Genomic DNA, 144,179 nt, shown 5'->3' with positions numbered 1-144,179 from the left:
TGCGATCGCTACCGCTAGCATATCTGCCTTTCTACGCATCTTGCGCTCTTCCTCTTTCTTACTTTCTGTTTCCCTGTTCATGTATACTTTATTCGCTACCTCCATTAGTTGGGTGATGGACATACCTGCAAACCCTTCTAACTTTTGTAGCTTGCGCTTAATATCTCCGTAAGCTTGGCTGACATAGGCGGAGTTCACCATTCGGGAATTGTCTGCGTCTTCCGGATTAAAGGGGGTATACAAGCGGTATGCCTCCAATAATCGGTCATAAAAGACACTGGGCGCTTCATCACTTTTCTGAATCACCTCAACTGTCTTCGACATATTAATGGCTTTCTTTCCTCCAGCTTTCATGCCAGCAATTATAGCGTCTCTATAGGCTCTGAGTTGAACCATATCAGCGCCATTTACATTCCAGTCGGGATCGGTATTAGGGTAATGTGTTGCGGCCCATGCTGCTGGATTGGCTTGATTCAAAGCACGGGCTCTATCCTCTAGCGCTTTAATGGCCGCTTGATTAATTCTTGTCCTTTCCTCATTGTTAAACAAAGTCATTAATAACTGCTGGCAATCAGCCCATGTCGCGTTATGTGTCTGAACTATCGAGGTGAACAGATCAGTCATAGCTTGTGGTTTCTCAGTATACGAGGAATTGTGGGTCTTCCAATTCAGGAGATCGGTTGTCGTGAACGGGACATATACGAAGACTGGGTCAGCATGTGCCATTTGACCTGCGGCATCAATATAGGCTGACCCGGGATTCAGACGAAGAGGCATCTGATAATGTTTTAATTGTTGGGTACCGGTCAGTTGTCGGGTTTGTATGGGGCTACGTGGAGGGGCGTCAGTTATGGGTTCCAGTCGGGGAGAAATAGGGCATGAGGATGTGGGAGCTTGGTTTTGGGAAAAGGTAGTAAATAAAACACTTCGAGCCGAGCTAGAAGAAGCTTGACCGGAAGTCTGAAGTGGCGCCAAATCAGGATATTCAGATCTAATGGGGGTTGGCTCTGATTCCGGAAGGGGAGATTTAGTACGAGAGGGGGTGGATTCTGTACTGGAGGAGGAAGCGGAAGTGGATGAGGGCAATGAGGGAAGGGTTGCAGGACTTCCTGCATTTGCGTCACTTCCTCTTAAAGGAAAGTAAGGGGGCGGCAAAGGGATCTCGGACTCAGGGGGCGTGTCCAAAATGGGCCTAACACCAGCCCTAGTGGACAAACAAATCCTAGCCACCATGAGGCGACATTGCTCCTCGTGGCACGTCTGGATCCAATTTGGCGAGTCATTTACGGCCTGTCTCCAACAATCAATATAAGGAAACTGCCCGTAAAGTTCAGGCCTACCTGATACAGCCACGTGTAAGCGCTGTACCAGAGTTGGATCCAAACTGCCACGTGGCGGCCATGCCGCAACCAAAGTAGGCCACTTCCTATTACACAAAGCGACCAAACGTACAGGAGACATTTTAACCCCAAAATCACATGTTTTGAATCCCTTTTTAAAATTCTTCACCATACAACCTAAGGGATCCGGAATCGTTGACTGCGACGCGCCCATACTTATCAATGGAACGTCGTTGACAACGAATACTATGCACGCGTACTATTCAACAGTCACACCCGTTTCCTCTGGCAACAGCACCACGTGGTACGGTTACCAAGTGAAACGTACACAATAACACAATAAACACTCAGGGAATTCCCGTACGCACACAGCTGTTACACCAGTCACTAGATAATCAATATTATGCCCTTTGGCGAAACTATACAGTCACCCACGCTATAATTCTCTATATATGAATTACCCGTCTATAACACACCCCAGTAACATCGTCTTTTACAAATAGCGGTTACAGTACGGTTAGCATAGGTCAAAGCACAATTTAAGGTCACAATACAATTATTAGTGGTTATGGTGTTAAACATGCAATGGACGACAATTATTAGTACTTATATACAGTGTCAGTAAATATACAGGGTTATGGTACCGTGCACTATAATACAGCAACACACTATTAACACTCTCGCTAGACGGCTGAGCTCGCGCTATCTAACAAGATATACACTTTACTAAACAATCTTTAACACATTTACAATTCCCAACTAAACTATTGGCCAGTACCTTGAATGGACTACCTAAAACTATCTACATCCGTTTTGGTTAGCCACACTGCCCAAGCACCACATATAGCGAGCTAGAGGACCGAATTTACACAGACGCCTCTTAGTCGATTACTATCAAAAATCTAGTGGGTTCCAAATTTACACGCCTTCCCACTTAGCCAAGATAGGTTGGGAGCTAGCGAACCGAATTTACACAGGCGCCGCTTAGTCTCCCGGTCCCTCCGACCTAGCGAACGTAATATACACCCTAGAACGCTAGTCTAGACAAGACACCGGTGTCCGGCTAGGGCTATTTACACAGGACCCCGCCTGACTAACAAAATCAAACGGTCTGACTAAAGAGCGTTCGATCGAGCGGTGCGCCTTCGCTCCTTCCCTCCGACAGAGTGGGCAGATTCCATACACAAATAACCCCTTATGGGCCTACCGCACAATCGGTATACCCCTAGTGGGTCTGCCGTCTAAAACAGCAGTTGTCTTACCTCCTCGTTCCTGAACCTGAGTTCACACTCATCGACGGGGACACCCCAGCACTTCTTACGTAGAGGCCGATGATCTCCTGGACAACAGACCAGTGGCGCCGAGACGAAGGGAGGTCCACGCAGAAGTTCAGGGGTGCAGCCGTAGAGAACGTGGGCAAAGATAGACCGTCTCACGCCTCTGCCTCTCAGCTACCGTTGAACGATGAGCTTCCCGGCCAATGCACCAAATGATACCGGAGAAACTGACGGAAGCGAAGCACAGAGAGATGGACACAGGTTTCTTCAGGAAGGAAGAGATTCTTTATTGGATCACCGATCGGGACTCAGAGGGACTAACGTCACCAAAATACAGCAAGTTCTGAGCCCCGGACAATAGTGCAGGCTCCTTATATAGGCACATAACTCCTCCCATATTAAGCTCCACCCGCACATTCTCTTGACCAATCAATACACATAAGAATTAACTTCCTGCTTGACCGCATGGCCTGTCCAGCACAATGGAGGAGGGGAATACTACATCCTGTATTCTTGCACATGCTCCGTACACTACTGATCGTATCTTGCCTCGTGCAACCAACTGATCGATACGTCAGCATATGCACGTACACATGCCACGTGGTAATCTCGGCCTACTAAATTTATTTTTACCGAGATTCCACCACAGCTACAGAGAGCTGGAGTCTGTATTCATTGTTGAGAGGCTGCAATGTTGCGGCTCCCTGTGCCGCTGCTTTGTGGGCTCTCTAACTGTAATTATGCAAAATTTGCTAATTCATTTGCACTAAACAAAATTAGCAATTATGCTAACCCTTTATAAAACGATTGCAGGGTATGGTTACATTGCAGTTTAGACTGCAAGTTTGAGGAAGTTATTGGAATCAAAAATGAAAGTTTTGGTTAAGTTTTGGTTAAGCAAAAAAAATAATAATTAAAAGGCATTTACCAAACAAAGCTGCAGATAACAAAACAATGTCAGAAATTTCCCCCACATATTCTATACTTTTACATTTATATTAATTTGAATTATACTATATATGTGTTGCCAAATGTATTGTATATGCATGCATATTAGATGTTGCCACTTTACCTTTATGCACATATAAACACTCAGATAAATGCGCGCGCACACACACACACTATTTATGTGTGTCAGGCATTGTCTACCTGTGTATGTGCCTGAAAGTGTATCCTTGTGTGTTCGTGTATGTCTTTGTGTTAAATTGTTTTTATTACGTTCTCTTATGTTAAACATTTACAAAGCATATATGAATACTTTCGTGGCATCATTGCCTACGCAGAGGCTCTGCTCGTATATCTCAGGTACTTGGGGATGTGCCTACGCAGAGGCTCTGTTTGGTATGGCAAAACATAATCAGAAGGAAATCGCCTACGCAGAGGCTCTGTTCGTATATCCCAAGAACTTGGAAATGCGCCTACGCAGAGGCTCTGCTTGTTATGGTAAAATATCATCAAGAGAAAAACGCCTATGTAGATGCTCTGCTTATATAACAAAGGTAACTAACATTACGCCTACGTCGAGGCTAACTTATAGCAATACTTCTCAGTTTGTATCTTTGTGTGTGCTATCTGCGAATCGGTTTGGTTGTTTGTGGCCTTGGCCTATGTCTGCTTGTACTGTGGTCGGTTCTTATGTGTTGAAGTGTGTGTTCACGGTGTTTGGGGTCCTCTGTTTGGAGGGTATGCGATCACGGGGTCTCCTTCTGAAGTTGTGTAATACATTAGGTTCTATCTCTTTCGAGAGTCCCTGGTGGGTGGTATGTCTCGTCTGGGTCGATAAACTGTGTGGGTTATGCTGGCCGTGTGTGGGTATTTGTGCCTTTGTGTGTCACGGTGTATTGTGTGGTCGTTTGGGCGTTGGTCAGTGTCTCGTCTCATTGTATTTTGGGTCGTGTCAAGGTCCGTAGCTGGGCTGTGTATGGCTGGTCCGTTACGTGGCTCTCTTTGTGGGTGCCGTGCTTTTTTTTTGCTTTTTTTTTTTTGGGGGGGTGTATATTTGTGTGTATGGCTACCCCTCTCCCCCGCGTTCCGCTGTCTGTGGGGGGATGGTATCTAGTATGGTGTCGAGAGTTGCTGTGTGGCACTGTCCCATCGCTAAGGAGGTGGGTATCGGTCGTGTGTGCGGGGCTGTGTCTCTCGTGTTGTGCTAAAAGAGTAGTTATCTTGGGGTCAGTCCTGTGTTTGCTCCTGCACCATGTGTGGTGCTTGGGCTTTGTGCGCAGGGTATTTTGGTGTGTCCGTGTCGCCTGGTCTGAGTAGCTGGGTGTCGTTCGTTTCTTTTGTGGGTCCACTGCTGGCCCGAGTCTCTCGTGGGTGTATGGGCTGTTTAGTAGGTGTATGTGTGGTCATGTGGTCGTCTTCGGGTTTTGGGTATATGTGTCTCGGTTTCAGTGGCCTGTGGGTCGTCTGTGGGCGGTGCGCGTCTGCTCGGTTCAGTGATCTGGTCTGCCGAGGTGTAGTCAGGGTAATGCCGTGGTGTGTCTGGGTTATATTAAGTGGTCGTGTGTCTGTTCGGGTGGGGGGGGGAGGGTTCCATGGGGTAGGGAAGGGTGATGCCCCCCATCGCCGCCCCAGAGCTGCCGCTCCCCGGGGCCGCATTCGGGGGACCTCTGGGCCTCCATTGCACTCTTCGCGTCCCTGCTTACGGTTCTGCAAGATGTGGTAGAAAGTCGTCCGAGTTAATGTGGCGTAGCCAGTAGAACCAACGGTTTGTGTAGTTCTCCCTCTGTTTCGGGGTAGTTGCCTTCATGTCCTCGTATTTTCTTATGTCCTCCACTTCCTCTACCCATCTTCTTAAGGGTGGCGTGTTTGTCTGTTTCCAGAACGTGGGGATCGTGGCCTTGGCCGCGTTAAGGAGTCTCGGGATGACTGATCTGGTGTAAGCCGGCGTCGGTATTGTAGTATGATGGAGGAGGAAGGCGGCTGGTGTCCGCGGTAGGGTCTCGTCCGTTATGTCCCGTATCGCTTTGCGTATCGCTTCCCAGAAGGGCCGAATGCGGGCGCATTCCCACCAGATATGGGTAAATGTGCCCGTCTCTGTTTCGCATCGCCAGCATGTGTCGGGGATCTGGTTGTCTCTAGCGTGGAGGCTCGATGGGGTGATGTACCACCTGGTCAGGATTTTGTATGAATTCTCCTGTAGTCTCGCCGAGCCCGGTGTTTTCTGTACGTGGGTGATGATCTTGTCCCAGTCTGCGTCAGTTAGGGACTCGTTAATGTCTTCCTCCCAGCGTCTGATACATGGTGGTGCCAGAATATATCTGTTCACTACGATGGCTGAATAGATTTGGGATACGGCCCGGGTCGGTTCAGCGTCCTGCGTGCATAACGTTTCAAACTGCGTCAGCTCTCGTTGTAGGCAGGGTCTTTGCGGGATTGATCGAATGTATTGCACGATCTGCGCCCGTGCTAGGGTATGCGTGAATGTAAGTGGTTGGTCGGGGAACAGTTCAGTCGTCGGGCGAACTGCGAATGGTCGACTAAGTACGTCTTTGATACGCAGGGTTGGGATGTGTTTGGTCAGGCCGGGAAGCTGGCTCTGGTCTCCGGCCGGGAAATCCGGGTTGCCTGTCAGTGGGAGTAGCGGACCTGGGTCCGTTGTCAAGTAGTGTTTCGTGCCGTGTCTGTGCCAGACCTGCATAGTCGCCGTTACGAATGGGTTCTGTATTCGCATGCGGCGGTACGCGGTTTTCGTAATCCATGGCAGGGCACGTAGGTTGCAGTTGGTTATTTCTGATTCCAGTTGGGCCCATATTTTCGTGCTTCTCTCCGTTGTCCAGCTCAAGAGCCTGTTAAGGTGTGTCGCCTGATAATATTTTCCGAAATCGGGGAGCGCTAGTCCCCCTCGGAGTTTGGGCAGTGTCAGTTGAGAATGAGCTATGCGCGGGGACCTGCCCTTCCATACAAACCTGCGAACCTCCGATTTCAGGGTCGAGAAGAAGGAATCCGGGGCCAATATTGGCACCGTCTGGAATATGAAAAGAAGCTTAGGCAGTAGCGTCATCTTGACTGCGTTCACCCTTCCTAGCCAAGAGATATAGTGTGTGTTCCACGTTTGTAGTTCCTCAACCGCCTTCTAGTGTATGTCTTTGTGAGCATGTGTCTGGGACCGTATGTGTTGGTGTAGCTGTTTGCAGTGTGTTGTGTGTATGGGGTTGCCTCTGGCCTTTGTGCATTGTGTTATGGCATAAGCTATGTTTCATGACTGTGTGTGTATGATTAATGTCTTAAGTTTGTGAATGTGACAGGGTTAGGGGTGTGTGACATTGGAGGAGGGTAGGTAAGTGTGATAGGATTGGAGGAGGTTAATATGACAAGGCGAGTGTGGCATAGTTGGCTGTGTGTATCACAGGGTTTGTGTAAATGTGCCATAGTTGGAGGAGGGAGTGTGACATGATTTAGAGGGGTTTTAATGTGACAGGGTGAGTGTGGCAGGGTTGTGAGGAGAGTGTGATAGGGTTTGGGGGGTGTGGTACAGTTGGAGGACTGGATTGGAGGGGTTTATGTGATAGGGTGAAGGGGATGAGTGGGACATGGTTGAGGGTGAATGTGACAGTGCGAGAAAAGGTAAGAGTGACAGGATTGGGGAAGTTAATGTGATAGGGTAAGTGTGGCAAAGCAAGGATGTGTGAGTTTGGTATGGTTGAAGGGAGTGAGAGGATTAGGAGAGAGTGTGGCTGGGTGAAGGGGGTGACAGAGTATTGGGTTGAAAGTGTTTAGGGATGGTGAAAGTGTATGTGTAGGGGGTGACAGGCGATTCACTTACTTCACAGTCTGCAGCTCTGCGTTGCTCTGTGCTCGTTCACGAACAGACTGAGCAGGGGGGCCTTGCACCCAGCAGCATGAAGGGCAAGCCACCTCCTTGCTTTGGGCCCTCCTTGGTCACAGACCAAGGACCAGGCAGATCAGTCTATATAGTTTAAATTTGTGTGGATCTACAGTCTCACACCATTCCTACACTATTCTATTTGTACAGTTGGTCAATGCTCTCTCCGATCAACATTTGCCAAGGAGGAAAGACATCAGCAATGACTAAAGAATCAATTGTTACTTCCCATCAAACTGGGAAGGGTTATTATTATTATTTACAAAGCGCCAACAAGTTCCGTAGCGCTGTGCAATGGGTGGACTAACAGACACGTATTTGTAACCAGACAAGTTGGACGCACAGTAACAGAAGGATTGAGGGCACTGATCGAAAAGTAGGTTGCTAGAATAGTAATCACTGAGGGCTTAGGGTTTTGTTTTGATGACAGTTTCAGGAGAGGAATCAGGTTGCGGGGAGGGAAAGTTGTTCACAGTTTAATAGATATGCTTTCCTAAAGTAGTACATTTTCAAAGATTTTTTTCAAGGAGTGGAGATGGGAGGCTGGGAGGTGCAGGCGGACAGGAAAATGAGCCTCGGCGCCGCATTCATTGTAGCAGAATGCAGTAAGCCTGTCCTGTAATTTACCTGTATAACTGTATTCGTGCTGTGTATTCCTGTCTTTATGTACAATTTCGTATGTGGGTTCGGTAGTTCCATGAGAATGAAACTACCGAACCATTAGACCACCCCAGTGAGAAGTGTGCACCTCGTTAAGCGTTCACACTTCTCACAGAAACCGCAAATTAGGTCTTTATTGCTGATGCCTGGGTGGCCGCTGTTCGGTATACGAACCACGTGCGGCGGCCATCTTACGCATCAAAATCTCAGCGGTGTTTGGTCGTCGAGTGTCTGGAACTCAAATCGGACACTCAATCAACCGAACACCGCTGAGACCTCCAGAGCTCTGTACCTACCGAACGGAGGGACCTAACACCACCCCATTCGGTAGAAACCAAGTACCGAACGAGGGAAATGTAATGCAGGGGAATTTAGGTCTGGATGGCTAAGAATATTGTGTATTTCATCTGCCGAACGGAGACCGACCGCAGGGCCCAAACGCATGGAACCCTTTTCGGCTACCACCTCGTGTGCGGTCGGTCAAACTTCATCATCCACCTAACTACCGAACCCCTGGTCCGATCTGGGTGAATTTTGGATATATTGTTCACCCAGATCAGGGCTACCTAGCGGTACCCTAATATTCATGTTATGTGTTGGTTTAGGGGTACATCCATGTTTGGGGTAAAACCCTGTGTAAGTTAAGGGGATTATGAGTCACCCAGAGGGGAGGAGATGTGTGGGAGGTAACAATTACAGTATTGGTTACTGTCCTAATTGATGTAAACTCCTCCCTTGCATGGGAGCATGCTTTATAAGGAACCCTGGAATAAAGATTGTCAGTTCTGCTCCTGAAACTGTGTGTCGTCCAGTTATTGGGATTGCTGTGGGGATACTGCTGTGTTATTTTGCCTGCTGGAAACTCTGCCTATGGATTTACTATTGCCTTGTTCCTAAACCTCCCTGGGATCTTAGTGGAAAACAGCTGTGGGATATCAGCTCTCCGCTACATTCATTATAGACTATATCGGGACAAGTTGGGAACATGTAACACCACTAAGAAGCGGGTTACAGTAGTTAGGACAAGAGAGGACAGCGGCATGGACAAGCACCTTTGCCGTATCAGGTGTTAAATAGGGTCAGAGGCGCGCAATGTTTTTGAGATGGAAGCGGCAGGATTTGGCAATTGGACATGAGGGGTAAAGGAGAGGTCGGAGTCAAAGAGGACACCTTTATAAGATAAGTCCATATGATATTGTCATGTTCCCTATGCAAAATAGTAGCTATGACATAGCCTCCAATCAGACATTGATAGAGTACTTTAAGAGGTTCTTTACCTAAAACCTTGCATTTAGAGTTTTCTGATTCACCCTGGAGGCATACATCTCTTGTAATAACTCTTACCATTGCCCTAAAATCTCTGAAAAATAAGGGGTGAAGAGCTCAAGGCTTACTGGATCAGTTTGGCCAGGTGAACAGCTCTTGGAAGGGTCTAGTTCAGGGATAGGCAACCTTCGCCACTCCAGATGTTGTGGACTATATCTCCCACAATGCTCTTACAGCCATAATCCTGGCAAAGCATCATGGGAGGTGTAGTCCAAAACATCTGCAGTGACGAAGGTTGCCTATCCCTGGCTCTAGCTTGTTCCAAACGTCTTCCATTTTAGAAATACTATTAGAATAGATTAATAATAATACTACATATTAGAAAAGAGGCCACTGTGCTTTAAATATTCAATGCAGCCAAAAATGTTTTGTATCCTTCCCCAATTCTGTCCCTCTACACAATACTGTCTCTGAGCTCTGCAGGCAGTTTTTTTTTTTAACCTCATGCCTTGGTTTTTTCCTCTGATATGCATTAACAGGTGTAAGAGCTTGTACAGAAAGGTGTGAGCCTTTCCAATTAGAGCGTAAAAACATCTCAAAGATGATCAAGAGAAATGGGATGCATCTAAATGAAAGATCCTTTTTACCATCGCACGAGACACATAGGAAATGTCACCAACAAGCATAGATGTCATCATGAGAGCTGTTCACACTATGTTCCAAGAACTGAAACAGTGTTCCTTGTAGGACCTGCCCTCAATAGGCTGGCCTTAGATGACTGGCAGGTAGCCAGGCTGACCCACCTGTAATTCAGGTAAACCTAGTCCATTTCGGGCAGGTCCATCACTTCACATAGCCAGCTACTCCCTTTACCACCACCACCACAACACACACACACACAGGCGTCCCACGTCTTGGGACGCCAGAATTGGGAGGTATGAAACACTTAAGTATTGTTTAGAGATGTGCATTCATAACACTCTCCCTTAAAACAAATCAGTTAGTTAGATGGCGAATCAATTAATCTGGCATAGAATTACTTTTGATTAATTTTGAACCTGATCTGTCCGTTTAAAAATAAATCAAAAGGTATTCTATGCAAGACAAATTAATTGGTTTAAGGGAAAGTGCAACAAGTGTTTATTCGTTAGAAAAGTGTTTGCAGTACTTTTCATAAAATTTTAGGTGTTAAATATGTACCTATGGACTCCTTGATTTGTTGAGAAGAACTGTGCCCACTTTAACGTCATTAGTAAACTATAGGGCCCTCTTTCACCAAACAGATAATTGGAAGAGATTTGTCAGATTTTAATCACTTCAAGACTAACGGCTTATTAGTAGACTTTAATGTGTTTAATTATCCAACAAATTGGACTATACCTCTTAGGAAGTAAAAATGGGGTAATAAAATTTAAGTTTTTTTTTTATTATGTTTACTACATTTTACTCACTAGCTCTCATTTAATTTTGATATTTTTTTCTTCAATCTACTTTTTTGTGGAGGTATTTGCTCGTAAGATAGAAAATATGTTGTTACAAAATCAGACCACATATGCAACACCATTAGAGATGTCCCGAACGGTTCGCTGGCGAATAGTTCCTGGCGAACATAGTGTGTTCGCGTTCGCCACGGACAGCGAACATATGCGATGTTCGGTCCGCCCCCTTTTCATCATCATTGAGTAAACTTTGACCCTGTACCTCACAGTCAGCAGACACATTCCAGCCAATCAGCAGCAGACCCTCCCTCCCAGACCCTCCCACCTCCTGGACAGCATCTATTTTAGATTCATTCAGAAGCTGCATACATTTTTTTTTATTTTTTTTTTTTTATTCTTTATTTTTGTATGGAGGTATAACAAATGAGCATGTGGTACCCCAACGGCATTCCTCATGCTTTTCAAGTAACAATTGTAACAATAGGGTATATGTTAATACGTGCACATTTTATATGTTAAATTATTATGACGTTTGTCAGTCAGATTCAACAACTTGGTAGTGTTTAGACAGGCTTAGACAATTTAAGAACATCTTTGAATTTAAACAGGCTTAAGCTTACGTCATAGTGAATACGTTATATTAAGCAGTGCGTGAGTATATATATCTACATTTAGATAATTTAAGAACATCTTTGAATTTAAAGCGGCACTGTCATGCCGAATCCCGTTTTTTTTAACCCCCCTTCCGCCTCCACTACATCCAATTGACCCCTTAGTCACCCCCAAATGCCCCTAAGCCCCCCAGATTACCTATTTATTCATCTGTATTTTCTGCCCCAATCTATATTCAGGGCGCCGCCATCTTTGTGTGGGTAGGTGAAGTCCCTGTGGCCTTCCCCCGCCCTGCAGAGCTCAGTCTGCGCGGAGCCCTCCATGGGTGAAGATGGATTACATTTTTGAGCGTCGGGTTTTTTCTTTTTCGTCCGGAATTTTTTTTTGCACTCGGGTTTTTTTATTTATTTTTAAGTTCGACGGGTATGATGGCTTTTTATTTGGCCTTTTTTGGGGCTGAAAAATGAAGATTTTAGAAAAAAGAAGACGTCGAATGGTAAGTTGAATTTTACTTTACAGGGTAGTCATTTTATTCCCCTCTCACTATTTTTTAGGGTGATGGGGGTAGTGTAGCGGAGTGCAGTATTAGAATCCACGATCTCCGCTGGTATAACAGGTACATCCACAGTCAGCGCTGAAAAGTAAGGCAATATCCCCAATCCTCCCAATAACCGGACGAAACACAGTTTGGGAGTCAACTAACTGGCTTTATTCACAGCGTGCATATTTATACAGTTCCCCATGCAAGGGGTTTCCATACAGTTGTTTCAGGGGATTTCTCCCATCATGCAGCATAATTCTCCCAACAGGCTTCACTGCACGAGAAGGATACTCCCACTAAAATGGACGATTAAGTGGATTATCCCCTCGTGCAGCAGAACTGACAATCTACATTAAAATACAGTTTTAGAGTTTTATTCGGTAGATTAATGTGACCGAACGTTCGGTAGATAGCTGGGGGCTGAGTGCATCTTTTGGGAGAATACCGCTCAGCTCCCAGCTGAACTGACCGAACGCCGCATGAAATACATTTAACCATCGAGTTCGGTTTAAAACTACCGAACACCGATGGGGAACACAATGTGAGGAGAGCGGAACTCCCGAACGCTCTGGAAGTCCAGCGGTGTTCATATCATCGAGTAGCCGTTTTTAGTTCCAGGCACTCGACGACCGAACACCGCTGGAGAGACAAAGGATCCAAGATGGCCGACCGCCGCATGGTCGGTAGTCGAACGACGGCCACCTAGGAGAGCCTTTAATTACCGATTGCAACATTGTTGCAATCGGTTAATGAGCGCCACACGACTCTAAGTGTGTGGTCCACCTGGGGAGCCCGTATTTGTTTGGCGAACGGCCCGGATAGCCGCGATTCGTCAAACGAAGTGTTTGCAGGCTGGTAGCTTAGGGCTGCCAGCATGCGAACGGGCACAGTATAATACACACATAACACAATATATACAGTCCCCCCCTACAGCCTACGGACAACCTTGGTACAGCATAGTCCAGAAGTGGCTAGGTTTGCCACAATGCTCCCCCAGAACCAAGCCGGCATACACAGTCTGATCCCAACGGATCGGCTTGGGGATGTCCGGGAGAGCACCCACAGATCACTTTTCAAGGTCAGTTTGTCTGGATAACCCGTCGGCGTTACCGTTTTGTTTCCCTGGGCGGTAATGTATGGTGAAGTCGAAGGGCTGCAGCGTCAAACTCCAGCGCAGCTGCCTGGCATTGTCCCCAGCCACACGGTTCAGCCACACCAACGGGTTGTGATCTGTGAGTAAGGAAAAAGGTTGTCCATACAAATACGGCTGTAGCTTTTTAAGGGCCCACACCACGGCCAGGCATTCCTTTTCGATGGCGGCGTAGCTTACTTCACGGGGTAATAGCTTTCGGCTCAAGTAGGCTATGGGGTGTTCTCCGCCATCGGCTCCAACTTGGCTCAGCACTGCCCCCAATTCAAACATTGAAGCGTCTGTGTGAACAAGAAATCTTTTAGTTGGATCGGGTGCAGCGAGTACGGGAGCATTAGTTAGAGCAGTCTTTAGCTGTTGAAATGCCTGATCACACTCTGGGGCCCAGGTAACCTGTCGGGGAAGGTTTTTACGTGTCAAGTCTGTCAGGGGTTTGGCTAGGGCACTATAATTGGGCACGAACTTCCGGTAGTACCCCGCTGTACCTAGAAATGCCAGTACTTGGGTCTTGGTCCTAGGGGTAGAACACTTAGCAACAGCTTAAATTTTGTCCGGTTCGGGTTTCTGGTGCCCGCTCCCCACCCATTGTCCTAAATATTGTACCTCTGCCATCCCGACATGGCACTTACTAGGTTTCAGGGTCAGTCCTGCCTCCCCTATACGGTCAATAACTGCTCCTATATGTCGGAGGTGTTCTGACCAGCTCTGGCTATATATGGCAATATCGTCCAGGTATGCGCATGCATATTCCTGGAACCCGTCCAGTAGCCGATCCACCATTCTTTGAAAGGTCGCCGGAGCGTTTTTCATCCCGAAAGGCATGACCCGAAATTGGTACAGGCCAAACGGGGTGACAAACGCCGACTTGGGGATGGCGTCATCGGCTAGCGGAATTTGCCAGTATCCCTTACATAAGTCTATGGTCGTAAGATACTGCCCTCTAGCCATTTTATCCAGCAACTCGTCTATCCGGGGCATCGGATAGGCATCAGACACCGTTTTGTCATTTAGCCTCCGGTAGTCAACGCAGAACGTGTGGTGCCGTCTTTCTTGGGCACCAAAACTACCGGCGATGCCCAGGGGCTGTCTGACGGTTCGATAACCCCTAGTTGCAACATTTCGTCAATTTCTGCCTTCATATGTGTCTTGACTGCTTCAGGGACACGATATGGTGTCTGCCGCATAGGTAGCTGTCCTGGGGTTTCCACTCGGTGAGTGGCCAGCGGAGTGTACCCGGGTAAGTTGGAGAAGGGCTTAGCCGCTCCCCCAGTTGGACACCCTTGTAGGGCTCTATCTGGTCCTCTGGTTCTAATAGGTCAGGTAGAGGCAGATTCTCCTAAACCTCAAAGGCCGAGGCGCATATGGCCGCCACGTCCTCCATCCTCTCATGGTAGGGTTTGAGCATGTTCACATGAAGCATGCGTCGCTTCCCTACCCCTGAGCAGGGGCCAATCACATAGGTCGTGTCGCATCGCTGCTCTACTACCTGGTATGGGCCTTGCCAGATGGCCTGCAGCTTGTCTGTGCGGACAGGTTTTAAAATTAAAACTTTCTGTCCCACTTGAAAGCTACGGTCTCTGGCTCCCCTATCGTACCAGCGGCACTGGCGTTGTTGGGCCGCCCGGAGGTTGGTGCGTACAGCCTGGGTCAATGCCTCCAGTCGGTCCCTGAACTCCAGCACGTGAGATACAATGGGGTTACCATCAGGGCTACTCTCCCCTTCCCAATGTTCTCTAATGAGGTTCAATGGCCCCCGCACCCTCCTCCCAAATAGCAATTCAAAGGGGGAAAAACCTGTCGACTCTTGGGGTACCTCCCTATAGGCAAAAAGTAGATGGGGTAAGTAACGCTCCCAGTCCTTATGAGTCTCGCCAAATGTACGGAGCATCTGTTTTAGGGTCCCATTAAATCTCTCACATAACCCATTGGACTGGAGATGGTATGCTGAGTTAACTATGGGTTTAATACCACATACCCTCCAAAGCTGTTGGGTAACCTCCGCGGTGAACTGGGTGCCCCTATCTGAGATTATCTCTTGGGGAAACCCGACCCGGGAAAATATTTTTATTAATGCTTCAGCTACCGTCTCTGCATGGATGTTGGAGAGGGCAATGGCCTCGGGATACCGAGTGGCGTAGTCCACTACGGTTAAAATGTACCTCTTCCCGGAGGGACTGGGTTTGGGTAGAGGCCCGACGATATCCACAGCTACTCTGCTAAAGGGTTCCTCAATGATGGGTAATGGGCATAGTTTAGCCTTATGACGGTCACCTTGTTTGCCTACTCGTTGGCACACGTCACAGGAGGTGCAATATTGCCTTACATCCTTAGAGATGCCAGGCCAGAAAAAAGCGTGGGTCAATCGGTAGCGGGTGCGTGTCATTCCCAGGTGACATGACAGAGGGATGTCGTGAGCTATCCTAAGCAGCTCTTGCCTATACTTCTGGGGTACTACTAGCTGCTTGGTGGTCACAGTGACCACTCCGCCTACCCCCTTCTCTGCTATACGGTATAATAACCCTTTCTCCCAGATGTACCGCTCCCCCTCTAAACCAGCCTGATCAGTGCTCACTTTATCTCGGTACACCTGCAGCGTGGGGTCAGCTTTTACCTCTGCCTCAAATTGTGTGGGGGTGTCCCAGGTCATACATGTCAAGGGGTTGTCATGGTTTCTTACCTGAGCCTCGGTGTGAGCTGGTGGGGCCGTGGTGCGTGCCTGCTGCCGGGTGGTTACGGGGTGGACCTCCTGATGTGGGGCCTGAGGTACAAAGGCAGAGGTCATCTGACCCAGGTCATTCCCCAGTACCACATCCGCTGGTAAGTTTTGCATCAAGCCTACCTCTACCATGCCCTCCCCCGCACCCCAATCCAAATGAATCTTAGCAGTGGGCAATCGATACTATACTGCTCCCCCTGCCACTCTTACCGCCACAGATCCACCAGTGTGTGCTGTATCAGGAACCAAATGGGGAGTAATCAGGGTTAGGGTAGCTCCCGAATCCCGAAGTCCCTGGACTTCCTTTCCCTCAACGGTCACTAGCTGGCGGTGATGTTGCCGGTTATCCGTGGCTCGGACTGTCATGACTTCATGTAATATACCCAGGGGTTCCTCTGCATGAACACTCCATAATTCCTGTGTGGTCGGTTCCCTTTGATAATAATGGGCAGCGGCCCTAGGTACTGGGTTTTGGCGCCCCTGGTTCCAGGCGGGCTTGCCCCGGTTTTGGGTACATTCCCGGGCCATATGCCCCCATTGTTTGCAAGAGTGGCATTGGATGTTGGCCCGCCCGTTATACCTAGAGGGTGGAGGCAAATTCCCTTGGGAAGGACGAAACGGGGAGGCTGTGTGCGCTGGAGGTGGTATAGCGCTAGGTAGTCCGGTGGGTCGAGGGTAGCTTTTGGCTATAGGTCCATGGTGTCTCCGTGCGTCAAAGTGTTGGTCGGCCAATCTAGCTGCTTCCGTTAGGGTGAGGGGTTTCCTGTCCCGCACCCATTCTTGTGTCTCTGGGGATAATCCATTAAAAAACTGCTCCAACAACATCAGCTGACGCAACCCTTCCATGGTGGTGGCTTGGCTGGCCTGTATCCACCCTTGGAGGCCTGGTCTAGCTTGTGCGCCCATTCAGCGTGCGAATCTCATTCTGGTTTGCGCAAGTTTCTGAACTTGCGCCGGTATGCCTCCGGAGTAATGGCATACCTCTCTAATATTGCTCGCTTCACCTTCTCATAGTCTTTGCTGTCCTCACTGGGCACAGCACGGTATGCTTCGGCTGCCCGACCTGCTAGCTTGCCTGCCAGCAGTGGCACCCATACTGTCCGCTCTAACTCATGCAAATCACAAAGTCTCTCAAAGTCCTGCAAGTACCCATCAATCTCATCCTTTTCCTCGCAAAATGCTTTGAAGGCCTGATACGGGATTTTGGGTTTTACCGGGTTGTAGAGGGACCCGGTTGCGGACTCTGCTCGAGCCAGCGTGTGCTGCGGGCTGTGTGCCATTACGTATTCCTGCACATTCGCCATCACCAGGTTCATCATGGCATCCGATACAGGCTGCGACAAAAATGCGAGCCTGGTCCTCATTTCTCTCTCATAGAGCGTTTCCTCCATAACTGCTGGGGGTGTAGCGCTGCGGGCTCGGTCTCCCTCCATCAGCTCGGCAATTAGTGTAGCCTTGGGTTTGCTGCTGGCTATCTTACCCCTGGCTTCCAGCAGTTCTTTTAACGTTTGTCTCTTCAGCTTAGAATAATCTGTCTCCATTCACTTTCGGTAGTCAGTTCTTTCGCTGTATTCTGCTTGCCATTTCCTCTTCCTATTCGGCAGTTCTGATTGCACGAATTGCGCTTTTCGGCTGTAAGGTTGGATCCCGTCGCTTGCCACCAATTGTAGCGGAATGCAGTATTAGAATCCACGATCTCCGCTGGTATAACAGGTACATCCACAGTCAGCGGTGAAAAGTAATGCAATATCCCCAATCCTCCCAATAACCGGACGAAACACAGTTTGGGAGTCAACTAACTGGCTTTATTCACAGCGTGCATATTTATACAGTTCCCCATGCAAGGGGTTTCCATACAGTTGTTTCAGGGGATTTCTCCCATCATGCAGCATAATTATCCCAACAGGCTTCGCTGCACGAGAAGGATACTCCCACTAAAATGGACGATTAAGTGGATTATCCCCTCGTGCAGCAGAACTGACAATCTACATTAAAATACAGTTTTAGAGTTTTATTCGGTAGATTAATGTGACCGAACGTTCGGTAGATAGCTGGGGCTGAGCGCATCTTTTGGGAGAATACCGCTCAGCTCCCAGCTGAACTGACCGAACGCCGCATGAAATACATTTAACCATCGAGTTCGGTTTAAAACTACCGAACACCGATGGGGAACACAATGTGAGGAGAGCGGAACTCCCGAACGCTCTGGAAGTCCAGCGGTGTTCGTATCATCGAGTAGCCGTTTTTAGTTCCAGGCACTCGACGACGAACACCGCTGGAGAGACAAAGGATCCAAGATGGCCGACCGCCGCATGGTCGGTAGTCGAACGACGGCCACCTAGGAGAGCCTTTAATTACCGATTGCAACATTGTTGCAATCGGTTAATGAGCGCCACACGACTCTAAGTGTGTGGTCCACCTGGGGAGCCCGTATTCGTTTGGCGAACGTCCCAGATAGCCGCGATTCGTCAAACGAAGTGTTTGCAGGCTGGTAGCTTAGGGCTGCCAGCATGCGAACGCCCACAGTATAATACACACATAATACAATATATACAGTCCCCCCCTACAGCCTACGGACAACTTTGGTACAGCATAGTCCAGAAGTGGCTAGGTTTGCCACAGGTAGGTAGGGGCTTTTTTATTTGGGTGGGGGGGGGGGTTGACTAGGGGCTTGGGGACCCCTAGTCACCTTTGATGGGGGGGGATTTTCATTTAGGGCCCCCAACCACCGCTCAGGGGTGGGGGCCAGGGGGACAGTAGGTCCCCTCCCTTATTGTTTTTTAGGGCCCCCACTCACCGCGCAGGGGTGGGGGCTGGGGGGGAGGACAGTAGGTCCCCCCCTTATTGTAACTTAGGGCCCCCACCCGCCCCGCAGGGGTGGGGGCCGGTGGGGAGGACAGTAGGTCGTACCCCCCATTATTCTTTTTAGGGCCCCCACCCCCTACGCAGGGGTGGGGGACGGGGGGGAGGACAGTAGGTCCCCTCCCTTATTGTTTTTTAGGGCCCCCACCTATGGCGCAGGGGTGGGGGCCGGGGGGGAGGACAGTAGGTCCCCTTATTGTAACTTAGGGCCCCCACCCGCAGCTCAGGGGTGGGGGCCGGGGGGAGGACAATAGCTCGGAATGAATGAATGAAATTCCGATCCGAACAAAGTCCCGAATTGCGTTCTAACACGAATGGAGAAACTGTTAGAACGCAATTCGGCAGTTTTTCCGGCGTCCTGTCTAAGTGACAGGAAGCATCGCGGGAACAGATAGGAAAGCAAAGGATCATGGTAAAATTGCTGTAACCACCGGAAACGAAGCACACTTTGCTCCTCCGCTGGTCACTGCGTAGGAAACCTCCATAAGAGAAATAGTCCCTACTTTGTCTTATGTTTTAAAGAAAACTAGAGCATAAAGGAAGAAAAGAAGAACAGATCCTGAGAGAGGGAGAGAAGAAGAATCTTTTGGGGAAAGGTAAGTTCGGCATGACAGTGCCGCTTTAAACAGGCTTAAGCTTACGTCCTACTGAATACGTTATATTAAGCAGTGCGTGAGTATATAAATCTACATACTGAGAACCAGGGTGAGGCTATGTTTGAGGTGGTTAACTATGATTGGCCCTGGCATGTTTGTTAGTCTGGCCTGCATGGTTGTCTGGCATGAATAAAAGTTGCATGTTTCAACTATATTAGTAGTCAGACTAGTTTGCACTAAAACATGGAAGACATAGTAGTATGAATCGTGATCAACCGCTCTCAGAGACTATGCATTGCGACATGTATATGATGTGGAAAGGTTAACTGTTATGACTGTCTATAAGTGGCTTTAGTTGCACCTTAAAGATCACCAGTCCGTGGGTGCTGTATCTCTGCGACTGCTATTCAGGAGCCATAGATTGCCGGGTATTGTTGCCAATGCTATTCAGGAGCCATAGATTGCCGGGTATTGTTGCCAATGCTATTCAGGAGCCATAGATTGCCGGGTATTGTTGCCAATGCTATTCGGCTAGTCCTGTAGCCTCCTGGTGGGCTAGTCCATAAAGCCCGGTGCTGGCCCTCCAAAGTCATGGTACTGCCCAGTCATCCTATGCCCGTTCGGGGCCTGGGTCTGAGGCTTGTGCATGGAGCAGCACTGCAGTGCTTGGTAAGGATGCCGGTCCGGTCTCGTACCTGCAGAAGGGGCTGTAGCATCCTGTGAGGGGTTTGTAGTCCGAAAGGGCTCTGGGTCGGCCCCGGTGTTTTCGGCTGCTGGGTCCGGTCGCTCCGTCTCGCAGGTCCGGTCCAGTGCCTCTCGTCTCTCCGTGTGTGCCTCAGAGGCCTTTTGACATCTGACAGCTGGCTTGTCTGAACTCTTAGCCCGCCAGCTTTTACCATACAAGCTGGTGGAGTCTCAAAAATTTGTGAGAGGCAACGCAGAGAGAGGAGTCTGAAGAAGAGGAGTCAGAGGAGGAAGGTGGCTTTGAGGAGGTGGAAGACCAAACACAGCAGGCGTCCCAGGGGGCTTGTTGTCACCTTTCGGGGACCCTTGGTGTTGTACGTGGCTGGGTGGAGGAAGAGACCTTCAATGACATCAGTGAGGACAAGGAACGGGACATGGCTAGCTTGGTACCCAACCTTGTGCAAATGGGGAGTTTGCGGTTGTGCAAATGGACTGTTTGCGGTTGTTTGCGGTGCGTTAAACAGGGAGTTGTGTCTGTCACTGTGAAGCGGGCGTAACCCTTACACTACCTGATCGATACAACATCATACCTGATGTTTTAAAGCACGTTATTCCAAACAATTTAGAAATGTTAGGTGATTTATGCCCTTTTTGGATTAAAACCAGACTCTGCATCAACTATGTAATTTTCCATGGGAGTTTTGCCATGGATCCCCCTCCGGCATGCCACAGTTCAGGTGTTAATCCCCTTGAAACAACTTTTCCATCACTATTGTGGCCAGAAAGAGTCCCTGTGGGTTTTAAAATTCCCCTGCCTAATGAAGTCTATGGCGGTTCGCCCGGTTGCGAACATTTGCGTTAGTTCGTGTTCGCCATTCGCGAACGGAAAATTTTATGTTCGCGACATCACTAAACACCATATATAATATATATCTATCTACATATAGGCACTACCAAGCCTCAATAGCAAACCAGTAACCAACCTCATGCTGATGATTAGCATTAAAGGGACACTATAATCACCTGAACAACTTTAGCTTAATGAAGCAGTTTTGGTGTATAGAACATGCCCCTGCAGCCTCACAGCTCAATCCTCTGCCATTTAGATGTTAAATCCCTTTGTTTATGAACCCTAGTCACACCTCCCTGCATGTGACTTGCACAGCCTTCCATTAACACTTCCTGTAAAGAGAGCTTTCCTGTAAAGAGGCTTTCTTTATTGCAAGTTCTGTTTAATTAAGATTTTCTTATCCCCTGCTATGTTAATAGCTTGCTAGACCCTGCAAGATCCTCCTGTATGTGATTAAAGTTCAATTTAGAGACAATTTGAAATCCAATTATTTAAGGTAAATTACATCTGTTTGAAAGTGAAACCAGTTTTTTTTTATGCAGGCTCTGTCAATCATAGCCAGAGGAGGTGTGATTAGGGCTGCATAAACAGAAACAAAGTGATTTAACTCCTAAATGACAGTGAATTGAGCAGTGAAATTGCAAGGGAATGATCTATACACTAAAACTGCTTTATTTAGCTAAAGTAATTTAGGTGACTATAGTGTTCCTTTAACCCCTTAAGGACACATTACATGTGTGACATGTCATGATTCCCTTTTAATCCAGAAGTTTGGTCCTTAAGGGGTTAACAATCAAACAGCTGTCCATGAGTGGTCACATAGTTACATAGTTAGATAGCTGAAAAGAGACTTGCGTCCATCAAGTTCAGCCTTCCTCACACCTGTTTTTTGCTGTTGATCCAAAAGGCAAAAAAAAAAACAAAAAAAACAAAACAAAACAAAAAAAAACCCAGTTTGAAGCACAATTTTGCAACAAGCTAGGACAAAAAATTCCTTCTTGACCCCAGAATGGCAGTCAGATTTATCCTTGAATCAAGCAGTTATTACCCTACATTGAAAGATTATATCCTTGAATATTCTGTCTTTGCAAGTATGCATCTAGTAGCTGTTTGAACATCTGTATGGACTCTGATAAAACCACTTCTTCAGGCAGAGAATTCCACATCCTGATTGTTCTTACAGTAAAAAAACCTTTCCTTTGCCTTAGACGAAATCTTCTTTCTTCCAGTCTAAACGCATGGCCTCGTGTCCTATGTAAAGTCCGGTTTGTGAATAGATTTCCACACAATGGTTTGTATTGGCCCCGAATATATTTGTATAATGTTATCATATCCCCTCTCAGGCGACGTTTTTCTAAACTAAATAGGTTTAAATTTGTTAACCTTTCTTCATAGCTGATATGTTCCATTCCTTTTATTAATTTTGTAGCCCGCCTCTGCACTTTTTCTAGTGCCATGATGTCCTTCTTTAGAACAGGTGCCCAAAATTGCACAGCATATTCAATATGTGGTCTTACCAGTGATTTATAGAGAGGCAAAATGATATTCTCGTCCCGAGAATGAATGCCCTTTTTCATGCATGACAATACCTTACTGGCCTTGGCCACTGCTGATTGACATTGCACATTGTTGCATAGTTTGTTGTCTATAACAATTCCCAAGTCCTTTTCGTGTGTTGTTATCCCTAATTCACTTCCATTAAGGGTATACGTTGCTTGTGTATTCACTGGCTTTGCATCTTTTCCCAAGTTGTGTTTCAAAACTGTTGTATATAGCAAACACAGACTCAAAGGAATCCACGTTTAAAATGGAATGAGGCAAAAATTTGATTATTTGTGAAACTAATTTGCATATGACCACCCAGAATCCTTTGCGGATTCACTGCAAATTTGTGATTTCCGTGGGAAAAACAAGTCTTCTGGCTTGACTGGTGTGCAGATTTTCGTTTAACATTGTAATATATATATATATATATATATATATATATATACACAAAAAATAATCCAGGATGCACTCTCAGGACTTGTGTAAAAAAAAGTGTTCCGTTTTATTTTAAACGATGTGCGAACAGAAGAACCAACGTTTCGACCTCTGCAGGTCTTTTTCAAGGTTGGAACGCATTACCGTTTGCACCCAGGCAGATTTATTGGATTACAAGTAAGCAGAGTGCCAAGCTATTTATCAAGCTATACATACATACAAAAATAGATAATCAAGATAGCACTCCCAGGACTTGAATAAATGTAAAACTTAACTTTTAATCTTCTTAATCAAAATAATCAACGTTTCAGTCTGTTACACACAGACATTCATCAGGTCCTGATGAGTCTGTGTGTAACAGACTGAAACGTCGATTTTTTTGATTAAGAAGATTAAAAGTTAAGTTTTACATTTATTCAAGTCCTGGGAGTGCTATCTTGATTATCTATTTTTGTATTTTCACCTGACAAGCACCGGGCAAGTATATTTATCTTTTTATGGAGTGCAGGATTATTTTTTATATATATATATATATATATATATATATATTTTTTTTTTTTTAAGGGCTTGGCTTGTAGTTGTGGGAGGGGCTTGATTTCACTTTAAAAGGGCTGCCAATCCACTCCCACCTTACTGTTACTGGTCTGGCGAGTCTGAAACGTTACTTCCGGCTCAGACCGCCATCTTGGATTTCCTCTTACCTGTTCCTCGTGTTCTCCTGGTCCGGTGCTCTCCTGCGTTGTCCGGGCTCTCCTAGGGCTCTTTTTCCCGCCGCCGCCGTCCGCACAGCTTTTCCGGTACTTGCTGCCGCCAAAAACCATAAGTTGGGCCCGCCGTAAAGCAAACCGCTTCATATTCACGGCTTACACGGCGGAGCCCCATTCTCATTCAACCGCATTCGGTACTTTTTTCGTTTAAATCACTCCGCCGCTCAGCAATGTAATCCATGTCATTTAAACATTTAAACGAACGCTGCATTCGGCGATATACTTAGGAAATTTTCTACCAAACTCAACGTATTCATGTGTACTGTAATCACACTCTATTTAAATTCACGCTTTACTCACAAATTTAAACACGATCCGGCATCCACTTCTTAGGTGGAATCTCGCCCCCTACCGGTCAATAACGATATTACACCCCAAAATTTTTCTTTATATATATACATATATATACATAAAGTTATGCTACACTTAATTAGAATCCTGATTTCTGACATCTTCCCACAGGTTTCCTTACCAGAGATTCATATTAAGATTTGGGGACCCTGAGATCGGTATCATTTATACTTTATTTATAGGTTGGTAATATTGTCATATGATTCATGCAAATGACCATATAAACATATGATATTAGTTAAATATATAATTTACTCTCCTAGGTTTAGTCAGTGGAACGGTAGCTTTTACAAGCAAGAAGCCGGTTTCTCTCGGTTATATCTCCTCTGCAGTTATCGGGTAGGTTCTGGTTCTAAGGTCCACGATCTGGCCTAACCACTACCCCATATTCAGATATTTATATATCATCTTATACCCACAGGTCAACCACCCGACAAAATCACAGTTACTCTTCATTGAGAGATCAAGCCTGACTCACTTTTCAGGTACTACGCCAGAACCCACTATTTCCTAAAAATCTCTGAGGGGTACTGGTCCTAGGTTAGGAGGCCCAATTAGATAAAAATATTTTCCGGTCTTAATCCATAGGCTAGTGGTCCCGCGAGGCCAACATCCCCAACCTCATACTCGGAGGTAATACGTCCCTCGGGCCAAATCATAGCTAGCCGCCTCGCAACAATGCAAAGAGAGGGCCTCACCTGTCACTCTCATTCTTTTTTTTTTTTTTTTTGTAAATTCTTTATTGTGATGTTCAAGTGAGTACTGTAACACATGCATATACCACGACATCATACATGCGTTGTAAAACAAGTTGAACAATGGCATTAATAGTGTTAACAATAGGCATTATCGTTTTTTAGCAATCTCACATGTGTCAAGCATCGTAAAAGCTGTCAATCAATAGAATATAAACAAGTGTAACAAGTTTAGATGGGTGCATGTCTCATAGCTAGAGCAGTTTCAATAACAGTAACAATAACTGGTTAAATGCAAAAAAGGAGCCGTTTCCGAACCCTATTCTAAGGGTCTTCTGGAGAGTTGAGCTTATAAATCGAACAGTTTAAATGAAGGTTGTAGCTTCAGTATCAAAATTATGTGACAGGTGGAGCAGGAGAGTGTTCTCGAACATCATTAGAGACCCCTGTCCTACGGGTTATGAGGCTGAGTGTATGAAATGAAATTGGTCGCTTGGTAAGTTGGATCGTTATATGGTCAAGAATTCGGGTACGGAGTAGCTCCACGGGTCACGTGTGTGACAGATAGAAGCTTGTTTGTGTCTGCCTAATAGTGTAACCCGCTGGTTAGGTGTGTGTTGTGTCTCCCCATAATGTCACGTATCTGGTGCTACATCCCCTTCCTCCCGTCGGTCGAAAGTGTCATATTTTGGAAACTATTTTCTCCATACGTTCAGTTCCTTATTACCTCCGTCGGTCGACAGTTTATTAGGTCAATGATTCAAACCAGTAAGAATCACTTCGTGTCATAGCGATATATCGTACTTCAGCATGATCGGGTCCTCCCCGCCCCAACCCCATCAGGCGCAGGTCAGGCCGCCCCAGCGATGCCCTTCAGAGAAGTCATATGGGCTTGAATAAACATAATGGATGTAGGTAGGTAGAAGAGATGGGGTAAGTGGGGAAAAGGAAGGGGTGGAGGGTGGGGGGGGGCAAGAGTGTGGAGAGCGACATGTGTCAGAGTGCGCCCAGGCACCCTCTAACCCCAGGAGTTGTGGTGTGCGCTAAGACCCTCCATTTCTTGGTCGTGATAGGTAGACATACCATGGGGTCCAAATTTCGACGTGTTTGGTGCTCCTCCCTAGCAGATCCGCGTACCGCGCCTCGGCTGTTTGTATTTCCTCCACTCTCTGTAGCCATTCTGCAGTTGTCGGTGGTTGGGTCTGTTTCCATCTAACCGGTATAGACGCTTTCACCGCATTCAGCAGGTGCCTCAATATTGATCGTTTGTATTGGGCTATCGAGCTTTCCGTGCAGTGAAGGAGGGCCAATTCTATGCTAAAGTCCGGTAAGTCTCCCAGGATAGCCGTTATTTCCCTTCGTACGTCCTCCCAGTATGGCCTAATCCTTGCACAGTCCCACCAGATGTGCCTGAGGGTACCAGTATGTGACTCACACCTCCAGCAGACATCTGTGGTATCCCTAAATATTCTGTGCAGTAGCGATGGGGTCCTGTACCAATGGGAGAGTAGCTTAAAGTTGACCTCCTGATACTTGGTGCTTATGGAACTTTTGTGTTGTAAGATCAGTATCTGTTCCCATTGTGCTTCGGTGTACGTTCTAGCCGTCAACTCCTCCCATTGCCTCTTAAACGCAGTGTTCCGCGTGTGATCACCTGTGATCAGTTGTTGGTAGATAGTTGAAACTCTACCTTCTACCCCAGAATCGGCTATGCAGAGGTGTTCGAACCACATCTGTTCTCTGTGGATTGCTACTCGGTTTGGGAGGTTGTAATAGAAATGACGTAGTTGCGCATAATGAAATCTGTGCATCAGCATCAGTTGTGGTACCTCGCTCCATTCCCGTATGGTTTTCATTCCAGTATTGCTAAGGACCTCGGATATCGGGACATAACAGTCCCCATCTCCCTCGATTGGCCAGGCCGATCTGCGTAGCCCCCCACCTATTCCAGTATTGTGTGTTATCGGGATCAAGGGGCTTGGTTGAGGAGAGATGTGTTGGTTCCGCCTTAAGAGAGACCATGTCTTTAGTGTTTGAGTAATGGGTTATTCATTGCCCAATTTCGATGTCGCGTCTGCCGAGCCTTGCCATGTGAATCTGTGAAGGGCATTGTTTGTGCTTTCCCTATCTAGTGCGACCCACAATTTGTTGTTGGACGCCGCATGCCAGTCCCTGATCCGCTGTAACACAGCGGCTTGGAAGTATTTTAGTAAAATGTATAAGAAGTGGAGCGATATGAAGTGAATAAGCCCCTATCACCAAACAAAGATGAATTTATACTTAGACTTTGCTGGATAGGACTCAAATTTCAGATACAGCATGCAAAAAAGAGAGATCAACAAGAGATCATAGTACAGATCTGCATAAACTGGTATGAATTCATATACGTGTGTATGATATAAAAATAACAATTTATTGTATACAATTCATAAAAAAACGCTAAAATATAGCTAAATGGCAGTAAAAACAAATTCCTGCTTACTGGAAATGGTGGTGAGCATAACGGTATATATTCCCGTTTGCTCACAGCAAGACTGTCCCACACTGGGTGATGTCTCCTGAATCATCATTAGAGACCCCTGTCCTACGGGTTATGAGGCTGAGTGTATGAAATGAAATTGGTCGCTTGGTAAGTTGGATGGTCAAGAATTCGGGTACGGAGTAGCTCCACGGGTCACGTGTGTGACAGATAGAAGCTTGTTTGTGTCTGCCTAATAGTGTAACCCGCTGGTTAGGTGTGTGTTGTGTCTCCCCATAATGTCACGTATCTGGTGCTACATCCCCTTCCTCCCGTCGGTCGAAAGTGTCATATTTTGGAAACTATTTTCTCCATACGTTCAGTTCCTTATTACCTCCGTCGGTCGACAGTTTATTAGGTCAATGATTCAAACCAGTAAGAATCACTTCGTGTCATAGCGATATATCGTACTTCAGCATGATCGGGTCCTCCCCGCCCCAACCCCATCAGGCGCAGGTCAGGCCGCCCCAGCGATGCCCTTCAGAGAAGTCATATGGGCTTGAATAAACATAATGGATGTAGGTAGGTAGAAGAGATGGGGTAAGTGGGGAAAAGGAAGGGGTGGAGGGTGGGGGGGGGCAAGAGTGTGGAGAGCGACATGTGTCAGAGTGCGCCCAGGCACCCTCTAACCCCAGGAGTTGTGGTGTGCGCTAAGACCCTCCATTTCTTGGTCGTGATAGGTAGACATACCATGGGGTCCAAATTTCGACGTGTTTGGTGCTCCTCCCTAGCAGATCCGCGTACCGCGCCTCGGCTGTTTGTATTTTCTCCACTCTCTGTAGCCATTCTGCAGTTGTCGGTGGTTGGGTCTGTTTCCATCTAACCGGTATAGACGCTTTCACCGCATTCAGCAGGTGCCTCAATATTGATCGTTTGTATTGGGCTATCGAGCTTTCCGTGCAGTGAAGGAGGGCCAATTCTATGCTAAAGTCCGGTAAGTCTCCCAGGATAGCCGTTATTTCCCTTCGTACGTCCTCCCAGTATGGCCTAATCCTTGCACAGTCCCACCAGATGTGCCTGAGGGTACCAGTATGTGACTCACACCTCCAGCAGACATCTGTGGTATCCCTAAATATTCTGTGCAGTAGCGATGGGGTCCTGTACCAATGGGAGAGTAGCTTAAAGTTGACCTCCTGATACTTGGTGCTTATGGAACTTTTGTGTTGTAAGATCAGTATCTGTTCCCATTGTGCTTCGGTGTACGTTCTAGCCGTCAACTCCTCCCATTGCCTCTTAAACGCAGTGTTCCGCGTGTGATCACCTGTGATCAGTTGTTGGTAGATAGTTGAAACTCTACCTTCTACCCCAGAATCGGCTATGCAGAGGTGTTCGAACCACATCTGTTCTCTGTGGATTGCTACTCGGTTTGGGAGGTTGTAATAGAAATGACGTAGTTGCGCATAATGAAATCTGTGCATCAGCATCAGTTGTGGTACCTCGCTCCATTCCCGTATGGTTTTCATTCCAGTATTGCTAAGGACCTCGGATATCGGGACATAACAGTCCCCATCTCCCTCGATTGGCCAGGCCGATCTGCGTAGCCCCCCACCTATTCCAGTATTGTGTGTTATCGGGATCAAGGGGCTTGGTTGAGGAGAGATGTGTTGGTTCCGCCTTAAGAGAGACCATGTCTTTAGTGTTTGAGTAATGGGTTATTCATTGCCCAATTTCGATGTCGCGTCTGCCGAGCCTTGCCATGTGAATCTGTGAAGGGCATTGTTTGTGCTTTCCCTATCTAGTGCGACCCACAATTTGTTGTTGGACGCCGCATGCCAGTCCCTGATCCGCTGTAACACAGCGGCTTGGAAGTATTTTAGTAAAATGTATAAGAAGTGGAGCGATATGAAGTGAATAAGCCCCTATCACCAAACAAAGATGAATTTATACTTAGACTTTGCTGGATAGGACTCAAATTTCAGATACAGCATGCAAAAAAGAGAGATCAACAAGAGATCATAGTACAGATCTGCATAAACTGGTATGAATTCATATACGTGTGTATGATATAAAAATAACAATTTATTGTATACAATTCATAAAAAAACGCTAAAATATAGCTAAATGGCAGTAAAAACAAATTCCTGCTTACTGGAAATGGTGGTGAGCATAACGGTATATATTCCCGTTTGCTCACAGCAAGACTGTCCCACACTGGGTGATGTCTCCTGAATCACACGAGTTGAATGGAGCTCCTGTTGTTGAAGTCGGGTCGGCAGGTGAGTATGGACTAGTTTCCTTCTTCCGTGTTCCCGGCTCGTGTTTAGGCTCCGCCTCCTCTTTTGCGTGATTACGTGTTTGTCTACGCGTTTCGCCGTTCTCGGACGGCTTCGTCAGGACGTGATGCGCTAAAGTCAGTCTTCACTGATGTGCGTTTTTATACGACTAATCTGATGCCTAATTGGCTTAATTCCTTTTCAGTCCACATTTGCATATGTATGGTGTCCCAGATAGATCAATTGGATTAGCAAGCACATCCTATTGTAAACGGAAGGCTGCTTTTCCCTCATCTATTGTGGGATCTTTACTTCTTTTTTTTTTTTTTTTTTTCTTCCAGGGCTGAAAATACTTGCAACTCGGTCAGTGGTAATGATGTTAAGGTCTCTGGACGTCGGCTGGATGATAGATGTGGCTCAACGCGTTTCGTCCCGCTGTATTCGGGACTTCCTCAGGAGCCCTGGAGGTCGCGACCAGGAGCTGATTAGTCTATCTTATACTTCACTCTGGTTATATAGTGGTTTATGCAGGGCTTGTTTTTCCCAGGTCTCATAATAGGACTGTTCACTGTGTATTATTTGTGCATTGGAGATTATTATATCTTGTTTTTATGTTTTTTATATGGTTTTACTGCACTGTGATGCAGAATAAAGCTAATTTTTTCTAAGAGATTACTCTATTGTATATAGAGTTTTATTGCTTCACTATTTTTTACAAGGGTACTTTTTATTCCTTGCGATTAGCGCCCCCATTAGGTGTGATTTATTTCCACCTTTTTTGTGTGTATATTTTGTCTTCACAGGCTTTTGGAGTGTGCCTGTAGGGAGGCAGCTTTTCGTTCAAGGTAGTTCCTTGTGTTTGGTTTTATTCTTTTCTTTTGTTGGTATTTCTGCTATTTGTTAGCAACAAGCTTAATAAAACATTTAACAGTAGCGAAGAGTAACTGCTCAGTAGTGTAGTATGTGTGTGGGTTAGGTGTACTTTGCAGGAAACTACTGCAGTATATTGAATGCTGGAATACACTCATCTGCCTGAAAAACAAGGCTGGAAGTTCAAGTGTAAAAACGGCAGACATGAAATTTGTCAATTAATTAGAATAGGTAAGTAACAAAATAAGCGAACTAAGTGAGGTCTGATGCTTGGTTGCCGCTGGGTACATAAATTTACAGTGACTGGGGGCAGCCCTCATGATGCTAGGGACAATGATGCTAAATAACACATTAAACAATACATTTATGCAGGTCGGCTGACTTGGAGGCTAATTGCTGGTTTCAATAAGTAACTCTAAGTCATGTGTCAGGCTAACAGGTCGTTAAGGATGAGTTGTAGAGTAGATAGTGTGCAGCCATAGCCTGAGGCAGCCTAACCGACACCCACTAATGGCAACCCGCCAGACCCGAGGAACCTGAGTCTATCTTCCTGAAGGAGGGAGCACCGCCAGCCCTTGGTGCTTACATGGTCGTGTGCTTCCCCGACCCTCTTGCCACAGAGTGCAGTTGCTGGGGCCAGGCCTCCCGGCCCTCTCAGTGCCCGTAAACGAATGTGCCCTGAAGAAGATTTCCGACCCAACGGCATATCAGCTTGGAGTCTGCTTCTCCGTGAGTGCTGTGCAGAGACGTGCCTGGATGGTGGTAGCTTGTGCTTTGGGTGGCGTCGTGCCTCTGTCCGGTTCGGAGCTTTGGGGTTCCGTCGGCGGGAATGTCGCTTAACAGTGTGTGCTTCGGGCTGAGGAGCCGCTCCCTTTACTCGTGCGGTGTGTATAATGGGGTTAGTGGTGTTATGCGCTATGCGCCTCCAAAAGTCCCGGCATGTGTGATCAAACTGGGCTTCGAAACGCTCCCTCCAAGCCCTTATCTCTAGGCTTTCCTGGGATTGTTTGCGTGGATGATGCCTCTGGGTTTGCACCCTGGTGATCTTCAGCCCGAGAGGGCCCTTAAGTTTAACAGGAGCTGGGCAAGATGGCGCTGTGCCCGAGAGTGGCCCCTTCGCTCTGCGTTGCTCGCGGTCGAGTGCCACTTTTGCCGGGAGCTCCTGATGTGGAGTCTGCTCCCTCTGCATTCGCTTCCGCAGTTTGTCCCAGAAGCACCTGAATATTTGTTCCAGCCGATGCTGCGATGGTGCAAGGATGATGCTCCGGACTTCGTTGCAGGCTCGTTGCTTCAGGTGAGCGGGCAGCCGCCATTTTGTGGTCGCCACGAGGGAGAAGGTTTCTGGGGTCGTTGCTCTTCATACATGCCGACTGCTCCAGTCGCTTGTTACGGACCGGGATGACCCCCACCGGTCCAGGGGGGGGGGTAGGAAGTGAGCACGCTTTAGCATCTGTTTATGGGGCCGAGAACGGGAAGAGCGGCCGTCCCCTCCCGCCTCGAACTCCATTAGGCCTCAGTCGCTTAAGTGTGGCACCCGGGTGTCGATCCGCTAACGTGTGGTATCAGGTTGGTCGCCCGGGTGGTCCCCTGCTTGTTAGAAGCTAATCAGGAGACAGACGCGCCAAGTTTAGGGTTTTTTCCCCCAAAACAGTTGCTTTGGATCGGGAGCTGGGACTCAGCACGTCTGCTCAGCTTGGCTGCTTGGCTCCGCCCCCCTTTACTTCTTATGTACTACACATGTACATTGATTTACATATTTAAAACAAAATGTTTATACACAATCAATAAAAGTATAATTATATTTACAGATCTACACACTTTATATGAATTTCTTTTTTACTGTAGCATATTTTCCTTTTGTTACATATCTTATAGAGAGAAAGAAAACAAAAATACATATGTTAATGCAATTAAATTTGTTGTCTATTTTGACAAATATTTTTCTTTCTTATTCTTATATAGTCTCCTATATGGAGAAGGAGAAGCAAAAAATTATAATATTACACTTCCAACGTTAACATTTCACCATTGTGTTTCCTTTTACCATATCGTGATCTAGTTGATATATCGTGATTTAACTCCATTTATATACATACATTCTCAAAGTAATATAGTAGGGTCTTATCAATATACATGTAGATAGCTATTTCCTATATTGCATATAGAGATTGGATATATGTCAATCTACAGTTCTCAGGAGTCTAAAAAATGGCAGATCTCGAAATCATTATTTAGTCCGTTGGGGATGAGGGTATTAAGTTCAAATATCCACCTCATCTCCATTCGGCCCAAATTTTGAATAGGATTGCCTCCTCTCCAGTTTTTTTTTTCTGTTGGATTCCTATAAATTCCAAAAGAGAAGGGTCAGAATTGTGGAACTCCTCAAAATGTAGGGAGACTTGATGTTGTTGAAATTTTCTCCTAATGTTATATGCATGTTCACAGATTCTAGTTTTCAGTTGCCTCGTGGTTCTGCCTATATATCTTAGGCCACAGGGACATTTTAACATGTATATTACATTTTGAGTTTGACAGGTAATGAGTTCTTTTATCTTATGTGTCTTGCTATCTACTGTAAATTCCTTAATACCCTGTTTGTCACTTTTTGTGTTGCGACAGGCATTACAGTTGCCACATCTAAAGAAACCTTTTAATTGGTTCAAAAAATTGGGTTTAGCTGTGTTTCTATCTTGAATGTTATCTGTCAAGATTCTTTTTCTATCTTGAATGTTATCTGTCAAGATTGGAAGTATTTGCGTATATCCGGTAATGCTAGGCCACCCAAATTCCTAGGCAGACACAGCTTGTCGTGGCTAAGTCGTGCTCTTTCTCCCTTCCAGACATATTTTATTACTGCTGACTTAAGGGCTGCAAAGAATTCTGGTGGGATGTGCCAGGGGATGGTGTGAAAGTGGTAAAGCAGTCTTGGGAGGATGTTCATCTTAATCACTGCTATGCGTCCCTGCCAGGAGATGTGGTCGTAGTTCCAGTCTTTAAGATCGAGTAGTATTGTGCGTAATGGGGGAGCATAGATCCTAGTGTACAGTTCTTTTGGGTTGCTGGGTATCCAAATTCCCAGGTATCGCATCTGATTCTGGCACCAATGGAAGGGATACTCACGTTTGATCCGCTCTCGTACATCTGTAGGGGTCGAAACGTTCAACAATTCGCATTTAGTCAAATTAAGCTTCAGCCCGATAACTGGCCATATGTGTCGAATTCCCTCATCAGGGTTGGCATAGAGTCAGCGGGGTTGCTCACAAAGAAGAGCATATCTTCCGCATATGCGGCCACCTTATGTTCCTGGTTTCCGTGTTTATACCCCCGAATCTCCGGGTTCCGCCTAACCCTGTCCAGAAATGGTTCTAGGGTAAGGGCGAACAGGAGCGGTGACAATGGACAGCCCTGCCGAGTACCGTTATGGATAGTGAAGGTGTCCGTGAGTGCGCCGTTCACCCTCACTCGAGCGCTGGGGTCGGTATAGAGTGCCTCTATCCAGGTCATCATACCCCTCCCCATGCCAACTTTACGCAGTGTTGCCAGCATGAAGCTCCAAGTAACCCTATCAAATGCCTTTTCGGCATCCGTCGAGAGCAGAAGCAAGCCCGTTTTTTCTTTTAGCGCCAAGGCTTGTATGGAAAATGCTCGAAGTGTGCAGTCCCTGGCTTCCCTACCTGGTATAAAGCCCGTTTGGTCCGGGTGAATGATGCGTGGCACAAATGTTTGGAGTCTAGTGGCGATGATTTTAGTGAAGAGTTTCACATCCGTGTTAAGGAGCGAAATCGGCCTGTAACTGCTGCAGCTTTTGGGGTTCTTGCCCGGCTTAGGCAGCACTGTGATTGTGGCCGCTAAAGTTTCTTGGTGGAATTTGTTGCCCTGTTGGAGTCGGTTAAGGGCTGCTATGAGGTGGGGAGACAGGATGTCTTTAAACAACTTGTAGTATCCTGCTGAGAGTCCATCTGGTCCCGGTGCTTTCCCTTTTTTCGCTGCCTTAATTGCTGCTAGTACTTCTTCCGTGGTGATTGGGGCTTCCAGGTGGTCCGCTTCCTCAGGTGTTAGGGCGTCTGGACGGAATCTTTGTAGGTATCGCGTTGTTGCGTCCTGCAACTCTACTCGATGGGCATCAGAGGACGTCGGTGATATATTATACAGTTGTTGGTAGTAGTTACGGAATTCAGTGGCTATTGCCTCCGGGAATTGTGTGAGGGTGCCATCAGTCTTCCGTATCTCGTGTACTTGCGCCCTGGCTTGTTGGGGTCGGATCGTGCGGGCTAGGAGTCTCCCACTCTTGTTGGCGTGAATGTAGAAGAACGCCTTGGACCGCTGTGTCGCTCTGTGGTGCTTGCGGGCCACGAGTTCCGCTAACTGTCGGCGGGCATCCAGTAGTGAGCGGTACTGCTCCTCAAGCTGCAATCGCTTGTGTTGTGCTTCCAGTTCGGATATCCGTTCGGTGAGTTCCAGCGTATGTTGCTGCGATTCTCTCTTTTTTCGCGAGGCAATCCGTATGAGATGTTCCCGGAGCATGCTCTTGTGCGCTTCCCATTGCGTTACCTTCGACACATCCGCCGTATCGTTCTCCGCGAAGTAGTTGTTTAAATGGTCTGTCAGAAGCGCTTTTACTTCCGGGTCCGACAGGAGCGATTAATTCAGTCTCCATGCCGTCTTAGTGGGTCTGAATAGCGGGGAATCCATATTTATGGATACTGCACTGTGGTCCAACCACGGCGTCGGTGTGATTTCAGCCGACTGCAAACGTTGTAGTCCTTCTTGTTGTATGAGGACACGCGAATATCTCCTGTGGATGGCCGAGTAGTGTGTATAATCTCGGGCCGTCGGGTGTAGGGTTCGCCACGCATCCACCAATCTCAGGTCTCGCAGGGTCTTCCTTATTGCCCTTATCGCGGTTTGTGGTATGCTACTGTGTCCTGTCGATGAGTCAACTAGTGGGTCAAGCGGTGCGTTGAAGTCCCCCCCTATGACAAGCGTTCCTTCTGTAAATATTGCCAGTGGGCGAATCGTTTTGCTCAGGAACGTTGCTTGTTTTGCGCATAGACGGAGGCGAAAGTGTATCCTTTTCCCGAAATCGTGCCTTTGATAAAAAGGAATCTGCCGTTAGGGTCAGCTAGTTGGTCTGTCAGGGTGAATTTGATATCAGCAGCCACCATTATCGCTACGCCTACTTTTCGGGTATCTGTGTGGGTGCTGTGGTAGTTGATTGGATATCTGCTGTTCTTCAGCCTGTGGGTGTCTGATGCTTTAAGGTGTGTTTCCTGCAGCACCGCTACTGAAACCCGTTTGCGGTGCAGTTCTCGCAGGAGGTGTGATCGCTTCTCGGGCGTGTTGAGGCCTCGGCAGTTCTGCGTTAGGAAGCGAAGGGGTGCAGCCGTGTACACCATGGTGATAGTGTGGGTACGAGCGCAGTTTTCACCGTGGTCAAGTTCTGGGTTCCTAGCTCTAGATGCCCGTGCGCACCCCAACTGCTAAGGGATGGGAGATGGTGGGGTAGAAGAAAGGTAGTTGAGGTGGGGGGGAGGGAGGGGGGGAAGGAGAGATTATAGAGTGTGCAGTTACAGGTAAGGTAGAGGAGGGTCGTAGCCCCCGGGTGTTAGGACACTTAAGAATAAGTTGCGGCCCGATCCGCGCCCGGTTCGGCCCGGCCCGAGAGGTCCCTGGTGAGGGGTCACAGTAGTTTTCCCTCAGAAGTTAAATGTTCCCCCAATATGGGGGGTTCCTGTGTAGCTGGGTGGATTACAAGACCGCACCGTCTCCTAGCAGGCTAGGGCAGCCGCGGAGTTGGGTCCCCCAGTAGGTCGGTCTACGCAGGTCTAGTCTGGGGTAGTGGCGAGACCTGCTGAGTCCAACGTCTCTGCCTGCAATATTGCAGGAGCTCAAAGGTTAGGGACGTAAAGGTGTGTGTGGCTCACTCAGTGAGATGTCCGTTTCCCACATGTTTCCAGTCATATGTCTGTAGCTAAGTCTCTTAGGGTAACGATCTGTACGGTCACGTCATAACGGGGCATGGGTTAGTGTCCAGTAGGCTGGTGCGGTATGAGCGGTTATTGGCCCTACCTTACACTTGTGTGGTCAGCGCGGTGTATCGTTGAGCTATCGCGCGCTTTGGGTCGTGGTGTGCAGGGTTGAGGATGGGGGGGTGCATTATGTGGGACCCGTGTCCCTTCATAAAGGTCCTTGGTTAGTGCCCCCTGCGTCAAGAGTCTGGGGTCTAGTTACCTGTCCGCGGTGTAAAAGTTCCTGCGTGTGTGCGTATATCTGGTTGCGGCATATGTGTGCGTCTACGCGCGCGGTGATCGCGCTGTGTTGTGGGATCACATGCTCTCACAAAATACATTACATCAAGTATACTGTGTTACTCATCTGTACTGTCCGGGAACCCATTTATGCCCTCACTCTGCCAAGCTTGTCTTCAATATTCCCACTACTAAGACTGTGTATAACCCAGAGTGACATAGTTTCAGTCCCAATTTGTTCCCCCCCTTATCCCACTACCCTCTAAATTATAGATACACTAATCACTACCTTGTTCCCACCCTCAGGACCACCTCATCTAATAAAGCCCGATAAAACATTTTCAACAAAACAATACAATACAATACAATATCCCATGTTTAGGTTTCTCTAGGCACCTCCCACCCCCCCCCCGACCATCCCACTGGCAAATCTTCAGGTAGTCTCTAGAATGCCATCTTGGCACGACAGGAACACTTTCGTAGTACCAGCAGTATAACACTGTAGCTTGAGCCCGAGTGTCCCGGAATGTGCCAACAGTCCCGTGGAGTGCCACAGCTTGCAGTACATGTGCACATTCGGGTCTGTCCCACCATGGGCCGCAGCCTGTGAGTATGATGTGCCATGTGCCCCTCACCCAACAGGCCCCCCACCCCAGTCAACTCAGGGTAGCCTCCCGGTCCAAGGGGTGTGCTATTATTGTGCTGCCATGCCTGGTCTAGGGGACCATGTGAATACCCCTTGCTTGTGTATGTGTGCAAACAGTACTTATCTGTCTTCTGTGGTACACGGGATGACGTTGGCGTCCGAAGGTATCTGCCTGCTCTGGTAGGGTGCACGTGTCGTGGTCGGCCATTCGTGCCTGGTGGGAGTAGGAGGGGTGCCTAACCTCACTCCTCAGGGTCCGTGGGTATTAGTTGCCTGCGGGCTTGCGGGCGCCGTGGTGTGTTGTCTCTTCTTCTGCGCTGCTGGCCTGGGGTTCGGATCCCTTGCCTCTGGTCTGTTGGCCCCAGGATCCAGTGACCTCTGTGGGTGGAAGGTTAAGGCGCTGCAGGAATCGTGGTACTTCCTCTGGCCATCTTAACGGGAACCATTCTTCGTGGTGTCTGGCTAAAAGCATAAAGGGGAAACCCCATTTATATGGGATCCCTCTATCCCTGAGCAGCGTAGTGATAGGTCTCAGGGCCCTACGGGCCTCTAGCGTAAGGGGAAACAGGTCCTGGTAGAGGGCCACCTCAGCGCCACTGAATTGCCAGGTGGGTCTCGAACGGGCTCTGTTCATTATCTTCTCCTTTAGTTTGTAGGAATGCATACAGCATATAATGTCTCTTGGCGAATTATCGGTTGCGCGGGCTCTATTAGCCCTATGTGCCCTGTCGAACACCATGGATTCCGGCGCTTCCGGTCCCAATATGTTTCGGAATAGCGTCTGTAATTTGGCCTCCACGTCCTCTGTCCCATCTGGTTCAGGTAGGCCGCGGACCCTTATGTTTGATCGGCGCCCCCTGTTGTCAAGATCTTCCGTTTGGCGTCTTAAATGTAAAAGCATACATTTGCCTGTGGATTGCAAGGTTTGAAGCTTCCACTCTCTCCCCTATAGCTTGCACAGAGTGTTCAGTAGCCTGCACCCTGGTGGCCTGTGCTGTAAGTTCAGCCCTGAGTGTGGTTACCTCTGTGCGGATCGCCGCATGCAGGGTGTCAGATAGTGCTTTCATGTCCTCCTTGGTAACCATGGTTGCTGCCAGGGCTCTTATATCGGCGCTGATGTCAGCCAGCGAGAGTTCAGCCGGCTCAGAGGCATGTGTGCTGGCCGGGGAGTCGGCCATGTTTGCGCCCGCCGCCACATGGCGCTGCTTGGGAGTTGCTCGGGTGAGTCCTGGGTGTTTGTGAGCCGTCTAGGCGTTTTGTGCGCCCCATTATCGTGCCGTGCTGTGGAGTTAGCTTTGCTGTTAAGGCTGTGTGGGACGGAGCTCTTCCCCTAAGCAGCCATTCTCGCTCGCGGCCAAACCACGCCCCCACTCCCATTCTTTCTTATGCTTTAATTGACACCGAGAGGCCAACACCCCGCCACAACGTTCGGTGGCCGCAAACTTCCCCTCGGGCCCACGCATAGATAGCGCCTCTCAAGCCGCTTGGCAACTAGCAGGGACTCATCTGTCACGCTCAAAAGCATAATTGTTTCACCACTTGGTATTTAGCTAGCCCACCAGTACCCACCCATTTCAATTCATGTAGAAACCAACAAAGCACAGCATTTTTTTAAAAAAAAATTTTTTAATTCTTTATTTTTGTAGTGCATAAACATGTATCTATCGCGTGAGAGGTACCCCAAAGGCAATCCTCCAGCGTTTCAAATTTATATATTACATTGGGGTAGATGAGAAACATGCACATTTTTGGTGTTATTAGGAAAAGGTTAAAACAGTTTGTTGCATACAAGTTTGGTCAATTATGTCCTGTCGATTAGGGTTGCAAAAGTTTGACAACAGTGAGAAGTGCATTAACTAATGCTTAACCTGGCCTGTCAAATAGGTCAGCAGAATTTTAACTTCAACTGTGAGGTTTTAATGCAAACGTGTTGAACTAGTAGTGTGTTAGATCATGCTTTTATATCACAGGGCTTAGGAGACAGGGTTATCGGCTTAACGTGTGTGTTGTGGGTAGCTTATACATTGTTATGGCAAGTTAAGTAAGGCATTCCCAGTGGGTTGCAGGTCGCTGATAGCGCAGCACAAAAGGTAGCCAGCTCAAGGTCTAAGTGCCCTCATTAAGCAAGGTGGCTTGTGTCTCGGGGCAAGTTAAACCTCAAGGTAGGTGACTGAGTGATATATATGGGGTTGGTAAGAAAGCCTCACCGTGTATCGCTTGTGACTCTGTAAACTAGGCCAGGCAATAACTTCATGCTCACAGACTTTGGTATGTCCGGCTACTGTACGATGTCAGATTAAGTGAGTTATAAGTCCTGCTTGTTGCCTCGAGTGACGGGTTGAGGTGGGCGCGGAACAGTTTTTTCCCCCGTGGAGCCTAACCTCAGGTAGCGCTGTTGTTGCTTTCTGCCCATGTCACACTTCGCCACGACAGAGCAGTCTTTTAATTTTGGGTACTCCACTGATGAGGTACTGGCAGTGCGTTGGAGGAGTTGTCCGGCTATCTGTGTGCTTTACGACATCTGCCGTCGCATTGTAAAGTGCGGCAGGGATGGCTCTCTGTGTGGGAGATCTTTTTTCAGCACGTCAAAGGTGGATGTTCCGTCTGTGTGGTTCCTGTCGATGCGGGTACTGGCTTGTTGTGCCCCAATCTCGTTTGCTTGTTACAGGTCCGACGTGGAGCTGGGGTCAGAGCACCGAAGCATATCCCAGAGGGTTTGTATCTTGTCGAGGTGCTTCAATATGAGTTTACCTCTAGGTGTAGTGGTTGACGGGCTTGCTTGTGCTTGTGAGTGCTTTGCGCTGGGGGCGCTGGTTTGTTGCAGACCTTCTCTGTGCTGTCGGCACGCGTGGCGTCCGCCATCTTAGTTAAGGCCACAGCTCGTGGTGGTGAAGCTGCTAGGTCTTGGATGGCTTGTTGTTATCGTGCCCACTGGATCTGGACCGGGATCACCCCCCCGGCCCAGAGGGGGGGGAACGGGGCCAGGCCCGAGCCGATCTGGACCTCCAGTCGGGTGCCGCTGGGCAGGATAGCGGGGCAGCGGCCGTCCGCTCCGCTCACCGCCTGAGAAGGCCCCATCTTGGGGAACAAAGTCTTCTCCCCCAGGGGACTGTAGCTCGGCGAGCCAGCCTCTCCCTGGGTCCAGGGCCCCTTTTGTTCTGAAGATCCATGCTGCCGGTCTGTGCTTTCGCGGAAAAAACATGTTTTTTAGGGTTAAAGAGTGTTAGTTTACAGGAGCTGTTCATGCTTGCGACCGTCCAGCTCGGCGGACCGGCCCCGCCCCGAGCACAGCATTTTTTCACCTAAATACTGACCCCTATCGATCATTCGGTATACTACAGGCTTCTTAGACGTTTTGCTTTTCATGTACAAACCAATAAACCACTGCATTTTCACCTACACAGTGACCCCTACCGGTCATTCGGTGTACTACAGGCTTCTCAGACATTATTGCAATTCATGTACAAACCAACGAACCACTGCATTTTCGCCTACATGCTGACCCCTACCGTTCATTCGGTGTACTACAGGCTTCTCAGACATTATTGCAATTCATGTACAAACCAACGAAACACGGCATTTCCGCCTACATGCTGACCCCTACTGGTCAATAGGCATACTACAGGCTTCTCAGACTTTATTTCATTTCATAAGCAAACAAACTAACTACAGCATTTTCACTTTTATACTGACTCCTATCTGTCAAACGGTATACTACAGGTTTTTCAGACATATGGTTATTCCCCTCATAACATTCCCACTATAATTATAATTACACAATAACACTTCCTTACAACTCATGCTTGCTATGATATAATCATTCTGGAATACCTGCCTACATAGGCATTTAGTTACATTTACTGACAATACGCATACATTTACCCAAGTATGCACATACTATTTAAAGCACTATGCAGGATTACAGAGTCTAATACAGTATATTTGCATGGTTGCACGCTTAAATATAAGTCTTTCCAATTACGTATTTTCACATATTAGGTTATTCAGCTGCCAGTCATGGTTCACTACACTCAGGTTTCGGGGTACAGTTGTATTCCATATCACACCTGATATAACACTCCCGACAAGTTAATTGCCTTCAAACAGGGGCATTACAAGCATACAATAAACATTTGGACGGATCACTTTGCTCTATTAAACTTGCATAACACACATATGGGTATACGCTTTAAATGTCTAGATTAAATTTTCATACATTGTTTTTCCCGTCCGGGATACAGGTATTAATAACCCTTACGACCAGTAAGGGTATCTAATCATACTACCAGGTACATACACCTGCTCATGTGGTATATACATACATTTTCTGTTTCCTCCTGGGTATATCCTTAGCGTACTGGCAATTAGGGACTATAGGTTTCCAAATGGTATTCTCCTTTCTTGGCATCTACGCCTGTCGTATAGTGGTCCCGCGAGGCCAACACCCCGCCTCAACGCTCGGAGGCAAACATCCATCGGGCCACTCGTGAGATAGCCGCCTCGCATGATATATAGAGAGGGCCTCACCTGTCACTTCCTTCCCCTTTTTTCTGGTTACAGTCACCGAGAGGCCAACATCCTGCCACTACGTTTGGTGGCCACAAAAAATCCCCTCGCGCCACTGCATAGATAGAGCCTCTCATGCCACTTGGCAACTAGCAGGGCCTCACCTGTCACCAAACAAAGGATTAATTGTTTCGCCATGCGGCTTTAGCTAGCAAGCCAGTACTAGCACACTGTGTGTTCATATAATAATGGCTATCTTCATGGTTTAGTATGTATCAAGCAAGTGGTAAGGATTTCTCTCTACCTAACACTCCAGCTAGAGTCAACACACTTTCACTTGGAGAAGCTGTTGCCAGTCCCACACGACAATTTTGTCCCAACACAACGGACGATCACGTTTCAGGCTCTAACACCTCTGGTAGTACGTAGAGAACTACCAGAAACAAATTGGGTTGTCTCATTCTCTTTGGCAAATCCCAGATTTGCAACAATTTCCATGTTGGCACATGTAGTTTCAGTGCATGCAGACTTTTGCAGATATGTTCTCAATATGTCAGGGCACATGCAAACCATGTGTCCCAATAAATGTACCCGGAACCTTATTTCACGTATTTAAACATAATGCATTTCCAGTACTGTCTAACTCATCACCCTTCCAGACATTTAGTCAAATTCCTAACCTCCGATTTTAAATGCCTTCCGTACAGGTATTGCCATATACTCTTGGAGGAATCTAGAATGCCATAACTTGCAGTCATCACAGCAGCATCCAACTGCTAGCATTACACTCATGGCCCAAGAAATAGCAGGAAAATTTCTACCGGGGCCTCTCCGATCTACACCATTTACAGCATGGCGCAATCCCATTGGGAATTGTCACAGGGAATCTTTCCTCACACTATAACTAATCATAGACTTCTCTGTACCTCACGTCTCTGCTACCCCAAGTCTCAAACTCCCTCATACCCTCCGAGGAGTTTTCATGACAGTATGCCATCATTGTTCATACCATTATTCAAGAAATTCATCACTGAATTCCACATCCGCGACATGTTCATGTTAGAATCCATATTGAGTTTCACTTCTTTTTGCCACATCAACCTTAAACTATCATTTAACACGATAAAACTGTACCTTACTGGTATTCAACATCACATGCTTATCCAAAAACCCAACGCTACAGGATTCCTGTCCTCATATCAAATTAAGACAATACTTAAAGACATTAAAATGGGACGCACATGTCCCCTCACAAAGACTACCCATAGACAACAACATATTCCATTCACTAATCATTTATTAGATTCTTCTCCTTTTGAGCCCATAACTAATATGGTAAGAAGACGGCTATATATTTAGCCCTCAAGGGTTCCTCCGACCCAACAAATTCACGACTAAGACCATTACAACCCCCGACTACCTAAGAACTATGGTCTTGCAAACATAACGACCGTTACCACTAATTTTAAAACAATCAAACCAACGCCATAGGTCATACTATTACAATCCCCTTGTCTCCTACTCATAATAAATGGTGCCCTGTACAAGTTTGACGCTTATCTTCTTTCACTCCACAACAACCTTTACAACCTTTGCTAGAACTGCATGGTAACATTCTGACTACAACAAAGTTTATGCTTTATGTACGTCTACTATTAACTAGGCTTGACCTAAACCCCAATCATTTCTCAGGTCATTCTTTCCGAATCGGGGCAGCATCTACAGCATCTGCTAATCACATAGCCCCGCACATTATCAAGACAATGGGACGCTGGGAATCCTCAGCTTACACACTCTACATACCTAATCCTGTTAAAGAATTAAGACAAGCTTTCTGTGACTTATCTAAATAAAGAAGAAGTTGGTTACCATATTATGTCTTATGGTATTTTAATTTTTGCCCACTTTTTTTACAGGCCTACTGCTTTGTCGGTTCCGGCACACCACAACCGACTGGTTCCAACTCATTGATGTTATGGTTATTATATGCTAGATTTCTGTATACGGTGTGGCGAAACCAACATCGCCACTGTGAACTGGAGAAGCCTGGTTGCCCGCCTGCTGCCTTTGGACTATGGACCAGATTTTATGGGAATGTGATACCCCAGATAGCTATACCATGGAGCCTATTCATATAATGAAAGACTATGGGAAAGACTTTAGCTCCATGGCAATTGTACTGTGTGAATAGGATCTGCGCGCTATTCGGTAGTTTTGTGCGCTCAGATCCCAGCTATCTGGGGATATGTGAAATGTCTGTGTGTTATGGTTAAAAAGTAACTTTCTGTATTTTAAAGTGTTTTATGTCTTTCTGTAACCATGTGGTTAATGGAGTCTGTCTCTGTGCTGGAGATAATTAGATTACTTCTCCAGCACAGAGAAGGCTCTGTAAAAAACAGTCTGAGCTTGGAAGCTAGGGGTTTTAAAAGATACTTTACTAACTTTTGAACCCCTGGTCTGATCCATTTTTTAATATGTTGTTCCCCTGAATGGATTGATTGTGGATATGTATTTTTATGTGAATGTGATGTATGGTTTTAGAGTTAGGAAAGTTGTGTAAAAGTATATTTTAAACTGTATGCATAATGGTATTATGTGTCACACTAAGGGGAGGGGATGTGTGGGAGGTAACATCTATGTCATTGGTTCTTTTATGCCTCCCCCTGGGTGTGGCCTGTATGTGTGAGTTGGAAATAAAAGCCAGGGTGGATGAGCCAGTCCTCAGTTCCTGTTTAACCCTCAAAATGAAGTGTCGTCTCGTTCTTGGGGGGAATTGGATTGTAAGCTGACTGCCAGGAGTGTAAGCGGATTGTATGCTTTTCTTGTTCAGCTGTTCCAGTTCGGAGTGTTATCTTGTATCCAGTTCGGGAGTTTGGTGTTCTGCAGTAGCTGTGCCTGTCTCTCAAAAAGGGGATTATCGCCTAAACGGATTTTATCCTCTTGTAAGTGAAACGGTCCGTTACATACGGCTATATTGCCCCGACCACAAATTTAAGGGCTTGGCCTGTACTTGTGGGAGGGGCTTGAATTCACTTTAAAAGGGCTGCCAATCCACTCCCACCTTACTGTTACTGGTCTGGCGAGTCACCCCACCCACCACTCCCTCTATTCATAAACACCCTCTAAGGTAGGCCCACTTTTATTACAGGCCTACTGCTTTGTCGGTTCCGGCACACCACAACCAACTGGTTCCAACTCATTGTTATGGTTATTATATGCTAGATTTCTGTATACGGCTATATTGCCCCGACCACAAATATATATATATATATATATATATACACACATACATACACACACACACACACATTCACTTTTAATGAAGAGTAGAGTCACATAAAAATAAGTACAACCTTATTTAACCCCTTAAGGACACATGACATGTGTGACATGTCATGATTCCATTTTATTCCAGAAGTTTGGTCCTTAAGGGGTTAAAGCGGCACTGTCATGCAGAATCACGTTTTTTTTTAACCCCCCCTCCCGCCTCCACTACATCCAATTGACCCCCTAGTCACCCCCAAATGCCCCTAAGCCCCCCACATTACCTATTTTTTATTCTTTATCTTCTGCCCCGATCTTTATTCAGGGCGCCGCCATCTTTGTGTGGGTAGGTGAATTCCCTGTGGAACACGTCATCTGCCCACACTAGATAGACTGTGAGATTCCCGCACATGCCCAGTGAAACACCTGGACATGCGAACGTTAATTTCACCTATTCATTCATTCATCAGACAGACGAATGAATGAATAGAAAAAATCAGACGAACAAACTAACACTGACTGGCAATAATGGCAACTGATAGTGTAGATTTAGTTGCTGTTACTGAGACATGGTATAATGAGAAAAATGACTGGGACATAGCAATACCAGGGTACTCTTTATATTGAAAAGACAGGGAAGGCAAGAAAGGGGGAGGGGTGGCCCTGTATGTGAAGGGTAGCATAAAATCTAGCCTAATAAAGGTTAGTGAGGCGAACATAGAGTCCGTTTGGGTTACGTTAGAATTTGGTAATCACACAGTAATTCGTGTAGGTGTGATTTATAGGCCCCCATGACAAATTGAAGAGTTAGATAATCTACTAGTTGAAGAAATAGCTAAAATGGCAATGAAGGGGGAAGTTATCATCATGGGTGACTTTAATCTTCCTGATGTGAATTGGAAAACAAAAATAGCTACTTGTGCCAGGAGCACACAATTCTAAACTCCCTACTGGGATTGTCTCTAAAACAAGTCGTTGAGGAGCCAACTCGTAAAGAGGCCATACTAGATTTAGTGTTAACAAATGGAGATTTGGTATCAGATATTACTGTAGGTGAAAGTTTAGGATCCAGTGATCATCAGTCAGTGTGGTTTAATATAAGAACAGTGACTGAGTCACACCACACAAAAACAAAAGTTTTAGACTTTAGAAAAACAGACTTTTCTAAAATTAGAATATGTGTAAAGGAGTCATTATCAGACTGGAGCAATTTAAATGGAGTCCAAGAGAAATGGGATTATTTAAAAGTTGCACTACGGAGGGCAACAGAAAATTGCATTAGGCTTGTCAGTAAAAGAAAAAAATTCAAGAAACCACTGTGGTACTCCGCAGATGTGGCCAAAATAGTAAAAAACAAAAAGTTAGCATTCAGTAATTATAAGAAAACCCAGAGTGAGGAAGACAGAATGACCTATAAGATTAGGCAGAAAGAGGCTAAACAAGTTATAAGAACTTCCAAATCACACACAGAAGAGAAAATAGCACAGTCAGTAAAAAAGGGGGACAAAACTTTTTTTAGATACATAAATGAGAAAAGAAAAGTAAAACAAGGATTAGTTAGATTAAAAACAAAAGGAGGAAGGTATGTAGAAGAGGATAAAGGTCTAGCTGACTGACTCAATTAATATTTTTGTTCGGTATTTACAGATGAAAATGAAGGAGAGGAACCTCAGTTAAGAAAAAGGATAAATGAGTCATTTATTACACGTGAGTTTACAGAGGAAGAGGTTCTATTTTAACTGTCAAAAGTAAAGACAAATAAGTCAATGGGACCTGATGGAATACACCCAAAGCTATTTAAAGAGCTTAGTGGTGTACTAGCAAAACCATTAACAGATTTATTTAACCAATCATTGTTAACAGGAGTAGTCCCAGAAGATTGGATTTTAGCGAATGTTGTGCCCATTCACAAGAAAGGTAATAGGGAGGAGTCGGGCAACTATAGGCCAGTAAGCCTTACTTCAGTAGTGGGGAAAGTGATGGAAACCATGTTAAAGGATAAAAACACATGGATTTCAAGATCAGAGACAACATGGGTTTACTTCAGGGAGATCATGCCAAACTAATCTTATTGATTTTTTTGATTGGGTAACTAAAATTATAGATCAGGGTGGTGCAGTAGACATTGCTTACCTAGATTTCAGTAAGGCTTTTGACACTGTTGCACATAGAAGGCTTATCAATAAACTGCAATCTTTGAGTTTGGATTCAAATATTGTTGAATGGGTAAGGCAGTATCTGAGTGACAGGCAACAGAGGGTTGTAGTCAATAGAGTATATTCGAAGCTTGGGCTTGTCACCAGTGGGGTACCTCAGGGATCTGTACTTGGACACATTCTCTTTAATATTTTTATTAGTGATATTGCAGAAGGTCTTGATGGTAAGGTGTGTCTTTTTGCGGATGATATTAAGATATGTAACAGGGTTGATGTTCCAGGAGGGATAAGCCAAATGGCAAATGATTTAGGTAAACTAGAAAAATGGTCAGAGTTGTGGCAACTGACATTTAATGTGGATAAGTGCAAGATAATGCATCTTGGACGTAAAAACCCAAGGGCAGAGTACAGAATATTTGATAGAGTCCTAACCTCAACATCTGAGGAAAGGGATTTAGGGGTGATTATTTCTGATGACTTAAAGGTAGGCAGACAATGTAATAGAGCAGCAGGAAATGCTAGCAGAATGCTTGGTTGTATTGGGAGAGATATTAGCAGTAGAAAGAGGGAAGTGCTCATGCCATTGTACAGAACACTGGTGAGACCTCACTTGGAGTACTGTACACAGTACTGGAGACCATATCTTCTGAAGGATATTGATACCTTAGAGAGAGTTCAAAGAAGGGCTACTAAACTGGTTCATGGATTGCAGGATAAAACTTACCAGGAAAGGTTAAAGGATCTTAACATGTATAGCTTGGAAGAAAGACGAGACAGGGGGGATATGATAGAAACATTTAAATACATAAATGGAATCAACACAGTAAAGGAGGAGACTATATTTAAAAGAAGAAAAACTACCACAACAAGAGGACATAGTCTTAAATTAGAGGGACAAAGGTTTACAAATAATATCAGGAAGTATTACTTTACTGAGAGGGTAGTGGATGCATGGAATAGCCTTCCAGCTGTAACACAGTAAAGGAGTTTAAGCATGCGTGGGATAGGCATAAGGCTATCCTAACTATAAGATAAGGCCAGGGACTAATGAAAGTATTTAGAAAACTGGGCAGACTAGATGGGCCGAATGGTTCTCATCTGCCGTCACATTCTATGTTTCTATGAGTATCAGTGCTCGTTTGTTCGTTCAGTTTATTACAAGGAGGGAGCTACCGGCGTGCAGCTCCCTCCTTGTAATATGTAAAGATAGAAGCGGCAGGGAGCAGTGCTCCCCACCACTTCATAAGCCCCCCAGGTACCCCCCTCACTCTATGGGGGTCAATATGACCCCCATAATAGCACAAGGGAGATTCAAATCTCCCCAATGCCCCTACTCGCTATACCGCGACTAGGGGCATGTCCACTAAACAGTGAGCAGCCCCTAGTCACCCCCCCCCCCCTCAACCCAAAACATTCTATCCCCTACCTACCCCCCTCACCCTAAAAATAGTGAGGGGGGAATAAAATAACTAACCTGTAAAAAAAAAAATTAAACTTACCATTTGACGTCTTCCTTTTTCTAAATTCTTCTTTCTTCAGCCCCCAAAAAGGCCAAATAAAAATCCATCATACCCGTTGCAAAAAAAAATTGGGGGGGTGGGTGACTAGGGGCTTGGGACCCCTAGTCTCCTTGATGGGGGGGGGGGTTCATTTAGGGCCCCCACCCACCGCTCAGGGGTGGGGACCAGGGGGGAGGACAGTAGGTCCCCCCCCCTTATTGTTTTATTAGGGCCCCCACCCACCACACAGGGGTGGGGGCCAGGGGGGGGAGGACTATAGGTCCCCCCCCTTATTGTTTTATTAGGGCCCCCACCCACCGCGCAGGGGAGGGGGCCAGGGGGGGAGGACAGTAGGTCCCCCCCCTTATTGTTTTATTAGGGCCCCCACCGCGCAGGGGTGGGGGCCAGGGGGGAGGACAGTAGGTCCCCCCTTATTGTTTTATTAGGGCCCCACCCACCGCGCAGGGGTGGGGGCCAGGGGGGAGGACAGTATGTCCCCCCGCCCCTTATTGTTTTATTAGGGCCCCCACCCACCGCGCAGGGGTGGGGGCCAGGGGGGGAGGACAGTAGGTCCCCCCCTAATTGTTTTATTAGGGCCCCCACCGCGCAGGGGTGGGGGCCAGGGGGGAAGACAGTAGGTCCCCCCCTTATTGTTTTATTAGGGCCCCCACCCACCACGCAGGGGTGGGGGCCAGTAGGTCCCCCCATTATTGTTTTATTAGGGGCCCCAAACACCGCGCAGGGGTGGGGGCCAGGGGGGAGGACAGTAGGTTCCCCCCCCTTATTGTTTTATTAGGGCCCCCATAGGCTGCTCACTGCTTACTAGACATGCCCCTACTCGCGGTATACCTGATACCGTGGGATTTATCTACTAAGCGGCTGCAAGATGCAGCCACAGCAATGAATAGGATCGGAGTTTCATTCATTAGAATGAAATTCCGATATGAACAAAGTACCGAATTGCATCCTAATACGAATGGAGAAACTCTTCTCATTCTGTTAGGATGCAATTCGGCAGTTTTGCCGGCGTTCTGTCGGCAATACTGACAGGAAGCATTGTGGGAACAGGGAGGAAAGCTAGGGATCATGGGAAAATTGCTCTGACCAGCAGAAATGAAGCACACTTTGCTCCTCCGCTGGTCTGAGCTGGTCAAGCGGAGAAATCCTCCATAAGACAAAGAGTCCCTACTTTGTCTTATGATTTTAAAGAAAACTAAAGAAGACAGGAAGAAAAGAATAACAGATCCAGAGAGAGGGGGAGAAGAGGAAAAGATTGAGGAAAGGTAAGTTCGGCATGACAGTGCCGCTTTAACCCCCTTAAGGACACATGACACGTGTGACATGTCATGATTCCCTTTTATTCCAGAAGTTTGGTCCTTAAGGGGTTAAAAAACAAATAGTAGAAGTAGTAAGTCATATAATACATCATACTGTGAGAAAAGACCTCCACCAAGGCCCATAATAAAATAGAATATAAGGAACACTGAGAACCCTGTTGGCAGCTTCATTGAACGCCACTTCAATCTCCCCTCCATGCAGTAGATGGTGCGGCTGTAGATGTGAGGATTATGGAGCGGAAACCGCAATCACGAGCTCAGGCCTGTTGGAGCCAGCATCTGATGTTGAGAAAGCACAAATCGGTCCAAAGTCCCAGTCTCCTTAAATTATCTCTCTGCACCTTCCTGGTTTTCCCCGTTCTGGAGGATGCTGCTAGAGGCTGTCGCTGTTTGGTCGGGACTTGCGTCTGCTAGCCGTCCTCATGAAACCTTTGTGGCTCCTGTATTCCAGACTTCAGACAGGCGTAATGCAGATTGCTGCTTGGTGTCCCAAGGTATTCCCTCTGTTCAAGCTTCTCCCAGAATTGGGCAGAGATCAGATCATAAGCCTTCAGGCAATCTGCTTTATTTTTATTTTGAAGCCAAAAAAAAAAAAAAGCTTATATACAGTGAACAAAGGGTAAAGCACCGGTATATATTTTTACTATTTTATTATTACTACATAATATTTGCATTTGGCGATCAGCCACATGAGTCCCGAAAACACTCCCGAAAGTCCTGAGGGCCTAGCAGAGGATAAACACGCGATATCCGACTACTCCTCTCAAGACATCCAGGGGCCCAAAATGGCTGACGCTTTCCCAGACCTACCTCGAGGATTCTCCTCAACCTCTGACAAGGAATTGAGCTTTGTCACTAGGCAAAAAGGAACCTCCACTAGCCACCAAACAGGATTTAAACACCATGGTGGCCGACCGTAAAGCCTTTTTTGCATCTGAGATAGGTATACTAAAGAAAGAACTTGGCACACTGTCAGGCCACATGCAAGCTATAGAAGACGACATTAAAGTCCTAGGACTTAAACAAGACACAGCTGCAAACCAAATACAAGACCTAACCGAGCAGTGCACATTAATGAGTGCCAAAGTGGGGCAGCTGGAAGATAACGCAAGACAGCGTAATCTGAAGGTGAGAGGGATCACAGACACCATAGATGCAGGTGAACTGCCACAATTTATCAGGCGTTTGCTCTCTACCACACTGTCACATAAACAGGCTAAAGGCTTAACGGTAAAGGATGGCCTCTACCGCTTACCCAAATGACCTTTCACCAACTTATACCCCCACCAGGGAGGTCATACTCTGCTTTCGATCACGGGCCGACAAAGAAGTACTTATGGCCGCAGTCAAAGGTCAAATGCCATATATGTTTTAACAACACTCACTGAGCTTTTACCACAACCTCAGTCAACCAACACTAAAATGGAGGGCTTCCCTGCGAGAAGTGACCACTCAGTTGAGAGACGCAGCTTTTCTATATAAGTGGGGTAACCCACGAGTCCTTATTGTTGAGAAGCAGGGCAAGAGATACAGACTGACCTCAATGGCGAACGCAAACACATTCCTGCAATCACTGGGACTCACCATGCCAGACACTGGCCGGTCAACTGACAGACCTACACACCGTTGGGATGTGGACAACATCGCAATCTTCACACCAAGCAGCTCCACTGCTCCAGGCTGAGCAAACGATAGCGAAAGTGCAACAGGAATTGCACATCTACAACTATGTTAATGTTAATTACTTTTCTTTGCCTTTGTTTTCATTTCCATTTCATTTTATTCTTTGACAACCGTGAATAGAACAATGCTATACATATGTTGGAAATTCATTAAGAGCTGTATGGCTATACGAATGTTGTGTATGTTCTAGTCCACCTATAACCCAATTATACGATCAGTGAGGCTCCTCACATCATTCTCCCTCCCCCAGTCTTGAGTTCCGGGGTCAAGGAGCTTAGTACCATTACTCTTCTATACAGATCACAATGCCTAAGGCATGCCCATACGCATAGTATACCCTTTAGCAGGTCCTTAATGGATCTAGATTACAGATTACAAGGCAACCCACTTGCGACTGAAGTTTTAAAAGTCACACGCTAAGAGCCTGGTTACCAGAGCATTTATTTAACCGGTTTTATTATTTACAAAAAAAAAGAGGATGAATTTCATAAAAGAGTTTAAACCTCTGTACTTATGGTGACTTATACACTTGTAAAACTACCATATAACTCTTTGCTTTCTCGTGTATTTTGTATCTTATGCAAGTGCTTCAATAAAAGAATTAAAAACAAATTGTGTATATATATATATATATATATACACACACACACACACACACACACACACACACGCATTTGGCATGTATTTTTACCATTATATTTTGTATACATGGAGTATTTTATTTATTTTTTTCGTCTTGCCTTCGCAAGGGTTGTAGCAGATTTTCGTTTGATTCATGTTTTTCCCATTCAATCTGTCATTATTGCAGTTTGCATCAAATGAAGCTCTGTAGAGCAAGATTTGATTTATTTCGTTATCACTGTGCCAATGTTTTCTCACTACAGGCGGTCCTCACTTTTCGTCCTACCTGTTTTGCGATGGCTCGCACTTACGACCAGCTCTCTAACAAAGGGATTCCCCAGGTTAGAGAGCTGGTCTCTGTTTGGGGAATTTTCCCCAAACATAAATTAAAGGGATTCCGTGCTCTGGTGGGTATGTCTATGTTCGTGTAAATTTCCCCGAACATGGAAAAGCGCAACAGAGCAGGGAATCCCTCTAATCTATGTTCGGGGAATAGTCAATAATACAACATCTTATTGCCTTTTGACTATTATACCTTCTAATAAAATAACTGCTTTATTTTGATTGCAGATGTTTAAACGGTTTACGAATCTGTAAGACTGTGGGACTGATAGATGTGTGTTTGATTTCCCAACATACCACATTCAAGAGTCAACAAAAATGGCACATTTCAAAATAAATCTAGAATTTTATTAATATATTGCACACAGCTTTCTATTTGTAACATGAAAAAACCTTAAAAGAATAATACAGAAAAAAATTTTTTTACAAAACATAAGTGGAGAAAAACAGTGTCATGATGTGAACTGTGCATTAAAATGAAGCTTCATTTACTGAATGCATTGACAGGAAAAATAAAGGTAAACAACTTCAAATACTGAGCAAATAAATCAGCTTCCTTCCAGGTCAAGGTATGTAAAGAAACAAACATCAGCAAAATCACGGATCTTAGTGGTATAAGTCCTCAAATATATACATACTGATAATCTTACATTAAATAAAAATCACATTCAAGGAAGTTAAAATATCCATGAAATGCTTATGGCACTAAGCTAGTTTACTTTCGGCATTAGGATAGTCCGCTGTAACATGTGCAATACTCCAAACCATGAGAGACTCAGCAATTTAGGCTGGTTAACCACTGACTGACTTAACATTACAGATATTAATCACACTACAGGGCCGTTGAATGCTTCAATCTGAGTGGTTGACGAACGTTCTAAGGTGTGCATTATTTTCAGGGAGACGCACGGCTAAAGTAGTTCCAGACAGGTTTTGACCGCAATACAGTTGCGAAAGAAATTACACACAAGAGTATTTTAATGACAAAAACTTGACAAACGTCTTGAAATACATCATCTGAACAATGTTTTGAGGTGTGGTAACTATTGTATAAGCGGAATAACTGACTCCAGGTCGTTGAATTATTAGAAAAAATAATGCACACTGCATTACCACCTCGGATGTGCATTATTTTTCTAATAATTCAATGGCCTGTCGTCAATTACCGTATATACTCGAGAATAAGCCGACCCGAATATAAGCCGGGGCCCCTAATTTTACCCCAAAAAACTGGGAAAACTTATTGACTCGAGTATAAGACTAGGGTGGGAAATGCAGCAGCTACTGGTACATTTCTAAATAAAATTAGATCCTAAAAAAATTATATTAATTTACAGTGTGTGTATATAATGAATGCAGTGTGTGTGTGCATGAGTGCAGTGTGTGCATGAGTGCAGTGTGTGCGTATGAGTGCAGTGTGTGCGCGTATGAGTGCAGTGTGTGCGCGTATGAGTGCAGTGTGTGCGCGTATGAGTGCAGTGTGTGCGCGTATGAGTGCAGTGTGTGCGCGTATGAGTGCAGTGTGTGCGCGTATGAGTGCAGTGTGTATGAATGCAGTGTGTGTGTATGAATGCAGTGTGTGTGTGTATGAGTGCAGTGTGTGTGTGTGTGTATTAGTGCAGTGTGTGTATGAGTGTGTGTATGTATGAGTGCAGTGTGTGTATGAGTGCAGTGTGTGTATGTATGAGTGCAGTGTGTGTATGTATGAGTGCAGTGTGTGTGTGTATGTATGAGCTCAGTGTGTGTATGTATGAGTGCAGTGTGTGTGTGTGTGTATGAGTGCAGTGTGTGTGTGTATTAGTGCAGTGTGTGTATGAGTGTGTGTATGTATGAGTGCAGTGTGTGTATGAGTGCAGTGTGTGTATGTATGAGTGCAGTGTGTGTATGTATGAGTGCAGTGTGTGTATGTATGAGTGCAGTGTGTGTGTGTATGTATGAGCTCAGTGTGTGTATGTATGAGCGCAGTGTGTGTATGTATGAGTGCAGTGTGTGTATGTATGAGTGCAGTGTGTGTATGTATGAGTGCAGTGTGTATGTATGTATGAGTGCAGTGTGTATGTATGTATGAGTGCAGTGTGTATGTATGTATGAGTGCAGTGTGTATGTATGTATGAGTGCAGTGTGTGTATGTATGAGTGCAGTGTGTGTGTGTGTGTGTGTGTTGCAGAGCCTTGGTGGGCATTTTTTAAAAATGTTTTTAATAATTTTAATAATGTATTATTATTTTTTAAGTATTATTATTTATTTTTTATTAGTAATTTTTTTTTTTTATAATTAATATTTTATTATTATTTTTTTTCGGCCCTCCTCCCTGCTTGATACATGGCAGGGAGTGGGGCTCTCACTCCCTGGTGGTCCAGTGGCATTGGCAGTTCAGTGGAGGGGGGCTTGCAGGAAGCACTTACCTCTCCTGCAGCTCCCTCCTCCTCCGCGCCGGTCCGGTCAGCTCCCTCTGCAAGTCCCAGTGTAAGTCTCGCGGGAGCCGCGCTACGACCCCGCGGCTTTCGCGAGACTTACACTGGGAGCTAACAGGGGAGCTGACCGGACAGGCGCAGAGGAGGAGGGAGCTGACAGGAGCTGCAGGAGAGGTAAGAGCTCTCTGCCAGCCCCCTGTCTGTATTATGGCAATGTAAATTGCCATAATAAAGACATTGACTCGAGTATAAGCCGAGTTGGGGTTTTTCAGCACAAAAAATGTGCTGAAAAACTCGACTTATACTCGAGTATATACGGTATTCCTTACATAACTGTGGCATCATGACATATGCAGTATACAAACATTATGTGTTTGAGACTCAACCATCACGTACCTAAATCGCTACATTTTGTTTACCAAAACTATTTGTTTTAAAAATGCGGTGTTTGATTTGGGTAAGCAGTGTATTAGCATGCATCTTTACAGCATCAAGTAATAAATGGTTAAAAATATCCACTTAAAGTGACACTCCAGACACCAAAGACACTCAAATATGTATTGATAGAACAGTTACTTTTACACGATGCTGGTGAACAGGGTGCCATAACCTCACCTACTCAAACAAGAAATGTAAGCAGTAGGAATGAATGGAAGTTGCGCTTGAACTGGATGGTAAAATTCACCACAAAGGGTCATTTAAAAAAAGAAAAAAGAAAAAAAAAAAAAGGATGACTCCCTCTTAACAACATTGTTATAATTCCTTCATTTGTCCCCAAGTCTCCTGTAGTCGAACACCATGTATATCTATTGTTTAAAAGGCTTGAAAGCATGGCTTCAAGCCATGCGCCAAGCACTCTGAATGGGAGATCTGTGACTGTTACTATCAGTCTCTCATACCCATTCCTACTACGAAGTCGCCCACGCATGCGCATTGTCGTTCATGGCTTCTTAGAGAATCATAGCTTTCAATGATTATCTATGAGGGGAATTCCATTGGCAGATGGAAGTGAGAGCTGCTCTTGTGCCTAAGATCCGCAATATTTCTAAATGAGAGGCATTGGATTGGACCCTTGTCCTGTGATCTCATGACGTCAGAGATGCGTAGCAAAATACCACGAGAAGGCTGTTGACTGTGCTGCAATAAAGGTAAGTAGTTGTTTCTATTTTAATTTTAAACATTTACATTAAAGCATCTGCCTTAATGCTAGAATACACATTTGAGACAAATGACTTATTTGAAAAACTGTACAAACAATACAGAGTGTTACTTTAAAGGCCGCTCTAAGTACCACACATCTTACTATAGTTATTACTGTACAAGGATTGGAGTGTCATCATTGTGTTAAGCTGTTCAAATTTGTTGCTACCTGCATAATGATGAATCTAATCACTTCCAGGGGAAACAGATTCTGGATGCAGAGAAAGTCCCATTTAAAACAAAAACAAAACTCAAAACAAAAAAGCAAGCGAAGACAAATGAATAAACAAACAAGCAAAAACAAATGAATAAACTAAACAATAAGATGTAGAGGTTATAATGGTTTTAATTAGATATACATGTCAAATGTAATATGGTTATTGGTTAAAGGGATCCTACAGTGCCAGGAAAACAAAGCAGTTTTCCTGGCACTACAGGTTTGATAGGTTCCATCCTCCCTGGTGCCCCCTTCAGCCATTTACCTGACTCCAGTGCCGATGTCCCTCGGGGCTGGGTCAGGCTCCGCCCATGCTCCTCCGCCGGTGACGTCAGCCAGCGGGTGAGACCTAATGCACATGCGAGGCAGTGGCCGCGCGCGCATTAGACCACCCCATAGGAAAGCATAATTTAATGTTTTCCTATTAGGGAAAATCTGACCCTCGACGTCCGTGAGGATGTCCAGCATCAGATAACAGATCAAAAGTATGTTTGGATTCCGGAAGCGCCCCCAGTGGCGGTCTGGTAGACAGCCACTAAGGGCAGACTTAGAGCTGCAATGTAAACATTGCAGTTCTCTGGAACTGCAATGTTTTACATTGCAGCACTAAGTGCAAAAGGGACACAGCACCCAGACTACTTCAATTAGCTGAAGTGGTCTGGGTGCCTACAATGTCCCTTTAAGTTAGAGTAGCTGAACTAGTTTTATACAAATAGGACTAGAATCTAACCTTGAGTGGAGTATAAGGTTTTCTCCAACCCTTTGTAGAATAATGCCATATTTGCGTTATTCTTAAGGGTCCTTCCAAAAGAAAGGCTCAAGGTTTTAAAATAAGTTTCAGAACCTTTATCCAGTGTCGCTCAAAGCTCCAAACAAGATCCCAAGGCCTTCTCTTACGGAAGCTTTTATTGGAGGATTTAAATGAGCTCAGAGCACGTGGTAGAGGAGGAAGGGCGTGTGATGATAGATGAGTATATATATATACACATACACACATACATATACACACATATATATATATATATATATATATATATATATATATATATATATATATATATATATATATATATATATATATATATATATACACACACATACACACATACACACACACACACTTGCTAGTGGAGGGGACAGGGAGTGCTGCTTTCAGTGTGGAAGGGCAGTTACATCTGTTGGCAGCATGTGCAGTGCACAGACAACCAACCAAATATGCAAAGAATTGACATTAGGCAGTCTGGAACAGAGTACCAGCCTGCCTATGTCGTGTTCTGATGGTGCAACTTGCCCCGGGGACACAACTGCCAATACTCTAGTGTGCAGTCTTTCAAGCTGAAACACTGCACATCCAGACTCCTAGCAACCTCATAAAGCAGAAGTGGTCATGGTAATTAGAGTAACCCTTTAAACATTGCATATGCTAATTCCTACAAAGTGGAGCTGGACTGAATCATGAATGGAAATGGATCAGGTTTATTTAAACAGTCAAATGTAATAAACCAACAGCAGTTTCAGAAGGAGGGAAAATGTCTCTGTAAAATATACAAATAAAAAACAAACAACTTTATCTTATTTGCAATACAAACTAATTTTCACACAAATGGCAGCACCCACTGTACCAAAGTGACAAAACTCTGATATGCATTTCCAAAACAGCCACAAGACCTTGATAATTCCCCTCACACTTGCTTATGTTAAAGTGTATCAATTATGGTGCATACAGCAAATAAATAATAAAAGTGAATAGAAATTTCATATTTAAACTGCACTAGCAGAATTGCTAGAAATGCTGGAAATAAACTCAACTAGTCAGGTTCTTTGGGGGGATTGTTGCTCAGTAGGGTCACCCACTGCCGACATAGATGACAGAGTTACACTCATGTAACACCCACAAACCTGGGATCATGGAGATGCTAACAGTACTGGTTTGGTGGTACGAATTTAATTAACATATCCTTATTGTACCTCAGCAGCCTCACTGTAGCCCCACCCTGCCACGTAGGCAGCAAATAAAGGATTAATAGTCTTTTGTTCACTTACCCAATTCCAGTGCCAATGTCCCTCGGAGATGGCTCAGGCTCCGCCAACATCATGGCGATCCCAGAATCGAATGCACATGCACGGCAAATTCTGTACACGCATTAGGCCTTCCCCACAGAAAATCATTGAGCCAATGCTTTCCTATTTGGATTTTGAAGAGGCTGGATGCTGTGAAACACTAGGAAGCACCTCTTGTGGCTGTCTGGTAGACAGCCACTAGAGGTAGTGTTAGGCTAAGGGAACAGGGACACTGCACCCAGACCACTTCATTGACATGAAGTGGTCTGGGTGCCTATGGTGTCCCTTTAAGATTAAAAATACACTCCAAGCACCATAAACACTTATGCTAATCTCATATGTTATAGCGCAAGAAAGGTTTTGAATGACAGGCACACACTGTTCAAGCATACACTCCACTTTGGGACTCTTAATTGGAAATGCACTTTCTGGAGTTCAGATTCTTGCTTTCACGATCTGGGAGTCTGATGTCTTGGCTTCTGATATGGCAAATATCAGGTGAAAGCCATTTCCTGATTGCATAGTATTAACTGTAAAAACTTACAGGGAAGAAGTAATAGTCTGAGACTAGTTTTCATGGTTTGAACTTGGCACATAAAGCCTAGCTAAGGAGCATCTTCACTCTGCAGAATACACTGGCATTCTAGTCTACGCTATGCACCCAATGTATTATTGGAGAAAGCCCTTTTTAGTTAATCTGGACAATGCCCAGAGCACAAATCAAGTTCCATGCAGTAATCAGTGTGAAAAACTTGACTGGCCTGTAAGAGCCCTGACATTTACCTCATCAAACACCTTGGAGATTAATTGAAACAACAATGGCAAGCCAGGTCAAAATTACCAACATTAACGTTTGTCTAACATTGATTATATACTGAATAAAACCCAATCCTCGTAACAATGTTTTCAAATCAACAGAGACAAATCATTGCTGACCTTCATAGACTTCATGGGAAGCCTTCCCACAAGAGCCGAGACGGCTATTGCAGGAATGGGTGGACAGGATCCTAATCTTCTGGCTTGGAAATATCAGGGAAGTCCAAACAAAAGGATCTGCAAACTTTATGTATGGAGGAATTCTCATTCTCTTTCCAATTAAATCCCCAATATCATCTTAGCAAGAAAAGTTTATGTTTGTAGAAAATACGACTACTATTTTGAATTTCCAGAAAAAAAGGAAAAGCTATTAAGTAAGTGCTGGCATAAAAGAGGGAGAATATTAAACTGAGTCAGTTCCTAGGACTGTGTGTGTAAGCCACATGCACAGCACTGCCGGCAGCATCATGAGCATGTCTCATGTCCATAGCAGCATGCAGTGTGTGCTGACAAATGATTATTGAATTATTATTATTTTTTACAGAACTTACATTATTCTGATTGAAACTGGGCTTACTAAGCCACCTATGCTGGAGGTATGACTACACTCCAGCATAAACGTACAGATTTCTCTAAATAGGCAGCGTTTCAAGCTAAAAACTCTGTACATACCGATTGCCAACACCATGACCACTTCTAAAAACAGAAGTGGCCATGGTGGTTGGTGTAATCCTTTAAAAACTGACACAGTAGACAGTAAAGTTAAAGGGGCACTCCAGGCACCATAAAAACTTCTAAATGAAGCTGTTATTGTGCCAGGAGGCCCCCAGCCTCAACGGTTTAACTGTTCTTTAACAGTTTAACCCAAAAGTGAGCCTCCAGCGCCAATCTCAGCTCCCCCACTGGCGGCATCAAGCTTCTGAAATTTCAGTTTCAGAAAGCATAGAGTGCTGCCGGCAAGGGGGCTGCTGATTGGCTGAGAGTGGTCAGATGATGCTGTCAGCCAATCAGTGACTCCCCATTCACAAAACTGTCTTGAAAAGAAATGTAAAGAAAACTCTTAGAACCAATACTACTACAGATTGCTGTAGTGGTTCTGGTACCAGGAGTGCCCTAACTCAACTCTTCTCCTTATTGGAAGTCAAAATTGTAAGGAGTCACACTGTTTTATCTAGGATTCACTGGGAACTGCTCCCCGCTTTTACTACCATCTCCTGAGAGCTGGAAATAACTCAGCAGGGTCGTCTGTAAGCTCTCCTGACATAAACCTTGCAAAGGACAGTTTAGCTAATTGACTGACCGTAATGGTGCTTGGAGTGATCCTTTAATCGTGTTCTAAACAACCAACTTGATTTTAATAAATGAGCTGGGTGCCAAGACCAAATAACCAAATAAACCACAACTTGTATTATCCACAATGGCATAAATTAGTTAGACATTTTCTTACAATGCAGATAGATTTGGGAAAAAAGTTGCACCATAATTAATGACCCATTTCCTTGTGTCAAAGTTCATCCCAACGTTCCAGTTTCACTTAGCACTTTAGCAAGTTCCTGAAGATCACACTCTAAAACAGGTTAAAGAGAACATTATTAGAGACCATGTAAAAGTAAGAGAGAGAGAGCAGATGAAACACTTTCAAAAACATGTAGAAAGAAAAAACTAAAAAAAAAAGGAAAGAGTTCAAGTTATTGCAATTAAATAGATACTTACTCTGAAATTCTGTGTAGTAAGGTGAGAGAGCCTTCAGGATGCTGACTACCACGTCAACATCTTTTCCTTTAAAATGCTGGAGAAGCTCTGGGGTAATTTTTTTGCCATGTTTAAGATGCAGGATATTTGACAGCTCCATGTCATGTGAAGGAGAGTCCACATTATGTGGAGGTTGAGAATGGTCATTGCCATCACATTTCTCACCTGGGGTGTCTTTCAAATCAGATTCCTCAGGTAAACTGCTGTTAAGATCTGAATCCAACATGGATTTTTCTTGTACATTTCCAACATCAACCTCAGCACTTTCATCTGTATATTCATCAAGTATAATGTGATCATCAGGATTACTTTCAAGGTCCAAATTAAATGGATTGTATTTCAAATCTGAATCCAAGTCAAGTTCTTCAGGATAAGTTTCCAAACAATCATCTTGGTGGCCAGGACTAGATTTTTTGATTATTTGTGGAATGTCGTCTATAACAGGAGTCTTGCTACTGTTCATATTAAGATCAGATGAACTTGAGGAAGGAAGCTCTTGAAAGTCATGATCCATAGTCTTGACTTGATCACTGCTCTGTTCTTTGAGGAGTAAGGGATTTGACAAATAAGATAAAGAAGAACTTTGTTCATTTCCACTTTGAGAAAATAAAGTGAAAGTGGAAAGAATATCAGCAGAGGCTCTCCGTTTTTTTGCCATCTCAATGTCTTTTTCGGGCTTTCCAGGACTGGCATTCAAACTGTCAAATATTGAAGGGGAGCTTGGTGTTGGGATTTTTGAACCCCATGATGCTTTTTGATCAGAGTTATTTGTAACTGAAGTCCATAATCCACTTCCATAACCTGAAATGCAATTTGAAAGGAAACAAATTACACCCAAAAGGGGACAAAATCATAAAACACACTAAAGCACAATATACATGTATTTACCTGATGCACATGTTGAGTCATCCATGTGACTACATATAACACTTTACAAATCAATCAAGAGAATACCTTTAACAAAAACTTGATTTTACTCATATTATGGTCATAAAGTTTACCCTGCCATGTATGTTAACAAACTCCAGTTATAACACACTTTAACTTACCAATAACATAATATTATATATGGTTTTGCACCCCTCCCTGTCATTTGTGCCTCATTCCAGGGCCCTATTTAACTTTGAACTGCAGAGAATCCCAGAAGGATGTATTTCTGTGTCCAAAATATCATAGTTTAAGGATCCTGATTGTATGGGACGCAGTTGCAAGTCTTGTTAGCATCTTGGAATAGAAGGGAAGGGTGGAATAGTGGGACATATTAGAGGCAACCTCAGCCACTACTGTCAAGTCCAATCAAATTCCTATTTCCTGTCAGTTTTCAACAAAACCAAATTAATTAGAAGACACAATATGTGGCAAAAAAGACTGTAGTCTAAGGGCCAGGATTTTCTTTTATTTTTAAGAAATTTGATGTTGAGATTGAACAAAGATTGGGGATAGGAAGAAAAGAGGGTTGCAACTCTATCAAGCTTGGGGATGAAAATTGTACAAGCATGAATAAAGGAAGATAGATATTCACTGTTTACACATTTTATGAAAAGGGGTTTGAGAATATTGCAAACGTGGAATTGTAAGAGCTTTTAGTGGACAGCTGTAAAGCTGTCAGGGTCAGAAGATTTTCTATTCTTCAAAGCTTTAATAGCTGTAAGTATTTCTTGTTCAGTAATGGGAGTGATCAATAAGTCTTTTTGTTCTTCTGCTATGTGACATTAACTTATTTTAAAAATATGAAAGAGTATGATCATCCAGTGGAAGTTTTTTGTAAAGAGATTGGAAACAGCAAAAGAAAATTGTTAATTTGGTTATGAATGATTACTTGTTCCCCAGGGAGGAGTGGACACAAGTGATTGGTTTAAACTTGGTCTTCGAATTAGCTGTGTGAGCCTAAAGCGTCTCAAAAGTGTTTGCAAACCCAACCTTGAGTGTGCTCTTATTGAGATAAAAAAAATTCAGGAGCTTGCCTGGCTTTTAAAATAGAGAAGTTGGGTAGAAGTGATGGGTGCTGTGATATAGTTAGTGTGTTGTGCCTAAAGGTCATGTATACATATCTTCAACTCAAGTGACTTTTCTTTTTGAGATACTACAAAATAAATGAGGTGACTCATCATCACAGGTTTTTATGCCTCCCAAAGCCGTTTAGGGTTATTTTGTACATGATCATTAATATAATGACCGTAAGGTCTCGACATGTGCCTGGGTGGAAGGGTCACTAGCCAAGCAAGAAATATATCTCCAATGCTTTGTGTAAGCAACAATAGTATGTAAGGTCAATATCAATGCACTAGGGGTATTGTCAAAGAGAGAATTGTGTCTATTGTGGTTCGGTCAATCTGTGGTAAGAGACCATCAAAAACAGGTATATGTGAAAATAGGAGTTGTGATCTTGAGTAGCAGGTATAGTCTTGCTCTGAGCCATATTGTATACGCCGCCTTCTTAATACCACAAGAAAATATACATCCAAGATTTACCTTAGAATTTTGAATAAACTCATTTGGTCTAGGTATGTCGTCATGTCGTTCCTTCTATTGATTCCATTTTGAATTTGCTCCAAGATAGTTTTGTTGCTGGTCTCGGTGTTTCTACACTAAAAGTACAAGTTTCTGCTCTAACTTTCTGATTTGAAGACTTTGCAAGGCTATGTTCCTGAGGAGGACTCTTTGCAAATCATTTTTTCCCACCTGGGATTTATTTGTGGTGCTTAATGCTTTGCTGCAAATTTACCTTAAAGGAAAACTCCAGTGCCAGGAAAACAATCAGTTTTCCTGGCACTGGAGGTACCCTCTCCCTCCCACCCACCAATCGCCAGTTACTGAAGGGGTGAAAACCCCTTCAGTCACTTACCTGAAGCAGCGACGATGTCCCTTGTCGCGGTCTCCTCCTCCGCGCCGCTCCTCCTACTGTCTCCGTCGGCCGGTGGGCGAGACTGATCCCGCCCACTGTCCAAGGAGACCTAATGCGCATGCGTGGCAATGCCGCGCATGCGCATTAGCGCTCCCCATAGGAAAGCATTGAAAAAGATTTTCAATGCTTTCCTATGAGGAAATGAGCAACGCGGGAGGTCCTCACACAGCGTGAGGACGTCCAGCAACGCTCTAGCACAGATAATCTGTGCTATGTGTCAGGAAGTGACCTCTAGTGGCTGTCTAGTAGACAGCCACTAGAGGTGGAGTTAACCCTGCAAGGTAATTATTGCAGTTTATAAAAAAAACTGCAATAATTACACTTGCAAGGTTAAGAGTAGTGGGAGTTGGCACCCAGACCACTCCAATGAGCAGAAGTGGTCTGGGTGCCTAGAGTGTCCCTTTAACCACTCTGCTGCTTTCAGATAACCTTTTTTGTAAGCCATCATGGAAAATATCTGGGAAAAGAAGCCTCTAAACCTACCATTGCCAGATGACTTACAGATACTATTAAGTTTACGTATGAAGTCAGTGGTCTTAAGTTAACTTTTCCTGTTAAGGCTCACTCCAGGAGGATGATAGCTACTTCCTGGGCTGAAAGGAATAATTTGCATAGATTTCATATCTGGGTTTTCTTGCTGTTACTGAGGTGTTAGGAGGGAGACATGATTTTATATAGGTTGAGTAGGAAGGGTTTAACTTTGATTACGTTTATTTTTCAGAATATTTTGCCCAAAGTGAGAAAGTACATCCCTCTTTTTGCTATACTGCCACTATATTAAGGAAAATATTTATTTACGGTAAGTAGAAATTCAGGTAGGGAATTTATAGACATACAGTATATCACCTACGGTCTTGACTTTTATGGTCACTATATCCAATTAGCATATAGATACAACTGTCAGCTTGATGTCTATTTTTGGCAATGGTAAATAAAGCCTGTTCTATCATTGAATAGATGGTTATCTTTTGCGAAATTGTTGCAATCTTCTCAACCATTGTTTGAAAACATTTCTATCAGTTACTTACTTTTATCAAATACCAAACCAGGGATTCTTGTTTAAGGTTTCCCTTGATCTATATCTCAATAATAAGGGTTAAGCTCTGGGTGGAATTGGTACAACTCCTACTGACCAACCCCCATCCGGGACATTCTCGGCATAGGGGTGATTGAGTCTATTGTTTTTGTTTTAAAAACTCAGTTTCTCTACTTCCAACACTGTTGGCTGACTGTTCAATTGCTGCCTAATATATATCCACCCCTTAACAGGTGACATTGTAACGATATTCAGTGGTTTTATTGTTGTGGCTGATCAATGTAAGCATCCTGTTTGGCAATCAGTTTGACAGCATCATTATTAACATTTCAATGTAATAAATCGATTTACATATTTAAAAGATAAGATGTACAGGTAAACCACTCAGTTTCTCTAAATCATAAATACTTTCTAGGAAACATCATGCATGCTACTGACGTTCTGGTACAGAACCCCGCCTTGCATTGCGCTCTACAGCCGACCCAACCTGATGGGGACCTGGAGCCTGTTTGCATGTATTGCGGTCTTGCATCTTGATCACAGGCTTTTTGAAGATAGTACATGACACATTTTGGAAGTTTATGATGAGGGTCTCTGTTTTAATTTTGTTGAATGTTCTGCTCCTGCAGGAAGTTTTAGACACTATAGCCTGCCATTTGATTTTTTTCAGCGCAAACGTTTAGGGATTGGAATAGAAAAGTTGAGGAGCTGTGCATGATTGATGCTGGCCATGTCTTCTGAATGTTAAGAAAGATAAACAGTGATTTGGACACACAGATTTGTATTCACTAAATCCAAGGACTTTGAGTCTCAGTTAGCTGAGAAGTTGTCTCCTGTACTAAAGATTTTTGCTCTCCTTGGTCCAAACTTCTCCTTTGCCTCCTCTCTCTACTTTTCTCTAGATCTCTTCTCGTTTTCCCCCTTCTTACTTATCCCCTATTTTTTTTTTGGTAAACCCTTTGCTTCCTTCCTTCCTTGTGTAAGGGATTTTCCATTTAGTTTTTTCCCCACTTAGATCTGCTTCGCTAGTTTAATTTTATTTTGTATTTATTTTTTTACTTTTGTGTCCTCTCATATGCAGAGGATATTTCCTTGTTTGTTTGTACTGAAAGTATATAGAAACATAGAATGTGACGGCAGATAAGAACCATTCGGCCCATCTAGTCTGCCCAGTTTTCTAAATACTTTCATTAGTCCCTGGCCTTATCTTATAGTTAGGATAGCCTTATGCCTATCCCACGCATGCTTAAACTCCTTTACTGTGTTAACCTCTACCACTTCAGCTGGAAGGCTATTCCATGCATCCACTACCCTCTCAGTAAAGTAATACTTCCTGATATTATTTTTAAACCTTTGTCCCTCTAATTTAAGACTATGTCCTCTTGTTGTGGTAGTTTTTCTTCTTTTAAATATAGTCTCCTCCTTTACTGTGTTGATTCCCTTTATGTATTTAAATGTTTCTATCATATCCCCCGTCTCGGCTTTCCTCCAAGCTATACATGTTAAGATCCTTTAACCTTTCCTGGTAAGTTTTATCCTGCAATCCATGAACCAGTTTAGTAGCCCTTCTTTGAACTCTCTCTAAGGTATCAATATCCTTCTGAAGATAGGGTCTCCAGTACTGTGTACAGTACTCCAAGTGAGGTCTCACCAGTGTTCTGTACAATGGCATGAGCACTTCCCTCTTTCTACTGCTAATACCTCTCCCTATACAACCAAGCATTCTGCTAGCATTTCCTGCTGCTCTATTACATTGTCTGCCTACCTTTAAGTCATCAGAAATAATCACCTCTAAATCCCTTTCCTCAGATGTTGAGGTTAGGACTCTATCAAATATTTTGTACTCTACCCTTGGGTTTTTACGTCCAAGATGCATTATCTTGCACTTATCCACATTAAATGTCAGTTGCCACAACTCTGACCATTTTTCTAGTTTACCTAAATCATTTGCCATTTGGCTTATCCCTCCTGGAACATCAACCCTGTTACATATCTTAGTATCATCCGCAAAAAGACACACCTTACCATCAAGACCTTCTGCAATATCACTAATAAAAATATTAAAGAGAATGGGTCCAAGTAAAGATCCCTGAGGTACCCCACTGGTGACAAGCCCAAGCTTCGAATATACTCCATTGACTACAACCCTCTGTTGCCTGTCACTCAGCCACTGCCTTACCCATTCAACAATATTGGAATCCAAACTCAAAGATTGTAGTTTATTGATAAGCCTTCTATGTGCAACATATTTGGGATCTTTTAGGTTTCGCTTGTGTGCAATCGGTACTCTTACTTATAATTATTTTAGAATGTAGGACTTTCATGGCTTCTGGGTCAGCTGCCTGCTAAAATATGTTGATGAATTTTGTATTCTCTGTTCATATTAGGTTTACTTTTTTGTGGTCTGGAGTTTGGATGTTTTACAGATCGCTTAATCCACAATTTTGTCCATGTCGGTCAAATAGGCAAGGAACACCGAGAAGGTTAGTATTGAAGGAAGAAGGAGTGAGAAAGTTAGTAAACAGAAAAACAAAAGAAGAAAAAAAAAAAAGAATGCAGTTTGAGCAAAATTCAATTAAGGTCTGGAACAGCTTGTTTTGTTACTGTGAATGTGTAATTATGGTCAAGCATTGGCAAGTTAAAGGGACACTATAGTCACCAGAACAACTACAGCTTTTTGTATTTGTTCTGGTGAGCAGTGGTGTATCCTGGTTTTGTGCTGCCCTAGGCAGGACAAAACTCCCCCCCCCCCTCCCTTCTAAATACACACACTCACAGACACACACACACACACACACACTCACTAACAGGCAAACACACACACACACTCACAAACAGGCAAACACACACACACACACACACACACTCACTAACAGGCAAACACACACACACACACACACACACTAACAGGCAAACACACACACACACACTCACTAACAGGCAAACACACACACACACACACACTCACTAACAGGCAAACACACACACACACACACTAACAGGCAAACACACACACACTCACTAACAGGCAAACACACACACACTCACTAACAGGCAAACACACACACACACACTCACTAACAGGCAAACACACACACACACACACACACTCACTAACTAACAGGCAAACACACACACACACACACACACTCACTAACTAACAGGCAAACACACACACACACACTCACTAACAGGCAAACACACACACACACACATTCACTAACAGGCAAACACACACACACACACACATTCACTAACAGGCAAACACACACACACACACACTCACTAACAGGCAAACACACACACACACTCACAAACAGGCAAACACACACACACACACTCACTAACAGGCAAACACACACACACACACACACACACACACACACTATCAGGCAAACACACACACACACACACACACACACTAACAGGCAAACACACACACACACACACACACACACTAACAGGCAAACACACACACACTCACTAACAGGCAAACACACACACACACACTCACTAACAGGCAAACACACACACACACACACTCACTAACAGGCAAACACACACACACACACACACTAACAGGCAAACACACACACACACACACTCACTAACAGGCAAACACACACACACACACTCACTAACAGGCAAACACACACACACTCACTAACAGGCAAACACACACACACACACACTCACTAACAGGCAAACACACACACACACACTCACTAACAGGCAAGCACACACACACACACACTCACTAACAGGCAAGCACACACACACACACACACACTCACTAATAGGCAAACACACACACGCACTCACTAACAGGCAAACACACACACACGCACTCACTAACAGGCAAACACACACACGCACTCACTAACAGGCAAACACACACACGCACTCACTAACAGGCAAACACACACACGCACTCACTAACAGGCAAACACACACACGCACTCACTAACAGGCAAACACACACACGCACTCACTAACAGGCAAACACACACACGCACTCACTAACAGGCAAACACACACACGCACTCACTAACAGGCAAACACACACGCACTCACTAACAGGCAAACACACACGCACTCACTAACAGGCAAACACACACGCACTCACTAACAGGCAAACGCACACGCACTCACTAACAGGCAAACGCACACGCACACACTAACAGGCAAACGCACACGCACTCACTAACAGGCAAACGCACGCGGACTCACTAACAGGCAAACGCACGCGCACTCACTAACAGGCAAACGCACGCGCACTCTCTAACAGGCAAACGCACGCGCACTCTCTAACAGGCAAACACACACACACTCACAAACAGGCAAACACAAACACACACACACACACACACACACTAACAGGCAAACACACACACACACACTCACTAACAGGCAAACATACACACACACACTCACTAACAGGCAAGCACACACACACACACACTCACTAACAGGCAAGCACACACACACACACACTCACTAATAGGCAAACACACACACGCACTCACTAACAGGCAAACACACACACGCACTCACTAACAGGCAAACACACACACGCACTCACTAACAGGCAAACACACACACGCACTCACTAACAGGCAAACACACACACGCACTCACTAACAGGCAAACACACACACGCACTCACTAACAGGCAAACACACACACGCACTCACTAACAGGCAAACACACACACGCACTCACTAACAGGCAAACACACACGCACTCACTAACAGGCAAACACACACGCACTCACTAACAGGCAAACACACACGCACTCACTAACAGGCAAACACACACGCACTCACTAACAGGCAAACGCACACGCACACACTAACAGGCACACGCACTCACTAACAGGCAAACGCACGCGTACTCACTAACAGGCAAACGCACGCGCACTCACTAACAGGCAAACGCACGCGCACTCTCTAACAGGCAAACGCACGCGCACTCACTAACAGGCAAACGCACGCGCACTCACTAACAGGCAAACGCACGCGCACTCACTAACAGGCAAACGCACGCGCACTCACTAACAAGCAAACGCACTCACTAACAGGCAAACGCACACGCACTCACTAACAGGCAAACGCACACGCACTCACTAACAGGCAAACGCACACGCACTCACTAACAGGCAAACGCACACGCACTCACTAACAGGCAAACGCACACGCACTCACTAACAGGCAAACGCACTCACACTCACTAACAGGCAAACGCACTCACACTCACTAACAGGCAAACGCACTCACACTCACTAACAAGCAAACGCACTCACACTCACTAACAGGCAAACGCACTCACACTCACTAACAGGCAAACGCACTCACACTCACTAACAGGCAAACGCACTCACACTCACTAACAGGCAAACGCACTCACACTCACTAACAGGCAAACGCACTCACACTCACTAACAGGCAAACGCACTCACACTCACTAACAGGCAAACGCACTCACACTCACTAACAGGCAAACGCACTCACACTCACTAACAGGCAAACGCACTCACACTCACTAACAGGCAAACGCACTCACACTCACTAACAGGCAAACGCACTCACTCTCACTAACAGGCAAACGCACTCACTCTCACTAACAGGCAAACGCACTCACTCTCACTAACAGGCAAACGCACTCACACTCACTAACAGGCAAACGCACTCACACTCACTAACAGGCAGGCGCACGCACACTCACTAACAGGCAGGCGCACGCACACTCACTAACAGGCAGGCGCACGCACACTCACTAACAGGCAGGCGCACGCACACTCACTAACAGGCAGGCGCACGCACACTCACTAACAGGCAGGCGCACGCACACTCACTAACAGGCAGGCGCACGCACACTCACTAACAGGCAGGCGCACGCACACTCACTAACAGGCAGGCGCACGCACACTCACTAACAGGCAGGCGCACGCACACTCACTAACAGGCAGGCGCACGCACACTCACTAACAGGCAGGCGCACGCACACTCACTAACAGGCAGGCGCACGCACACTCACTAACAGGCAGGCGCACGCACACTCACTAACAGGCAGGCGCACGCACACTCACTAACAGGCAGGCGCACGCACACTCACTAACAGGCAGGCGCACGCACACTCACTAACTAACAGGCGCCCGCACACTCACTAACAGGCGCCCGCACACTCACTAACAGGCGCCCGCACACTCACTAACAGGCGCCCGCACACTCACTAACAGGCGCCCGCACACTCACTAACAGGCGCCCGCACACTCACTAACAGGCGCCCGCACACTCACTAACAGGCGCCCGCACACTCACTAACAGGCGCACGCACACTCACTAACAGGCGCCCGCACACTCACTAACAGGCGCCCGCACACTCACTAACAGGCGCACGCACACTCACTAACAGGCGCACGCACACTCACTAACAGGCGCACGCAACTCACTAACAGGCGCACGCACACTCACTAACAGGCGCACGCACACTCACTAACAGGCACACGCACACTCACTAACAGGCACACGCACACTCACTAACAGGCACACGCACACTCACTAACAGGCGCGCACACACAATCACTAACAGGCGCGCGCACACACACTCACTAACAGGCGCGCGCACACACACTCACTAACAGGCGCGCGCACACACACTCACTAACAGGCGCGCACACACACTCACTAACAGGCGCGCACACACACTCACTAACAGGCGCGCACACACACTCACTAACAGGCGCGCACACACACTCACTAACAGGCGCGCACACACACTCACTAACAGGCGCGCACACACACTCACTAACAGGCGCGCACACACACTCACTAACAGGCGCGCACACACACTCACTAACAGGCGCGCACACACACTCACTAACAGACACACACTCACTACGAAACACACACACTAACAGACACTCACTCACATTAACAAACTCACTTTAAAAAAAAAAAATATTTAACACCCCCAACCTCCTTACTTTTGGGAATGCTGGGGGAGGGTTCTCCCTCTCCAAGGGGTCTAGTGGGGCTGCTGGTCGGTCGACGCTGGCAAGGGAGCACTTTCCCTATAGCTCTCTGCTCAGCTCCCTCGTACGCCGCAGAGTGATGCCTGGAGCCGGAATATGACGTCATATTCCGGCTCCCGGCATCACTCTGCGGCGCACAAGGGAGCTGAGCAGAGCGCTGAGAGGTAAGTGCTCCCTCGCCTCGCCCGGCTTGTCAGTTAGCCGCAAGGCTAACAAGACATTCGCCCTGGGCATTTGGGAGCAGCTTTTTTTGCCGCCCCCTGGAAAATGCCGCCCAAGGCAAATGCCTTGTTTGCCTCGTGGCTAAAACGTCCCTGCTGGTGAGTAGAATCATTCCCTTCAGGTTTTTTGCAGTAAACCCTGTCTTTTCAGAGAAAAAAAAAATGCTTACAGTACAGCCTAGTGATACCTCCACTGGCCCCTCTCATATGGCTATGTAGCGGAGGGCAATATTAAAATCCCCGATATCCGCTGGTTCCACAGGTACATCCACAGTCAGCGCTGAAAAGTAAGGCAAGTTCCCAAATCCTCCCAATAACCGGACGAAACACAGTCTGGGAGTCAACTAACTGGCTTTATTCACAGCTGGCATATTTATACAGTTCCCCATGCAAGGGGTTTCCATACAGTAAATCCAGGGGATTTCTCCCATCATGCAATGTAATTTTCCCAACAGGCTGTGCTGCACGAGAAGGATACTCCCACTAAAATGGACGATTAAGTGGATTATCCCCTCGTGCAGCAGAACTGACAATCTGTATTAAAATGCGGTTTTCACATTTTATTCGGTAGATTTAAATGACCGAACGTTCGGCAGGTAGCTGGGACCTGAGCGCATCTTTTGGGAGAATACCGCTCAGCTCCCAGCTGAACTGACCGAACGCCGCATAAAATACACTTAACCATCGAGTTCGGTTTAAAACTACCGAACACCGATGGGAAACATAATGCGATGAGAGCGGAACTCCCGAACGCTCGGGAAGTCCAGCGGTGTTCGTATCATTGAGTAGCCGTTTTCAGTACCAGGCGCTCGACGACCGAACACCGCTGGAGAGACAAAGGATCCAAGATGGCCGACCGCCGCATGGTCGGTAGTCGAACGACGGCCACCTAGGAGAGCCTTTAATTACCGATTGCAACAATGTTGCAATCGGTTAACGAGCGCCACACGACTTCTAAGTGTGTGGTCCACCTGGGGAGCCCGTGTTCGGTTGGCGAACGGCCCGGATGGCCGCAATTCGTCAAACGAAGGGTTTGCATGCTGGTAGCTTAGGGCTGCCAGCATGCGAACGGTGCTATACAATACACACATAATATAGAAGATACAGTCCCCCCTTACATCCTATGGACAACCTCTACGTATCATAGTCCAGAAGTGGCTAGGTTTGCCACAATGCTCCCCCAGAACCAAGCCGGCATACACAGTCTGATCCCAACGGATTGGCTTGGGGATGTCCGGGGGAGTACTCACAGATCATTTTTCAAGTTCAGTTTGTCTGGATAACCCGTCGGCGTTACCGTTTTGCTTCCCTGGGCGATAATGGATCGTAAAGTCAAAGGGCTATAGCGCCAAGCTCCAGCGCAACAGTCTGGCATTGTCCCCAGCCACACGGTTCAGCCATACCAACGGGTTATGATCTGTGAGTAGGGAAAAGGGTTGTCCATACAAATAAGGTTGCAACTTTTTGAGGGCCCACACCACGGCCAGGCATTCTTTTTCAATGGCGGCGTAGCTTACTTCCCGGGGTAACAACTTTCGGCTTAGGTAAGCTACGGGATGTTCTCCGCCATCTGCTCCTACTTGGCTTAGCACTGCTCCCAATCCAAACATTGAAGCGTCTGTGTGGACAAGAAATCTTTTAGTTGGATCAGGAGCGGCAAGTACAGGAGCATTAGTCAAAGCAGTTTTGAGTTGTTGGAATGCCTGCTCACACTCTGGGGCCCAGACAACCTGTCGGGGAAGGTTCTTGCGGGTCAAGTCAGTCAGGGGTTTGGCCAGGGCACTGTAATTGGGCACGAATTTTCTATAGTACCCTGCGGTACCTAAGAATGCTAACACTTGAGTTTTGGTCCTGGGGGTAGGCCACTTGGCCACAGCTTCAATTTTAGCCGGTTCGGGTTTCTGCTGTCCACACCCCACCCGGTGACCCAAATACTGCACCTCTGCCATCCCAATATGGCACTTGCTGGGTTTCAGGGTTAGCCCTGCCTCCCCGATACGATCTAGGATGGCCCCTATATGCTGTAAGTGTTCCTCCCAGGTCTGGCTAAATATGGCAATGTCGTCTAAGTACGCACATGCATAACCTTGGAATCCATCCAGTAGCCGATCCACCATCCGCTGAAAGGTTGCCGGGGCGTTTTTCATCCCGAATGGCATGACCCGAAACTGGTACAGGCCAAACGGGATGACAAAGGCCGACTTGGGGATGGCATCATCGGCTAGGGGAATTTGCCAGTATCCCTTACACAAATCGATGGTAGTGAGATACTGGCCACGGGCCATCTTATCTAGCAGCTCGTCTATCCGGGGCATCGGGTAGGCATCAGACACGGTTTTGTCATTTAGCCTCCGGTAGTCGACGCAGAACCGCGTCGTGCCGTCCTTCTTAGGTACTAGCACTACCGGTGATGCCCAGGGGCTATCGGAAGGCTCGATAACCCCTAGCTGCAACATTTCGTCCAGCTCTGTCTTCATATGTGCCCTCACTGATTCGGGGACACGATATGGAGCCTGCCGCATCGGCAGCTGTCCCTTGGTTTCAACTCGGTGGGTGGCCAGCGGAGTGTACCCAGGCAAATTGGAGAAGGTAGCCCCCTTAGCTACAATTAGCGCCTGTACCTGGGCACGCTCTTGAGGGCTTAGCCGTTCCCCCAGTTGAACCCCCTTGGAGAGCTCTGTCTGGGTCTCTGGTTCTAAGAGGTCGGGTAGGGGTAGATTCTCTTGATTGTCCGAGGCAGAGGCGCATATCGCCGTCACATCCTCTATCCTCTCATGGTAGGGTTTGAGCATGTTCACGTGGAGCATGCGTCTTTTCCCTACCCCTGAGCAGGGGCCAATCACATAGGTAGTGTCACACTTCTGTTCCACCACCTGGTATGGGCCCTGCCAGATGGCCTGCAGCTTGTCTGTGCGGACGGGTTTTAAAATCAAAACCTTTTGTCCTACTTGAAAGCTGCGGTCTCTGGCCCCCCTATTGTACCAGCGGCGCTGGCGTTGTTGGGCTGCCTGGAGATTGGTGCGTACGGCCTGAGTGAGTGCCTCCAGTCGATCCCTAAACTCCAGCACGTAAGATACAATAGGGGTCCCATCGGGACTACTCTCCCCCTCCCAGTGCTCCCGAATTAAGTCTAGCGGGCCCCGTACCCTCCTCCCGAACAGCAGTTCAAACGGGGAAAACCCTGTGGACTCTTGGGGTACTTCCCTGTACGCGAACAGTAGATGGGATAGGAACCTTTCCCAGTCTCTATGGGCCTATCCAAATGTGCGGAGCATCTGTTTCAGCGTACCATTAAACCTTTCGCATAGGCCATTGGACTGGGGGTGGTACGCTGAATTTACTATTGGCTTAATGCCACAGAGTTTCCATAATTGTTGGGTGACCTCGGCGGTAAACTGGGTGCCCCTATCGGAGATAATCTCTTGGGGAAACCCTACTCGGGAGAATACCTTCATTAGGGCCTCGGCCACTGTTTCGGCAGGAATGTTGGAGAGGGCTATAGCCTCGGGATAGCGGGTGGCATAGTCTACTACCATTAAGATGTACTTTTTCCCGGAGGGGCTAGGGGTTGGCAAGGGCCCCACTATATCTACAGCCACCCGACTAAAGGGTTCTTCTATGATGGGAAGGGGGCAGAGTTTGGCTTTATGTCGGTCGCCCCGCTTGCCGACCCACTGGCAGATGTCACATGACGTGCAGTACTGTCTCACATCCTTAGAAATCCCTGGCCAGAACAAAACGTGGGTTAACCTATATAGAGTACGGGTCATCCCTAGATGGCCAGACAGGGGAATGTCGTGTGCAATCCTAAGCAGTTCCTGCCTATACTTCTGGGGTACCACTAACTGTTTCGTCGTTACTGTGACTGACCCTCCAATTTCACGTGCAGCAATGCGATACAGTAGTCCTTTCTCCCACATGTATCGCTCCCCCTCTGACCCTGCCTGGTCAGTGTGTACCCGGTCCCTGTATATCTGTAGCGTGGGATCTGATTTTACCTCGGCCTCAAACTTAGTCGGGGTATCCCAGGATAAACGTGTCGGGTGGGGGTCTTGGTCTCTTACCTGAGCCTCAGAGTGCGTTGGTGGAGCCATGGTGCGAGCCTGTTGCCGTGTGGTTACTGGATGGGCTTCCTGGTAGGGAGCCTGTGGAACAAAAGCAGAGGTCATCTGGCCCAAATCATTCCCTAGAACAACATCTGCCGGTAAGTTCTGCATTAGTCCCACTTCTACTGTCCCCTCTCCCGCACCCCAGTTCAAATGTACTTTCGCAGTGGGTAGTCGGTATACAGCTCCCCCGGCTACCCGGGCGGCCACAGATCCGCCAGTATGCGTTCCCTCGGATACCAAATGGGGTGCTATCAGGGTTAAGGTAGCTCCCGAATCTCGCAGTCCCTGAACCTCTTTCCCTCAAGGGTTACCAGCTGCCGGTGATGTGCTGCCGGTTATCGGTGGCTCGGACCGACATTACCTCATGCAATATACCCAGAGGTTCCTCCGCATGAACACTCCACAACTCCTGAGTGGTTGGTTCCCTCTGATAATGGTGAGCAGCCGCCCTGGGCACTGAGTTTGGACGCCCCTGATTCCCGGTGGGCTTGCCACGATTTTGGGTACATTCCCGGGCCATATGCCCCCATTGTTTACAGGAGTGGCATTGGATGTTGGCCCGCCCGTTGTATCTGGAAGGTGGAGGTACATTCCCTTGGGAAGGACGAAACGGGGCGGCTGTGTGCGCTGGAGGTGGTATAGCGCTAGGTAGTCCTGTGGGTCGGGAGTAGCTTTTGGCTATTGGTCCCTGGTGCCTCCGTGCATCAAAGTGTTGGTCGGCCAATCTAGCCGCTTCAGTTAGGGTGAGGGGTTTCCTGTCCCGCACCCATTCTTGTGTCTCCGGGGATAGTCCATTAAAAAACTGCTCCAGCAACATCAGCTGGCGCAATTCCTCCATGGTGGTGGCTTTGCTGGCCTGTATCCACCCTTGGGAGGCTTGATCTAGTTTGTGTGCCCATTCCGCGTGCAAATCTCGCTCTGGTTTGCGCAAGTGTCTGAACTTGCGCCGGTATGCCTCTGGAGTAATGGCATACCTCTCTCTAAGATTGCTCGCTTCACCTTCTCATAATCCTTGCTGTCCTCACTGGGCACAGCACGGTAGGCTTCGGCTGCCCGACCTGCTAGCTTGCTTGCTAGCAGTTGCACCCATACTGTCCGCTTTAACTCATGTAAATCACACAGTCAAAGTCCTGCAAGTACCCATCAATCTCATCCTTTTCCTCGCAAAATGCTTTGAAGGCCTGGTACGGGATCTTGGGCTTTACCGGGTTGTAGAGGGACCCTGTGGTGGACTCTGTTCGAGTCAGTGTGTGCTGCGGGCTGTGTGCCATTACGTATTCCTGCACATTTGCCATCACCAGATGCATCATGGTCTCCGATATAGGCTGCGGCAAAAATGCTAGCCTCGTCCTCATCTCTCTCTCATAGAGAGTTTCTTCCATGACTGCTGGGGGTGTAGCGCTGCGGGCTTGGTCTCCCTCCATCAGCTCGGCAATTAGTACCGCCTTGGTTTTGCTGCTGGCTACTTTACCCCTGGCTTCCAGTAGTTCCTTTAACGTCTGTTTCTTTAGTTTAGAATAATCCGTCTCCATTCACTTCGGCAGTCGGTTCTTTCGTTGGATTCTGCTTGCCATTCCCTTTTCTCATTCGGCAGTTGCAATTTGCACGAATTGCGCTTTCGGCTGTAAGTTCGGATCCCGTCGCTTGCCACCAATTGTAGCGGAGGGCAATATTAAAATCCCCGATATCCGCTGGTTCCACAGGTACATCTTTTGGGAGAATACCGCTCAGCTCCCAGCTGAACTGACCAAACGCCGCATAAAATACACTTAACCATCGAGTTCGGTTTAAAACTACCGAACACCGATGGGAAACATAATGCGATGAGAGCGGAACTCCCGAACGCTCGGGAAGTCCAGCGGTGTTCGTATCATTGAGTAGCCGTTTTCAGTACCAGGCGCTCGACGACCGAACACCGCTGGAGAGACAAAGGATCCAAGATGGCCGACCGCCGCATGGTCGGTAGTCGAACGACGGCCACCTAGGAGAGCCTTTAATTACCGATTGCAACAATGTTGCAATCGGTTAACGAGCGCCACACGACTTCTAAGTGTGTGGTCCACCTGGGGAGCCCGTGTTCGGTTGGCGAACGGCCCGGATGGCCGCAATTCGTCAAACGAAGGGTTTGCTATTTTTATTGAGGGCAATATGCCCTTATAGTATTTATATTACTATTCAGATAAAGAATGTGTTATATCACAAAATACGCCATATAATGAAAAACAACAAGAACTGTTAATAAATAAAATAAGATAAGGATAAAAACAAGTGGAAATAACACATGTATATAATTGCACATAAGGATGATATTGATGCAATATAAATGTAATTTAAAGGTGTATTGTTCTTACACAACTGATGACAAGTTAGTCAACATTAACATCATAATGACAAGATTAAAGTAATAAAAAATAGCAAATACACAATATTGTATATAGATTCTTAATGTCATCTACACAACAAAACATAGTTCTCACTTAACCCCTTAACGCCGTTCTATGCCGTCCCGCATTAAGTGGGATTAAAGCCGTTACGGCGGCATAGAACGCTGTAACGGCTTTGAGCCCCTGGAGGTCCGGTGTACTCACCTCAGCCGCATTCCTCTTCAGGAGGGATGCCTGACAGCCCAGGCAGCCCTCCCCCGGCTAATGAGGCCCCTGGGGGCCATGCAATCACATGGCCCCTATAGCTGGCTGTGGATCTGCCAGCAGGGGGACTGTCTAAAATGTCAGACAGTCCCCCTGATGGTGGGTAGTTTAAAAAAAAAAAAAAAGAATTAAACATGTTTAAAATTAAAATGTATATATTTATACACACACACACACAATATATATATGTAACGTCATACAAAGTGTATTTTAATATTAATATAAGTACATATATTAGTATTAAAAAAAAACTTAGAATGACGTTACACATATATATATATATACACACACACACACACACACACACACACACACACACACACACACACACGTATAATTAAAATAATAAATAAAATTATATGTAATTTCATTCTAACTGTATTTTGTTAATTAATATATATATATATATATATGCACACACATACACATATAATTACATAAAAGATTACATTAGTATAGACGTAGAATTTAAATACCTATTAATGCATATATATTAAAATTCTACATGTATATTTAAGTAATCTTTTAACATAATTATGTGATTTGAGTAATTAAAATTTGATTGACATGCCTGACAACACAGGGAGAAAGTGCAGAGAATTTAATTCGCAAGCACTATATTTGCCCCTGTAACTCTCCAAGACACCATAAAACCTGTACATAGGGGGTACTGTTTTACTCAGGAGACTTCGCTGAACTCAAATATTAGTGTAAATTGTATTATAACGATGATATTTTATCCAAAGGCCAGTGTTTGTGACTAAGTGGCTACTAAAAAAGACTAAACATACCCCACGTTCAATACCTTGGGTTGTCTACTTTTTCAAATGGTATGCCATTATGGGGGTAATTCTCATTCCTGGGCTACCACACCGTCTCAAAGGTAACATTACTAATCTGGAAAATTTCAATTTGAAAATGGAACGTTCTATATTTGACCCTGTAACTTTCCAAAACACCATAAAACCTGTTAATGGGGGTTACTGTTGTACTCATGAGACATCGCTGATTACAAATATGTGCATTTTTTTTGCAGTAAAACCTAACAGTATTATGACATTTACAGCTAAAATGTCAGACGGAAATACAAATTTAAAAAAAGAAATCTTATTTTCTCACGTTTTTTTTTTTTACATTTTATTCATAATAAATTATGTTCCATATATGAATAGTTAATGATAAATTAAAGCCCTGTTTCTCTTGAACAAAATTATATATAATAAGTGTGGGTGCACTTAATGTGACAGCGGTGAATTACGGTTGAACAGACATATAGCGCCAATTCCAGTTTTTGTTTATGTTTTGATCAGAATGTGCACTATTGACTCCGTCCTAAAGGGGTAATGACAAATCTGAACAAAAATTCTTACCAACAAGGAGATGGAGAAGAATGAGCACATACAGTTCTGAAATACAAAACTAGGAAGACCACAGAAAGTAAAGGGGAAAAGGAACCCCTATTAATTTTAAATTATAATAATGAAGCAAATACAATTAGATCTATTATCAATAGATATTGGCATGTATTATCTACTGATGAAGATCTCACAGACATAATTAAAGCAAAGCCAACAATTGTATATCGGGGCACAAAGAACTTATGTAGTATTTTAGTTAAAAATCATATTAACTCCTCATCCACTGTTAATCATTTTGCACAACTACCAGGTTTTTATCCTGATGTGTGGAGCATGTAAAAAAAAAAAAAAAATCCCAAGAAAAAACAAGAATTTTTTACATCGAAAACTACTAATAAACAATATAAAATTAAATCCGTACTAACTTGTCATTCTTCTAATGGGGTGAATCTCCTCTGGTGCCCGTGTGGTCTACAATATGTAGGCATGACCACCAGACCCTTTAAAACTCGTATACGGGAACACATGGGCAATATACAGAGGAGATACGCCAATCACAGTGTGGTAATTCCTCCTTACTAAGACATTTGGTTATATACCAAAAGAAAAAAAAAGATTGGAGAGGAGAGAACAACTTTAAGGAGCTAAGCAAGATACAGGGCAAATGGATTTTTGATTTAGAAACTTTGGCACCTTTGGGTTTGAATTCGGATTTTGAACTCATTCATTTTTTAGAATATATCATTTTTATTATTATAATATTCTCTTTATTCTCATGTTTTTATTCTTTACATATACATTGCAGCTTTTTTTGTTTTTCTTTGCTCTATCTTGCTTTGTGCTCATTCTTCTCCATCTCCTTGTTGGTAAGAATTTTTGTTCAGATTTGTCATTAAGTGATAACTATGTTTTTTGTGTAGATGACATTAAGAATCTATATACAATATGATGTATTTGCTATTTTTTATTAATTTAATCTTGTCATTATGATGTTAATGTTGACTAACTTGTCATCAGTTGAGTAAGAACTATACACCTTTAAATTACATTTATATTGCATCAATATCATCCTTATGTGCAATTATATACATGTATTATCTCCACTTGTTTTTATCCTTATCTTATTTTATTTTTAACAGTTTTTCTGTTTTTTACAGAGTATATATGATCACATTTCTGTTTTTAATTATATGGCATATTTTTGAATATATAAATGTATTTTGTGATATAACACATTCTTTATCTGAATAGTAATATAAAGACTACATGGGCATATTGCCCTCAATAAAAATGGCTACCACATTGCATGAGTGGAAGACGTCCATCACATTAGAGAACATGGCGTCTTATCTTGCGGACCAGAAGTGACGTGTTTACTTCGCGGACCGGAAGAGACCTCACGCGCCTGACCGGAAAATCTACAGGTGAAGAAAATCATTATAATGCAGAAGATATTTAAGCAGCAGGATACCGGGAAACCATCAGAGACATTGAAAAAGACTTATCAGCGAAACGCGTATGTTTCTGTATCATTTTTATCAAGAAGTTTTTATTTACTTCTTATGTTTTATTCAATAAATTTTTGATACTTTCATCCTTTGCTCCTACTCCATCTGTATTTCCGTGATCTGTCACCAGTGGTCCATGGATATTCATCACTAGCCTGTGTAGGCATTATTGGGCTTATTATACAGAGCCTGGCACGGCTCTAGAATTTGTGAGTTTAACCATTTACCATCTTATACTCACTTATGTTTATACAGTACACACTATGTTTTATGTTACTGTTTTGTAGGCATTGTGAAGACATCCTTGCCATTTATACATATATATAAGTATTCACTTATTTATTATATATCTGCATTCTTTTGGAAGGGTGCACTTCTACTCTGTGTCTTTATACACTTTGTTGCTGGTGTTGTTGTTATTGTCTTTACTAAGGTGTTGGGGAAACACCTATTTCACCCTTCCATATACTGACATTTTGGAAGCGCCCCACTTGTATTCTCCTTTAGATCAGGGGCTGAGCCAGCAGCAGCAGACAGAAATAAAAGTAACATGTGGCTATATTTAGGGAGGCAAAATGGTGGTTTTAACACTATATGGTTTGTTTTCCAGGTGCTATAGTGTTCCTTTAAAGTTTTAAATAAAAAAACAAAACAAAAAAAAACAAATAAAAAAACTGAAAGGTAAAGATTAGATGAGAAAGAAAAAAAATGTTAAGAGGAGAAAATCTTACAATGTATGTATCTTTTTTTGGTATTATTTTTAATGTATTACCTAAATGGCATGGAAATAAGATGGATGATATTTGGTGGCAGTTTTCTCCTAAAGGAAGAATTATTCTATCCTTTTACTTTTAAAAAAAAATATGGTGTTTAAAGCAAACTTTTTTCATACTCCACGGATCTCTTATCCATATGGGATTACCAGATTGTGTTGTATAAACAGAGCTACACACTTACAATTATGAGCATCAGAGAAATTTGTTTTTCTCCTGTTCAGTTGAGCAGATACTCACAGAGATATTGATGCCTTCTGTGGGTGTGATCTCAATGAGTGGGGATACTAGATGATTGGGATCTTTTCAGACCCTGTGGGCCTCTAATCAATGATGTTCCATTTGGTATAACCAATTGTAAAAGTCTGGCCACTCAGTTTTGATGTGACAGTAATTACTTTGAGCACATTGCACATTGGGGATTCTAAATTTTAAGCTGACCTGAGTCTTTTCGTGTAAGTGGGGATCTAGCCCATCTAAAATGAAAACTGCTTTACATACTATACCATAAAGATGAACTTTACAATTTTGTATTGCCATGACGGCAAGTAATGTTATAACATCAGTGGTTAATAAGGAAGAGGCTTTCCTTACAAATAGGTATTCCTCCTACTGCACGTGTCGATTATTAAATGTAATGAGATATTAAATCACCACTAGTTTTAATCAACTAATCCTCATGTTGTGTTTGATTTTTGCAGCCCTACCTGTACATTTCCTTCGTGCAACCCAGGGCCGTTTCAGAGGATTTGCGTTTGATGGCTGCTTTTTTTCCGCGGTCTGATCCTCCTTTCCAGGCACTTCAGCTAAATCATCGCAGGCTGGCGTTAAATCAGTGACAGAAGAAGTTGATGTGGATGGCATAGAATGCTCTTTATCACTTAATTTATTCTCTTCATCCCACAAACCTTACATGTCAAAACAAATAAAATATTTATTATGAAGAATACCTTTCTAAAATGGCAATTTTTTTCCACAATGTGTTATTGCATGCCCCAAAAGGTCGTGTTAATGGCAGTTAAAAACTTTTCTGGCTATAATCATATGAATTCTTAGCACCATAATCACTACAGTTTATTCTCTGGGTATAGTCTCTGCAGTTCAATGAAAAATATTTTTTTACCCTTTTCTGATCCTTAAACGACCACTATAGGCACCCAGACCACTTCAGCTCAGTGAAGTGGTCTGGGTGCCAGGTCCCCCTAGTTTTGACCCTGCAGCTGTAAACATAGCAGTTTCAGAGAAACATTGAGGGTTAATCCAGTCTCCCTGACAGCTTCCGCAATTCTCAATGCGAAAATTGCATTAAGGACATGCTGGACGTCCATAAGAAAGCATTGAGTAATGCTTTCCAATGGGCGTTTTGAAATGCGCAGAGGTTTTAACCCCTTCAGCCCAGTGGAGGGGGGGAGGAGGGGGGGTACCTAATAAGCCTATAGTGCATAAGACTATAGTGCTCCTTTAAAGCTTGGTCTATCTGCTGCCATTGAGTTAATAAGGGAGTTTATCTATGCACAAAAAACACATCCACATTTCTATAGCAGTGATTACCCATGATAAATAAAGATTATAAAAGCAGATACCCTAAACAACAAAAAGAGGCACAGATATATGTCCTATATCAGAGCATATGAAGATCATAACATAAATAAAAAACAGGCAACTTGTGAAGTGCAAAAAAAACATGCCATACTTCACAAACCACTACATCGTAAAAAAACATTATCTTCCATAATTCTCAAATTTTATTTGCACTATATATACACACACATAGTATTTCCACAAGTTGTTTTGTGGTGCAGGTCAATACTAAGGTTTATCAAGCACAGTATAGATAAAATGCTGATCCCATTAAAAAGAAAACGGACAAATTAGACAGCCAAAACTCCATCCCCCCACCTTCCAATCGATTCCTAACAGTGCTCCAAAACAGCACTTGTGCTAGCAGAGAGTCCAGCAAGAGTCCCATAGAACAAAGTAAGGTAAGTGATTTTGTTACATAAGTGAGGGGTTAGGTCTTGCCATACTTTAGAAAACACCACTTTTATAATTAGGGTGCTCAGAGTTAATGGAAGTGGCAGGTGCACTGTGCTAGAGTGCACTTGTCTTCCCCCTTTCCAAATAAGCTGTATAACATCTCATGAAGAAGATAAGGAAAACCATGTGTGCCAGCTCGAGACTCCAGAATATTAATTGAAAAAGCTTCTGATTAGAGGATTACCCAACACAGAATGAAAATTTGCACGTAGGATAAATGGAAGGGCTTGAATAGGCTGCAGACAGCCCCAAAGAAAACATGCAGGAAAAAATATACGGTACTTCCTGTTTCTCTAGGGGTATAGCTTCTAAATTGTTAAAACAAGGTCAACAACAAGAGGACAGTCTTTAACCCCTTAACACCGCAGCCAAATGTACAAGTTGTGAACGAAACAAAACGTAAACAAAACCTGGCATTTGCGCTATATGTCTGTCCAACCGTAATTCACCTCTTTCATATTAAATGCACCCCCCTTATTATATATCATTTTATTCAGGGGAAACAGGGCTTTCATTTAATATCAAATATTTAGCTATGAAACATAATTTAATATGAAAAAAATGGGAGAAAATAAGATTTTTTTTTTATTTTTTTCGTTCTACATGACATTTTAACTGTTAATGTCATAATACTGTTTGCTTTTACTGCAATAAAATACACATATTTGTATTCAGCAAAGTCTCACGTGTAAAACAGTACCCCCTATGTACAGGTTTTATGGTGTTTTGGGAAGTTACAGGGTCAAATATAGCGTGTTACATTTGAAATTGAAATTCGCCAGATTGGTTACGTTGCCTTTGAGACTGTATAGTAGCCCAGGAAATAAATTTACACCCATAATGGCATACCATTTGCAATAGTAGACGACCCAAGGTATTGCAAATAAGCGATGTCCAGTCTTTTTTAGTAGCCATTTGGTCACAAACACTGGCCAAAGTTAGCGTTCGTATTTGTTTGTGTGTGAAAAATGCAAAAAACGCCAATTTTGGCCAGTGTTTGTGACTAAGTGGCTACTAAAAAAAGACTGGACATACCCCATTTGCAATACCTTTGGTTGTCTACTATTGCAAATGGTATGCCATCATAGGGGTAATTTTCATTCTTGGGCTACCATAGGGTCATAAAGGCAACGTAAGCAATCTGGCGAATTTTAATGTGAAAAAAATTAAACACAAGCATTATATTTGACGCTGTAATTTTTGAAAACACCATAAAACCTGTACATGAGGGGTACTGTTGTACTCAGGAGACTTCGCTGAACACAAATATTTGTGTTTCAAAACAGTAAAAAGTATTGCAGCAATAATATCGTCCCTGTAAGTGCTGTTTGTGCGTGAAAAATGCAAAAAACGTCACTTTTACTGGCGATATCATGGTTGTAATACATTTTACTGTTTTGAAACACTAATATTTGTGTTCAGCGAAGTCTCCCGAGTAAAACAGTACCCCCCATGTACAGGTTTTATGGTGTCTTGGAAAGTTATAGGGTTAAATATAGTGCTAGCAAATTAAATTCCCTATACTTTCGGCATGGGTGGTCAGGCAGGTCCCGCTAATTGTAATTAATTAGGATACCTAATTATGTAAAATTATTACATAAATATATGTGTAGAATTAATATATGTATATATATACATATGTGTATATATACGTATATATATATATATTTTTTTTTTAATATTTTTATTTATATATAGGTATATATATAGTGATATATACGTATATATTTATGTATATAGATATATATATTATTTCGTTCTACGTGTATTTTGATATAAATATATATATATTAATATCACAATACAGTTAGAACGAAATAAAACACATCTATATATTTTTTAATATTTTATTTTTAATTATTTATTTTATTTTATTTTTTTACGTATTTACATATTTATTTTTTTTATATTATTTATAAATATATATATAACAATAATTATATATATATTTAATCAGTATCAGTCTACGTGTAATTTGATATTAATATATATATATATATATATATTAATATTTAAATACACGTCGTGTATGTGTAAATGTGTGTGTATGTGTATATATATATATATATATACTTAGATCATATATATATAATATATATGATCTAAGTATATTTTATTTGTAACTGTCATTTTTTTTATTTCTTTTTTTAACTAATATTTTATTTTTTTTACAGGACAGGGGGCAGAGACAGTGTCAGCCAGTGATGTCACATCACTGGCTGACACACAGGATCAGTGATCACAGTGACTGCCTGTCACTGTGATCACATCCTGCAGATTGGGTAATTGACCACAGGGGGGAGTGCCTGGGTGGTACAAGCACTCCCCCCTTCCAATCTGCAGGGGGATCACTGTGCCAGTTACATGTGTCAGCCAATAGGCTGACACATGTAACACTGATCGCAGTGACAGGCTGTCACTGCGATCAGAGCGCTCTGAGATCGCAGTGACAGCCTGTCACTGCGATCTCAGACCTAGCAGATCGCGGTCACTGACCCCAGGGGGACTGCCTGGGGGGCCAGGTAAGTCCCCCGACCGCGATCTGCAGAAGGGGAAAGCCGCCGGCCGCATGTGTCAGCCGATTTGAAATCGGCTGACACATGCTTAATACTGGTCGCAGTGACAGCCTGTCACTGCGATCAGAGACTGCAGATCGCGGTCACCGGCCACAGGGGGGGTTGCCTGGGGGGCCAGGCATCCCCCCCGACCGCGATCTGCAGCGGGCGATTAGCGCCGGCCACGTGGGCGGCCATTATGGCGAGGACGTACTATTACGCCCGCCGGCGTTTAGAGCCGGTTCCTGCAGGGCGTAATAGTACGTCCTCCGGATTTAAGGGGTTAAATCTTTACACCCTTTTCTTTCTTTTTGTAACTTTTTATTTATTTTTATACAGCAGTAAAACATAAAACCTGTAAAATGAGAGAGGATACATAAATCAAAAATGGGAGGGAAATGGTGAGTTACAGCATTTTATAATAATATAATACCACTTTACTATTTACAAAAACAAAAGTGTAAGGTACCTTTAGGAAAACTAAATGTTCCTGTTTTTTTGTCTTTGCTTTCTGTTTCCTTTGTAAACTTATCACATGGAGTTGTACTAGGCTCTTCATCCCATATGGATTTCCTTTTACCTAAAATAAAATACATATAATACACAAGCACATTAATTGTGGATAGCACTGATACTCTCCTGAAAATTTTTGTTAGTTCTAAACTAAACTAACACCGTTTTTGAGGTCCCACTTTTTAGTGACACTATTTTCAACATATCAAACTGTGCATTTGTAATTTGGACCCAGGTTAGTTTACATTAAAAGCACACTCCAACCACCAGTGCCAGTGCCAAAGCTCAAACACATTTTGATAGGGGGGAAAAATTAAATCAATGAGGACTTTCTGCCAAATGGCGAAGGAGAGGGATATTTAAACTCATGCAGTAAACACACAGATGAGAAGAAGATAAACATCTATCACTCTAAGATAAGGAAAGGAAAGGAGAATACAGAATGGTGAGGCAGGACTGAAACATGTAGGCTACACCAATAAAAACTAGGCTTTATTTCACTAAACATTTCATTTGTATTCCAGTTTCAGGGGATATGTATAAGTGCCTGCCAAGTGGCAATCATATTAAGGGTAGAAGCACAAGTGCATATCATTGTTGCCCAATCGCATCTATGACTAATGTAGGCAAGACACAGGTTTGTACTGGTGGTTAAATCATATGCACTCTTAATATTGATTTTACACACATTTAAGTAATCATATCAATTTTCTTATCTTATGTCTTATCCGAATATTTTATCCTATTGGTGGCTGCATCATTTTTTTTAAATTTGTATATTTGCAGGAGGTATCTATAAATGTATCATTGGTTTTATAAAAAAACAAAAACAAAATCAGATTAGACTAGTATGATGAGAATCAAATATTACTAGCTGTTTTAACACAATTATAAATGGTAGGCAGGGGCTATCTAATGAAACGGTTAGTTATAATACATGTTGGCTAAAAAAAGAAATGTACCTGGAAACTTTTCTTTTTTAGATCCGGTATACTTGCTGTTTCTTTTAACTATGAGTATATGTTCCTTTAACAAACAAGAAAATGTTAAAATAAATAAAAAAAATTAAATTGCACTGACATGCTTGTATTAAAGAGCCCTTTCCCATCCCTTTATTCCAACAATTAGTTGAAGCATATTTTTCTCTTACTTCCTTGTATTTGCGATATACACTGTTTGCTTCCTGCAGATCCTCTTTAAGTTTCTGCACTAGTGCTTCATCTTCTTCTGATTCGATCACAAATGTTTTCTGTAAGTGTGCAAACAAAATTATTTAAAAGCCCCAGAGGCCAAAAGCTTATCAAAGTTGGCATTTAGGAACTCTACTACTAATACTAATACTACTTTTAGTTATCGATTATTCATTAGTAAATTGTGTCTGACATTTACAGGGTTATTAACTAAAGTGAGAAATCAAAGAGAATTTTAAGTGAATTTCAAATTTGAGACCAAGTAGCCAAAGTAGCCAAACTGGAAGGATAGCAGACTTCAAGAATGTGTCCAATTTGTCTATTTTTACCTTTAATTTAAAATTCACTTTGAATTCTCACTTTAGTGAATAACCCCGATAGAATTAATAGCAAGTAGAAAATTTAATTTGTAGGAAGAGTCTTGATGATAGTCAAGTATATTTGAACTGCAATATCAATTCAAAGAGTCAAACGGTTTACTAAAAATGTAGGTTGAGGTTTACACTGGATAATCTGAGCAGACAATATTTACCGTATTTTTCGCTCCATAAGACGCACTTTTTTTCCCCTCAAAAGTGAGGGGAAATGTCTGTGCGTCTTATGGAGCGAATATGAAGCTTTACTTACCTGTCTTGAAGCGTGGGCCGGCAGCACAGGGCGCACTGCGGTACTGGAACTTCAATTCCAGGTTCCGGTTTCCGGCGGGACTGAAAGGAAGTGCGCACTCAGCTCAGTGTGCACACTTCCTTTCAGTCCCGCCGGAAACCGGAACCTGAAATTGAAGTTCCAGCACCGCGGTGCACCCTGTGCTGCCGGCCCACGCTTCAAGACAGGTAAGTAATTATGGGACAAGGGGAGGGGGACAGTATGGGACAAGGGGAGGGGGACAGTATGGGAGGGGGGATGAAGACTATGGGGAGGGGGAGGATGAAGACTATGGGGAGGGGGAGGATGAAGACTATGGGGAGGGGGAGGATGAAGACTATGGGGAGGGGGAGGATGAAGACTATGGGGAGGGGGAGGATGAAGACTATGGGGAGGGGGAGGATGAAGACTATGGGGAGGGGGGGATGAAGACTATGGGGAGGGGGGGATGAAGACTATGGGGAGGGGGGATGAAGACTATGGGGAGGGGGGATGAAGACTATGGGGAGGGGGGATGAAGACTATGGGGAGGGGGGGATGAAGACTATGGGGAGGGGGGTATGAAGACTATGGGGAGGGGGGTATGAAGACTATGGGGAGGGGGGTATGAAGACTATGGGGAGGGGGGTATGAAGACTATGGGGAGGGGGGTATGAAGACTATGGGGAGGGGGGTATGAAGACTATGGGGAGGGGGGGGGTGATGACTATGGGAGAGAGGAGAAGACTATGGGAGGGGGGGACACTATGGGACAGGGGAGAAAAAAATATTCTGAACAAACTGTCCCATAGTAGGAAACACTATGGGGCAGTTTGTTCAGAATATTTTTTTTCTGGGTTTCTTCCTCTAAAAACTAGGTGCGTCTTATGGTGAGGTGCGTCTTATGGAGCGAAAAATACGGTACTGTGAGATGTTACAAGGTTATGCACACTTTATTAAAAATGTCCCTACTTACTCAGTTAGGTATTTTGTTTTCTTATTTCACTTTCTGCTAAAAATGTATAAGCAGAATGTCCAGGCGTCCAAACTTCAGATATATTGTGCTTTGCACTGAGGTATCTTACTAGCCAATTCCAGATCTGCTCAGTACCAAGTTTCCCCAATCAGCCATGCAACTGTTGATTGCTTTGCAATTCACTCTTTCATGCTCTCTGCATGCTCTAAATATATCCCATGCTTTCCAATGCACTCTCCAGTTCCACTGCACTGTTCACCTCATACGATCTAGCTGACTTTCAGCTTGGCTATTTTGACCTTAAATTCTCACTTTAGAAAATAACTCTGTTGGAAACAGCGGGTGGAACAATTCCTGGATAACAAATTCTCTCTGAATACTCCTGTAGTGGAGACAGTTTCACATGTCAAGACGTGTCAAAACAAAAATGATTGATGTTCTGTTGCATCACTCTGCCTTATGTAATTGTGTAAAGCAGGAGGGGAAGAGCAAAGGTAACTGTATCACCATTTGCTACATACACCACAGCATATAAAGGGACACTATAGTCACCAAAACAAAAAAGAGCGTAATGAATCAGTTATAGTGTATAGATCATGCCACAGCAGGCGCATTGCTCAATTCTCTGTCATTTAGGAGTTAAATCACTATGTTTATGCAGGCTTCAACACACTTTCCTGCATTTGACTTATACAGCCTTCCTAAACACTTCCTGTAAAGAGTCATCTAATGTTTACAAACGCCTCGGTTAACAAAATTTTCGGTTTACAAATGAAAATCCATTGAAAATAATGCCTCGGTTTACAAATTTTTTTCGCAATACAAAGCACATTTCCCCAAGATGCATTGCACCTGGGAGGTTTATAGCACAGCCCCCTGCATGCTGGAGCCTCGCCATGTTAAGTGTGGTGGTGTTGGAGCGGCTTTTGCATTGAGTTTCGGAGCCATTCTGGAAATTGTTTGCAGTTATTTGGGGACTTTTTGGTGCATTTCTCAAGCTGTGGAAAGGTAGGGGGCTGAGCTTCATCGTTTGCATGCCTTTTATTGTGTGTTCTGCATTGTGGGTTGGTTTCCATGCCAGCTCATTTTGACTTTTTTCTGACCTCCAGAACCATTTATCCATTTATCCATTTATCGGTTTTCAATGCATTCCTATGGGAAACCAAATTTACAAATTTTCCGCCATAAGAAACGTCCAGGAGAACGCATTAAACTCGTAAACCAATGTCCCACTGTACTTCTTTTACTGCAAATTCAGTTTCATTTAAAATGTCTTATCTCCTGCTCTGTCAATCGCTTGCTAGACCCTATAAAAGCCTATTGTATGTAGTTAAAGTACAAATTGTAGAGCAGGAGACAAAAACTTTTAAAGTAAGTTACATCTGGTTGAAAATAAAACCATTTTGTTTTCATGCAGGCTGTGTCAGTCACAGCCAGGGGAGGTGTGGCTAGGGCTGCATAAACAGGAAAAAAAGTGATTTAACTCCTAAATGGCAGTGAATTGAGCAAGTGAAACTTCAGAGGCATTATCTATACACCAAAACTGCTTCATTAAACTAAAGTTGTTTGGGTGACTATAATGTCCATTTAGGGGAATTTATGTATTTATTTATTTTGCTAAATTGCCTCAGGTGCTCAGAGACACCTTGGGGAGTAGGAGTTGCTGCTGGGTTGGCAACATTTGAACTATTAATATACAGGTGGCTCAGTCAGTCATTTTCACAACTCAAATTGTGGCATCTTGAAAGTTCAATCTGGCCTAAAGACAGGTTTGAATAAGAATACTGGTTTAACGTTTTAAGGAATCCATTTTTGACTTTGCTACAATGACAATGTTGTTCTTAAAGGACCACTCTAGTGCCAGGAAAGCATACTCGTTTTCCTGGCACTAGAGTGCCCTGAGGGTGCCCCCACCCTCAGGGACCCACTCCCGCCCGGCTCTGGAAAGGGGAAAGGGGTAAAAACTTACCTTTTTCCAGCGCTGGGCGGGGAGCTCTCCTCCTCCTCTCCGCCTCCGTTCCTCCCCGTCGGCTGAATGCGCACGCGCGGCAAGAGCTGCGCGCGCATTCAGCTGGTCACATAGGAAAGCATTTATAATGCTTTCCTATGGACGCTTGCGTGCTCTCACTGTGATTTTCACAGTGAGAATCACGCAAGCGCCTCTAGCGGCTGTCAGTGAGACAGCCACTAGAGGATTAGGGGGAAGGCTTAACTAATTGATAAACATAGCAGTTTCTCTGAAACTGCTAGGTTTATAAAACAATTAGTTAACCCTAGCTGGACCTGGCACCCAGACCACTTCATTAAGCTGAAGTGGTCTGGGTGCCTAGAGTGGTCCTTTAAAGACATTTTGCCAGCATGAAATGTCCTGAGTATTTTGCACGGTTAGTCCCATAGAACCCTGCAATTGAGAGAGGGGGCGAAGAAATGCCATTGCATTATTATTTTATTATTTATATAGCGCCATCACATTCTGTAGCGCTGTACAATAGGTGGACTAACAGACATGTATTTGTAACCAGACAACTGGACGTACAGGAACAGAGAGGTGGAGGGCCCTGCTCAATGAGCTTACATTCTAGAGGGAGTGGTGTATAGTGACACAAAGGGTAAAAGTAGGGGTATGAAGTAGGTTGTTAGAAAAGTATTGATTGAGAGCTCAGTAGTAATTTTTGACAGTTGCAGGAGAGGAGTCATGGGGGACGGGGGATAAAAACCTGCAAACAGTTTAATTGATATGCTTTCTTAAAGAAGTGAGTTTTCAATGATTTTTTGAATGAGTGGAGAATGGGTGAAAGTCTTACGGAGAAGGGAGTTCCACAGGAGAGGTGCAGCCCTGGAGAAATCTTGGAGGTGAGCATTAGAGGTGGGTGTACGGACAGAGGATATACGTAGGTCTTTGGAAGAGTGTAGGGGCCTCAGCAGGGCATACTTATGTATTAGGGAGGATAGGTAGGTTGGAGCAGCATTATGTAGGGACTTGTAAGCAAGCACCAGAATTTTAAATTGAGCCCAATATCTAACTGGAAGCCAAAGCAGGGACTGACAGAGCGGGGAGGCGTGGGAGGTACGAGCGGACAGGAAAATGAGCATTCATTATAGATTACAGGGGTGCAATCTAGGAACACGTAAGACCACTGAGAAGGGTATTGCAGTAGTCCAGGCGAGAGAGAACAAGAGCATGGACCAACACCTTAAATCTGGGGTTAAATAGGGGCGAATGCGTGTATTTGAGATGGAAGCGACAGGATTTGGCGATTGATTGGACATGAGGGGTGAAGGAGAGGTTGGAGTCAAAAAGAACACCCTTTGAGGTAGAGGTGATGGTAGCGCTGTTGACTTGAAGGGAGACAGACACTGGAGTAGTAACACTTGAGGGAGGAAAGACCAGAAGTTCTGTTTAGGACAGGTTGAGTTTAAGGAAGTGAGCAGTCATCCAGTTGGAAATCGAAGAGAGGCAGTCAGAGACCTGAGTCAAGATGTGAGGAGAGATATCAGGAGAGGACAGGTAGATTTGCGTGTCATCCGCATAGAAATGATAACGGAAGCCAAAGGAGCTGATGAGTTTACCAAGGGAGGCAGTATAGATATAGAACAGTAGGGGACCAAGGACAGAACCTTGGGCGGCGCGACAGATAGTGGTTAGGGGGGGAGGGGGGAGGTAAAGTCAGAGAAAGGAACACTGAAAGAGCGCTGGGAGAGGTAGGAGGAGCACCAGGAGAGAGCAATATCCCGTAGACCAAAATTACGGAGAATGCGAAGAAGCGGTTGATGATCAACAGTGTCAAAGGCAGCAGAAAGATCAAGGAGAATTAGGATGTAATGGCCGCGAGATTTAGCAGCAATTAAATCGTTGGATACTTTGGTCACAGCCGTTTCGACAGAATCACCAGCGTGAAATCCAGACTGAAGGGGGTCAAGCAGAGACTTGGATTCGACAAAGTCAGTCAGTCTGGTGTGATTACAAATGCAAGAATTTGGAACATGATTAGGGTCAAAAGTATACCTTTGCTAGGACCCGTTTTCAACATGCTTGCTATGCAAGAAACAATGTTAACAGAACAACAAAATAAATAAAACCAAAAGATTAAAAACTTACCAAAAACTCCAAAACTTGTGTTTTCTGCTCGAACCATAGATGCAGCTGGTTAAAGAGAAAAAAACAAAAATGACAATTAACCAAAATGCACAGGCACTCCCAGTAAGGTGTGTCATTACTGATTCCCAATGACAGTCTGGCAGAAATACAGGAAGCAGGGAGATATGACATGAAATCAGAAGAGGGGCAGAAAATATGAACAAAGTAACGATAAAAACAGGTACTTCTAATGCTCATTTAACACTATTTAGGGGGGGGGGAAACATTTATTGACACTAGGTTTACTGTTGAAAAATTATTTTTTAAAATGCATTTTTTTTTTACCTATACTACTATTGTATTTTACTTAATAGTTAAAATAAGGGGTAAAAAAAACAAAACAAAAACCATCAGGCCTAGTTCCAATTGATACGTCCTTTTTATTGTTTTTTCCATTCATACAAAAGTCAAGGCTCGGGCATATGCGGTGAATTATATATATATATACGTAATAAATGTAAACTATTATATAAGACAAAGTTGTAAGTTAAAGTTTTTAACTGAAAAGGAGGGGTTTGTATAATATTACAGAATAGAAGGAAAACAGTATTTTTAAATTTAAACATAAATATTAACAAATAGTAAATATCCCAATCAAACGTTTTCAGGGCAATTTATAATTGGTTATAATACTACTGTTCTATATTTATTAAATCCATTTTGGATGTAAACTTGATGCATGGTGTCTAAATTTGGAAGTAACCATTTTATTTCTCTTTCTTTTATACACTCTTTACGTACACGGTTGGTATAGTTGAGAGAAATAGGGGTAGAAAGAGCAGACAGAGTCATTGAAAGAGAAGCCAAAAACTAGAAACTTTTCTTGAGTGTTTAGTTAGAATGTTTACTATGGCTCCTAAAAAAGTCCCCCTAACTGAAAAGCCTGAAAAGAATAAATCCATAATTGTCTATCACCTAAATCTGATTCTAACAAAACCCTAACACAAAGAAGATCCCTTTCATCCCCTTTAACTAAAGGGGGACTAACAACTGAAATTACTAGTACCAAATCTACAACTCTCCCTCTAGACGTACTTACTAACCAGAGCATAAGCAAACTAATGGTTGATCTATGGGAAAATTAAAAATGATCTGAAGCAAACATATCTGAATTGATCAAAGAAATCTATATTAAACTCAAAGATGGCAGAGCAAGTTAACAAACTAGAGAAAATTCAAACAGAAGTTTCTCTTCTACAAACACAAAATCTCACATTGAAAAAACAGTTAAAAGAAATTTACCACGGGTGTGGGGCCTGACTAACATGGAGGAGAGACATGTTTTCTCAATTAACTATCTCTTCAACCCCATACAGCTCAAACTAGGCAACAGTAAATTACCTACCTGACCCACGATCTAGCTGGGAACTGATACAGCGGTCTGTAACCCAACAGGAACTCTGGAACCTACAAGCGGTACCCTCAGCAACATGAGGCCTAGTTTGTGCCGGGTGGGAGAGGTGGCTGATCCTCTTACCCGGTGCAGTGTGGCAACAACTTACAAAATGCAAGTGCCCCGTTACAGCTCCCCCTCCCCCGAAAGCCTGAACTAGAGGGGGCACAGGACGAAGCCATGTCAACAAGCCTACAACTCAGCAACATACCACACATGGCGGACGCCACGTGTTCCCACCGTCCTACTGAACCCGGTGTGCTGACCAAGCTGGATTCCCCTCTTCGACGATTTCTGGTGCTAATTGGAGAGCATAATGCTTAAACCTGCCTCACAGCCACCATGCAGCAAGTCACCCAGGAGAATGCCTCCAAATCCAGGCATGGTAATACTAACCTTGCCTATGAAGTAGGCCTCATCCTGGCGGGGTACCGAGAAGCACGCTCCATCTCAGCACAAGGCACCGCAGATACAGAAACAGCCTGGGCTTCCTACAAGACGCCACCGGAGATATCAAGCTCTGCACAGCTACCAGATCACCCTGCCTGACTGGCTCAGAGACCAGCGGTCTGCTACAGCTCGTCCTGATCCGGATCCTGGCCCTGCAGGCACACTTATCACATCTGAAGGCATATGGGCCTAGAGGCTTGCAATGCCGCAACATGCTGCAAGACTATCTTGTACCCTTGGTGGGCATCGGCTAACTGAGCTCCCGGACTGTGCAAGAGTGGACAGACACCGCAAGTTGCTAGTCCCTGTCTGGCAAACCAAATGCCTTTTAATATTGTTTACCCTTGATCACTCTTTTACATTTAGAACACAAGCTAGTGAAAGCCTCCTAGGGGACTTTGTTTAATCGTAGCTTACATAACATAGCCTATCTCATGGCCCTAGTGTACAAATGCATGTGCAATCAGGTACTAAGCTAAGTCTTATTAGTTCAGATTCTCCTCTGACTCTCGGATTTTATAAAAATATGATATTCTAGCCTGGCCCTTATTCTCACTATAACTAAAATGTTGCTGTAAATCTGTATGCCATGCTGATGTTTACCATTGTTTTTCTGAGGCTTGTGTCGTGGCTTTACAAGCGTGATGTTATTACTAGCACAACAAAAATAAAAAATTCATTTTAATTTATTATTTTTTTAAACCTTGACCAAAAAGTAACAGGGATTGAGGATAGATTACACCGCAATAATTTGAGGTTTAAAGGCATCCCAGAAGAGATAAAACAAGATAAACTAGAGGAATATATAAAATATTTTATTTCTCAATATGTATATCCACAACATTTGGGGTCCTCTTTTTATAGACCGATTCCATAGAATTTACAGAGCCGGTAAACCAACTGACAATAGCACGAGAGATGTTATGGCCAGATTCTTAAACGGATCAATAAAAGACATGTTTTTGAGAAATAGAGTCAACTCCAGGTTGACAAATCGGAAATTTGAGGGCGTACTTGTATTTCCTTGGCCACAAGGATGAGCAGGGCTTGTTTCAAAGAAATGACCAAACAACTTTGTGATAAAAAGATAGTTTCTAGATGAGGCTTTCCTACAAAACTGTTAATATTTCACAATGGAAAACAGTTACTATGAAAGACCCCCAAGAATTTTTTTTTTTTCATTTTTTTTTAATAAGAGAGAGCTTGGTATTCTTGAATAAAAATAAGTAAGCCTTATAGAATGTACTTTTTTTTTTAATTCTTTATTTTGGTTGTGCAAGAAATAACAAGAAAAGCATACGTTGCCACAACAGCGTATGCAGGCTTCACAATCGCATAGTAAGATACATACGTGACACTATAAGCATAACATTTTTATGGTAACAGAAAGTTATTGTCAGAAAGGCATATCTATGGTGGTGATGCGGGTCACGATGAGATCTAAGAGGTGCCACCACCTATGGGGTCACCCTCTCTCCCCTGTTGGGGTAGGATTAGGGGGCTCAAGAGTCCCTATGGGTTATGATAAGTGAGAGGGGGCGGGGGGTGGTTCAGTAGATTATGTGTCATGCTTTAGACAGAGTATCTGCGTGTTGGGGGCCGGTTTGGTCTGTGTTCCGAGCTGGATAAGCAGCTTTGTAAGGCGAAAGGGGGGGGGGGGGGGGGAGAAGCTCTCCCCGGTATGTGACTATGTGTCGTTGTTGTTGTATGTGTGTACATGTGACAGAGCATAGCAAGTGAACAGTAAATTAATCAAAAAGGTTAAGAAAATAAAAGGCCATACGGTGGTAATAATACTAGGCAGGAAAATCCATTAGGATGGTATCATTAGGCAAGTCCCGGTATGCTAAGGGGTTGTAAAGCCCATGCAGGCTGCTGTTGGGACGGCCTCAGATTATGCAGTCAGGTCGCAGGTCCGGGTTTTGGGGTGACCCGGGCAGCGCGGGGTACGAACTCCCGGATTCTAGCCGGGTCAATACGAGCCAGTCCAGACCCAGAAGTAGCTGTCGGGGAGGGAAATCCAAGCCTGTTCAGTTGTTCTCCAAGTTCTTGCAGGGTGCTCACCCGGTATGATTCCCCCTGTACCTGAAAAAGGAGAGTCCTCGGCATGCCCCAGCGGTAGGTAATGTCCTTTGCCCACATAAGCTGCAGGTGAGGGCGCAGGGAGCGGCGCCAGGCTAGTGTGTTCCTGGTGAGGTCTGGGAAGATCTGCAGCGTGGCGTCTTCAAATATTATCTGATTCTTCCCCCTTACTGCTGCGAGGAGCAGGGCCCTGTCCTGCAGCGACTGGAAACGAACTATGAGGTTCGGAGTTGTAGAAGGTGGAGCATTTTTTGGTACCGGGATCCGAAACATACCATCGAGTTTTACCGCCTTTGCTTGTTTAGGCGGCATGTAGGCCGCAATGAACCTCCGAAGAAAGTGAGGTAAGTCGGAGACCCCCACAGATTCCGGCACACCTCTGAGCTTGAGGTTATACCGTCTCCTCACATCTTCAAGCGTGTCCAGTCTGCCCGTTGTAGTGGCATGTAGCTGTTCAAGCTCTTCCACCCTCTTCTCCACTGTAGATAGTCTGGAGTCATGGGTGCTGTGCGCTGCCTCCAGTTGGGCAATTTTAGTCGTCACGGTGTCCACCGCCTTTTGGAAGTGGGCCATGTCTCCTGCAATATTAGCGCGCAGCTCAGCAAGCATCGCCCTCAGCATAGTGGCAGTAACAGGTTCCCCGTCATCCCGCTTCTTGTGCCCGGGGCCTGCACGTAGATTAGCGGCAGCCCCTTCCTCCGGGCGGCCATCTTGTCCCACGCGGCCTGCTGCTTATTGCGGAACAGTTCACCGATATCTCGGCTTGGAAAGTCCTTATCAGCTTTCGTTTTTTTATTTTTTCGGCCCATGTCGGTTGCTGTATGGTAAGTAAGGTTTGTGGACCTTCTATGTGCCCGTTATCCCCCGCAAAACTTGCGATTATCATAGTACTTTTTTTTTTATTATTACACTTTAAACACTATTTTCATTGAAGCTAATTTTAATATTCCAATGTTTGAAATTCAAAGGGTGGTTTATCTTAATTATAACTTATTTTAATCTTTAACAGTATAGTCTTTAGGCACAATAATTATGCTGGGATAAATTTAGCGGATTTATTAATAAAGTCACATTAAAAATCACAATAGGATTATAATAATATACAAACTTAATACAATATAAACCTCGTATAGTACACTCACGTTTATTTAAATGCAAGGAATTAAAGATAGAAGGCCTTAATGTTTCATTTTGATATTGCTGCACTTAAACTATTACTAAGAGATATCATCAAAAGTTTAGTTGCATTATTAAACTTGTCTCTATGAATGTGTATAGAAAATATTTGTTACTTAAGTTTAAAAATATTCTTTGTGAATATAAATTTTTTAATGTTTGATTTCCCTTTAAGCACTATTTTCACTAAGGCTAATTCTAACATCCCAATTTGTTTGAAACTTAAAGGGTGGTACACTTTAATTATAACCTTACTTCTAATCTTTAACATGATCGTCTGAAGTCAACTAACTCGCAATAATTATGATGTTTTTCCAAGTTTGAAAATACTGGTTACTTTAGTCAAAATTATTATTTTTTTTTTTATATTACTTACTAACTAGAATAAGGTATCTTTTCTTGTCCTTAATATATTGTGGAACATTACAATTTGGATTAACAACCAACAAAATTGTGATAATATATCACTCTCGGTGCTACCGCCTCAAGCGATAGCTTTTTACAGAATTTGGATTTCTTTTTTGTTACTGGGTGATAATTTCAGGACAACCGCCTAATAGGTAATGCACTAAAGGTGGTGTTTTGTATATTTATATGTATATATGTTTGTTTTTATTTGGGATTCAGTTCTGTTTTGTATTATTTATTTTCCAATTCTTGTAATGGAGACACCTTGGAGGGTCAGAGCTATTTTATTAGATGTTAAAACTAACTGGATCAACCTAGATAATTCAAACAATAGGACTAAGCATGTCAATTAATGCTAAGGGATTAAATACCCTAATAAAAAGCAGCCTATTATATAGAATGCTACTAGAAGATATGTTTTATCCAGGAAACACAATGGAAGAGTAATTGTGAAGAATTATGGAATCAGGTTTTCCAGCAGTACTAAATGCAAACTTACCCAACAAACACAAAAAAAAAAAAAGAAGAGGTGTCGCTATTTTATGTTCCGCTAAGATTAAATTCAAACTAATTCACATAGAAAGGGACCTATCAGGTCGATATCTATTTGCAGTTTGCAAATGTAATGACATAATTTATACTTTTGCCAATGTACAAGTCCCAAAACGTATAAACACAGGGTTTTTACGAAAGACTTTGGAGAAAAAAAAAAATAGATACAATTAAAAATGGAATTTTACTTATTGGGGGTGACTGGAATACTGTACTAGATAATTGGGACAGGAAAGGAGAAAGATCAAATATATTGAAGAAAGTCAATAGGAGAAGATGTGAATGGATACAAGACAACTTACGCACACACATAATCTTTTTGATATATGGAGGGTGAAACACACCAGAGTAAAAGACTTAACTTTTTTCTCTAAAATCTATAACAGTTACTCAAGAATAGATTGCTTATAAACGGATTCAATAAATCTGAGGAATTTTGCCACTTCTCAAATAGGTTCCATTACATGGAGTGATCATGCTCCTATTTAGGTTGTGATTGAAAATAACAGAGTACAAATTTAGACTTCAATGGAGGATGGACGAATCTATTCTGTTGTTAAAAGAAAATAGAGATCAACTTGACCTCATGGCCCAAAAGAGTTTCTTTCTTTAAACAATATATGGAATGTTTCAACTGAAACTCTTTTGTCAACATTTAAACATTCAAAACGCTAATACGCCCTAACCAGTCCGGCTTTGTGAAAGGTAGACAAGGGACAGACAACACGAGGAGGGTGCTGGACATTATGCATTCCATGAAGAAACAAGGGACAACGGGGCTCGTGCTTTCCTTAGACGCGGAAAAGGCATTTGACAGCCTGAGCTGGAATTTCCTTGAAGCGATGTTAAGGAAAAGGAAGTATACATTTATATATACCATGTATACCCCTTCCTCTCTGCAGTTTGAGTGCTCTACAACATGTCTACAGCCAAAGTGCTTTATGGAGGCTTTGTCTCAGAGTCCTTTGCCATAACAAACAGGATGCAACAGGGTCGCCTCCTCTCCCCTCTTCTTTATGTTTTGGCACTCTAGCTCTTGGAGACCCAAATAGAATAGAACACGACAGTATCAGGGGTCCACATAGGGCAGAAAGAACACAAACTCAGTCTTTTGCGGACAATGTCCTCCTCACCATCACTCGACCTGAAACACCCCAACCTGCACTCACAGACATTATGAGGGAATACAGCTAATTCTCATATTACAAGCGAAACACGACCAAAACACAGACAATGCCAATCAATCTAAACCACACAACAATACAACACCTTAAAATACACCACGACTTCGACTAAAGAGACGATCACATATTTACCTGGCATCTTATCTCTCCCAACACTTATTCAGGGTCTCCTTTTCTAATGATACCTCCCCCCCTCGTCCTGTCTCGGTTGGAGTCCCCGAAGGCTCTGTCCTTGGTCCCCTTCTATTTTCGCTTTATACTGTCTCTCTTAGCAAACTTATTACCTCTTTTGGATTCCACTATCACCTGTACGCTGAAGACACCCAGATATATCTCTCCTGCCGTCCTGCAATGTGTCACTGCCGTCCTTCAACGTGTCATCTCTGACTGGATGTCCTCCCGCTTTCTGAAACTCAATCTCTCTAAAACTGAGCTCCTTGTCTTTCCTCCTCTTTCGCTCTCCCTTCAAGTTAGTGGTATTCACATAAGTCAATCCTTGCAAGCGCGCTGTCTTGGCGTCATACTTGATTCTGGCCTCACCTTTGAGCCTCACATCCAGTATGTTGCCAAATCCTGTAGATTCCATCTTCGAAACATAGCCTGCACCCGCACCTTTCTTATACAAGATGCTACCAAAGAGCTTGTCCATGCTCTAGTAATTTCCTGCATGGATTATTGTAACCCTTTCCTAATTAGTCTTCCCAAAAGCCGTACTGCACCGCTACAGTCCATAATGAATGCTGCCGCCAGACTGATTTTCCTCTCTAGTTGGTTCTCTCACACCTTACCCCTCTTACATTGGGTTCCTGTATCCTTTAGGAATCAATTCAAGGTACTAATTCACACCTATAAAGCACTGAACAATTCTAGCCCCTCTTATATCTCCTCACAGATCCATAGGTATGCCCCTTCTCGGTCTCTCCACTCTGCCCGTGACCTTCTCCTGTGTGTTGTTCGCACCCGTACGGCCAACTCACGCTTGCAGGACTTCTCACGGGCAGCTCCCTTCCTATGGACTCTCCTCTTGCCTTGCATCTTTTAAGAAGTGCCTAAAAACCCATCGCTTTAAGAAAACTTATGGCCTCCCAGAGTATCCTCTACCTTACATACCTGTCTCTTGCTCTCTCCTAAAGGGCAGCACTCTACTGTAACCTCCAGCTCTGCCTCACTCTCCCCTTATTTGATTGTGAATTCCTGTCCTATTGTATTTTACACCCCACCTCCCCACCTACTATAGAATGTAAGCTCGTTTGAGCAGGGTCCTCTTCAACCTATCATCCCTGTAGTTTTTTGTTTTGTTTTTAATTCTTTATTTTTCCGTGCAGAGAAAATACAATACGGTCCACAATGCCACGACAGCAGAGCCAACCAAGATATACATGCAATTGTACAGAGTCATGTCACATAAAAGAAATGCACATGTTTAAGTTTTTTTTAAATTCGCTCTTACATTGTAGTTACATGGCTATCCTGTACATTGATCAGCTTATTTTCATGAGAAACTTGAAGCGGGGGGGGGGGGGGGGGGGGGAGGGAGGGAGGGTGATTGGTTACGCAGGCTAATGTTTCAGGACGTTTCATTATAGGTTCGCTTAAGACCTAGGTTTCATCAGGCAAGTTAATAAATTGCAGTTATACAGGCTTATGCTTATATGGAACAATAGCTTAACTTAAGGTGAGTATTCAAATAAGGAGATATTATGCCACCAGGCAGGTTGTGGCTTGCTAAGTTGTTGTCTACATTAGGGCATCAATACTATCTCTAACTGCAGCCTCAGTTATAGTACCAGTGGTGGACATGTCTGTTTGGTTGTAACCATAGCCAGAGTCCCTGTTGTCACGGCTATCAGCAATTGGTCCAGTAGCTTCTGCTTTAGTTGCCGTCTGTCGTAAGGAGCTGGGGTACCTATCAGTTTGGTGTAAGGGATGATGGTAGGCAGTGTCCTTTTTTCCAGGATTTAATTAGTCCTCGTATAACACCTCTGTGTCCTTAAAGGGACTCTCCAGGCAGCCCCTGTTTACTCACCTCGTTCCAGGGCCGGGAGCCTCGTGAAGCCGCGCCCCCTATTTCGTCAAAATGACGAAATAGGCGGGCGCGAGCAGGGAGCAATCAGACGCTTACATTTGGAAGCGTCATTGCTCCCTTGTGCGCATGCGCGGCTTCGCCACACATGCGCACAGACTTCAGAGGGCGGCATTCATGCCGCCCTCTAAAGTCCTCAGCTCACTACCGCGCATGCGCGCGGTGTGAGCGGCCGCGAGCTGAGCTGACTGACAGCTCAGCTCGCGGTCTTTGCCCGCCCCCCTCCTCTGCTGACAGGCTGGAGAGAGAAGGCGCGCACACAGTGCCTTCTCTCTCCTGCACACGTCAGACGTATTTTCAAACGTCTGACGTGTACAGGGCCTTTTTAGGGCCCTGCATGATAGAAGTGCCTCTAGTGGCCGTCTGAGTGACGGCCACTGGAGGTATTCCTATCAATCAATGTAAACACTGTATTTTCTCTGAAAATACAGGGTTTACATTAGATTGCCTGCAGGGAGCTATAGATCTCACTTGAACAAATACATTAAGCTGTAGTTGTTCAGGTGACTATAGTGTCCCTTTAACGTTCTTGGGACCCACTGCAGGTCAGAGTGTCTGCGGATCTCTGTGGGTTTTCCTTCCCTGCTGGTACGCGGGCATGAGTATGATGCTTTGCTGGGCCCCACTGTACTGGGGTAATCGTTTGGGCACTGCCTCCGTGTTGGTCCTCGGTGTGCATTATAGGGAACTCTGGTGAGGCGCGCTCGGTTTAGATAGGCGCTGGGTGGGCCTACTTGCAGTGTGGGTGGTCGGCAGAGCCGCAGGTCCCCGCTGCTGCCCCGACGTGTATATGAGTACCCTGGGTGGTCGTGGCTCGGGCCAAATGCCGCTGGTGCTCTTTCAGCACGCCTTCTTCTTCGGTCGGCAGGTGCTTCTCCATCGGCCATTTCTCCGGGCCGCGTGGTGGCTGTCAGCGCTGAGTCACCTAAAAAGCTCTGCAAGGATGTTGCCTGACCGGTGGGGGCTGGGATACCCCCACCGGCCCAGAGGGGGGGGGGGGGGTGAACGTGGCCGGGAACCCCGCAGCCGGCGCCATTTCCAGACAATACCGGGATGGAGAGCGAGGCAGCATCTCACCAGGACCCGGTCCACCCGTTCTCAGGTGCTCCAGCTGCACCGGGACACTCCAGGACCAGGTATCGCTCACTCTCAGAGGGTTCCAGGCTGGTTTTGGTGATTTTTTTGCCCATTAGTCGTCGAGTTCCCCTGGAGCTATTGTGGCTACCAGCCTGCCGGCATGGCCGCCCGGCCCCGCCCCCCATTATCCCTGTAGTTGTCTTGTAATTGTCCTATTAATAATAATAATAATATTGTAAAGCGCTACGGAATCTGTTGGCGCAATATAAATGTCACTAATAATAATAAATAAAAATCTAGATGACATCAATTTTTTTTTTGTCATCATGTATGGTCCGAATTGCAGCCTTAAGGAGGATGCTACTCCCTAAACTCCAATTTCTATTCCATTCTTTGCCTGTAGACGTCCCAAGATCCTATTTTACCCAACTACAACAACACATTGACAGATTCATTACCGGACGCCGAAAAGGCTTGTATTCCAAAGTCCACTGCCACCAGAAAACTAGATGACGGGGGAGTGGGTAGACTTGACATACACGCCTACGCTTCTCAATCATGCCATCAGGGCACAGGACACCAAGACTAAACCCCCCTGGGAAGACATTGAATCACATTGGTCATTGACAGAGGAGATTCACTACTTATTTTGGGTACCCAAACCATTACATTGAAAAATGCAAAACATGCTGCCCACTACATCTGTGATGCTACAGGCATGGGATGACCACAAGGACAAATTCCCCTCCTTGAGTCTGGTTTCGTTAGCCACTCCACTTTGAAGCTTTAAATACTTCCTTCCCACATTTGACAGCAGCGGATGGGAAAGCAGGGGACTAAAATTTCTCCACCAAATATGGAGCAGAGAGCACCTGACGCCTTACTCTCACCTCAGATCAACACATGATCTGCCCAACACGGGTTACTTACCCTACTTACAACTAAAATCCCTATTGAAGAAAATCAAACAGACACGATCCCCCGCCCTTTCCATAGTGGCCACTATGTTGATCATAGAGTAAATCAGCACAGAAATAACACCAAAAAATAGTTATATTAGCTTGCTATGAAACATTACTGTGGGACGCTGAACATCCCATACCTAGGTACACAAAGGAGTAGGAAAGAGATTTGGGTCATGAGATACCCAATGCCGCCTGGTCAAAACCATACACTCTGTGTACCTCACATGTAGAACTAATAAGCAAGATGGCAACCAGATGGTACTTGGTGTCGGCATGCTTAGCCCACATGTTCTCAAATGCATCAGACAGATGCTGGAGATGCGCCACAGAGAATGTTCCCTTTTGGAAGATGTTAGCAACCCTGATCTCTGAAGTCTTAAACAAACCAATAAAAGATGTCAGGTGAGCTTTTTCTCCTATTCATATTCCCAGACAATCTCACGAAACAAGGGATCTTAGCATTTCACGTAGCCTTACAATTAGTAGCTGCGAACTTACTGATAGCTAGAGGTTGGAAATCTTCTAAAGCTCCTGATAAAAAGGAGGTGGTGCAACAAGTATCTCTTAATGGTCGGTACGAAAAGATGGCCCATTTGAGCCATTTTTTTGAATAAAAAGATAGCTTTACGGGAGAGGTGGGAAGAATGGGTGGGATGCCAAGCCGAATCCACGTGAATGCAGACCCAGGTTCAGTCGACTCACAGTAAGACGCATATAAAGGCAGGGTCTGAGTGTGCCTGTCTGTACGTGTACCGGTGTGTGCCTGTCGCCTCCCTGTGGCGCTGATCGAGGCATCTCAGTGTGGCTGGTTCTGCAGTAAGTAACATCATGCCAGTGGGGCTGCCCTGATCTGTGTTGCAGGGTGAATGCAGCATGTCAAGCATCCACTTCAAGGATGAGAATTCCACCCTCCCTGGGCAAAGGAGAGTGTACCATTAAAGGAGCAATGTAGGGCGGGGAGGGGCAGGGTCTGGCCATCATGGAGTACAGACACATGCATAATGTGAGCTCCTCAAACAAAGCATTAAAATTATTTCTGGTGGAATTTTACACTCAGAAGCAATATGGGGTTGAAGAGATAGTTAATTTAGAAAACATGTCTCTCCTCCATGTTAGTCAGGCCCAACCGACTTTGTCAATTTCTTTTAACTGTTTTTTCAATGTGAGATTTTGTGTTTGTAGAAGAGAAACTTCTGTTTGAATTTTCTCTAGTTTGTTAACTTGCTCTGCCATCTTTGAGTTTAATATAGATTTCTTTGATCAATTCAGATATGTTTGCTTCAGATCATTTTTAATTTTCCCATAGATCAACCATTAGTTTGCTTATGCTCTGGTTAGTAAGTACGTCTGCAGGGAGAGTTGTAGATTTGGTACTAGTAATTTCAGTTGTTAGTCCCCCTTTAGTTAGAGGGGATGAAAGTGATCTTCTACCCAAGGCTCTGTAGAACTGTCTGCAGAATAATTTTGATCCAACTGCAGGAGATTGCAGTGTTCATGATTCCCAGGCAGAGGCTTGCATGTCATCCTGTGCTCAAGGAGCATTCAACCTGATATGACCATGCGCCGAACCTCCTGGCCTGAAGGGCAGCCTTGTACTGCATGTTGATCTGTACCTCCTCTCTACGATCTATTAGTCTCTATAGCCACGACATATATGCATAGATTTCACTTTATAAATTACAAAAATGGTGAATTGTTTCATGATGTTTTGTGCCTAGCTGCTATACCTTATCATATTGTCCATTCTTTCACAAAAAAATAATTTTAAGCTTGTATGCATTACAAAAATAAAAGGCAGGGTCTGACCCCTTTCCCGCCTGCATACCAGATGAGCCCATCTGGACTGATCGCAACACCACCGCCAGGGCCGCCATCAGGGGGTGACAACCGTGACAGTTGTCACGGGCCCGGCGGCCCTGGGGGGCCCGGACTGCTCTGGCAGTCCTGGGCCCCACTTTCCCTCTCTGCACACATAGATAGCGAATATCGCTATCTATGTGTGCAGCCCCGGGCCCCCGGCTTCCCAGTTACCGCAGAGGGGGCCCAGGCAGCGCACAGCTTCTCTTCTTCTCGTTTCTGCTAATAACTCTCGCGAGACCCGGTTGCCATGGCAACGCTCCGCGGGTCTCGCGAGAGTTATTGGAGGAGAGAAGAGAAGAGGCTGTGTGCTGCCTGGGCCCCCTCTGCGGTAACTGGGAAGCCGGGGGGCCCCACCATGCCACCGGACCACCAGGGATGGAATCTCCCCCCTCCCTAGACACAGGTAAGCAGGGAGGGGGGAGAAACAATTTAATTTTTTTTTTTTTTTTATTATGTTAAAATGCCCCCCCCTCCCCCACACCCCAGCACATTTACACACACACACACTGCATACACTGACAACACACACACACACACACACACTGCATACACTGACACAACACACACACACACTGCATACACTGACAACACACACACACACACTGACACAACACACACACACACACTGCATACACTGACACAACACACACACACACACACTGCATACACTGACACAACACACACACACACACTGCATACACTGACACAACACACACACACACACTGCATACACTGACACAACACACACACACTGCATACACTGACACAGCACACACACTGCATACACTGACACAACACACATACACACACTACATACACTGACACAGCACACACACACTACATACACTGACACAACACACACACATTGCATACACTGACACAACACACACACACACACACACACATTGCATACACTGACACAACACACACACACACACTGCATACACTGACACAACACACACACACACACTGCATACACTGACACAACACACACTACATACACTGACACAGCACACACACTGCATACACTGACACAACACACACACACACTATATACAATAACACAACACACACACACTACATACACTAACACAACACACACACTCTGCATACACTGACACAACACACACACTCTGCATACACTGACACAACACACACACACACACTGCATACACTGACACAACACACACACACACACTGCATACACTGACACAACACACACACACACACTGCATACACTGACACAACACACACACACACACACACACTGCATACACTGACACAACACACACACACTGCATACACTGACAACACACACACACTGCATACACTGACAACACACACACACTGCATACACTGACAACACACACACACTGCATACACTGACACAACACACACACACACACACTACATACACTGACACAGCACACACACACTACATACACTGACACAACACACACACATTGCATACACTGACACAACACACACACACACACATTGCATACACTGACACAACACACACACACACACTGCATACACTGACACAACACACACTACATACACTGACACAGCACACACACTGCATACACTGACACAACACACACACTGCATACACTGACACAACACACACACACTATATACAATAACACAACACACACACACTACATACACTAACACAACACACACACTCTGCATACACCAACACAACACACTATGCATACACCAACACACTCTGCATACACCGACACAACACACTCTGCATACACTGACACAACACACTCTGCATACACTGACACAACACACTCTGCATACACTGACACAACACACTCTGCATACACTGACACAACACACTCTGCATACACTGACACAACACACTGCATACACTGACACAACACACTCTGCATACACTGACACAACACACTCTGCATACACTGACACAACACACTCTGCATACACTGACACAACACACACTGCATACACTAATACAACACACACTGCATACACTAACACACACACTGCATACACTAACACACACACTGCATACACTAACACAACATACATACTGCATACACTAACACAACATACATACTGCATACACTAACACAACAAACACACTGCATACACTAATACAATACACACACTGCATTCACTAATACAACATGCACTCTGCATACACTACACACTAACACACTCACTGCATCCACTATACTGACACACACTCTGCATTCGCTACACATTAACACACTCTGCATTCACTACACTAACACACACTCTGCATCCGCTACACACTAACACACTCTCTGCATTCACTACACATTAACACTCTGCATTTACTACACTAACACACACTCTGCATCCGCTACACACTAACACACTCTCTGCATTCACTACACAAACACACACTCTGCATCCGCTACACACTAACACACTCTCTGCATTCACTACACATGAACACACTCTCTGCATTCACTACACTAACACACTTTCTGCATTCACTACACTAACACACTCTCTGCATTCGCTACACATTAACACACTCTGCATTCACTACACTAACACACACTCTGCATCCGCTACACACTAACACACTCTCTGCATTCACTACACATTAACACTCTGCATCCGCTACACACTAACACACTCTCTGTATTCACTACACATTAACACACTCTCTGCATTCACTACACTAACACACTTTCTGCATTCACTACACTAACACACTCTCTGCATTCACTACACATTAACACACTCTCTGCATTCACTACACATTAACACACTCTCTGCATTCACTACACATTAACACACTCTCTGCATTCACTACACATTAACACACACACTACATTCATTACAATGACACACTCTGCATTCACTACACCCTAACACACACTCTGCATTTATTACACACTAACACACACTCTGCATTCACTAAACTATGCACACACTCTGCATTCACTACACTAACATACACTCTGCATCAACTGTGCACACAGCATCCACTACACAAACATCCTGTATTCACAGTACACACACTACATCCACCACAAATTGAAACACTCTGCATTCACTATACACAGACACTGTGTCTAATACACACACTACATCCACTACATCCACTAAACACATTTCATCTAGTACATACAAACACTACATTCACTACACAAACACACACTACATCCACTACTCACACACTCGCTGCATTCACTACACATTAACACTCTGCATTCACTACACTAACACACACTCTGCATCCGCTACACACTAACACACCCTCTGCATTCACTATACATTAACACAGTGCATTTACTACACTAACACACACTCTGCATTCGCTACACACTAACACATTCTCTGCATTCACTACACATTAACACACACTCTGCATTCCCTACACATTAACACACACTCTGCATTCCCTACACATTAACACACACTCTGCATTCCCTACACATTAACACACACTCTGCATTCCCTACACATTAACACACACTCTGCATTCCCTACACATTAACACACACTCTGCATTCCCTACACATTAACACACACTCTGCATTCCCTACACATTAACACACACTCTGCATTCCCTACACATTAACACACACTCTGCATTCCCTACACATTAACACACACTCTGCATTCCCTACACATTAACACACACTCTGCATTCCCTACACATTAACACACACTCTGCATTCCCTACACATTAACACACACTCTGCATTCACTACACATTAACACACACTCTGCATTCACTACACATTAACACACACTCTGCATTCACTACACATTAACACACTCTGCATTCACTACACATTTACACACACTCTGCATTCACTGCACTAACACACACACTATATTCATTACACTGACACACTGCATTCACTACACACTAACACACACTCTGCATTCATTAAACACTAACACACACTCTGCATTCACTAAACTATGCACACACTCTGGATTCACTATACTGACACACACTCTGCATTAACTGTACACACAGCATCCACTACACAAACATCCTGTATTCACAGTACACACACTACATCCACCACAAATTGAAACACTCTGCATTCACTATACACAGACACTGCGTCTAATACACACACTACATCCACTACAGACACTGCAGCCACTAAACACATTTCATCTAGTACATACAAACACTACATCCACTACACAAACACACACTACATCACTGTACACACACTACATCCACTACTCAAACACACTCTGCGTTCACTATACACACTGCATCCACTACACAAACACACACTCTGCATTCACTGCACAAACAGTATCTAATACACACAAACACTACATCCATTACACACATTCTAATTCACTTCCACTATACACACCACATTCAGTCCCGCATCATTGTCAGCAGACTAGGTAGGGCGTGGGCGGGCCCGGGAGGGAGGGGGCGGGGGAGGGGGGGCCCAGACCTTGTGCTTTGTCAGGGGCCCCAAAATTTCTGATGGCAGCCCTGACCACCGCTCACCATCTCCACATCTGTTAATCAACCTCTGCTTTCTCGCCCTTTCTTCCTTTTTCTACTTCGTTCTCACTATATTCTTCTAATCCCGTCTGGGGCTGGTAAATACTTTTAAAACAACAAAAACGGTGTCTTAAATGGTACAGTGATGTACGGGATCTCATGCACCAATAAGACTTTACACTATTATTCTGTGTGTGACCCAATCGGGATTCATCCCCGGCCGGGAGACCCGAGATAATACCCTGAGAGTGTTCGCAATACAACATCGAGCACGTACGCAGCGACATCCCCTCCTTCTCCTCTCCACAAACGCTGAAAAGGCGTTCGATCGAGTGAAGTGGCGATACATGCTTGCCACCCTTGATAAAATGGGGATGGGACAGAGACTCCTCACATGGATACGGGCGCTATACCACAATCCACGGGCCACAGTACGAGTGAACGGGGCGCTCACAACGGACTTCGCAATTTCAAACGGCACGAGGCAGGGATGCCCGTTGTCACCCCTGCGGTTTGCCATGTCTTTAGAACATGGCTCCAAACTGTCAGACAACATCTGGACATACGGGGATTCTCATGGCAAGGGGTGGAACATAAAGTGGCCGCCTACGCGGACGACCTCCTGTTCTTCATTTCCTCCCCCAGAACCACCATGCCGTGCTTGATGGCCGCACTTGAACAATTCGGCACCATATCGGGTTTCAAACTCAATCTCTCCAAGTGTGAGGTACTCAACATCACCGTCCCGGACGATGAATACTGGGCCCTAGATACCCTGTTCCCCTTCCGCTGGTGCCCGGATAAAATGAAGTATCTCGGGACATGGCTCACATCAAATCCGAACGACCTATACCCCCAAAACTTCCCTCCACTCCTGAAGACGATCCTGGCGGACTTAGAGAGGTGGGCCTACCCGCACATTTCATGGTTTGGACGGATAGCAGTCCTTAAAATTAATGTCCTGCCCAGGCTCTTATACGCATTCCAGACTCTCCCTTGGGCGGTGCCCGCACAATTCTTCACCACACTAAGATCGGCGGTTATCCGCTATATCTGGAAAGGGGAGAGGTCGAGGCTCCGACACGATCTACTTTGCTTACCACGATGTCGCGGGGGACTAGCATTACCGGACTTTAAAATATACCACCAGGCCACGGTCCTCCAACGCATCCTGGAATGGCATGCGGACACGCACCAGAAACAGTGGGCGACTCTGACCAGAGACGGGCAAGAAGCACACCTGAACTGCGCTAAATGGGCAGGTACCCCCCCGGTCGTTGACAAGGATGACCCAGACGGCATTGTAACACAAACACTCATCAGCTGGAAATCCTTGAGAAACCTACCACATATTTCGCCCACACCCAGTCCCCTACTCCCCATCACCCACAACCCGGCGATAGGCGGAGGCTTCCCATCGCGAACGTGGCCATTTGCAGAGGGCCGCACCCATGTTCCCATCTCCACGGTTCTGCGTAATGGGGCCCTGAGATCCTTGGACTCCCTACTAGGCAACTCGCCCCGTACATCACTACTCACGCTACACTATATGCAAGTAAAACACTTCTATAACAACGAACGCAACAGGGAAAACCTACACAGGGACCTCACATGGTTCAAAAGGAGATGCGAGAGAGGCTCATCACTGAGACACAATATCTCCACCCTCTACCAACATCTGCTGACGGGACACTTGGAAGAGAATAATGTTTTCCGCAGACAATGGGAGACGTTATTAGGCACCTCCTTTACATCACAGCAATGGGAAGCCGCACTCTTCTGGCACCATAAGAGCTCCATCAGTACTCAATACCAGGAGACAAATTATAAACTGCTAGCACTATGGTACCGGACACCCGCACTGCTTCATAGGATCTTCCAAACGACACCCCCAATATACTGGAGATGCCTAGAGGAAAGGGGCACACTCTTGCATATTTGGTGGGATTGTCGCCTCATAGTCCCTTACTGGGACATGATCAGGAACAAGATAATAGACATCCTGGGAGAGACAACGGAATGGACGGCAGCGCTATCCCTTCTGCATGTCTCCACAATGTCACTTGCTGGATACAAAAAAAATAAAAATTAATCGATCCTACGCCACCTACTCAATGCGGCCAAAGCATTGATCCCGCAATACTGGAAGAAAACTGAGACCCCCAAATTGGAGGAATGGATCCGTAGAGTAGAAGATATTCAGGGAGCTGAAGCAATTCGGGCCTCGCTGCTTGGTAGGGGGGACAGACATTCGGAGCTCTGGCGGCCATGGTTCACATTTATTTCACATAACCGTTAAAGACGCGAAAAGGAACTCCTGGCCGAGCGGGACTTACCTACTCCTACCCTTCCCACACTTACTGACCCTCCTACACCCAGATCTGGGGGTGGTTCTTCTATTCTAATGCTCTTTTCCAACTCTTCCTCTCTCTATCCATTTATTCTAGCTTTCTATCTGAGGATTAAACTACTACGTACACATCACTCGGACACACTAACTATAAAGATACACCATCACATCGGTAAAGACCACACATTAGGAAAACGAACAATGGGCACCTTGTTTACCCCACTCCACTACCTAATGGGACCCTTTTTGACAGCCTAGGGACCTTCGCACACCAGACAAATGAGTGGCCGACACGGTCGATGGACCGACACCGGACTTTATGACCATTATCACACACTCATAGTCCGGTTATACCCGACCTAACTCATGTCCCACTACGGCACCACTCCTCACTACGCCTCAGGTGAAACTCCACTGGTACCCCCTAGACATATGGTGTATTAAAAATTGACCTCTTGAGGTACGGACCACCGCAAAAGAAAACCGATGACATCCACTGTCACGTGATGCTCATAGTACTACATATGCTTTACCAAATTCTTCAATACGATGTATAAATTTAATGCGCTGACTATTCTATCTGAATGCAACCTTACTCTATACCGTGCATTTGGGACCTGCGAGTCCACACTAACGTACATGAATGTATACTTATGCCTATCTTCTCATGTTACACCAATAAAAGAGATTCACCAAAAAAAAGAATAATTATTCTGTGTGTGACCATACCTAATTAAGGTGGTTCAACGCCCAAGGGTCTAGCCAAAAGCAAATCAAACAGACAACCAATTACTGGTCAGGAATGTTTACGAAAAATGTATAAAATGGAGTATTGAAATAAGGATGTTTTTATGATATGGTCTTTTCACTGAACAATTGTATACACTGTATCTCCCTGTATTGGTAATGTTATACCGGTGTTCTTATATCAATCTTATAAATTAAAAAAAAAAAAAAAAAAGATTTACAAAAAACAGACTTTATTTTGTAATCTCTCACCTATTCAAACTGAAATTTTAAAACCAAATTAAAAGATTATTTAGAATATTTAAATAAAATATTTGGGATTAGAGATTAACTTTGATTCAAATATTGGGTGGCCAGAAATTATAATATATTGTTTCAAGAACTAAAAGAGACAACCAAGAAGTGGTTAGTTTCCCTTTAATATGATTCAAATGTAACTATACGCACAAGAAGATTTGGAAAATTTCACCAAGTCTATTGTAGTCACAGCTTGACTATTCCAGCCTAAATTGAGAATTTTAATTTCACTTTTTTAATAAACAAACTCATTAGAGTCTGACAGTATTTGGCAGTAGTTTACATAAAGAAAGAAAGAAAAAAAAAAAATTACAAAAAAGCATACCTTCTTATTCCTTGCAGTTAATCTACAAAATAAAAGAGAATATAAATTAGAACTTTTTAGGACGAATTCATAAGTTTATGGAAACAAACAAAATTACTAATAAAATCTGTCTTATGCCTCCATGAAAGGGTTGCTTTTACACTACACATGTATCTTTTTAAAGTGTTTATAGTGTTTGGGGTCCCCTGGCAATGTCCTTCCATTGAGTGTTTTTTCTTCTTTTTTTTTTAAATGGACACTCCACTGTCCAAACTAAATAATCACTGTTTTGCAGATATATTTAAAATTAAAACATGCATGTATTATGACATTCTAGAAACAGCTTGCAAATGCTGCAGATCTCATCTTCAGCCTTTTGCAAGCTGTTCGCTTAGAACCCAGCCTAGACTTTCTGTGACTGTCCCAAATACAGACTTCGCAATGCAGGTGCTCTAGGCAATTGTCTGCCTCTTAACATTTTGCTCCAATAAGCTAAGCAACCAGGAAGTAAAAGTACTGGTTGTCTGATTGTCAACCATAGGGGTGTAACAAGGTCATTTTATAAAAGTGACGATTTCTGTTAAACTTTGCACTTTTTTTGTAAAATAGAAAGAAAAAAAAAAAAGGCACACACTTCACACATAGAACACTTCAGCAAACTTTAGTGCATTAGGGTTCTGGAGTGTCCCTTTAATGGTTTAATGCTAAGCAAGCGCCCCAGCAGCCCCTATGTGCTGCTTGTGCTAATGACAAAGCATTAGTTAGATAGGAGGCTCACAGCCGTCTACGGCTTGATTGACTTGGTATGGATAAGGAAGAGTATAATCTGTGCCTTAGTCATGGGGGCCATGATGTGGACACTTTAAGACTATTATTCAGTGTTTAACCTTTCACAAATGGTTGTGCTGGATAAGTCAAGCACAATATATTGCCATAACAGACACAAGAAGTTAGACAGACAGACAGTGTCTCATTTTGCTTTATTACTTCTTGGAGAGAAACCCTGTTTGATTAAAATTAGATTTTTTTCCCTACAATTACTCGCCAAGAATTAATAGACTAAACTAAGACACTGGACAAATACAAAAAGAAAAATAACGAGAATACATGTTCTTTACCCTTTAAAAAAATAGAGATTATTTATACATAGTGTCTACATAGTGCTTGTGACGAGACCAATCTCGCCACATTGCATTGGAGGAGCCTGGTTGCCCGCCTCTTGCCCTGTGACTATGGACCCTGGGAGATTTGGCCCGTTCAATTCAGTATGATAGGAGTATTTTTCTATCCTTTTGTGTTTTACTGGTAACATGTGCTCAATGGAGTCTGCCTCTATCCCTGGATATAATTGGATTATTTTACCCATTGTCTCCAGGATAGAGGGCTCTGTAAAACCGGTTTGGGCCAGATAGCCATGCTGCCAGCCAGGCCCCAAAAGATACTTTACTAACTTCTGAACCCCTGGTCTGATTCATGCCATTTTTTGACATGTTGTTTCCCTGAATGGATTGATTGTGAATATATAATTTTATGTGAATGTGATGTATATTTTAGAAGTTATGAATATGCTGTAAAAACGGTATTTTTCCTGCCTGTGATAAATTACATTAACCCATTGTGTTCAGTAATTATATCACGGGCAGGAGGGGAGGATTTTATGTGTTTGTGCTGGGTGTGTTTTATGTTTTACTGTACGGGGTTACATGTTGTCCCTCCCTGTGGGATGTCCCCTTGCATGGGGACTTGCATAAAAGTCTGTGAGTGTTAATTAAAACAGACCACTGCTTGACCCTCAACACGGAGCTCTGTCTCGTTCTTGAGGGGATTCACTGTATGCTGTTAGAGACTGATTGCCAGGAGTGTAGCTGATTGTCTGTTTTTCCTGTTCGTCTGCTAGCAGCTATTAGTGAGGTTCCAGTTCGGGAGTTGGAGTGCTATTTTGTATCCAGTTCGGGAGTTTGGTGTTCTGCAGTAGCTGTGCCTGTATCTCTGGAAGGGGAAGATCTCCTAAACGGCGGTTTAAACCCTTTATGCCTGGGGGTGCCGTTACAGTGCTACTGAATATGAGATCTTAAAATATATATATATATTATATATATATATATATATATATACACACACACACACATATTTTACAATATATGTATTTTACTGTAATGTGGTTTTTATATAACATTACACATATATTAAAAAAAACACATTACAGTAAAAGAAAGATATATACAGTAAAATATATATTTTTTAATGTAAATAAGCAAATATATAAAAATAAACTTACCGTTTATGCAATTCCACAGTATATTTCTCAAAATCTATATAACACAGAAAAAGCATTTCACAATCATTAAATTGCAGACGCCTTTTTAAACATACATTTAATGGAAAAAAAGCCCTGCATATTTTTTTTTCTAAATTCTTTATTCAAGAGGCGGACGTCAAAATACAGAGTACAAATTATACAGAATAAACAAACAGTCTTGGATTAGACACATAACATGTTAAATTAACGAATATATCAAAAAGAAGAGAGTAATTAAATGTTATGCTAACAATAAAATATGATATGTTCAGAAGCTGAGTTTAGAATACTTTAACGCCTTAAGGACCAAACTTCTGGAATAAAAAAGGTAATCATGACATGTCACGTGTCCATAAGGGGTTAAGTATGAAACCTATTACTTTTCCTCACTTTGTCCATTACTGAAACGATATGTACAAGATCTGTGTATTGTTCTCATAATTATTAGAAAAAATGTAGGAGAAATAAATTACGAGAAGGAAAAGGAGAGGAAGAAGAGAATGAAAATTGGTACCGCTATGCGCAATTTACCCAGAGAGTTTGTTACAGCCATTTTAAAAATTATTGGAGGTAAATTCTTTCTAGGGATCCCATAGAAGAAAATGATGCGTGTGAACACCTCACCTTTGAGGTAAATTAATTCATTACCGCGTTGTCATTTTGTTAAAACATATTGCAATGTCGGGAATTTTGTTTTAAACCATACGGCTGCAAAGACCCTACAGGCAGCTAGTGTGATTAAATTCAAAAGTTTTCAATCATGTTTGTGAATTTCCTCAATTGGGCGAGACAAGGGGAAGGTCAAAGAAGAAAGATCAAATCGGTCTCCATAAGACCTCTGCCCCTATATCCCTTATGCTTTTCCAGAAGAATGCTGCGGAATATGTTGACACTATATAAATAATTATAAAAAGGTCAACACAGTTTAAGGTTAGTCTAGACACCATAATAACTACCATCATGTTGTAGTTGCTATGGCACCACTATGCTAAGGGCATAAGATGGACTGAAACTGTGAATCCCCCAAGCAACCTTAGCCTGCTCTCTGGCTTGCCATAAAGATAATGGAGAAGTAACAATTATAAACAACACTTTGACTTCATATTTGGAAGGCAGTGAAACGTTAAGTGTTCGTTGTCAAACAAATAGTACAAGAGCTTTTCTCGTTAGGATACTGTGACGAACTGAACCTCGTCACATGCTCTTGGAGGGGCCTGCTGGCCAGCCTTTTACCAAAAGACTATGGGCCCTTTAAAAATCCACACGGAGGGGCGGAGCCAACAACCAACCAAAGCAAACGCACTTCAACGGAGCTCCGCCAATATAAGCCTGAAAACCGCAATTTATTGCCCCAAAACCCACTAAATACCACGAGATGGGGAAGAAATCAAAGCATCAGAGTGCCATGAAAACGGTGAGAGCCCGGGACATAGGGGACCTTCTCCGTCCTGTGAAGGCCGCGCGCCAAATTATAATGGCAACGCAATTTCGACCTCCTCAGGAGAACAGGCGCTGGATGAGCTGGACGAGTTTCCCAGCACAGGGGGCCTCCACAATGCCTCCGCAGATGAAGACAACGAACTACCCTCTACAAAGGGAGACATAAAAGCCCTCCTCTGCAATATCCGCATACTGTTTGCGGCGGACGTGGCGGTATTGAGGGAGGAGATACAGGCCGTGGAGGGCCGGTCAATAACACGGAGGCAGCGACACAAGACCTCGCCGCCAGATGCACGCAACTAGAGGCCCAAAATGCAGAGCTACACCGTAGCCAGGCCCTACTCGCCACCCGCGTGGACGAAATGGAGGACCGAACTAGAAGCAGGAACATAAAGATCCGGGGTATCCCCAAAGCCGTGGCCCAAGACGCTCTGCCACAATTCATCGGGAGACTCCTCACCTCCATACTCCCGCCACAACAGGCGAAAGCAATCGGAATAGATGGCGTATACCGCATCCCGAGAGCGACCAGACTCCCAGCGGACACCCCGAGGGACGTTATCCTACAATTGCAGACAAAATCAGCGCAACTGACCCTCATGGCAGCGGTAAGAGGGAAGGTTTCCTACCTCTTCGAAACGGCCCATCTGTCCTTCTTCAGAGACCTGTCCAGGCCCACTCTGATATGGAGAGGCCTCCTCAAACCCCTGACTGCCATACTCCGCCAGAACGCAATACAATACAGCTGGGCTTCCCCCAGAAGCCTACTCATCTCGCACGGGGGCACAACAATCCGGGTGACCGACCCAACGGAAACAGAATCTGTACTGTCCGCTATGAGCCTGGCACCGCAACAAGAACCCTCTACCCTAGCCCAAAGACCCCCACACACATGGGACATAGCGAACATTACACCATTCCGGCCGGCAGGTCCCACCACCTCGTCTTCCACGCCCTTCAAAGCACAACGGGGAAACCGGCACCCTACAGGCACTTAAGTCCCTGAGAAGGCGTTAGGGTCTCAGTCCGAAGGACTGCCAACAAGTTTAAACTGCCTTTATACTACTTCTTCACTCTTCATTGTTCATTTATCTCATAACCTTTTTTTTATATATACGGACTCGACAAACGGATTAACCCATGGTCCCGTAGCCGCAACAGAACTGCCTGTAATTTTGTTTGTTAGTTTGAGCATGACAGTTTATTGTTTTTCTTTCAAACCACTATATCTTCCCGTCTATCACCCCTACTTACAACCAGCGATAGCACTGCTGAACATAGATCACACACACACAGCGCCCAGCCATCCCCATCGAATAGGCAACATACAATCCCAGCAAGAGCAGGGATAGCACCTAAACAGGTAACCTTAGCCATTAGCCACTGATGACCCTCAGGAGTGCTTTGGTCATACACAGTTATCTGGTCCATAGCTTTGGTTTCCCTAAACTAAACACACCGAACTTACAGCGACAGCAACGATCCCTTACAAACCAATCACTAGTCCAAGAAGAGCGCTGACTAGCCGCCAATTCTCAAACCCGACTCTATACGAATCACCTCTTAAAGGGTAGTTCTCGACCTAAATCTCTGTATAGCTTGCTGATAGAGAGGACCCGGAGAAAACTTTTCTGCACACCAGCACAAAACTATACACAGGCGAGGGGTGCTGGTCCGGAGCATTGGGGTTACACCACAATTCTTTCATGTTCACAGTGGGACTACTTAATGTTACCTTGTTACTCTCTATGCAATTTTAACCCCTTAAGGACCAAGCTTCTGGAATAAAATGGAATAATGACGTGTCACACACGTCATGTGTCCTTAAGGGGTTAAACACAATGTCATTTCGTTTTACCATATCTGCCTAAATGACAAATAATTGTGCACAGTATTTCCAATGCCATAATGCCCTACAAGTGTTATACTGATGTATATCTGTGCGTCTTGCACCAGATGATGGGACAGCGCAAACCTGTTTATGAAAAGATGCACGTATTTGCAGATAGTCAAAATGTTGTGTTATATGTGGTGAAAGGCACTTGGAAGGCTAGAAAGGCACTCCATACCTGCTTGTACTCACTTCCTGGCAGGGTTTAACCCTAATCTAGCTTGATCATTTCTATAAATACTGTGAACTAACGTGTTTTAAACCCAAACAATAGAGTGTAAAATGTTTGCCTGTTTTATCATCTCCTACTATTCTTAACACGAGACCTGCCTAGTTCATTAGACATACCTATGTAACTAATATAACCCTTAAAAAATGTGCAAGTTCTCAGAGCCACTGCTCTACATATCTTTGTTTCCATACTATTCTACGCTGTTGTGGCGCATGATTATGTTTTGTACTCACCTGCACAACAAAAATAAAGAATTTAAAAAAAAAAAAATCCACACGAACAGACTTGGTTCGTGGAATTTTATATTTGGTTCGGGAACCGAACAGACGCGCGAACCGGAGACCATCCTGGAGCTTGTTAAGCCTAATTGCTACTTTGTAGCAATTTCCACCGCAGTGTTCTAAGTGTTCGCCTGGGTGCCCGCAATTCCTATGGACGACCACAAGGTGGCGACCATCTTGTTCACATGAAACCAGGCAGCTGTGTTTTGTCGTCGAGTTCATGGAACTATTTTCAGACACAAACTCCTCAACACCACTGGACTTCCATAATGCCTGCGTTCGGTTCTACAACACTTAGAAAGGCGCTGTTCGGTGAAAACGTTCCCACGAATAAGGGGATCAAGCTCCAGAGTAAGACCATTGACTCTGTTCAGTAGTTTGCTCATTTTTAAACTACCGAACTAGACCGACCGCAAGCCCTGATTCTCTGGAACTGTTTTGGGCATCGGAATATGCGGGCGGTCGAGTGGTCAAATTATGACTTCCAGGAAAATCCTGATACCCTGAACTGATCTGGGTGATTTTTGGATATGATGTTCACCCAGATCTGGGAGGGAATATCGGGGGATGTAACTTTTGTGGGGATGTTCTGTGTTTTATGGTATTTTTGGGGTTTTGTAAAAATGTGCTTTCTGTGCCTGGAGATAATTGAGTTTAATACAGTGCTTGACTCAATTATCTCCCAGGCATAGGGGAGGGATTGACCTATTTTGTATGGGAGTGTCCTGAACCTGAGAGCCAATGTAATCGTGGATATGTTTTTCTCTGATCCAGGGGGGAGTGCCCCTTGCATGGGGACCTGCATTTAAGGCCAGTTGTGGCTGCCATTAAGCAGATTTGTTTTACCCTTCATGAAGTCTAGGCTCATGTTTGGGGAATTGGAGAGCTGTATTCACTCTGGCGATTGCGATAATCACTATACTCCATTGGATCACAACGATTGCTCTTGTAAGAGCAGCCTGCTTCGCTCTCTGGACTAGGAGAAGTCTACCCACCTGAAGCTGGATCCTAGTCTAGGGTCCAGGGTGGGTGGAGGACAGCAAGACCCCAACCAAGCTATGGCGGTTTGTGGGGTTTACGGTGGTTATGGTGTTCCAGTGCGATGCTTATGGTACTTAAGGATTACTAGGAAGCAGTGATTGACAGAGGTACCCGGACGGGGTGCCAGGTGGTCCGTCACAGATACCAAATAAGCGGTTTCATGAAAAGGTTGGATAAACCAGCTGATCACAAAATAATTCAACTGCAGTTAGCACAATCAATATATACATACAATATATAGACTACCACATCACAACATACCATTTTTTAAAACTCCTTTCTCTGGTTCTTTTTCTGGAACCTAAAGAAAAATATAAAAAATAAAAAATACGATACAGGTGTGCAGTATTATAACAACAGTCCAAAAAAGGTTTGAATGGTAAAATAGTTCAGGTCAGAACTGCACTATTTATAAACACAAACACACTATAAAGTATATGAATATTTTAATAAGAATACATCTAATTAGGTCCTTCACAAACACATACCAGGCCATGCAGCAAAATAAGAGCACTTACTCGCTTCTTAGAGAAGGCTTCTTTGCGCTCAATAATCTTGGCATGTTTACAGACACGGAAATCCCGAACATGAAAATGCTGGTAGCGTTTAAATAAGGGAAACATGTAACTGTAACATTTAGCCTGCAAAATAAAATGAATTTCAATATATTAAAATATTAAAACGAGAATAAATTGCAAATTGTTTTGTTGATCAAAGAAATACAAAGAGTCTTGCAATACCACAACAGCAATTACAAGTGAGCCAGAATACATTGAAAAAAAATAGTTGCTGGCCATACAGGGATGCTTCATATACTCAACATATCATTGGTTGGCCACACAGAGGGTGAGCACAATTTTATAGAATAAGATGAAAGTTAGGCTAGGCAAGCATGTCTACATGTAGAACATAGTTAAAACATTCAGTCTGAACAGGCAAGACATGGTGAGTGCAGTATAATAAGAGGTGCCAAGTAACATGTTAACTCGTGAAGATAAGACCACTGGAGCTAGTGTCATTGCTTTTTGTCACTATACCACGCTAGAAGAAAAAATAAATAAAACTCAAGATAAAACAATAATAGCAATATCACCAAGTTGCATGGCATAAAAATAAAAAAAAAAGAAAGAAAAAAAAAAAAGAAAAAGAAAATGGCGACTGCCAAAATCATGTAGAAGCTTAAACTTGCATCAAGCACCAAATTAAAGCATTCATTGGCTCAATGGCTGTGAGAATCAGGATGTAGAGATGTGGGGCAAAACCTACATAATCCAACTCCTTCCTCCATCATGTCGACAGGAGTGGAGAATGTTAATGAAGAGTATTATGTTAATTGGGAAATCCGATGACTACTAAGATACAGTGTCAAAGGAATTCTGCAATAGGTATGATGTCTCTCACTGGGATACAAATAAAATTACATTCAAATACATATTTTCTAGGGATCGACCGATTATTATCTATATTATAAAATCGGCCGATATTCTGTATTTTCAGGAATATCGGTATTGGCCAATAAGGATACCAATATTACCGATAATACATACCAGGATCGCCGGGGCCCATTACAACCCCGGCGCTCATGGGGGGCTGACAGTAAGTTTTTACTTACCTTCCCAGCAGCTCCGTTCAGCTCCCTGTGTATATCTCGCGACTGTCAGAGCGTTGCCACGGGTTACCGTGGCACACAGGACGCAAGATTTAGACAGAGGAGCTGCTGGGAAGGTAAGTAAGAGCTTGCTGCTGACCCCCACTGCAAAGTCCATGCCATGCGACCACCAAGGAATATCATATTCCCCCCCCTCCCTGGCCAAGTAAGAAGCAGGGAGGGGAGACAAAAAAAAATGCCCCCACTTTACAAATTACATACCTACAGAAACACACACTACATTCACTTTACACACACATTCTGCAATCACTATATATACACACACAGACTACAAAAACACTCAATGCATTCACTATATACACACAAACACACTCTGCATTCATTATATACACACTACACACTGCATCCACTACACAAACACACACAGCTCCCTTGTCTAAACACACTGCATCCACTACACGTGGTATGTATATTTTGTGCATTTACCTTTTCAAAATTGTAAATGTACAGAATATCAGTAAATTATCGACCTGAAAGTTCACAGATTATCGGTATCGGCTCTAAAAAGTCAATATTGGTCGATCCCTAATATTTACATACCCCTACATAGGTTAAATACATTGAACTCCACTATGTAGAAATTAGGAAAGTGTCAGTTTTCTTCAAAAGAAAAGGAGGTTATGAAAACAAAGAAAAACTGAACCTACCAAATAAGAAACTCTGTGCTTATATCCAGTTATGTGCTTTATCATAGAAGGTAGGTTTCCATTATGTTCACAAATGCAGCACTTAAAAGCTTTTGGATGCTTAATATCCATGTTCCTCTGTGCTATGTATTGTAAACCTAGACAAAGAAGGAAAAAATAAAAATAAATCAAAAAATAAATCAAACAGCTGAGTTTAATATGAAAATGTGATGATTTTACAACTGCCTTGTCATTCATTGTTTTAAAGGGACACTATAGTCACCAAGCAATTTTAGCTTAATGAAGCAGTTTTGGTGTATACATCATGCCCCTGCAGTCTCACTGCTCAATTCTCTGCCATTTAGGACTTAAATAATGTTGTTTATTAAGTCCTAGTCACACCTCCCTACATGTGACTTACACAGCCTTCCTAGACACTTCTTGTAAAGAGCCATCTAATGTTTACACTTCCTTTATTGTAAATTCTGTTTAATTTAGAATTTCTTATCTCCTGCTCTGTTAATACCTGTGTGTAAGTGAAGTTCAATTTACAGATCAGGAGATACAAACTTTTAAAGTAAGTTGACATCTGATTAAAAATGAAACCATTTTGTTTTCATGCAGACTGTGTCAGTCACGGTCAGTGAATTGAGCAGTGAAACTTCAGAGGCATGATCTATACACAAAAATAGCTTCATTAAGCTTAAGTTGTTTTGGTGACTATAGTGTCCCTTTAACCCCTTAAGGACCAAACTTCTGGAATAAAAGGGAATCCTGATATGTCACACATGTCATGTGTCCTTAAGGGGTTAAATGTGCTCACTAGTGGTGTTGTGGTGAGTTTCTTTGTTATATGTATTCTCGTTCATAACAAAAATAAAGAATTAAAAAATTTGAAAAAAAATAAAAACCAAATACCTTTATTCATAGCACTAACAGTAGAAGTATTGTTTCTTTCAGTTAATCAGAAAACAAACCTATATATATATATATATATATATATATATATATATATATATATATATATATATAAATAAAACACTATAGAACTAGGAGGTACATATACAAGTTATCGCCATTGTAATACATTTAACTTAACATTAAGACATTCTCATCCAACCCCTATTGTCAAAACCATATGCCTTCTGCAATTGATCCCCACTCTGTAACCACTAGTCCATTCTACCCCCTCCATTTTACTCAGCATAATTTTTCAGTCAGTTTTATATCATCTCCATTTACTTCATAATCCACTAATCCACTTTGTTATAGTGCAGACACTATACAGCTCACGGTTAATCACTAGACCAGACATTTTTGGCGATTCAATATTTTATGATAAAATGGCTGTATTGGAGACACTGATTCAACCACCTTTTGACCTAAAATTCTCAGTTCCTTTGTCCATCCTGAAAAATAAATGACCCACTTATTCTTAGCTTCCAAGATCATCTTCAAAATAAAAGTGTCTAAGTCACGTTTCTAAGCATTTCATATAAAAGTACTACATGTTAGTACTGAAAACTACATCTTGATATTTTAATCTGTTTGCAACCTACTGCATGTATTACCCATGATAAGGCACTATATAAGAAAGCAATATAAACTCAGAAACATTTTCTTTAATATGCAGTTGTGTCAGATTTCTTAAACCTGGTTATAGAAAACAACGGTTGTGAAAAATACCATGTTTATTTCTCAAATCTATTCATTGAAAAACTATTTCTGACTTGGCCAAACTGTACTACTCTTAGCCAAGAAGTAAAACACTAAGGCGCCTCAATTTTTAAAAGCAGGGCTAGGTAACCTTTAGCACTCCAAATGCTGTGGAGTACATCACCCATGATGCTTTGCCAGAATTATGTCCCTAAGAGCAGTTAGGGGATGTAGTGCACAACATCTGGAGTGCCGTAGGTTACCTACCCTTGATCTAAAGTAACACTCCAAGCAGCATAACCCCTACAGCCCTATGTATGTTGGAGTTCAGCCATGTTAGGTGGATGCTACGGCAGGGATGTGTGTATCAGCAAAGATTGCACAAGTGTAATATGTGACTTGTGATCAATAAATTCTGGCTGCTTAATAGACTGAATGATATTAATTGTGATTATTAGAAAATCTTTCCCCTAAAGCAGACTGAGAAGCAGCTGTCAATCTCTTTTTGGAAAATCTATTTATTTACAGACTGTGGTAACTAACTATTCTGTTTGTGTGCTCTCACTACTATTTATTTATTGTTTTTCACATTGTATGTGTGTTGGAGTTGCTCACATAGGTGATTGTAGCATCAATTTGATATATTTTACAAATTATTTTATCTATCTTTGTTATTGATGTTGCCAGTTATGTTGTCAGGAGAGCCTTGGTGTCCTCTCAGAGTAAATTATCCCACCGATGAGAAGGAGTTTGACAATTTGCCTGGGTCACCCTGCAGGAGAAGTTGGATGTCTCTCCTGAGCTAAGCAGGTCTGATACATTGCCGTGCTTAGCAGATGCTCTCAGCCATTGAGAATGGCCTACAAAGTCCTCCTTAGATTAACTAAGCTAACCGGGTTCTGGTTGCAGGAGAATCCAGAAGCAGGCAATGCGGCCATTAGCATCCTGGGGAACCAAAGTAAGTAAAAAAAATGTCTTAAATGGTCTGACAGATTACTCCAGGATTGCTCTCCTGGCACCATAAACACTACAGGGGACTGTAGTAGTTAAAGTGCTTGAAGTGGTCCTTTGAGGACTCGGAATGTGACAAAAATGTTCTAATACATGGGTACATGATGCAAAGATTCAATGTGAATTAGATAAACAAAAAATTAAATGTGTTCTAGAGCGTGAATGTATAACTACACATCGATTTTAATAAGAAAATTAAAAAAGTCAGTAGTCAGCAAAAGACAAGATATAATTAAGAGCTCCTATATAGTAGGAGCGCCAACCTAAAAACTGTGCAGTCACAATAGAAATCAACAGAATGTTACTGATGCTATATTTCTAGAATGTTGCCTGAAAACAGCTCTTTAAATATAACTTGGTTTCAACCCATTTAGCATTCTTTTTCCATCTACTTACCAATAACTGGTTCTGATCTATTAGGACTTGCAATAAACGCTTCCAAGCTTTCATATATTTTTTCACCTGAAACATAATTATTGACAAATTTATCAAAATAGCTAAACGAAAACTGGCAACTTAAATCAAGTCATAAAGCACACACCAACACTGGTCGATTTAATATTTTTGGATAACAAAATAGCTCAATATATTAAACTATTACATCATTTTAAAGTTTAGCCGAAAATATTTACAGGGTTATTCAATAAAGTGAGAGTTTAAAGTGAATTTCAAATTTAAAGGGACTCTCCAGGGAGGAGATTTTACTCACCTCGTTCCAGCGCCAGGAGCCTCGTGAAGCCGCGCCCCCTATTTCGTCAAAATGACCATTTGGAAGCGTCATTGCTCCCTTGTGCGGATGCGCGGCTTCGCCGCACATACTTCAGAGGGCGGCATTCATGGCGCCCTCTGAAGTGCTGAGCGCACTACCGCGCGGTGTGTGCGGCCGCGAGCTGAGCTGAGTGACAGCTCAGCTCGCGGTCTTTGCCCGCCCCCCTCCTCCGCTGACAGGCTGGAGAGAGAAGGCGCGCACACAGTGCCTTCTCTCTCTCCTGAACACGTCAGACGTATTTTAATACGTCTGACTTGTACAGGGCCTTTTTAGGGCCCTGCGTGATAGGAAGTCCCTCTAGTGGCCGTCTGAGTGACGGCCACTGGAGGTATTCCTATCAATCAATGTAAACACTGTATTTTCTCTGAAAATACAGTGTTTACATTAGATTGCCTGCAGGGAGCTATAGATCTCACCTGAACAAATACATTAAGCTGTAGTTGTTCAGGTGACTATAGTGTCCCTTTAACCCCTTAAGGACACATGACATGTGTGACATGTCATGATTCCCTTTTATTCCAGAAGTTTGGTCCTTAAGGGGTTAAGGTCAAAATTGCTATGCTTTCAGTTCAAACTATCACTGGACTAAACTGTAAAATTCACTTTTAAATCTCAGGTTTTTCAAACTAGCCTGTATAATATTTGACAAGATTATCCAAAAAATATTAAAGAAATCAAGCACAGGCACATTTGCAAGTGAAATGGATATTACTTGAGCACTCGTATAGATCATTTTTTTATTTAACTATGCCATTTAAACATTTAAGTTTCATGTAAGCCATCTCTACATATAGAACAGTAAAGAATGCTCAATATTATTTATATCTCAAAATCCTTGTTCAGTTTGCATTTTAGGTGAAGCATATATGTAGAATGAAAATCATGTATACATTACTATGAATAACTGCAATAGGAGATCAGGATTTGAATCTTGCTTAAAGTGCTATATATGTGACTAAGAAAGGATACCTGGAAAAATATATCAGATTGAACATTGGGAATTATGTATAAAACTGTCAAAATGATTTTAATGCATCTATTGTTGCACATTGGTTGTTTGTGCCTATGTAAGAAGGTCTATGCACCCAATTCCCCTCCGTGCCTGTATTGTCATTTAATTCTCCGTTTCATTGCCCTTTTGGTTCAGACGTTTGGTACTCAGCGTATTCATATCGGTGGGATTATCGTGGCAGGCGCAAATGTATAAAATGTAAAGATTTCATTTATACATTACAAATTGGCACACCAATTTCCTAAAAGCAATTCAGACAATTTTATACATACACATCAATATGCAGGATCATATAGATCATCAATGATCCTGGTGACAAAATAGAATCAATCTGTTACCTTTCAAAGATAAACAGTTATGTGGTAACACAGTTTACATGTTCAATGTTGCTTTTATGGTATTACCACTGGAAAAAACTTAGGTTTGCTGTACAATGCCTATATTAAGAAAGTCAACACGGGATCCTTGGGGAGTAGGTATATTATTCTCCTGTTTATTCCCTTCTCTCGCTCTCACTGGTATACGCAATGACAGTGTTGTGATCAGAAGCAGATATCACAAGTTCCCACGTGCCATCTTTATGAGAGGGGAGATCATGAAGGAAGTCTTACAATCCAGGTAGCAGCTTGACAAAATGTACATCAATTCTTCTGACGTCCCCAATGCCTTTCCAATGATGCCTGAAATGGCACCCTACGGTCCACACTGATCTCCTTAAGGAGCTCTATTTTATAAATTGTATAATCAAACTTCATGATCATATCTGATCAAGCCTTCTGCAGCCTGGAAAGTAATGGTGGATTGCTGCATCTACAGCCTGTGACAACAGACGCAGATGTGATAATTCAGTAACAAGAGTCTTTTAGATATACCTATATGAAAATAAGAAGTTCAAGCGAAATTGTAGCAGTAAACGTTAGTATATCACATACAAAAAAAAATGTTTTTTGTTTTTTTCATATAGCAAACTATAAACATATACAAACTAGAACACACTACAACAAAGCTTACCATCAGCATATTCTTCCATCTTAATGATCCAAGTTATACCGAAAATAAAACACACAAAGTTAAGAAAGCTTGACAAAATAATAAATGACATTAATATTACCATCACCATATAACATATACAACAACATGTTTCATAGACAATCTGAATTAACTTCTACGGTTTATGCGTACAACCATTTGCATTTGCATAGATTTTCCATTAAAAGATCTGATGGTAGATGAGCCTTGTATGAACTTAAAAGGCTAAATGTGTTGCATGATTCTAGGTAATCTAACTTTTGATTATCTAAGGTACATTCAGTGCACCAAATAAAATAAAATCTAACAAATTTGAGGTCATTTTTTCCCCCCATCACTGCCAATATAAACCAATGCCTGACATGATGTCAAGAGTATTGCAAAATGATTCACGAACCCTCTTAATTTATGACATTGGTTCGTCATACATTTCCTGGCTTTGTTTACCTAGTATGCACTCACTAGAGCGCTGTAAACAAAGGTATGGAATATGCCAGCATCTTCCTTCAGAGGCATTTGGCTTTGTGGCACATGCTCCAGCAGTACTTCAAGTCCTTTGAGCGGCAAAACCACTTTATCATGGGACATGTGGCTCAATGGCGGTTCTGTACAGAGATACATTTTGGCAGCACAGAATAAGTTTGTCCAGTGTGGCAAAATGCAGGGGTGTACTGGCTATTGTCATGTGCACTAACCACAAATAGTAAAACGTGTTATGGTTGAAGACAACCTTTTTTTCCCTCATACAAAGCCACAAGAGCATGGTAGTTCCTAAGTAAACTGGTACACTTGCATAAACCATAAACCAAAGCGGTTAAAGAAATCCAGGAGATAATTCCATGCTTCATCATTATAAATGACCATTTATTTATCCGTGATTGTGAAATGTGGATGATATAGCAGGAATGGTACGGCTTGTAATCCCATTATTTTCACCGGTAATGCTGTACATAACTGTTAAATCCCTTCTCGGCAGCCACCAGTGCTTTTATTCATGAAGCACAGCTTCTATTATCTTTATTCGTGTGTTTGCTTTTCAGGAATAAAGATGCTCAGGGCTGTGTATGCATGTAGCTGCTGTAAAAGGTCTTTCTTGGTGAGATAGAAAAAAAGCTCTCTTATAGACACTATACAGCATGCAAACAATTTTTATAGAATAAACAAAATAAAATAATTTCTTGGAGGAAAAGTAAACATAAGATGTATTTAAAGGATACCTATGTAAACAGTCTTTATAACCCTGGAAGAGAATGGCCCAATATTTTCACAGATGCCATTTATTGACATCTCGCTTTTTCTCCTTTAGGGCTCATCTAATCAGATTTAAATTTTAGGATGCTTTTGTATGGCTTTTTTGTCTTCAGAATATCCTTATGCATTTTCCCAAGCATTCTAAAATACTTTCCAGTATTAGCCAGTGCAATTTCTACAGAAAGGCTATACCCGGTAACTATTACCCATTCAATCTCATCAGATCTTTTCACACAAGAAGAAGAAAGTGCGTTACAGCCAGGTACAATATTTTAATTAGTATTAAAACTCCCTTAAAGTTTGACTGGTACGTAGAGTGTGATATATTGACATACACATTCATTTAAAGTTATATGCAGTGTTTTTCTGAAACTTACTGCACACTTTTAGTAAAGACAGCAAATGGATCAGTCAGTTGAGTGAAGCCAAATCTAGGCACATGTCCACACAACTAATGCTTTTCTGATCACAAATGTTCATGGCATATAGGTGTATACAATCAACATTTGTAAATACCGGTGCTAATGCTGGGAGGGGGGAGGGGGGGGAGAGGTGGATCTAAATCTGATCATTTTTAACAATATAAAAATAAATCATATAATTGCAGTTACACAGCCACTACAGATCTTGTAGAGAAAATTAAACACTTAAATATGGATCTGACATAATTGTTACTACAGCTCATACATACATCTGCACACAAATATTTTTCATTATTTTGTGTACTGTACAATAATTACATGCTGACAGAGGCTTTTTTAAATAAAGTTGTCTTTAAACATAATAAATTTACCCATTTATGATGTTCGTCTTCAACATGTAACTTGAGGGTTTCTTCAGTCACAAATGCAACTTGACAGATCTGCAGACACAGAAGTAACAACTTAATACAGTTCACTCTATTCACTTAATTGTTACATACAGGAAAGTATCTGTATATGTACTAGATTCATGTTGCCAAATTACATTCTACATTCTAAAACATGACGTTGTATTAACATTTGTACAAGTAAGAAGCCACATATATCTAGCTGTTTAGAAGACAATGTAAATGAAAGATTCAAAAAGGTAGGAGTCATTGTTTTTCTTGGTATAATTTTTCCCTTCTCTGATAAATTAATTACCATGTCGTCAGTTTTTGCCTATTGAAAATATCAATAAAGGGGGGGGAGGGGGGGGAGCAAGTACCAGAAGCTAGAACAAATAGCTTACTGGCTTCCTTGCCTTGTCAAGACCTAGTCATATGTATTATATTAAAAGATAGCCAGTTTAAACGAAAATGATCAACTCTTTTTTTTTTGGCAATCTTTATTAGGTTTTATGTGAGTACCGTATATATTCGTGTATAAGTCGATCTCATGTATAAGTCGAGTGCAGTTTTGTGACCAACAATTGTGAAATATGCTATGCCTCGTGGATAAGTCGAGGGTAAAACTTGGGGCTATGAAATTCTGTGATTTTTATAATTTTATACACACACACTCATACAAACACACACACTGCATTATATACACACACACTCACACAAACACACACTCTGCATTATATACACACACACTCATACAAACACACACTCAGCATTATATACACACACACTCATACAAACACACACTCAGCATTATATACACACACTGTGTGTATATAATGCAGTGTGTGTGTTTGTGTGTATATATAATGCAGAATGTGTGTGTTTGTGTGAATGCAGAGTGTGTGTGTTTGTATGAGTGTGTGTGTGTATATAATGCAGAGTGTTTGTATAAGTGTGTGTATATAAAATGCAGTGTGTGTTTGTATGAGTGTGTGTGTGTGTTTGTATGAGTGTGTGTGTGTGTGTGTGTGTGTATGAACTGGGTCGGGGGAGGGCATTTTTATTATTTTGAATTTTTTTCTAATTTTAATATTTTTTTATTTTAATATTATTATTTATTATTTTATTATTAAAAAAATGTTTGTCCCCCCCTCCCTGCTTGTTAACTGGTTAGGGAGGGGGGCTATCTTAATCTTTGGTGGTCCAGTGGATGGGCTGTGCAGTGTGGGGGCTGGCAGGAAGCGTTTACTTCCCTTTCCTGCAGCTCCCAGTGTAAATCTCGCGGTCTGCGTGCTGCGCGGAGCGTTGCCACGGGTTACGCTCTGACAGCCGCGGCTCTCACGAGACTTACAGTGGAGCTGACCGGAACGGAGGAGAAGGGAGCTGACAGGAGCTGCAGGAAAGGTAAGTAAACGCTTCCTGCCAGCCCCCAACAGGACCGCCGGGCTTGTAATAAGCCCAGCGGTCCTGGTCTGTATTATGGCAATTTAAGTTACCATAATACAGACAGTGACTCGAGTATAGGTCGAGTGGGGCTTTTTCAGCACAAAAAATTTGCTGAAAAACTCGATTTATACTCTAGTATATACGGTACATTTGTACATAAGAAACATTTTAAGTTAACATCAGGGAAATTATCAACTCTTGTTCCCTCCCTGGGTTATGGCATTTAAATGATAGTTGGTTAGGAGCTGCACTTAAGGACCAAACTTCTGGAATAAAAGGGAATCATGAGATGTCACACATGTCATGTGTACTTAAGACCATTCTACTTTGCCTGGCAACATGTACACACTGCAGTACATCCTTAGAACATGCTAGCAGGCAAAGCAGAGTGACTCTGTTACTCACAACTTAGGTTATCTTGCATGCTACACTCAAATTTAAAGTGGATTATAGTTTTCCATTAATTAGAGGCAGGTAAATATTCCTCTGCCTAGTATTAAGCATACTTACATAGTTTTGGGTAGTAGTACCAATAGAGTGATACAGATTGTATTAGACTACACAAAGGCTGATGTGCATCTCTTTACTTCAATAAGAGAAAAATAATTTCCTATGTACGGGTTTGTCTGCGCATTCGCATTCCGCTCGACTCGGGAGCGGACGTTGATGGAGGAGGAGAGGTCACCAGTAGGGATCAACCGATATTTATTTTTTTAGAGCCAATTACGATACCAATAATCTGTTAACTTTCAGGCCGACAGCAGATAACTTACCGATACCAATATTCTGTACATTTACCATTTTTCAAAAAATAACCTATTTCTACACAAATCTACTGTTAACTGAACATGTTTATTTTTTTGCAAATCTTTTTTTTATTAAGGTAAATGCACAAAACATACATGCCAGTCAGCATTTTTGTTTTCAAGAATATGTGTGTGTGTGTAGTGGATGCAGTGAGAGTATATGATTAGTGAATGCAGTGTGTGTGTGTTTGTGTAGAGACTATATAGTGAATGCAGTGTGTTTGTGTAGTGTGTATATAATGAATGTAGAATGTGTGTTTGTGTAGTGTGTATTGTGAATGCAGTGTGTGTTTGTGTAGTGTGTATAATGGATGCAGTGTGTGTTTGTGTAGTGTGTGTATAGTGAATGCAGTGAGTAGTATGTGTATATAATAAATGAAGAGTGTGTGTGTTTGTGCAGTGAGTGTTTGTGTATATATGTAATTTGTTTAAAATTGGGGGGGTGGGGGGGGGATGGGGGGCGGCGCGCATTTATTTTTCTTCAAACTTTTTAAAATATAAAAGAAATTTTAAGCCAGCACACTCTTACTTACCTTCCCAACAGCTCCCCTGTCTAACTCTCGCAGCCTGCGTGCCGTGCGGAGCGTTGCCCTGGTAACCAGTGGCAACGCTCTAACGACCACGGGACTCGCGAGAGTTAGACAGGGACGCTGCTGGGAAGTTAAGTAAGAGTGTGCTGTGTCCCCCAGGACTCTGATGGCGGCCCTGGTCTGCATTATCTTTATCGGCCGATACCAATATTGCTGAAAATACGGAATATCGGTCGATAATATCGGCCAGACCGACAATCGTTTGATCTCTTGTCACCAGTGCCGAGGGAGCCCAGCCCTGGATTAAGGTAAGCAAATAAATCATTAATTAACCATTTATTCGCCGCAGAACGGGGCCCTAGTCACTGTTTAGGTGACTAGGGCTCTATAGCGTTAGGAATACATAATTGACGGATTAAAATAAATTATGAACATCTTACAGTGGTGTTCATTCATCTTGCAAGCAACATATGCATATGTGCACTTGGTATGAATCAAATGAAAGATATGCCACCAAAAACTCCCCCTTACTAAACAGTTACCTCACAATAGAGAGATTTCTTTTCAGATGTGGAAGGTTTTTCTTCATTTTCCACACTCGTGGAAAGTTTTTCTTCATTTTCCACACTCATCTTGAATAAATGATTCTGGATGAAAAGAAAAAAAATCTGATTTGTTGAGGTGCATAAATATGTTATTAACTGTGTATCATCTAATAGAAATCAGAATTCAGACTTACAGACAGTGGAAGCTGTTATGGTGGTTGTAGAGTCCCATTTATAGTGTTAGGAATACAAACATGCATTCTTAACAGTAACGTTTTAATCTCTCTATTTGGGTGTCCACCGCCTGCCTTCTTGTCAGGGTTTACATGTGGAGATTTATTGACATTCAGTTCGGCCTCCCTTAGTGAGATCATCAAGATTGATAATCTCACTCAATGCAATGTCTACCCATAGGGAAGCATTGGGAGGATAGTGCGCAAGCACTGCAATTCTCCATGCTGCGCCAATCACATGCTCTCTAAGAGCAGCATTTGTCAGAGAACATCTGTCAATCTGACTAGGTTCTAACAGGGGAACCGCTGTCAGGAAGACTGCCACTAGAGTTGTGTTTAACCCTGCAATAGAAGCATTGCATATTTAAAACTAAAGTGGAACTGAACCCAGACCACTCCATTGCGATGAAATGGGCTGGGTGCCTTTAGTGGTTCTGGTGACTAAAGTGCCCCTTTATAAAAAAAAAATTACAAAAAAAAAAAACTGGCTCCTAACTTTTTTAGCTGGCTCCTAGATTCTAAGCAAATTTGTCAAGCCCTGTGTTAAATAATTAAAGTTGTATTCTCAATTTTAACCAGACCCTTTATTAATGTAAAATCACTGATTTTTTTTTTTGTTATATTATTACGGCTCTTACACAGGAGAAGGAAAAAGAAAAGGAAAACGGAAAAAAAAAAAAAAATCCTCCAATCCTACCAAACAAATCAGCAACTACTATTCACCTAAATCTAAACCAGAAATTAAAAGGTGATCTCTAACTGCTGAACAAAGCACACTCTCAGTAACAGGTGATCAACATGCTTTTCATTCATAGTAGAGGATTCAATATTATGGAACACAGCTATTTCCCATCAAAGTATCTTAGAAATGTTGGATAATTTATAAAAAAAAAAAAAAAAAAAAAAAATCAAGGAAGATTTTAAACATAATATTCAAGATGTGAAAAAATAAGTTATACATCTCACTACTACACTGTCTTCACCAGTAGATACTCTTGACAAGATCTAATCCGACTACAAAGTACTTCAAACAGAAAATTTACAGATGGACAAAATAAAAAAATACCTAGAAAATAAAGTTACAGCCTTAGAAGACAGAAGGAGAAGAGACAACTTAAGAATTCAAGCAGTTACTGAATCAGTCACCCATAATGAACTTGAACAATATTTATGTGAAATAGCTCCAGAAAAATTGGAAACACATCCCTTTGCGAGATAACATCGGCTTACACATTATAAAGCTACAGATAAAAAAATATATATATATATATTTTAATACATTTCTCACACTATTACACTAAGGAAAATATTTCTCAAGCAACAAAACAGAAGAAAACATTTGGTAAAAATTATAAAAAAATTAAAATCTTTCAAGACATCTCGTATGCAACAAGATCTACAAGAATTAACCCCTTAAGGACCGCTGACGGTTCAGGACCGTCAGCGGTAAAACGTGCGTTTGGACCGCTGACGGTCCTGAACCGTCATAACGGTTTTGGGCTACTTACCTGATCGCCGTCGGTCCCACGGCGGCGATCAGCTCTCCTCCCGGTCCAAGGGGGTTGCCTGTCTGCCCGGGCAGCCCCCCCTCGGCAGATCAGGACCCCACGGCCATGTGATCACTCGATCACATGACCGCAATAGGGGTCTGTGTATCTGCCTGCAGGGGGACTGTCTGTGCTGACAGGCAGTCTCCCTGCAAGTGAAAAATCACAAATAAAGTTTTAAAATAAAGTAATAAGTGTGAAAAAAATAATATGTGTATATATATATGCTATATATACATGTATTATATCTATATATACCTATATATAATATATGTATATATATCATATATATATAATGTCACACTAAGTGTATTTTTATATTTATATATACGTATATAATTCTAAAAATACAAAAAGATAGCAAGAAAGAATACCCAAGAGAAGAATATAACAAAATGAAAATAAAAAGATAGAGAACTTTTTTTTCTACGGAACTAACGTTTTAAACTAAAGAATATAAGAACACACAGAGGTGTTCTCGACACTAATAGAAAAGGAATTAGTTCCCCCCCAAAAAAATAAAAATAAATATATATATATATATATATATATATATATATATATATAGCTCTCTCTCACTTGTTTAAAAACAGGTCCTTACACTAACACTATTAGATTGTTTTAGGATTATATATATATAGGATAAAAGTTTAAAACCTGTGCTATAAACCAGGAAGTGCCCTCTAGTGGCTGTCTAGTAGACAGCCACTAGAGGTGGAGTTAACCCTGCAATGTAAATATTGCAGTTTCTGAAAACTGCAATATTTACAGTTGCAGGGTTAAGGGTAGTGGGAGTTGGCACCCAGACCACTCCAATGGGCAGAAGTGGTCTGGGTGCCTGGAGTGTCCCTTTAGACGAACATTCCAAACAGTCATGGTTCAAACTGTTGCTTACATCTACAATGATTTGTAAAATTTGCAACAGCAATAACACTGCCCCATCTTCCACTGGTGTCAAAGAAGAAAGCTTTCATTTCTTAAAGGACCAATCTACTGCCAGGAAAACCCCCTCCCGCCCGGCTCTGGAAAGGGGAAAAGGGTTAAAACTTACCTTTTTCCAGCGCTGGGCGGGGAGCTCTCCTCCTCCTCTCAGCCCCGTCGGCTGAATGCGTGGCAATAGCTGCGCGCGCATTCAGCCAGTGGCATAGGAAAGCATTCATAATGCTTTCCTATGGACGCCTGCGTGCTCTCACTGTGATTTTCACAGTGAGAATCCCGCAAGCGCCTCTAGCGGCTGTCAGTGAGACAGCCACTAGAGGATTAGGGGGAAGGCTTAACCCATTAATAAACATAGCAGTTTCTCTGAAACTGCTATGTTTATTAAAAAATGGGTTAACCCTAGCTGGACCTGGCACCCAGACCACTTCATTAAGCTGAAGTGGTCTGGGTGCCTAGAGTGGCCCTTTAACAAAAAAAAAAAAAAAAAAAAAAAAAGAGGAAATGAGCAAATCTGGCCGGTGTAACAAATGTATACATAAGAAACATTATGCATGCGCATACAATGCCAAAACAAACCACTTTTATGCTAGATCTCAGCTTATGGGAAGGACGCTCATCTTTTTTGTTTGTTTGTCTCTAAGCCTGCCTCTATACCTTTCCCAGTTGTATAATGAACTTCATGGCAAATGGTATCAAACAGTTTCAAGGCAAGGTGGGTCCTACTATTGTTTTTTTTGTTTTTTTTTAACATCTTACTCACATTAATGTTCCACTTCATATATCAATGCCCCAATATAGATACTTTACATGTATGACATCTAAAAAAAAAATCCCAAGTCTTTTTGTTTTGTTTTGTTTTTAATTCCCATAACTCGACAAGTCTAGCAAACATCACATATTTTATTCCTAAAATGAATAAAATGTCATGTATGTACAATACATGCCATTTTATCAGCCCTAGGTCATGCTTTGCTTCTAAACCTGTAGACAGAAGTGGATATAGGAAAATTGTATCTGGACACTCTCAAAAGCACATTGTAGAGTGTGGATAGAGGGTAATTTCCTTTAATAAAATAAAAAATGTAGATGAAAACAAAAAAACAGGTTCCAAGGAATGTTATGTTTGGAAACCTCTGCAAAGTTTCGATTGGTTAAATTTCTGTGCGTTTTAAACCAAATGGTAGTAATTTTGAACTCGCATTCCAAATATTTGAAGACAATGTGATATAAAATTGTTATGTTACACCCTACTCCCATTACGTATCTGATTTGCGCACATAACGTGATAGTTGACGCAATGTAATCAGAATTGCACTGCGTTTCAAATTACTGCCATGGCAATGTGTGTAGGGGGAGGATGTTAAATGGTTCCTACAGAACCCTGAGATACACAGAATGTTCGAATTTCATGTTTTATCAAAGCTCTAATAAATAAATAAATAAAAATGCATCCTGTGTATTCCCCAGGTACCGCGCTATACCGTATACACTCCACATGCAAACACTTACCGCAATCCCTGTATTTATCCCGTGTTGCACCGAGCACACAATCAGCACGGGCTCAACGTCGGCACATTTACACGTCACTTCCGCGCAATGAAAGGGAAGTGAATTGGAAGTTCACTGATTAGAGTGGTGTCTTGAAAGGACGGAAGTGGTCGGGATGGGTTATTTAGTAAAAACCCTGGGGTTTATAGAATATTCGGTATACAGCTCCCACCCTGTTTCTATGGCTGAAATACAGACATGCTATTTTAACCTAAATTTTGTTATTCGGATTTCAATTTGCTGTAGGAATAAACGCAGCAAAACTGCTCCGAATTAAAAAAAAAAAAATGACTGGCACAATTCAAGCTAAAATAGCCAAAATGTTAACCCCTTAAGACCGCAGCCAAATGTACATGTTGTGATCCAAAAAAAACGTAAACAAAACCTGGCATTTGCGCTATATGTCTGTCCAACCGTAATTCACCTCTTTCATATTAAATGCACCTACACTTATTATATATCATTTTATTCAGGGGAAACAGGGCTTTCGTTTAACATCAAATATTTAGGTATGGAACATAATTTAATATAAAAAAAATATTAAAAAAATGGGAGAAAATAAGAATTTTTAAAATTGTTTTAGTTCTGCGTGACATTTTAACTGTGAATGTCAAAATACTGTTTGCTTTTACTGCAATAAAATACACATATTTGTATTCAGCGATGTCTCACATGTAAAACAGTACCCCCTATGTACAGGTTTTATGGTGTTTTGGGAAGTTACAGGGTCAAATATAGCACGTTACATATTTCAGTTTTTTCACATTGAAATTCGCCAGATTGGTTATGTTGCCTTTGAGACCATATGGTAGCCCAGGAATAAGAATTACCCCCATGATGGCATACCATTTGCAAAAGTAGACTGTAGCGGAATGCAGTAAGCCTGTCCTGTAACATGCCTGTGTGATTGTATTCGGTATATTTTGCCTGTGTTAATTTTCCTATTTCGTATGTTTTCTGTGTGAATTGTATGCTATTCGGTAGTTTCCATCCGTACCATATGCATATGGAAACTACCGAACGGAGGGACCACCCCAGAGAGAAGTGTGTTAGCAATTAAGGTTCACATATTTCCTAAACCGCAAGTTAATAAGCTCGTTAGGATTGTATCTGGGTGGCCGCCATTCGGCATGTGTACACGTGGCGGCGGCCATCTTACGCATGAAAATCTCAGCGGTGTTTGGTCGTCGAGTGTCTGGAACTCAAATCGGACACTCAAACAACCGAACACCGCTGAGACCTCCAGAGCTCCGTAACTACCGAACGGAGAGTCCTAACGAATCCCCATTCGGTAGAAACAAAGTACCGAATGAGGGAACCAATATCTAGGCGGATGGAAGTATGGATGGCAATTGTAAGAGTATGTTTTAACTGCCGAACGGAGACCGACCGCAGGGCCCAATCTTATGGAACCCTTTTCGGATACCAACTCGTGTGCGGTCGGTCAAACTTCACCTCCACGTAACTACCGAACCACTGGTCCGATCTGGGTGAATTTTGGATATTATAGTCACCCAGATCAGGGCTACCTAGCGGTACCCTAATATTAATGTTATGTGATGGTTTAGGGGTACATCCAGGTTTGGGGTAAATTACTGTGCCAGTTAAGGGGATTATGAGTCACTCTCAGGGGAGGAGATGTGTGGGAGGTAACAAGCACTGTATTGGTTACTGTCCTAATTACTGTGGATCCCTCCCTTGCATGGGAGCAGGCTTTATAAGAAACCTTGGAATAAACGATTGTCAGTTCTACTCCTGAAACTGTGTGTCGTCCAGTTATTGGGAGTGTCGTGGGGATATTGCTGTACCTTTTTACCTGCTGGAAACTCTGCTGTGGATTTACTAATGACTTGTTCCTGAGCCTCCCTAGGATCTTAAGTGGAGAACAGCTGCGAGAAATCAGCTCTCCGCTACATAGACAACCCAAGGTATTGCAAATGGAGTATGTCCAGTCTTTTTTTAGTAGCCACTTGGTCACAAACACTGGCCAAAGTTAGTGTTAATATTTGAAAATGCAAAAAAATAATTTGAACGCAAATTTTGGCCCGTGTTTGTGACTAAGTGGATACTACAAAAAACTGAACATACCCTATTTGCAATACCCTGGGTTGTCTACTATTGCAAATGGTATGCCATCATGGGGATCATTTTCATTCCTGGGCTACCATACGGTCTTAAAGGCAACCTGGCGAATTTTAATGTGAAAAAACTGAAACGCAAACCTTATATTTGACTCTGTAACTTTTGAAAACACCATAAAACCTGTAAATGAGGGGTACTGTTATACTCAGGAGACTTCGCTGAACACAAATATTAGTGTTTCAAAACAGTAAAACGTATCACAACAATTATATCGTCAGTGTAAGTGCCATTTGTGTGTGAAAAATGCAGAAAATGTCACTGTCACTGACGATATCGTCGTTGTAATATATTTTACTGTTTTGAAACACTAATATTTGTGTTCAGAGAAGTCTTCCGAGTAAAACAGTACCCCCCATGTACAGGTTTTATGGTGTCTTGGAAAGTTACAGGGTTAAATATAGTGCTAGAAAATTTAATTCCCTGAACTTATATCCCTGTATATTATTTTCTTTTATTATTTTTATTTAAATATAGGTATATATATATATATATATATAGTGATATATACGTATATAGATATATATATTATTTCGTTCTACATGTATTTTGATATCAATATATATATATATTAATTTTAAAATACAGTTAGAACGAAATTACGCATGTTTATATATTTTTTATCTATTTATATTTTATTATTTTTTTTATTTTATTTTTTACATATTTATATATTTATTTATTTTTTATTATATATAAATATATATATAATGAAAATTATATATATATATATTTACTCAATATCATTGTACGTGTATTTTGATATTAATATATATATATATAATTATGTATATATTAATATTAAAATACACGTAGACCGTGTATGTATATTTATGTGTATATGTGTATATATACACTGTGTGCAGAATTATTAGGCAAATGAGTATTTTGACCACATCATCCTCTTTATGCATGTTGTCTTACTCCAAGCTGTATAGGCTCGAAAGCCTACTACCAATTAAGCATATTAGGTGATGTGCATCTCTGTAATGAGAAGGGGTGTGGTCTAATGACATCAACACCCTATATCAGGTGTGCATAATTATTAGGCAACTTCCTTTCCTTTGGCAAAATGGGTCAAAAGAAGGACTTGACAGGCTCAGAAAAGTCAAAAATAGTGAGATATCTTGCAGAGGGATGCAGCACTCTTAAAATTGCAAAGCTTCTGAAGCGTGATCATCGAACAATCAAGCATTTCATTCAAAATAGTCAACAGGGTCGCAAGAAGCGTGTGGAGAAACCAAGGCGCAAAATAACTGCCCATGAACTGAGAAAAGTCAAGCGTGCAGCTGCCAAGATGCCACTTGCCACCAGTTTGGCCATATTTCAGAGCTGCAACATCACTGGAGTGCCCGAAAGCACAAGGTGTGCAATACTCAGAGACATGGCCAAGGTAAGAAAGGC

General features: G+C 43.5%; 1 protein-coding gene across 1 annotated transcript; it reads right to left on the bottom strand.

Moving 5' to 3' along the window:
* Nucleotides 1-57,806: 57,806 nt before the first annotated feature.
* On the bottom strand, nucleotides 57,807-140,665 carry LOC134608799 (uncharacterized). Its single transcript, XM_063451907.1, has 17 exons — nucleotides 140,598-140,665; nucleotides 136,367-136,471; nucleotides 133,028-133,096; nucleotides 130,966-130,984; nucleotides 128,570-128,635; nucleotides 125,528-125,664; nucleotides 123,730-123,852; nucleotides 123,473-123,512; nucleotides 118,306-118,339; nucleotides 116,049-116,070; nucleotides 94,563-94,607; nucleotides 88,824-88,922; nucleotides 88,636-88,699; nucleotides 87,630-87,740; nucleotides 83,276-83,476; nucleotides 60,939-61,778; nucleotides 57,807-60,792 (listed from the first exon to the last, which is right to left on the bottom strand). Exons 2-17 carry the CDS (start codon nucleotides 136,454-136,456, stop codon nucleotides 60,737-60,739), a joined length of 2,016 nt encoding a protein of 671 aa, XP_063307977.1. The 5' UTR covers nucleotides 136,457-136,471; nucleotides 140,598-140,665; the 3' UTR covers nucleotides 57,807-60,736.
* Between the last annotated feature and the right edge of the window lie 3,514 nt (nucleotides 140,666-144,179).

This window comes from Pelobates fuscus, chromosome 4, assembly GCF_036172605.1.
Source record: "Pelobates fuscus isolate aPelFus1 chromosome 4, aPelFus1.pri, whole genome shotgun sequence".
NCBI lineage: Eukaryota > Metazoa > Chordata > Amphibia > Anura > Pelobatidae > Pelobates > Pelobates fuscus.
Note: the sequence above shows the minus strand (reverse complement) of the source record. Positions and strands in the feature narration are given on the sequence as shown.

Bases quoted from the DNA above. Each gene is read 5' to 3' on its own strand.
- LOC134608799 (XM_063451907.1), bottom strand. From the start codon at position 136,456: ATGAGTGTGGAAAATGAAGAAAAACTTTCCACGAGTGTGGAAAATGAA. The intron at 118,340-123,472 runs GTATGTTGTGAT...TGTGTTATATAG, and splicing joins GAAAGGAGTTTTAAAAAATG to ATTTTGAGAAATATACTGTG. The intron at 87,741-88,635 runs GTACATTTCTTT...ATTTTATTTTAG, and splicing joins TAAAAAAGAAAAGTTTCCAG to GTAAAAGGAAATCCATATGG.